This window comes from Tursiops truncatus, chromosome 7 (genome assembly GCF_011762595.2).
Source record: "Tursiops truncatus isolate mTurTru1 chromosome 7, mTurTru1.mat.Y, whole genome shotgun sequence".
NCBI classification, from domain to species: Eukaryota; Metazoa; Chordata; class Mammalia; order Artiodactyla; family Delphinidae; genus Tursiops; species Tursiops truncatus.
This window is the reverse complement of record NC_047040.1, coordinates 58,667,575-58,811,753: the sequence shown is the minus strand read 5'-3', so window position 1 is coordinate 58,811,753 and position 144,179 is coordinate 58,667,575. Positions and strand designations below refer to the sequence as shown.

The 144,179-nt window shown below is 40.5% G+C and overlaps 2 protein-coding genes and 1 non-coding gene across 6 annotated transcripts; 2 read left to right on the top strand and 1 right to left on the bottom strand.

Annotated features, from left to right (window-relative positions):
• Positions 1-41,796: 41,796 nt before the first annotated feature.
• SP3 (Sp3 transcription factor) lies at positions 41,797-106,651 on the bottom strand. 4 transcript variants are annotated; one of them, XM_033860004.2, is made up of 8 exons: positions 106,512-106,645; positions 106,226-106,341; positions 105,769-105,885; positions 105,123-105,245; positions 95,034-96,393; positions 51,710-51,902; positions 45,945-46,141; positions 41,797-43,556 (listed from the first exon to the last, which is right to left on the bottom strand). In XM_033860004.2, the coding sequence occupies exons 1-8, from the start codon at positions 106,516-106,518 to the stop codon at positions 43,240-43,242; spliced, it is 2,430 nt and encodes an 809-aa protein (XP_033715895.1). In that variant the 5' UTR covers positions 106,519-106,645; the 3' UTR covers positions 41,797-43,239. The 4 variants fall into 4 exon arrangements, with proteins under 4 accessions (XP_033715895.1, XP_033715896.1, XP_033715897.1 ...); XM_033860005.2 differs by having other exon boundaries at positions 105,123-105,236; XM_033860006.2 differs by lacking the exon at positions 106,226-106,341 and having other exon boundaries at positions 105,769-105,896; positions 106,512-106,651.
• Positions 52,726-52,832, top strand: LOC117313108 (U6 spliceosomal RNA). The gene has a single exon (XR_004527570.1). It is a non-coding gene; the product is annotated as a U6 spliceosomal RNA (small nuclear RNA).
• Positions 66,939-67,909, top strand: LOC117312970 (SERTA domain-containing protein 1-like). The gene has a single exon (XM_033860011.2). It carries the CDS (start codon positions 66,952-66,954, stop codon positions 67,663-67,665), a length of 714 nt encoding a protein of 237 aa, XP_033715902.1. The 5' UTR covers positions 66,939-66,951; the 3' UTR covers positions 67,666-67,909.
• Positions 106,652-144,179: the final 37,528 nt, after the last annotated feature.

The following is a 144,179-nucleotide window of genomic DNA, read 5'->3' as shown; positions in this document are numbered from 1 at the left end:
GGGAAGGTCAAATAATTTGGAGTTTCCGGGAGAGGAAGGAAGTTGAGGTTGTTGAGACTTGATAGCTTATATTTTCACTGAAAAGCCAAGCTTGGTCTGTGTGAAAGAGTTGGCAGGGTGATGGTGGGGAAACATGAGGCTTAGGATTTCCTGGAAGGGGCCCAGGACCCTGAAATACAGGGAGAGGGCTAGCGATGGGCACTGCCCTAAGCAAGACCGGGCTTTCCTGGACCAGGTGCTGCTTCTAAAGTCAGGAAGCCCCGGGGGGGCCTTTAACAAGACCCAGCCCCGGAGCGCTGGCCTTTTTAAATGCTGATTTGGGGAGTGCAATACAGACAATACACGTGGGGGCCCCTCTAACGTGTGCCCGTGCAGAAAGGGACTAGAACCTGGCTGTTTCTGACGCAGCCCCAATTCAGCAGCAGCACAGGGAATTCGTTGCAGACTCTGGCCCGCAGTCACATTTACTGAAACAGAATCTGCATTTTAACAAGTTGCCCAGGTGATTCGTGTGTGCATTCGAGGGTGAGAAACACTGCTCTAGAAGGCAAAATGCCCAACTCCAAAGCAGCTGTTCAATCCTCAGAGTCACCGGGGGTTGAGAGTCTGATTACCATATTTCTCATCAAGATGAAAACCTCTGGAGAATCAGCAGTGCTAGAGCCTGTGCCAATGATGCTAGAAAAAGTCTCGATTTCAACGTTCAGATGAAAGATGACATGGGATGACTCCGTATGTTCTCTGCAAGGAGAAGGAAGCTGGTCTGAATGTGTGGCCTCGGGCAGGAGAGCATTCCTGTCTCGTATCCGGTGGCCTTGGGCAGTGTTCCCAGCACCATCCAGTCCTAACTGAGCACCTACTGAGTGCCAGGCACTCTCCTAGCAGCTGGGGAAACCACAGCGAACAAATCAGGCAAAAATCCCTGCCTCCAAGAAGCTTACATTCTCCTGGGGAAAGAAAATAAATCAGATAAGTAAAAATACCTAGTTTGCTAGATAGTGTCAGTACGATGGAGGAATGTAAAGTGGCAAGGAGTGCAGACAACATCAGTGGTCTTTGCAGTTTTAGATAGTGGAGACCAGGTAGGCCTCCCTGAGAAGGTGACATTAAGTCAAGGCCCAGAGGAGATGAGGGAGCAAGCTTGACAGTGGTCTGGGGAAACAGCATTGCGGACAGAATAAACAGTCAATGCAAGGGCCCTGGGGCAGGAGTATGGCTCGCTTGCTTAAGGAACAAGGAGACTGGTATGGCTGGAGAGGATGAATAAGAGGAGTAGGAGGGGCTCCCCTGGTGGCACAGTGGTTGAGGGTCCGCCTGCCGATGCAGGGGACACGGGTTCGTGCCCCGGTCTGGGAGGATCCCACGTGCCGCGGAGCGGCTGGACCCGTGAGCCATGGCCGCTGAGCCTGCGCGTCCGGAGCCTGTGCTCCGCAATGGGAGAGGCCACAACAGTGAGAGGCCTGCGTACCGCAAAAAAAAAGAGGAGCAGGAGGGTTGGTCAGAGAGCCAGCACAGGGCCAGATCCTGTTAGGCCCTGTAGAGTGCAGCTGGAATTTTCCCTTTTACCAGGAGTGAGATGGCAGGCAAAAAGGGTCTTGAGCAGAGGTGTGATGTAGGCTGACCTGGGTTGTAACAGGATCACTGTGTCAAGGATAAGCAGAAGCAGGGGAAACAGTTGCGAGGCTCCTGAAAGTGGCCAGCCAAGACGTGCTAGGGACTTGGAGCTGGGTGGCAGCAGTGGCAGCGGTGAGAAGAGGCTGGATTCTAGATATGGAGCGAAGGCAGAGCCAAGAGGATTTCCTGGCCGGTTTAATGTGGGACGACTCCAGAACTCTTGGCCTGAGTAACTGGAAGATGAAGTTGCCGTAATCTGAAATGGGGAAGACTGCAGGCAGAGCAAGCCAAGCAAAAGAATGTGGAGCCACAGAGCCTGGTGCGAGCGCTCGAGGAGAAACACGTCATTTCACATGTCTGGCAGCAAGTGGTTTGTAGTTTTTGTTGGAAAATTAGTTAGGTGTGTCCCGCTCCCCCACCTAAAAGGATAAACTAAACTATGGGATTACCAAGTCCTCGCAAATGTCAACAGTTGGCAGGCACCAAATGCATCCGAGCTCGTACATCACCCTGAGCACAAACAGTGAAGGTCCAGCTCATTGCGATGGAAATGGAGGGCTGGACGGGACCGGGAAATCGGGTTAGCGCCAGAAGTCGCACTGCCTGGGACCGCCCTGGCCCCATCCTCGTTCTCTCAGAACGAACCTGTAGTGAAAGCCACTTGGTGCTTGGCTTCTTCAGGCACAGATGAGAAGAGCCTTCCTCTGCCTACAGGGCCACCAGGGAGGCCAGGAGAAGACCTGTCCAGGGCACAACGTGGCCAGGCTTGACAGCAGCTGGAGACCTCCTTTTTCCCCCCAGCTTTACTGAGATATAATTGACGTGTCACGTTGTGTAAGTTTAAGGTGTACATTGTGATGATTTGATACACGTATATATTGTGAAATTATTGTCATAATAAGGATAATTAACACATCCTTCGCCTCACATAATTACCATTTTGTTGCTGTTGCTATGGTGAGAACCTTAAACCTCTACTCTCACAGCAACTTTCAAGTATACAGTACCGTACTGTTAACTAGAGTCACCAGGCTGCATGTTAGATCCCCAGAACTTATTCATCTTATGACTGAAAGTTTGTACCTTTTGACCAACATCTCCCCATTTCCCCACCCCTCAGCCCCTGGGAGCCCCCATTTTACTCTCTGCTTCTATGAGTTTGCTGTTTTTAGATTCCACATGTAAGTGCAGTCATATGGTATTTGTCTTTTTCTGTCTGACGTATTTCACTTAGCATAGGCTAAGTGAGGCTCCCGAAAGGGACCCTCAAGGTCCATCCATGTTGTTTCAGGATTTCCTTCTTTTCTTTGGCCGAGTAGTGTCCCACGGTGTACATACACACCACATTTTGCTCATCCATTCACCTGTCACGGAAACTTAGGTTGTCTCCATGTCTCGGCTATTGTAAAAAATGCTGCAATGAACACGGAAGTGCAGATATCTCTTCAAAATAGTGATTTCATCTCCTTCGGATATATACCCAGAAGTGAAATTGCTGGATCATGGGGTAGTTCTATTTTTAATTTTTTGAGGAACCTCCATACTGGCTGCACCAATTTACATTCCCGCCAGCAGTGTACGAGGGTTCCCTTTTCTCCACATCCTTGCCAATATTTGTTATTTGTAGACTTTTTGATGATAGCCATTCTGACAGCTCTGAGATGATCTCTTACTGTGTTTTTGATTTGCATTTCCCTGATGAGTACTGATACTGAGCACATTTTCATGTACTTGTTAGTCATTTGGGAAAATGTCTATTCAAGTCCTCTGCCCATGGGATTGTTTGGAGTTTTTGCTATTGAGTTGTGTGAGTTTCTTATAGATTTTGGATATTAACCCATTATCAGACATATGGTTTACAAACATTTTCTCCCATTCCATAGGCTGCCTTTTCAGCTTTTTGATTGTTTCTTTCACTGTGGAGAAGCCTTTTAGTTTGATATAGTCCCATTTGTTGATTTTTGCTTTTGTTGCTTATGTTTTTGCTGTCATATCCAAAAAGTCATTGCCAAGATTGATGTCAAGGAGCTTCTCCCCTATGTTTTCTTTTAGGAGTTTTACAGTTTTCGTTCTTACACTTAAGTCGTTAATCCATTTCGAGTTAACTTCTGTGAGTGGTGTAATTTTGGGTCCAGTTTCATTCTTTTGCACGTGACTATCCAGTTTTCCCAACACCATTAGGAAAATGGAAGAGACTATCCCTTTGCTGTTGAGTATTCTCGGCAGTTGGGGACCTCCTGATGGAACCTTTATGAAAATCAACAAGGAACATGCCAAGGTCACCTGACATATGTTGTCCTTTTAAAAAATTCACTGAACTTGTACACAGCCCTATGAAGAACCTTTGGCTTATATTGTGCAGTTTCAGCACTAGAAGCCTTAAAAATCATCAATTTGATGATTTTACAGATGATGAAAAAGAGTATATAGGTTAGCGAGAGTTACACAGCTAGTCAGGGGCAGAGCTGAAACAGAGATCCCACCATCCTGACACTCCCGGGGCCGTGAGTGTGCTTGGGGAAGCCAAGAGATGGCAATGGCCCACCAGTTCTTGTAGAGAGAAAACTTTGAACCTGTGTCTTATGAATACAGTTGAAATTATATTCGACCAGGATTTGTAGAGCCCTCCCTGGAAGCATCCTAAATTCCCAATTATCATTTTGACCTGTGAGACTTCAGGGTAGCATCTGCCTCCACACTGCTACATCTAATGTGGCCACATTTCACAGCACCACCCCCTGTTGTGTTGCTCTGACACTGCGGGTTTTGTCAGTGCCACGATGTGAGAAGGGTCGAGAACTTTTCCTTTTTATATATATTTTTGATCTTTTGATAATTTTAAAATATATCACTGTTGGTGGAATCTACTTTCCAGGTCATCAACCCCTTGACAATCATATTTCTTAAGAAGCTTGGCTGAGTACTTCCCTGGTGGCACAGTGGTTAAGAATCCGCCTGCCAATGCAGGGGACACGGGTTCAAGCACTGGTCCGGGAAGATCCCACGTGCCGCGGAGCAACGAAGCCCGTGCGCCACAACTACTGAGGCTGCGCTCTAGAGCCCACGAGCCACAACTGCTGAAGCCCACGCGCCTAGAGCTTATGCTCCGCAACAAGGGAAACCATCGCAATGAGAAGCCTGCACACCGCAACGAAGAGTAGCCCCTGCTCACCACAACTAGAGAAAGCCTGCACACAGCAACAAAGACCCAACACAGCCAAAAAAAAAAAAAAAAAAAGCTTGGCTGAGAGTCATCTTAGACCAGCCTTTCCAAGGGCAACGGAAAGATGCTCAGCATGGCCCACAATGGGAGGAAGGAGGCTGTACCTCTCAGGCTTCAGCCACAGTGACAGGACCCCGTCAGGAACACTCAGCCTCCATAAGGAAGGAGGCACCTGAACCTCCTTTAGACTGTGATCGATTTCCTTGTGATATATGTTCTGAAGCTCTGAAATGCTTGCATTGTTTCTCGAAGTCTTTCTTCATTCTAAGTCCATTTTTTAAAGTCTTCTAGATCCCATTTTTTTTAAGTCTTAGGAATAAGGTGTGTGTAAGGCTGGCATAAAGAATCTGTTCAATAAAATGAATAGTTTTTGACGTGTGTGAACGGGAAAGGAGGTATTTTTTGGATTTCTCCTAAGGGCTTGATGCTAACACTAAGTAGAGTCTGATTTTAACTCTTAAATGCAGCATATTGCTGTGCACATTTACAGAGCCTTTGCTGAGTATCTGTGTCCTGATTTTTTTTCATGCTGGTCGTGACCTGAAGGAAATTTATTAGCACGTATTCTGTATGTCAGGTGTTTTTGACTCGATCATGATCAGCTCTGAGGTGCAACTTTGTCTCATATACTGTACATACCTGTGCCTCCCCTGGGGAGGGCCGCAGTCTGTAATCATGCTGTTCAACTCTTGTGCACAAGTTCTCTCGTTCAAATAAAATTTATTACCAAAATCTATACAGAGAGATAGATACACTTTTGACTGTTTTCTAGATATCTGCGAATAAATGCAATTTGTGACCTGTATTAATGATTTTAGTATAAAACGGGAAAACTAGATTAAAATATGTCTTTAACTAAAAAAAATTAAAATAAATAAATAAATAAATGTGTGTTGAAAGCATATTGCAGTTAAAGTTTACAAAGTCATATGATAAAATAAGTGATCGTGCTCATTATTGGCTTTAACTGAATGTTTCATAGGACTTTTCTAAGTTGTAAAAAAAAAATAGTAAATGGGTTCATTCAGTAAAACAAAACAGCAAATATTTGCTAAAAGGTTAACTTTAAAAACAAAAAGATTGAGTGAGACTAACTCCAGCAGGTATCATCAATGCATCATCACCAGAATGGTGTGATGTGATACGTAGATTATTCGCTTAATAATCCACAAAAACAACCCAAAATACCCAAATGGTAGACTGTCTCAATCACCACTTTATTTTTTATCCAAGGAGAATGTAAACTACATTGAAATTACTGTACTATGTGGAATACTGGCAAAGCCTTCTAGCTAGAAGTATGCAACTGTAAATGAGACGAGCTTGTACCCTTTGTCCCACTGTGCTCACCCATGGGATCTCAATTGTACAGAGTACTTGCTTTTTTGGAGAGTTATTGAGTTGAAGGTTTCATCTCTGTTCTTATATTTAAGGTCCTCCTTTGCTTCTTTTTTGGGAGGAGGGGAGAACTAGAGGTCCACAGCATGTCATGTCATATGGATATGCAATCAATATTAACCCCAATCATTAAAGAATATGTCCTTCATAAAATTAGACCTTTGTTACTCTTTATACTCTGAGTAAGCATTCACACACACACACACACACACACACACACACACACTCTATATTGTAAATCAATGTACCTCAATAAAAAAAATATATATATATGTCAAAATAAGAAAAAGCGACACTCTAACCACCTACAAATTAACTATGTGAGTTTCCAGGAGCATTCACAAAAGCAATACCGTAGCATTATTCTAGCCTGAATTCCTGCCCCTTTACCACACAAACACACAGCCAATTCATCCCACCTGCCAAATGACCAGTTTGATGCCTGCCAGTGAACTTCTGGGAATACTGTACTGTATTTGTGAAAACATATTCTAATCCTTACCCACCACCCCATCTCTCTGTATTACCAGGGATCATGCTAAACTACCCCCCCCCCCAGCATGCCCAATGATCAATGGTGCCTCCACGTGAAGCCTCACTGTTCCTTTTTTTTTTATCATAATCCTTTTTTTTAACATCTTTATTGGAGTATAATTGCTTTACAATGGTGTGTTAGTTTCTGCTGTGTAACAAAGTGAATCAGCTATACGTATACATATATCCCCATATCTCCTCCTTCTTGCGTGTCCCTCCCTCCCTCCCTATCCCACCCCTCTAGGTGGTCACAAAGCACCGAGCTGATCTCCCTGTGCTATGCTATCCTCACTGTTCCTTGACTGGAGCATACAGACGACTCCTCAAGGCTTAGCCCCCTTACAGTTGGGCGTGGCCGTGTGACTAGTCCTGACCATTGGGCTGGGAGGAGGAGGGAGTGCCCTTTCTGCGAGAAAGCACAGAAAAACCCCATGGGACCCTCCAGGGCAATGAGCGGCAGCTTACTCCAATGGGCTTCTAAGGGGCTGTGTGGGCAGAGCCTCCTGCCGACTGAGGGGAACACATAACAGGAGCAGGAAATGAAGGTTGCTCTGTTAAACCCCGGAGCTTGGGGCGTGCTTGTTTCTACAGCATCCTGGTGAATCCAGAGACTTCAGCTGGCATTGCTTCTAAGCCACCTGGACCAGGTATTGTCCCTATAAATGTTCCGCACCTTCTCCAAGAAGCTCTATTTTCCGACCCTGTGGAAGGACACATAAATTTAGTTGCACAGATAGAGAACTTCTCCAGGAGGTGCCTTCTACCTCAAGAAACACCACCTTCTTCTGGCCCGCCTCACGCACCCCTGTGCTGCTCTTCCCAAACACGTTCGTGAGCATCCTGGAAAGACAATTGCTGGGAATCCCTGTGCAGCTCTCTTCCAGGACGTTCCTCCTGGGCAGCTCATACCCAGAAACCAGCTCCCTCGGGAAACTAACCTGCCCTTAGCTGGCCTCCTGGCTCTCCTCCAGCCCACGCACTGAATTCAATTCACAGCCCACTTCTCTGCAAAGCAGACTGAGACTCGCCTCGGTACCTAGGAGAGACGCTACGTTCTCCCTCAGTTCATAAGCAAACACCTGTATTTCTGTATTTCTCTCTCCTCTATCAAGGAAGGAATCAGCTGCTTTCCACTGGGAGCAAGAAGCGGAAATCTGAAACGCAGTCCCGAGGTCACAGGGATGATCTCACACATCTTATCATCCATTCCAACGCAGGCAATTCCTGGGTACATGCTTCCAGCTAAAGCCCTTCTGTGCTCCACTTCTGAGTTGCCAGGGTTTCCTTGCCTGCCGGTTTCAGCCTGCTCCCTCCTGTTATTTTTAGATTTGGTTTTACTCCTTATAAAGGGCCAGGGGTGGAGATGGGGAGAACATTTTTCCTTTTTCATTGGAAGTAGATGACAAAAGACAAGTCACTCATGGGGATAACAGGAGTCGCACCGTCTCTGTCCATTCCCTCCACCAGCTGCCACTGAGCAGAAAAGCAGCCACGCTAATCCAGTCTCCTCTGACTTTTCTAGAAGATACGCATTACCTAAGCGGGTGCCTACTGAGATTCCATCAGAAAACGGCATATGGTGTTCCCTTTCCATTCCTGCTCGCAGAATGATTGCATCTTAGAGCTGGTAGGGAGCGTCTGTGATTGTCTTCACGTTACCAGGGAGGAGCCCGGGGCAAAGGGAGGCCAAGGGAGGTGACCGAGAAGGTCTAACCGCTTGAGGTCTCTCCAGTTCCACCTTGCAAACACTGAGCCTGTCTGCTGAATCCACATTTCTCCGCTATCAAAATAAAGCAAGAGCTCCTTCCAGGGAGGAACCCCTGCCTTGTATTTTCTGTTGCTCAGGCCTCAGGAACTAGCCCAGGCAGGTAACGGTTCAGGGCGAAGCACTCGGCCTTCGCTCATTCTCCCACGCACACTTCTTGCTGTTTACCTCCTTTCCAATGACTTTTTTCTGTCTCTCAACCAAATGTAGCCTTGCGCATACTCTGTAAACCTGGATAATTGTTTGGGTCCCTGTTTCTTGACTCAAAGATAGTTTAATTCCAGATTTGCTTACAAGACTTCATTTAGACTCAAAGTCCCATTATTAAATGTGTTTACAGTTGAGATGTCCCAATATTGGATGTAATAATTCAAAAGTCCTAGTCTGTGTGCTCAGGTAAGTCACGCGGAACAAGCACAGTACTTGTGGTCATAGCATGGAATGCAGTTTGCTACTGTCAGACTCTTGCCTTCCTTCCTTGTTGCCCCAAACGTAAGAAGAAGGCCATGGGGCGGGTGTGACCAGATGACATCACTTACAGGTTATCCGCGGGATTGAGCCAGGGAAGGCCTGGTGAGGACAACCTCCGTTTCCTGTCCTACAGCTGATGGAAAAGGCATACGTTCTGGAATCTCGGTGCTGCACACCAGGAAAATTAGGACACTCGACTGCAAAAGACAGAAACCCTAACTAGCTTGAGCGAAAGCGCAAACTTATTGGAAGGCTCACATCCCCATCTGGGGTCTGGGAAGGGCAGGGAGGCCACTGGACGTCAGAGGGGGCGGGGCCCAGGGCCTCACAGCCCCCATGTGCTCTCTTTCTCTCCCTCTCTCTCTGAGTCAGCATTATTTCTCCCGGGAGGGCTTTGTCCATGGAGTGCAACCACGACCTCTTCCTCATTCCCAGTTTAAGCACTGGGGAGAGGTTAGCTCCCTCTCCCCAGTTCCAGCTGCAAAACCCCCAGGGAATGATTCGGTTGGTCTGCCGAGGGTCAGGGCCCTCCCCCCGACACCTGGGTACTGCGGGTCTTTCTCAGATGAGGAGAAATCATAGCCGGCCCCGCAGCTACCTTGATTCACTTCCACCGCCACATGTGGCGATGGGCAAATTCCCTAGCTTCCCTGAGCCTTGCTTTCTTCACTGTAAAATGAAAAATTAGGGTTTTTTGGGGGGGGAGGCAAAGATAATCGCTTCTTCAAAGAGCTGTTGATCATTTTACATAGACAACCAATGTCAGTGGCTGGTGCGGAGACTGGTGGATATGAAGCATCAATAAATATTCATTTTCTTTCAAGGTGAGTCTTAAAGTCAAGGAAGAAGTCAGTGCGTTAAAATGGAGAGGAGATGGTTTCCCTGGTGGCGCAGTGGTTGAGAGTCCGCCTGCCGATGCAGGGGACACGGGTTCGTGTCCCGGTCCGGGAAGATCCCACATGCCGCGGAGCGGCGGCTGGGCCCGTGAGCCATGGCCGCTGAGCCTGCGCGTCCGGAGCCTGTGCTCCGCAACGGGAGAGGCCACAGCAGTGAGAGGCCCGTGTACCACAAAAAAAAAAAAAAAAAAAAAAAAAAAAAAAATGGAGAGGAGAATTATTTGGAGCACAGGGAACCAAATGGGAAATGCTATACAATTCAGAGTACGAGGCACTATAGGCGTTGTTAAAAGGAGGGTAATTGAGTCTTAAATCATTCCTACCCTTAAATCACACACAAGATCTGTATTCTAGAAAAAGGGGGGCCAGCATTAGCTATCGGGAACCTGGAATGTCAAGGACATCAATCAATCTGTAGTTTGTGAGACATTGTCTGCTATCCAGGGGGAGATTATTTCAGTCAAGTAACATTTTAGGGCCAACATAAAAAGAATTGTGAAAGGTTCGGATTTTGATGAGCTCCAAGGAGTGGAAGCTGCCTTTGCGCACATTCCCTTTATAACTTTTTGGAGTCAGGCCAATGAACGGACCCAGCTGTGCAGTAGGATAATTTGAATTTACTACTAGTTCTACAAAAATATACCCTGTGTTGTCTTCCCTCATACACTTCATCCTTAAGTTTTATGAGAGGAAAAATAGATTTCATATTAAACATTTCTTAGGTACGATTGCTACACCAGTGCACCAATGGAGCACTGAAATCAATAGATGGTAAAATTTCCAGTTTTCCCAAAGCTTAGAGAGTTTAGTGCACCTAAGATTTGGTGGTTTATGCATTTGAATCAATTTAACTCACACCAACGTCTGCTCTTGATAAAATACTATGAAATTTAACATCTTCCTGGTGGCACAAGATCAAACTCTATCCCCTCTCCCTACTCTTCATCCCTTTCTTCCATAGTCTCCATGTCATCTGCTCTGCCAGTTTGTAAATGACCATGACGTCTGACAACTCACTAGAAGTCACCCACCCAAGGACACACTTGTGGTGTGTGGCGTCCTGCACAGTTCAATCTCCACACCTGTCAGGTTCATCCCACCCCCCTTGAGCTTTAACTCAGCCCAGAGCCAGCCCCTCAATGAAAGCATCCTTTACTGTCCCAGCACAAGGCACGTTCTCCTCCAAGCTCTTACTTAACAGCATCAGTACTTTGATCTTAATCAAAGGCTGCCTGGTATTGCAATTTCATGTTTACGTGCCTGTGTCTGGGACCTTGCTGTGTACTTGTTCCCTGGTACCCAGCACAATGCCGATACACGGTCGAGGCTCCATAAATACGTGCATGCGTGAATGAGTGAGTGAATGGGACGCTTTTCTACACAGCTTGGCATTTAAGTCTTCGGGAATTGAGGTCTATGTCATATTTAGGTCTAAAGACAGCAGATTTTGGCTCAACCCTGTCAATTTCTCTTATAACAAATTGTCTCATGGATCTGGAGAAGCTAAGATCAGCATATGGAGATAGAATGAAACAGGGGGCTGGAAGGATGAGCTGTGGGCAGGCACAGGTGTGGGGATGGTGACACAGGATGGGGCAAACATCTCAAATCCTTGTCCAAGAACCACATGACCTGCATGCTGCCCCTGGTCAATCACTAAAAAGCAGGTTCTGTGATCTAGGGCAAGTCACTGAATCTTCCTGAGCCCAAGAAAATTCATAGACATCTACCAATGTGTATATAAATTCCTCCTCTTCATTGGCAGAACAAATTCCAGCATCCATTTGAAAATCTAAGTCCTGGACCCACTGTCAACCTGGCAGGAGACTTGCGACCCCAGGAGAAAATCATATGCAGACCTGAGGGCTGCTGGGATAATCATGACATTGTGCGCAGGCCATCAAGATCACTGACAGGTGACCCTCATCTTTAAGGACCATCTATCCCCTCTCCCTTGACACACTGGACCCCTGAGCATCCCCCTACACCAGAAACCAGACTGGCTGGAAGAGGAGGAAGGGGGAGGAACTCCCAGCGTTTGAGCATTTACCAGTAAGACCCTGAATTAACTGTTTTAAAGCAGAAAATAGAGATATCAGTCTTCAGTTTTCAATCAAAAATTTTCCCCCGGGCTTCCCTGGTGGCGCAGTGGTTGAGAGTCCGCCTGCCGTTGCAGGGGACGCGGGTTCATGCCCCGGTCTGGGAGGATCCCACATGCCGCGGAGCGGCTGGGCCTGTGAGCCATGGCCGCTGAGCCTGCGCGTCCGGAGCCTGTGCTCCGCAACGGGAGAGGCCACAGCAGTGAGAGGCCCGCGTACCAAAAAAAAAAAAAAAAAAAATTTCCCCCATCCCCTAAATCATCTGTGAGATGGGGTTCAAAAATAAGTTGAGGTAAGTTATATTCTATACAGAAAAGCCCTACCATGCTGACCAATGTTCCACAGTAGACCCGCTCGCTGCTTTAGCCGAGTCATTCTCTACCATCCATTAGGAGATCCAGTACTAATGCCCGAGGCTGAGTTTGGGATGACAAGAGGGGGAAGTCCTAAAACACTTTTAGCGTTTTTTTATAAATATATTTATTTCAACATTTAAAAAAAAAATTGTCAGCAAAACCACCAGCAACTCCAAAACTCCAAACTCAAATATTTCTTTTTCTCACATAGGCTTGTGGGTCTCCTTCTGCACTTCATGCTGCTTTAAGGCTGCGTTTCCAAACCTTCCCGAAGATAAGAGCCATTAGATGCCTATTAACAAAACTAAGCCCAAACCCCTCCCTGGACAGTCAGGTACAGCAAGTTGGGGCAGGACCCAAGATCCTTTGTTCCTTAACAGGTGCCCAGGAAAGGAGGGGAAACACTGCTTTAAGGCAGTGGTTCTCAAAGTGTGGTCACTGGACCAGCAGCAACAGTGTCACTTTGGATCTTGTTACAAGTGCAAATTCTCCTCCACCCCCAACACACACACATCTACTGAGTCAGAAGGTCTGGGCGTAGGGCCCAGTGATCTGGATTTTACCAAGCTCCCCAGATGATTCTGATGGGGGAAGGGGGAGGGGGAGGGGGAGGGGGAGGGGAGGGGGAGGGGGTAGGGGGGAGGGGGAGGGGAGGGGAGGGGAGGGGAGGAAGAAGAGGAGGGGAAGGGGAGGAAGAAGAGGTGGGGGAGGGGAGGAAGAGGGCGGCAGGAGGAAGAGAACTAATGTTCTTGAGAGATTCCCATGTGCCAAGCTCCAGGCCCCAGTCATTTTCTTATCTCCCTTTTGTAGAGGGCGATGGGAAGCCAGGGCAGGGTACGAACTTGCCCGCGGTCACACCTGTGAGTAGCAGAAGCTCTCACCAGTCAAGATGCGAAGGCTGCTGAGGGATCAAGGATGCCAAGGGACAGGAAAGAGACTCGGAGACGGCAGACGGAGGATGCTCGAGGCTCACTGGGGGCCAGAGCTGTGACACAGTGACACTTTACAAATTAACCTTACCAGCCGGTCTAGTCTAGGCATGACATTCTGCATCATCGCGGAGCGAAGGGAGGCTTCCCGTGGGGTCCAGAGCAGCTGGGGCGAGGGAGAGGGCTTGGCACAGGGGCTTGCGGCAGGGGCATCTACCAATGGGCACAGATAGATCTCCACCTTCAAGCAGCCAATACACACACGAGTGTGTGCCAGCAGAAGGTGAATCCCGGTTTAACCCGGTGCGGACACAGAGCATAAGGTTTTTTGTGGTTTAGGAGATTTAACTTTTTCAAAAGCCCTTTGGCATCCTCCTTAACCCATCTGTAATGAGGTCCCAGATGTCTCAATTGGGCCTCGAGCACAAGCACATCCAACTGCATCCAAGAGAACACAGCTCCCCTCCCCCCACCGTAAGGCCGTCCTGGGGGCTCTGATTGGAACCTGAGGTGAACAGTCATTGCACGTGAAGAACTAGTAGGTAGAGTGGTAGGGAGAGGGGGGGAGAGATTCATGAAACATTACCCAGATTTATCTCAACTTTCACATTTGAGCTCGGAAAACACACCCAAAACATAACAAATAGGAGGAGCTCATTGCTTCAGTGTTGCAAGTTTCCAGTCTGCTAGGCACGGGCATCACAGTTTTGTCATCTTCAGAGGAAATGTCATCCAGCTGGGAGGGAGGGTGAGTGGGAGGAGGGAGGGGCGAGGCCCACAGGAAGGTCAGAGGATTATGACAGAGCTGGGAGTCTCGGGAGATTTCAGTGAAAACAAATCACAAGTTTGCCACTTCAGAGATGTTAACCAAATTATGGCACAGAAATTCCTCAAGAAAAATGTGGACTGAAATGTATTGTTTCTGCAATGCTCTGGCAATCGTTTTGCACAGATTTAAGAAAATCAGAGCATATGGGCTTCCCTGGTGGCGCAGTGGTTGAGAGACCGCCTGCCGATGCAGGGGACGCAGGTTCGTGCCCCGGTCCGGGAAGATCCCACATGCTGCGGAGCGGCTGGGTCCGTGAGCCATGGCCGCTGAGGCTGCGCGTCCGGAGCCTGTGATCCACAAGGGGAGAGGCCACAACAGTGAGAGGCCCGCGTACCGAAAAAAATAAATAAATAAATAAAAGAATAGTAGCAAACAGCACGTGTGGAAAGTTTACCTCGTGCAAGCACGTTCTGACTATGTTCTAGATGCTGGCTCGAGTAACCAACGTGGCAACCTGTCCCCAAGTTACAAGGGAGGAACAAGGGAGGCCACACGAGTGGCACAAGGAAGAGCCAAGGGGTGACCTCAGGCAGCCTGATTCCAGAGCCCATCATTTCTTTATAGTTATGTGCTCTTTGCTTATGCTATAAATCAGTGACGTTTCCTAAGCAGCCCTAAGCACTGTCCTAAGCAGTTTACAGGTATTAATTCATTTAATTCTCATTGTTATGAGATACTATTCACACACTTTTCTTTTCTTTCATTCTTTTTTTTTTTTTTTTGACAAATGAGAAACTGAGGCACGGAAAAGAGATGTAAATTTTCCCAGGTTTCATAGTTAGTATGCAGTGGAGCCAGGGTTCAGAATTAGGTAGCCTGATTCTGGGCCTCGTGTTCCTCACCAGCCAGTAACTGCCTAAGAAACACACACATCAGTATTGAGGAAAAGCTTTCATTGAAAGCGTGAAAGCAGGAAAAAATTCTGCTGCCTGAAATCTAATCATGGTCATGGATGGGGAAAACCTCCACCTGACTGCCCGCATTAAGGCCGAGGGAATCATGGGAGCAGGTGATGAGCTCACCCCTTGGTGTTGCTGCTGGGCGAGCCTGGGTCCCAGTTTAACATGCATAGCTTAGCCTGGGTACCACCCTCTCGGCACAGGTGGGATGGGTCTCCACCCAGGTCAGGGCATCCCTGAACTCCTTTGTTTTTCTCATAAAGATGGTCCCTCTCTTTAGTTTCCCAAGCATGTGAATCTGCCCCAACTAGCACGTTGAGTAACCAACACTCCGGCCGTGTCAGGGAACCTAAGCTCAGCCTGCTCCAACCTGCTCCAACCCAAACCCGCGGGAGGAAGTGACGTTTATGGAAAGGTATACTTACTCTAGGTCCCAGCCTTGCATTTAGATGCACCAGCAGAAAGTTGAATCCCTGCACTATGGCACCCTCGTCCCTCGTAGAATGTCTTTCCTAGAGCTGCATTTGGATATTTTGCTGTCAACCTTTACCAAAAGTCCTGTGTGAAGCGGTCAAATGAAACGCTTTACAGCATCTGCCATGGGAAAGTTTTTGAGGATATTGTCCACTGTGTCACCCAGGCCCCAAAGGAAAAGCCCAAATAAAAAACTTCCTTTTTTTTTTTAAGCTGAGAAAAGCTTTACTTATCTTGAGAAAATAATATGTTTTGTCATTTCTGAGCATGAAAATTATGTCCTAACTGTCCATCACTCTTTCTGTCTCTCTCATTTTTTTAAACTTCTAGGCAGCTCAGAATCAAACTTGAAGTTGTGGGCCTTTATAGCCTATACCAGGGACCCCAGAACCTTTTTTTTTTTAAATCTCACCATCTCCATAAGGGAAAAATTTTAAGATAAATCCCTATTAGGTATAGGGATTTATCTTTAAATAAAAGATAATATAGGGCTTCCCTGGTGGCGCAGTGGTTGAGAGTCCGCCTGCTGATGCAGGGGACACAGTTCGTGCCCCGGTCCAGGAAGCTCCCACATGCCACAGAGCGGCTGGGCCTGTGAGCCATGGCCGCTGAGCCTGCACGTCCGGAGCCTGTGCTCCGCAACGGGAGAGGCCACAACAGTGAGAGGCCCGCATACCGCAAAAAAAAAAAAAAAAAAAAAAAAAGATAATATAAATCATAATATACACAGAGCTTGAAGTTCATTGTTAATGAATGGGGATATAAATGCATATTTCAAAGGGTCTTCCAATAATTTCAAAATTATTTTAGCCTCTTCTTTCAGCCCCAACTAGATTATATTTACTTTTAATTTTATTTATTTATTTATTTATGGCTGTGTTGGGTCTTTGTTTCTGTGCGAGGGCTTTCTCTAGTTGTGGTGAGTGGGGGCCACTCTTCATCGCGGTGCGCGGGCCTCTCACTATCGCGGCCTCTCTTGTTGTGGAGCACAGGCTCCAGACACGCAGGCTGAGTAATTGTGGCTCACGGGCCCAGTTGCTCCACGGCATGTGGGATCTTCCCAGACCAGGGCTCGAACCTGTGTCCCCTACATTGGCAGGCAGATTCTCAACCACTGCGCCACCAGGGAAGCCCTATAATTACTTTCAATGAGTCTAACAAAGAGCTTGCTCAGGCAACACCAGTACCTTCTTTGCTTGAAGATAATACCAGTATGAAGCAAAACCGGCAGTTTCTTTGCAGAAATATTTTTAAGCTACTATCCTCCTTTTATGAGGATATACCTAAACATGGGCACTACAAACTAGAAATCCACTTAACTGGACGCACGTGCGCTGCAAGATGCCTCAGCCTGCACAAGGAGGCTCTGGGGTTCGCTGGTTGTAGGGCGTCTGCCCAGGGTTCCTCAAACGCCTTCCAGAAGTGTCAGGGGCCAGCTGAGGGAAGCACATGACAAACACATGTTAGATGGCACTAAATCTTAACACCTGTCATTCTAGATGAAAAATGTCTCTCAACATTCTAATGTATTTTCTTCCCATACCACAAATGTTCTCATATACGTACACCTCTCTGGAACCCACCTGTACCTCTGTCCGTTTTTATCTTTTCCTGGTCCTGACTCCCTACTTATGCTTTTCCTCGCCCTCACTCTCTTCTTATTTACACTACCCATTATTTTGGCCTGCGTTCTCGTTAAATCCTCTATGGAATGAGAGTGTGTGTACATTCCTACATGTTGTGAACAGAACAGATACGAGAAAGTGAATGAAAACACTTTTCCTCAAAGTCCTTATTGTTATTTTAGCTGATCATATATCTGAGAATCTGTAAGTTTGGGGTTATTCCATACACCTATGTCTCCGAACATTTCAAGGCCATGTTCAAAGGAATAAATGTGAGCTGGCATTGATTATCAGCAGAAATGCAAATATTTCGGCTTTAACGAGATGTTAAGTATCTACCTAATCAGGATTAGGTTTGATTAGGAAACCCTGAGAAAACAGTAAGAAACCCTGAGAAAACAGTGACTTTAACCCACTAGGTTTTAGCCTTTCATGTAAAAGAAGTTCAGAGAAGGTTTCTCTAGGGTTAGTCTGGCAGCTCCATGAAATTATCTGGGACGCAGCCACCTTCAGTCACTCCCAGGATGTGGTCTTCATCCCTGTGCTCTAAGACGGCAGCTGGGGCTCCAGCCACCTCGTCCGCTTTCCAGGCTAACGGCAAGAGGAAGAAGGGAAGGGCGTGTGTCCCTAAGGACACACCGCAGGGGGCTCCACACCACTTCTCTCACATCTTCTCAGCCAGGACACAGTGAGACGGCAGGTGGGCGGGAAACGGAGGCACTAAAATCAGGGAGAATGGATACTGGGAGAACAGCAAGAAGTCTTGGCCACAAGCGCTTTAAAATTTGAGATTTTCATTAGCCAAGTACAGGATCCAATACTAGAATTGCATTCAACAGAATTCTAATTCTAGGCCATCAACTTATAACTGATTCCAACCTTTTCTTTTTTTTTTCTATTCGAAGAACTATTATCCATTGCTACCCAAGGGTATTTAAAACAAGAATCATCCCAGGAATACATTGTACATTGTAGAAGCCCTGAAACATGTCTCTGTGAATGCACAACTAATACAGACATATCGAAAGACAAACTTTTTCTGCCTAATAGAAACCACAGTAAGTATCTTCCTAAGACATTGTTTTGCATCAGGTTTTGCAAACCTGATCCTCCTTCAAATGCATTAGGAAAGTCAGCTACTTCATGGAACCCACAGTGAATGTGAGGCAGGGATTTGGGGGTGGGGGAGACTCCCATCTTATAATGTGAATAATCACACTCTAAAACGTCTGTATCAGAATCTGAAATGTTCACTTCTCAGATTTTCCTAAATTAATACAATCTCACAGATGATTTTAGCAAACTAAAAGAAAGCCTCTGAAATAAACCCCAAATGTGAATCTCATCATGGGTCATCATTTCCCTTTTTAAGTCTCATCTCAGCCATTGCCGTGTGTTCTCCAGTAAAGGCCCCACTGGGAAGACAGTCAGCGGATGTTGCTACTTTCCCATCGACTTGACTTCCACAGTGGGAGATGCAGGCAGATGCTGAGTGGCGATCTTGCTGAGAGGATTCATTGTGCGACCATGCGCACCTCTCATCTTTCAGATGCCAAATGTTCCAAGTAGAAAAATACCTCAACTGGTCACTGAGTGGAATAAGACAGGCGGTGTTGCATTCATGAGCTCACACCTCATGGGTGACATCACACTCTAACCAGGAGGGCCTGTGCAGTTTATAACTAATCAACCCTCAAGCCTAAAATAGACAAAAGTTCTCCCTTGCTGGGCCTCATGCCCCCTCACCAAAGCTGGAGTGCTTGCTCGCTCGAGTTTACAGAAGTCCAGGAATCTGGAGAGCTCCATTAAGCTGGAGAGTAAAACACGCTGGGAGACAGGGGTTGAATTTAACTGTGTCCCTTACCAGTAATGAAACGGCCATCTCAAGAGGTGTGGTTTCCAGAAAGCTGCCACCATGTGAGCGCATTCATCGACCCATCAACATTACTTCCAACCCACAGGAGGGGAGGAAATCTCTTCCTCCGTTTTGTATTTTTCCTCCTCTGAATTTTAAGGGAAAGAGGAAAATTATAAAATCAGGAGACTGCCTATCCCCTGAGACATTTAAATTTAAGCTGGAGCAAGCACTACCCCTGTAACACAGGCAACAATTTCACCCTGGCAGGGAAGTGGACTAAGTGACTTAATGGGTATTTTCCATCTCTAATTTCCATGATTAAAAGAAAGAGGTTGAGAGGGGTACATGTGGAGCCTATTGTGAGTTTGCCAATGAATCCTAATTTAGATCAAAGAGAGCCTATGTGACACTGAACCATAAACACCCTAGTGTGCGTTACTTCAAGGAAGTTGTTAGTGTGTCCCCGATGGCTATTATGGGATATAGTTGCGCTCTATAGGCTTCACCCTTCAATTACTAATATAGAAGAAAATCCCATATAAGAGGGAGGAATGTAAATGAGACCTCTGCTCTTTTGAACATTTTATGCACTTGCCAAATTAAAATTTGCTGTGGACTTTGGTTTTCCCTGAACGCTGTTGGTAGTGATCATTTGGCTCGTGGGATTAAATCTGACTTTCCAAAAACTATTTCCGATCAGCGGGCAGATTTCCAATCTTTGTGCGCGCTTTGCTCAAGACATGGATCATCAGAACCAGACTGGGAACAATTTTTTTGAAGTTTTCAAAGGTAGGGAAGAAATCCTCTTTCATCCTCATCTTTCTTTGTGCCAGGCACTGTTCAGTGCAGGTTGAGAGGGCTGCCACTGAGAGAGGAGCCCAGGGGTCCAGAGGCACAATGTCACACCACACTCGTGCACTGCCCCCAACACGTGCATGTGCTCCTGCGCTTTAGGGACGTGGGTCTGGCTCAGTAAGCACGACCATGCTCAAAGATGTGGGGCTTGTTCATGCTGAGTTTTAATGCACAATTTCAGGATGAGGACAACCACAAAGGTCAACTTGAACAGCATGATTTTTATGCTACTTCCTTCCCTAGGATTCTCCTGTCCTCAGCCTTTTGTAGGGGAAAAGGATTGAGAACAACTTTGCATTTAAATGAGGAGCTGAGTGTAGGTTCACATGGATGAATGGCCCCAGGGTGAGGGACAGCAGCCCCGCCTCTCCAGGGGACTCTTCAAGACCAGCAGCCCTGTGGCTGACAGGGTCTTGGTGCTCTGGCCTGGTGTCAGGCCTGAGCCTCTGAGGTAGGGGAGCCGAGTTCAGGACATTGGACCACCAGAGACCTCCCAGCCCCACGTAATATCAATCGGCAAGAGCTCTCCCAGAGATCTCCATCTCAACGCTAAGACCCAGCTCCACCCAACGGTCAGGAAGCTCCAGTGCTGGATGCCCCATGAAAAACAACTAGCAAGACAGGAACACAACCCCACCCATTAGCAGAGAGACTGCCTAAAATCAGACCAAGTTCACAGACACGCCAAAACACACCACCAGACACGGTACTGCCCACCAGCAAGACAAGATCCAGCCTCATCCACCAGAACACAGGCACCAGTCCCCTCCACTAGGAAGCCTACACAACCCACTGAACCAACCTTACCCACTGGGGGCAGACACCAAAAACAATGGGAACTATGAACCTGCAGCCTGCGAAAAGGAGACCCCAAACACAGTAAGCTAAGCAAAATGAGAAGACAGAGAAACACACAGCAGATGAAAGAGCAAGGTAAAAACCCACCAGACCAAACAAATGAAGAGGAAAAAGGAAGTCTACCTGAAAAAGAATTCAGAGTAATGATAGTAAAGATGATCCAAAATCGTGGAAATAGAATGGAGAAAATACAAGAAATGTTTAACAAGGACCTAGAAGAACTAAAGAGTAAACAAACAATGATGAACAACACAATAAATGAAATTAAAAATTCTCTAGAAGGAATCAATAGCAGAATAATTGAGGCAGAAGAACGGATAAGTGACCTGGAAGATAAAATAGTGGAAATAACTACCACAGAGCAGAATAAAGAAAAAAGAATGAAAAGAATTAAGAACAGTCTAAGAAACCTCTGGACAACATTAAACACACCAACATTTGAATTATCAGGGTCCCAGAAGAAGAAGAGAAAAAGAAGGGTTCTGAGAAAATATTTGAAGAGATTATAGTTGAAAACTTCCCTAACATGGGAAAGGAAATAGTCAAGTCCAGGAAGTACAGAGAGTCCCATACAGGATAAATCCAAGGAGAATCGTGCCAAGACACATATTAATCAAACTATCAAAAATCAAATACAAAGAAAAAATATTAAAAGCAGCAAGGGAAAAGCAACAAATAACACACAAGGGAATCCCCATAAGGTTAACAGCTGATCTTTCAGCAGAAACTCTGCAAGCCAGAAGGGAGTGGCCGGACATATTTAAAGTGATGAAAGGGAAAAACCTACAACCAAGATTACTCTACCCAGCAAGGATCTCGTTCAGATTCGACGGAGAAATTAAAACGTTTACAGACAAGCAAAAGTTAACAGAATTCAGCACCACCAAACCAGCTTTACAACAAATGCTAAAGGAACTTCTCTAGGCAGGAAACATAAGAGAAGGAAAAGACCTATAAAAACAAACCCAAAACAATTAAGAAAATGGTAATAGGGACATACATATCAATAATTACCTTAAACGTAAATGAATTAAATGCTCCAACCAAAAGACATAGACTGGCTGAATGGATACAAAAACAAGACCTGTATATATGCTGTCTATAAGAGACCCACTTCAGAGCTAGGGACACATACAGACTGAAAGTGAAGGGACGGAAAAAGATATTCCATGCAAATGGAAAGCAAAGGAAAGCTGGAGTAGCAATTTTCATATCAGACAAAATAGATTTTAAAATAAAGACTATTACAAGAGACAAAGAAGAACAGCCTCTTCAATAAGTGGTGCTGGGAAAACTGGACAGCCACATGTAAAAGAATGAAATTAGAACACTTCCTAACATCATACACAAAAATAAACTCAAAATGGATTAAAGACCTAAATGTAAGGCCAGACACTATAAAACTCTTAGAGGAAAACATAGGCAGAACACTCTATGACATAAATCACAGCAAGATCCTTTTTGACCCACCTCCCAGAGAAATGGAAATAAAAACAAAAATAAACAAATGGGATCTAATGAAACTTAAAAGCTTTTGCACAGCAAAGGACACCATAAACAAGATGAAAAGACAACCCTCAGAATGGGGAAAATATTTGCAAATGAAGCAACTGACAAAGGATTAATCTCCAAAATATGCAAGCAGCTCATGCAGCTCAAGGTCAAAAAAAACAAACAACCCAATCCAAAAATGGGCAGAAAACCTAAATAGACATTTCTCCAAAGACGATATACAGACTGCCAACAAACACCTGAAAGGATGCTGAACATCACTAATTATTAGAGAAATGCAGGTCAAAGCTGCAGCGAGGTATCACCTCACACCAATCAGAATGGCCATCATCAAAAAATCTACAAACAATAAATGCTGGAGAGGGTGTGGAGAAAAGGCAACCCTCCTGCACTGTTGGTAGGAATGTGGATTAATACAGCCACTATGGAGAACAGTATGGAGGTTCCTTAAAAAGCTAAAAATAGAACTACCAAATGACCCAGAAATCCCACTACTGGGCATATACCCTGAGAAAACCATAATCCAAAAAGAGTCATGTACCACCATGTTCATTGCAGCTCTATTTACAATAGCCAGGACATGGAAGCAACCTAAGTGTCCATCGACAGATGAATGGATATAGAAGATGTGGCACATATATACAATGGAATATTACTCAGCCATAAAAAGAAACGAAATTGAGTTATTTGTCGTGAGGTGGATGGACCTAGAGTCTGTCATACAGAGTGAAGTAAGCCAGAAAGAAGAAAACAAATACTGTATGCTAACATATATATGGAACCTAAAAAAAAAAAAAAAAAAGGTTTTGGAGAACCTAGGGGCAGGACAGGAATAAAGACGCAGATGTAGAGAATGGACTTGAGGACACGGGGAGGGGGAAGGGGAAGCTGGGACAAAGTGAGAGAGTGGCATGGACATATATACACTACCAAACGTAAAACAGATAGCTAGTGGGAAGCAGCTACATAGCACAGGGAGATCAGCTCGGTGCTTTGTGACCGCCTAGAGGGGTGGTATAGAGAGGGTGGGAGGGAGACACAAGAGGGAGGGGATATGGGGATATATGTATACATATAGCTGATTCACTTTGCTATACAGCAGAAACTAACACACCATTGTAAAGCAATTATACTACAATAAAAATGTTTTAAAAAAGAGACACTTAAACTATAATTTTAAAGAAAACTTAAATAAAAAAAAAAAAGATGAGTGTAGAACCAGGCCCTGTGCAAAAGCCAAGATGCTTATTAGAAAGAATGAATACTGCAGATATTAACCATTCAGGGAGATCTGCCATGTCCAACAATGCATCTTGTGCAGTAAAGCAAACTCCTTCTTTGCCATCTGTCTCATACTACAAAGGGATAATAATACTAAAATCATTGCTTAATGAGTAAACTAAGTAGAGGATAATTCCCCGGTAGATCATACTGGTGTTCTTCTCCAAAGGATGCCATATTCTCAATGAGGCAGAGAACACAGGGGAGAGTGTGTGCTCGTGCACAAACGAGGATGCCTAAAATCAAAAACCAGTGCAGCATATGTCAGTATTTAAAGGCCCATCAAAGAAACATCCAACTTTTCAGCTGTAACCCAAATATAAATTTTCCTTACCCCATCAATTAGCAGATTACAAAACTTCTGTAGCAGGAAGGCCATTCTGCCAACAAAGCCGTAGCATTTGGAATGGGTCCAGGTCTGACAGATGGTGTGGAAAAGAGGTGCAATGAGACGTTCCCTATCAGCAGAGGCAACTGTTCTTCCGTGCAGCAAACGTACCCTTCGAAGGGAGGAGCCCCAAGTTGAAGTGCATCTCCACACAGCTGGAGAAGCCTACACACATCCAGAATCACCATAGTAGTCAGTGACAAGCACGACAATGGGCTTGCTTAAGGGGAAGCATTTACAGAAGGAAAATATGCAAAATATTAAATCACCGGAAACCTTGGTTTTGGGCACCTAAAATGTGCGCCCCCAACCCTAAGCCGATGGGCATAAAAAAGCAGAATCACATCTTCTCCAAGTAAGACATGATTGCTAAGTTAGGATAATAGTTCTTGCTCTCTTTGGAATACTGACTATACTATAAACACTTGAATGATGTAACCACAAGGGGAAGACAAAGAACATGTGTTATACTATTATTAAATGCCGCCTGTACATGTCACAGTCTGTTTGCAAAACTGGCTCACTTAGAAACAGCACCTACCCAGCTGCACAGAAAAGCTTGATTCGGGGTTGGTGATCAGTGAAGTTATTATGAATAGTAATAACAGTAATAGCTCATTGGATTTTAAAAGTGAGTTAAAAAATGTAAACACTAATTGACGACTTTTAAATTTCTTTTTAAGAATTTAAATTCGCTTTCATTAAAATCAAAGAAGCAAACCTACTTCATTAACTGAAATATTTTTAGGTCAGTAAAAGTGACTTCATCGCTATTTCTTTAAATTAATAGTGACCAAGCCACTAGTAAGCACCAACAGTACACAACCTTTGACGCTTTACACATGTCAACCTACTTAACCCTCTAAACAGCCCTGCAAAATGGAAAAATTCTCACCATTTTAAAGGTAATAAATTAAAGATCCTAGAAAGGAGCCTGGCCACAGCAGCAATAACTCAAAGCACTGATATTCCAAACCCCGGGGTCTAGCTGGAAGGCTGTTTTCTCTCCATGCCACTGCAACGCCCTCAAGGAGGGAGTGGCTGCTTCCTGCAAGTTCTAAGTCAGACTTTTGCCTTCAGATGAAGAAGTGCTACCTGTTGATGTGCAGATGAATTGACCCAATGCAAAACAACCAGTTTCTTTATGTCCTAATTCCTATTTTAGCCAGCTCCAGGTCTTGGCTAGTAGAACATGATTTTGCACCATGAAGTTATTTGCACCCAAACACAGGCTGGAGTCTTACGTTGAAGCAGCTCTTCCTGAAGGTGTTCCTGCAGGACCAGGAACCTGGTTCCACCTGGATGACTGCCTTCTGCCAAGTGAGAGATATACACAACACATAAGGAGGGCCTGGCACTTTAGATCTTCTTGGTGCCCTTCCTCCTTCTACTGGTGCCCACTCACTCACAGAGGCTGTGGTGGCCAGGTGCTCTTGTTGACACGGCATAGAGAGGAAGACACCAGGGTCATCATCCTGACCACACTGGCTCAATTCTTTCCAGCTGCTTTAGCAAAAGTGGACTCTGCCTTCACACAGAGGATGCGTTTTCTTTGCCATCGTCTTGATCGAACAAAATAGCACATGTCATGCTCTGTCTGCAATAGCTCCCGATGAAAGAGACTATAGACCTGGCAAAGCATTTGATGCTGTAGAGATTTCAGAACCAAAGCAAGGTTCACCCACCAAAGCTGGAGTGAAATTTTATGACTAGCACCACTGTTTTCACTTTACAACGACCTATAAGAAAGGTCGTGATTAAAACACAGTGATTAGGACTTCCCAGGTGGTGCAGTGGTTAAGAATCCTCTTGCCAATGCAGGGGACACGGGTCCGAGCCCTGGTCCAGAAAGATCCCACATGCCGCGGAGCAACTAAGCCCATGCGCCAGAACTACTGAGCCTGCGCTCTAGAGCCCGCGAGCCACAACTACTGAGCCGCGTGCCACAATTACTGAAACCCGCTTGCCTAGAGCCCGTGCTCCGCAACAAAAGAAGCCACCACAATGAGAAGCCTGCGCACCGCAGCCAAGAGTAGCCCCCGCTCGCTGCAAGTGGAGAAAGCCCGCGCGCAGCAACAAAGACCCAACGCAGCCAAAAGTAAATAAATAAAATTAATTAATTAATTTAAAAAACACACACAGTGATTAAAACAATAATTAACTTGGTCATCAGTTTAAACTTTTCAACCCAGGCCCCTGCCCTATATCCACACCCTGAGAAGAGAAGAAAAAGAAAGCACAAAAGCCTCACAGAAGTAACAATTGCCTACTTTAATGCTGGCAACGTATAAGTGACAATTATGTTGTTAATTGATAGTTATTTCAGCGAGTTGTCATCCATGTAGATTGTGCAGATTAGCCATGTTGCTTTTGCATTGTGATTAAAACACCGAGTAGCTGCACAAAAACTGTTGTATTCTATGGTAGATACACTCTAACAACTCAGAAGAGAAAAGGGGCCAAGCTTTGTTTGTTTGTTTTTGCATTTTTATTGGAGTGTGGTTGATTTGCAGTGTTGTGTTGGTTTTGGGTGTGCAGCAGAGCGGATCAGTTATACATATACATTGGTCCACTCTTTTTTGGGTTCTTTTCCCACATGTGTCATTACAGAGTATTGAGTAGAGTTCCCTGTGCTAGGCAGTAGGTCTTATTAATCTGTTTTGTGTATGGTAGTGTGTATGTGTCAATCCCAATCTCCCAATTTATCCCTCCCCCCCTTTTGTGCCTTGGTTGGAGTCCTGGTTTTCAAACTCTCTTCTCAGTGTGTGCACAATAAATTTTTACTAATTACAAAAAAAAAAAAAAAGATACAGATGACTTTTAAAAGAGTCTAGGAAATACAAAGTTTTGCTAAAATGTGATTTTTAGCAGAAGGCTGGATTAGTGAAATGCAATGTCTAATTAAAGAAGTTTTTTCCTATGTAAATGAAGTATTAATTAGACAGAAGGCAGTGAAAGAGGGAGTGATAGCAGCATGGTTACCGAACAGGCCGAGGAAAATATTACTCCTGCCTGCATGAGGCTAACGGAGCCTGTCCCTGCAACTCTCTCTCAAGCTCATGACAGGGGCTGGTTTCTTTTTAGGGCTGAAGACCAGAGCAAGAAAAACCCCAAAGAAGTCTGGCCTGAAGGAAAGATTTAGAATAAATTCACAGCCCAAGACTAAATAGCAATGGATAACTCTACGTCTTTTAAAAGAAACTCCCAAAACTCTACATCTTATTTAAGTTTTCTGTGGCTTTCCAATCTTACAAAAACAGACTGAATCTCAAAGTTTTCCTACTGTGTAGAAGCTTAAAGCTATAGCCATTTGATTAGTAACATAAAACAGTGATCTTGAAATCTGAGGGCAGCAACTCCAGAAGGCCTACTGGTCCCTCCAATCTCATGGGGGCAGTCCTGGCCACAAGGTGGCAGCTGCCCAAATCTTGGGTAAGTGACCTTTTGGAAGTAAACAGAGTCTAGAAGCCATTTCATATAGTTTCTCCTTTTGGGTTGAGGTCTGGCAGGTCTCTACTAAAATGCAAATGCTGTGGCCCAATCTATAAATATTCATCCAAGTTTGTATCTGGAAGAGTAATATATTATTAACCATTAGCAACTTCGCATCGATTTATTAACCAGATTAGAAGTCTAAGAGGAGAGACATGGATTGTGTGCTGACTTTGGGGGGCCAGGTAGCAGGACCCAGGTGGAGAGAAGAGAGAGATGCAGAGAGAAGAGGAATAGAGAAAGAAGAGTGGCACAGTGCCAAGAACAATCCGCCTAAGTTTCCTGTCTGCAGCTGCCGTTTGCAGGAATCATATCAGCCTTGGTTAAGGGGCGTATTGGATCAGAGCCACCACACGCCGTTATGCAGGACAGAACCTGGACAAGAGTGCAAGTAGGGACTGAAATCTAGCCAAGTCCCCTTGCCAAGCCCTGAGTCCTAGAGGGGCTGCATCTGCCCCGAGTGCCTTTCTCTGGTTGGTGCAAATACTTGGCAGTGGGAGCCCTGCATCAAAATCATTTTCAAGCCTTTTTTCACCCATGGAGGGACAAGAGCATGTTGACACTTCCTGGTGGCACAATCTTCTCCCACTTTGGGGAAAGTGACGAGGGACCTCATCGCCTTCCACGTCGATGGTACACCCAGGGCAATGTCCCCCAGTCACTCTCCTGACATTCAGGCTTGTCTGGGAGGTGACAGAAGGCAGAGGACTGTAGCCCAGGAAAGAATATCGTGGCAGTTATCAAATTACTTTCAATGACAGAGCTACTGGAGCCAAGTCTGTACTGGAAACATTGTGGGCACTGATCTATCATCAGGGTGGTCAGAGAAGGACAGCGGAGGAAGCTTCCATTTTATAAGAATCCTATTCAATGGAAATCAAAAATGAAACATTTTTATCTTCTCTCATTTCTGCTACGTTATTTACTGGAAAAAACAACAACAACTGGAATCAATGTTAGGGAGATCCCTGTGCCCTGTAAGTTATCTCTCCCGACACTTTCAGGACGTTAGTTTGCAGGGTTGCTTCTATCATATTTTGACAAGGAAGAAGTGGCCAATTAGCTCATTATTTCTTTTGAGCAGCGCCAAGAGGCTCAGAGAAAATCTTGTCTGGCCTTAGAGTATCTTACCTGATGAAGATAAACAGCAAATGTTCATTCTAGTTTTGCCCAAACTTTTTTCTACAGCTTTTTCTCTGGCCAATAGCAGAAGCTGAGGCTCACTTCGCACCTGTGGTCATCTGGGGTCCCCAGCCCTTTTTTACTCTTTCTCCTCTTTGCATTTTTCTTTTTAATCCATAATAATCTTGGCCTATGTTCTTAGGTTTCCCAGACCCACTAGCCATTCTGTATTACCATGGTGTTTATCATCATCTTGAGCTCTTGACAAAAGCAGAGGCAATTCTCCGTCATGGTGAAACATTTGCTAAGTACTGACAAATACTATTTAAACATCTCCAAGAGGAGTTACTTTTGATGTGATAAAATAAAAGATTACAGAGTAATCTTTAGTCATAATAATCTCATTATTCGTGATGACCCATTTGATTTCACAAAAATAATTCAAAGGGAGGAAGGGAAATGCACCAGTTACTGTCAAAATATATTAAGAGGTATCATGGCAAGAGTAAAGTTATTAGGTTAATCTACAGAAACTTTGATTTCTCTGGAGTCTCCCTGCCCACAATCTTCTGTTCAATATTTACTCTGTTGACAATACCTCTTAATGCCTAAGAACTGCTTTAAGATTTTTGAAACAGGAAAAAAGTCATTAACATATATTTGTTCCAAAGGTGTACAGACGCTGATGCTGTAATTATATATCATAATAAAGGATATATATAATTCAATGTCCTAAAAGCCAGCTTGCCTGAAAACGTGTAGGAGATGATTTGGGCATGTGTTCAGGGACGGAGCAATTTGGTAGTTAGAAAATAATTTAGGCAGCAAGCAATGTGGTCTGCTTTCCCAAACCACAGAGCAAATGTAATTAAAAGGGGGAATGGAAAATATTGTGGGTTTGACTTAAAAAAAACTGGATAGGGACTTTTCCTGACTAAAATTGTCTCTTGTTACAAATGTCAGCATAAGGAAGTATGGATGCAAAGAACATGAAACGATGGTAGATCTGTCCAGGCTCTTCCTCTTAACCACCTGGTACGCAGACAAATAGTGAGAAAGACAGAGATAACTCTAAATGGTAAAGCTGGTAAATTCAGATACTTCATCCCCTCCGATAAAAGCCCTGTACCAGCCCCCTTTCAGTCTTTTGCTGAACTAACATGTAAGGAAAAGAAGTCCAGAGAAGGAAAACGAAGAACCTGGAGGTTAACATAAAAAGAGAAAGATGTATTTCGACAAAACATGGCTATCCCTGCCCACCCCCTTCTGCTGCCCTCAGATTGCTGCAAAAATGCCAGAGGAGATATATGATATAATGCGAGGGCAATCACCACACTCTCTGTTATACATTATTCTATTGATACTTGGAATTTCTTTCTTCATAAAGTTCCAATTTTACCTGAGACTTTCCAAAAAGCACAAGGTCTTGAAAAAAATATTTAGGGCAGCATCACATGGTTATATTTTACTATCTAACACCATCAGTGCCATCCTCAGGACTAGAGAGATTGGTCATTTTTTCTTTTGTTAAGGTCAGGTTCCCCAAGGGGAAGTAGTGAAATAGGGTGAAAGCATGAGAACCAAGAGGACCCTGGTGCCAGGAGCTGGGGACCTGGATAGGCTCCAGCTGAGGGAGCCAGAAAGTGAGCTGATGATACAGATATGCAGAGCAGTTCTCTGCTTTGAGCTCAGACTGACCATTGCCATCAATTCACATTTCTCACTGGAATGGAAGCTGAAAACAAATCCACTCTCTACCCTACTCAGTGAGCCCCATCTGCTCTACAAGGCAGGAGGTCTTCCCAGTGGGCATTTCACAAACTGGAGCTGCCCCTCTCCTGGTGCAGCAAAGATGCAATAGAAGCATCTCAGACAGAAGGAAAAGAATTCAGGCTGCAATTAATGTCAGGCACGGTAGGCACAGTAGTGCCTAGGCTCACAATATGTTTAGGGGTCCACGAAAATGTTTTCAATTTCTTTTAAAATCAGGAGAATAATGAACCCAGCAATTATGCTCCTAGGTATATACCACCCCCCAAAAGTTGAAACAGGCATTCAAATAAATACTTGCACACAAATGTTCACAGCAGCACTATTCACAATAGCAAAAAGGTTAACAACCCAAACGCCCATCAGTGGATGAAAGGATAAACAGAATGTGGTAAATCCATACAATGGAATATTATTCAGCTGTGAAAAAGAATCAAGTACTGATACATGCTACAACACAGATGAACCTCCAAGACATTATGCCAAGTGAAAGAAGCCAGATACAAGTGGCCGTGTATTGTATGATTCCACTTATATGAAATATCCAGGATAAGTAAATCCATGGAGACAGAAAGCAGAATAGTGGTTCTCAGAGACTGGGAGGAGAGTAACTGCTTAATGGGTACAGAGTTTCTCTTTGCAGTAATGTTTTGGAACTAGGCAGAGGGGGTGGTTGCACAACATTGTGACTATATTAAATGCCACTGAATTGGACATTTTTAAATGGTTATGTTATGTGATTTTAATCTCGATAGAAAAAAGAAAAAGAAAAAAAATCCAACCTGGATTATATTCATCTTGGTACCAATGTAGTCATAAAATATATGGTTTTTTATTATTACTTATGAAGGAGCCCTTAAAGGCAAGAGTGCCTAGAGCCCACAGAAGTCATAATGCATCCCTGACAGAATACACGATCCCAGAGGCAAGCCGGAAGGAACATGAGGAAGCGAGAGATGGATTGTGGCCGGAGCACAGCAAGTGAGGTACAGACTCATCTGAGGAGGACCAACCAGGCCACGGCAAAGACTCAGGATGCTATTTGAAGCGCCAATCAAGAGTTTTAATGAGACTGATATATTTTTTAAAAAAATCATTCTGGGCTGCTACTTGGAGAGTAGATTAGTAGGGGTTCAAGAAGAGTGGTTATGGGGAGCCCAAATTAGGGGACATTGTCATAATCCAGGCAAAAATGATGGCTGTTGGCCAGGATACTGGCGGAGGAGATGTAGAGCGATCCACGCCTTTGAGACACCTGGAATATCAACGGGACCCATATGGGGGATGAGAAGGGGGCTGTCCAGGTTAACTTTCACTTTTCTGGCATGAGCATCTAGATGCATATGATGATGCTAGTCATTCAGATAAATCCTGAAAGTCCAAGTTTAGGGGAAGACACGCAGAAACTGAGTTTTGAATACATAAAGTTTGAGGTACCTTCAAAACTGCCAACAGAGGAGCCTAAACAGATAGTTCAATATCTTAGCTGCAACTCAAGTGAGGAGTAGAGACAGAACTCTGGGAGTTGCCCATGTCTGAAGTAAAAGGAAATCCCCAGAATGAATGAGGTCATCCAGTAAGAGTGTAATGTGAGAAGAGAAATCAGCTCAGGAGCAAGCCTGGAGAACACCTACCATTTAAGTGTCAGGTAGAAAAAGAAGAAAAGCTAGCAAAGAAGAGGAGACGTGGAAAGAAGCAGAAGGAAACCCAGGAGGACCGTGGATGTCAAGGAAAGCGACTGTATCAAGAAGGGGAGAATAGCCAACTGACCCGAACACTCTTGTCAAGCAGGATGTGAATGTTTGTGTCACAGGATTTAGTGACATGGAGGTCATTCAAGACTTGTCAAGAGCGTTGTCAGTGGAGTGATGGGGCAGAAGAAACTGAGAGGAAACTGAAAAGAGTGAAAGGAAGGTAGGTAGAGAGTGTGGACCACTCTTTCAAGAAGCTGACTTCACTCACCTTCGCTGCCTGTCCATCTGGCAAGAGAGAAATGAAGGCAGAAGAAACTTGGCCAGAAATAAAGGAGCTAGCAACCTGGCGCTGCTGATTCTTAGAGATCCGTGATAAGCACGAACAAGGCCCTTCTGCAGCCGGAGGCCTGTCTGGCAACTTGATAGTAGCCACCCTGGGATCCTGCTAGTTTTATGTCTGTTTGGAAAGGGACAGTCTTCTCTGCCCTTGCAAAGCAAAGCCAGAGGAATAAAAGTTTGCAGCTTGCCCCCCAGCAGCTTTCAAGTTGAGAGGGGAGCCTCAGGAACAAAGACTCTGGGGCAGAATCCCAAGAGCCATCTTCAAATAATGTTAAAACTCTGTACCAGCGGCAAGAAGTTGGCTCCTGTGAATAAATTCAGACGTTCTTTCCATATAGATGGTTAAGAGCATGCCCAGCACCAGGGCTGAAGGCTGAGCCCTGCCCCATGATTCTCCTGCACATTCCTCCACATCAGCGGCTCTTAGCTGCTCACTTCCTTTCTCCAAGCCTCTCCTCCCTGTGTCCCAATCTTAAATTTTGGGACACAAAAAATATCTCAAAAGCTGTCCCTTTAATCTTTTTACCAGTTGAAGAAGGAAGCAGGCCAGCAGAGAGGAGCCAGATACAAGCCCCTGGGCTTTCTGGGTGGTGTTTACACCTACTGCCCCTTCCACCTTGTCATCAGAGCAATGATTTTACAGGGCGGGATTATTATTTTTTTCCTTCTTCACCCACTGTGATGAGAAAGTTGGTTGTGCGCATATGTTGCTGCCTTGCAGTCTCCAGTTTCCACTTCAGGGCTGACTGTCTCCAGTAGTAGAATAGATTTTGAAAAGACTTTGGCCAGAAAGACAGACCCCATTAGCAACTTTTCTCACTTTGTTTTTTTCCTACCCTGAAACTCGGCCTATCAAGTAAGCCTTGAGCTCAACAGTAGAGCCTGAGCAAGTCAGCCGCTATGTTCTTTCTTTGAATGTCACAGAAGCTTTATTAGGCACCCTCATGTATATAACCCGTGCCAAGCAGACACAGGGCCCACATCAGGCTCTTGCATGCTTGGTGTATGATGTTCCAGATGTCACAGCTGTGGACAGTTAGCAGGTTTATGCTGTAGCTCTTAGAGGATCATGTGTATTAAAAAAAAAGTTAATCTTCCCCTAACTTTGAAATAGAAGGAATATGTTGCTATAATGGAAAGAGTACATGAAACTAGAGAAACCAGGTAGAATTTTTTAATTTAAGTCAGAAAGGTAATTATAGTCAGAATGTCATCAGCCTCTCTAACTATATCCTTCAGGACAGGAACTATGGATTGATAATTCTTTTATCCCAAGTGCCGAGTATGTATCAGAAGACTCAAACAGGGTTACGTGTGGGAAAGAAAGGTAAATGGTAGTCAGAAACAGGACAGAGATGTCTGTTACCACCACTTCTAGTTAATATTAAGCTGCCAATGCAGTAAGATACTTTTTGTTTAAATAAAGGTATCAGAATTGGAAATGGAGACAAACCTTTTCTTATTTGAGGCCCATTTGACTGTCTACATAGAAAATCTTATAGAATCTATAGGCAAAATATTAGAACTAGCAAAAGATATAGAATAGACAAAATCGATTTATAAAAATCAATAGCATTTATAAAGACCAACACTGATCAATTTACAAATTAACTTAAAAAAAGCCTATTCCCCAGAAAAAAAAATTACATAGGAATAAATGTAAAAATAAGATGTGTTAAGACCTTTCAAAGAGAAAACAATAAAGGACATTAAAGTGGACTTGAATAAGTGGAGATAAAGAAGGTCCGTGGGTAGGAACAGTCAGAACTATTTTGAAGGACAGGTAAGGGGTGGGCAGAGGAGACCTGCCCTACCAGACATCAAGATGTGAAAGCCATGCTGTGGACACAGGGGGAAGGGGAGGGTGGGACGAGTTGAGAGTAGTGCTGACGTATATACACTACTATGTGTAAAATAGCTAGCTAGTGGGAAGCTGCTGTATCGCACAGGGAGCTCAGCTCTCTGCTCTGTGATGACCTAGAGGGCTGGCATTGGGTGGGGTGTGGGGTGGGAGGGAAGCTCAAGGTGGGGGGATATATGTATACGTATAGCTGATTCACTTTGTTCTACAGCAGAAACACAACATTGTAAAGCGATTATACTCCAACTGAAAAAAAAAAGTGAAACCCATGGTATTGATTGTATGGTCTCAGCACAGGAAAGGCAGAAAGAAATCAAGGAATAGACCCACACGCAAATGGAAACTTGATAAATGAGAGGTAGCATTACAATGAGTGGGGAAAAGTTGGGCCATTCAATAAGCTGTGCTGAGACAACTGGTAATCCACATGAAAAGTGTTAGGAACTTCACACCATGAACAAAAATCATTTCAAAGTGGATTAATAAGCCAAACTGAAAGACAAAATAAGAAAATTTTTAGAGAAAAATACTTTTATGACACCAGAGAATTTAAGACAGAAAAGCTACAAGACATAGATTCAATAAAACTTTTGTAGAACACTACCACACATACAAAACACCATAAACAAAGTTAAAAGATAAGCCAGACTGGGAAAAGATATTATCTGCCCATATATATCTAAAATAATATGTATCTGGAATATTATTATTAAGAATGCTTAAAAATCAATGTAAAATAAAAATAACCATAAAAGCAAATGGGCAAAGAATTCAAATAGATAATTCCTTTCAGAGGAAACATGGGTTATAAACATAACAAAAATATGCTCGACCTCACCAGAATACAGAGAAATCAGAATCAAAATCATGAATTATTTCATATCATTCATGTAGGAATGGATATATAAAAAATATTTTAGATATATATATAAATATATATTTAAGTGGCAACACTGGGGTCTCTGCAAGAAAGGATTTCCCCAGTTTGAAGTGGGTTTCTGCAGCTGATGGGCTGATCTATGACTACTTGAGCTGGAATATGGATGGAGATGGAGGGGGAAGAATTGAGAGAAAACAGGGCAAGAGGCCACAGCACAGACTATACTCCCAGCCCCTGGGAAAAGTGAACATCATGGACAACAGCTAGCTAGGCCTGAGCCTTCTTTCCAATATTCAATCCAAGAGGGCTGTATACTGTGTGAAGAAACCCCTACAGTGAGAGGCTGTGGGGAGTACCACACCAAGGCATGGGTTGAATGAGAGTTAAATGGTAGAACCAGTAAGAAAAACATGCATTGTTTCTGCTATCGTTAACATTGTTTGGTTATGCCTACTGGTATCAATATCTTTATATATACATGGCTTTGTTTTTCTGATTCCTTTTTAACTTTTTACACCTGCTTGTCTTTCTCCCAGATGGATTTTAAAGCACTTTGTCAGACTCCAAAATAAAATTGCATTGGTTTTTTTCACTGGAAAGAAATACCTGCCAAGTCCAAGGATTTGGGGAGAGTGTGGGAAAATGTGAACTCCTATGTACTGTCACTAGCAGTGGAATTTGGCACATACACCGTGGAGATCAATTTGGCAATATCTGGTAAATCTGAAGATAAGAATATCTTATTGACCAGTGACTGAAGTTCTAGATACATACCTCAGAGAAACACTCACACACATGCACAAGGAAACATGTCAAGTATTTCATTGCAGCATTGTTTATAATAGACAAAAATTGGAAATAACTGAAATGTGCATCAACAAGAAAATGGATAAACTGTGATATACTCAACGAACTACAGCATTTAAAATGAATAGTTTAGAGGAACATGTGTTAACATGGATACATCTCAAAAACATGAGTGCAAAAACAAGTGCCCAAAGATTATGTACAGTATGATACCATTTATATAAAGTTTCAAAAACATGAAAACAACCCTATATATGCACACATATAGTAAGCATTTAAAACCATTCATGGTATCATTCTGATAAACATCAAATTCAGACCAGCAGTTACCCCTGCGTGTGAAAGGAAAGAAATGCAATGAGACAGGACTATGTAGATTTCAACTATAGCTATAATCGTTTCTCTTTAAAAGAAACAAGCAAATATGTGTAAAATGATTAAGACTGTAAAAGCTGGATGGTGGATACACAGGTATTTGTTATATTGTTTTCTATATTTTTTCTATATATTTGAAATGCTTCATCAAAAAGGCACAATACGAATACTAGCAATTTTGTTAATTTCTGCTGACAGAAAACCAGGGGGATCTAAGTGAATGAACACATTAATACAAGATGGGGATAATTATTTCCAAGTGTAGGAAGATTATTGATTTCTCTAAGGCTAACATTTACTAATACTTAACTATGTGCCAGGCACTGTGGGAAGTGGTTTACATGCACTAACCTATTTAATCTCCTCCATCACCCTTATGAAGATGATGCTACTATTACCCCCATTTTACATTTTTAAAAACTGAGGCCCAGGGTGGAAAGGTAGAGTCCATGGTCACACAGCTAGTAAGCAGCAGAGCCAGGACATAAACCCACGTGTGCCCAAGTCCAAAATCTATGCACTATGTTACACTGTGAAAAGTTTTCACCTTTACTAAATGATTCAAGATGAAAAAGCCACGCAAATTTACCAACAGTAAAAATGGGAAAGATGCAATTAACTAAGAATTCTTAAAGGATCTGGATGAGAGGAAGCTAAGTAATTGGGTACACACAATTAAAAGTGAACCAAACTGCACCTGAGTCAGAAGACATCATGAAAATATAAGACCATGTGGTGGAAGATACTAACCATAAAGCTAATGCTGGCAAAAAGTCAGTGCTCCGTTAAGACCAAACACAGACACAAACATAGACACAGCCCTCTGATAAGTATCCTCAGACTGTAGATGGACCTCTAGGGCTTTTAATCAGTTCTCCTGGGCACACCTTATTGGCCCTCCAAAGCTCACCCTTTCTGACTCATTCAGGCTCTATGCTGAGTTTTCCCTCACCTAAACCTAACTGATCTGGCACTAACCATGACTTCTCATTGGTATTTTCTACAGCACCAAGTCATCAACCATTTGAACCAGTGTATTTTATTCAAGAAGGAATTGTATCTCAAAGATGTTTTAGTTGGCACTATTTGGTAGCAAGTAACAGCCTCTCAAACTTAAGAAAAACCTGAAGATAGAAGTGGGGGAGTCTCTGGAAGGTTTTGAGGGTATCTCATGGAACCCAGGAACAGGAAATGCACAGGCACAAAACATTGGAACAAAAACCAAAGTTATCAGGAATCAAGGCAGCCATTCTCTCTTCATCTTTTTCTTCTGGGATTGTATGGTCTCTCATCTTTGATTTATTCTCTTTCTGCTTCACACGCAGGTTCCAAATGCAACTTCCCAAGACATCAGTTTTCCGACTCCTGGGAGAAATCATCTAATTGGCTCAAATTTGACCAGATGTCCACTCCTTGTCCAATCATCTAAACAGCTCGCCCCTGAAGGTGGCAGGAAGTAATATTCAGAAAATGGGACATAAGTTGGGCAGATATCCTAAAAAGTATCTACCCTAACACTTCCTGTTATTTCACTGTTGCCTATTAATTGGAGGCTTAGACATATTTTGGAGAAATAAGCTGCATTTCTTTGATGACCTCTTCCAATTTTAAGGTTGGGACCACTAAATTATAAATGTTACCTTTCAATCAAAATGAACCTCAAGATTCTTTGGCTGGTTCCTAGAAATGTTAAACTAGAATTCTCTATCAGGGTGTAATTTCTGTTTCCTTCTTTTCTTCTTATTCCATCCTTTCTGATGAGGCAGTCACTTCAGACACATTGTCCACTATCAATTTAGATTCTATAGCTCTCTTTTCAGATTTCTGCTTTGAAAACTCCCCCTCATTCTGAAGGTGAAAATCAATGCATGAACCATATTTAAACAATGGACGCCCCAAAACACTGGTCCCTTCACTACGGAAAAGTGAAATCTCCAGTTAATAAACGTGTAGGGGACAGGGGAAGATATCATTTATTGAGTCCCTACTGTAAGCCAGGAACTATACTAAATGCTTACATTTTAATCCTCGCAACAGTCCTATGAGGGATACTATTGTTAGTTATCCCCTTTTTATGGATGATGAAAATGAGGTTTCAAGAAGATAAGAAACCTACCCAATATCACACCATATAGTATGTAGCTTAATATGGATTTAGGAGAGAAGCAAGGCTGTTAAAAAGCTGGGGGGTGCGGAGAGGAAGGCTAAAGGCAATAGACTCCTTTTTCAGCACATCATATATCTTAAAATATGTAATTTAAAAAACCGATATAAATCATGTTACATGACAGCAAATCATGCAGCTTTTTCTAAATTTCAACTCCAACTTCGATATGCATTTTCAAAGGAAATAATAGTTATCTCTGAGTAGCTCAGAGGTTAAATTCCTTCATACTCTTATTTTCTTAATATTTATCAATGTAAGTATCACTTATATAATCAGAAATTTTTCCAACAATTTTCTTAATCCTGACTGAGCCACACATCTGCCCATCTTTCTTCTCTTCACCACTTAATTTAGAATATCCTATGCTTCCTGTCTCCATAGCCTCTTTTCCTGTGTCCTCAGTTTTTGACCCATCGACTGCTAACAAAGATCAGTTGGCAACTCCTTATTGCCAAAATCTTTTCTGTTTTCATCTAACTTGACCTCTCTACTGCATTTGATGTTCATCACCATCTTGACACTCAGTTTCTATGTCAGTCTCCTTGAGGACTCCTCTTTCTCCACCAGTTCCTTTAACGTGGCTATTTTCCAAGGTTCAGGCCTTTGCTCAAATGAATCCCCACGTAGTGTTTGAACAGTTTTATCATTAGACTACAATGAAGACCTATGATCCCAAAAAGATTAGGAACCACTGGTAAAGATTAAAATCTGATCCCCTTCTCAATTTGACAGCCCCTCCTCCAAAACGTCCCCACTCCATCTCTCACAATTTCCCCTATCATCCATAGCAAAATTGCACTGTTCCTTTGCTAGAGCCATCTCCTCTGCCTGAATTTCCCAACTTCTCCATGCAGAATTCTCCCTCTTTTAAGTTTCTAGAGCGCTTTTTATCTGCCACTAGCATGTATTTACCACAATATATTTGATTATACACAAATCTGCCTGAACAAGACAAGGGGCCAAGTCAGTATTATCTTTGTGTCTCCAACACTAAATAAAAAACATGATTTCACTAAAGTATCAAATCTTGTTCCCAAGATATTGACCAATTTTGTTCTGTGCTGATTATCAGACTACAAAAGACTTACTGCTCACTCATGGCAAAAAGTTTTAAAAATACTGTTTAGTAAAACAAATTGTTCTCTTACACTGAAAACAATTCTTTTCTACTTAACATAATTAAAACTGAAAACCAAATCGTCTACTAGGGGAGCATGACCAACAATATTTTAAAACCAAATGTTATTATTAATAACCCCACATTTCAAACAATATTGAATACAATAAAAATTTTAATAGAAAAACTCTGGAATCATGAGTAAGTCAGTAATAGGATCCTTACTACAATTAAGATACTAAAGGGATGCTTGCTCTATTTAGAGTGATTCTAACCCAGGAGTGTTTATCAGAGCCACTTGAGGAGCTGTTAAAAATACATACAGTTGACCCCTGAAAAACAAGGGGGTTAATCCACATATAACTTATGGCCCTCACTATGCCTGATTCATCCACATCTGTTAACTCAACCAACCAGACTGTACAGCACTGCAGTATTTACTCCTGAAAAACAGCCGCGTTTAAGCAGACACCCCACAGTTCAAACCCACCGGCACTCACGGGTCACGTGTGTATATTCTCCATCTCCAGAAATGTAGATTTAGGTCAAGAACTAAGCTAGGCCTGTGGACATTTTTAAATGGTCCCAGCGTTTTCTGATGAACAATACTGGCTAAGAACTATTTTCTATGAAATATGTTTGACATGCTTTCAAATTACATGTACATGTATTTTTACTATTTAAGCATTTTCACTATTCGGAAATAACTTAAGCATCTTCATTATTTTGCCCAAAGTTACTTACAGGGCACCCGGCCTTTTGCAATAGGTGTATGTCTTTAAAACTTTATTAATTTAATAATTACTTTTAATTTAATAAAGTAATTGAATTACTTTTCAAAGGCATTAAGTCTCAACAGAAAATAAAATTTTCTTAAGTGTTTATTTTCTTTAAATTGAGGTATAGAGTATAGACACCTAGTCCACTAGATGAGTATGTTCTGATAAACAGAAATTATTTGTATGTAAATATACTGAATATGCACTAACTCTAGCCTTTACAAAAATAAAGCAATTGCCAAAAACACCTTATTGAAGAATATACTTACACTAAGAAATATTATACCCATACACAATACTAATAGATTTTATAACTAGAAAAAAATTACTTCAGGGTAATTCTTCAAATATTAAGTTTCCAGAGTATATTCAACATTTTTTCAATAAAAATCAAGAAGTATTTAAAATCACCTTGGTTGAGGTTGAACAATAACTTTCATTTCTTTGTTAGGTAAAGATCCAAAATTCACAGGTATATTCCAGGTGGGCACTCAAAAAAATCTAAAAACTTATTTAAATAATATTTAAGACTACTTACTATCTTCATTGCATTCATGTTCTAAGAACTGATAAAATTTGCTTGGAAACTCATGGATCAAAAACTCTCTATAAGCTTACTATAAATTTTCAATATTAAAAACAGCTCTACTATCGCACTCTAAATTAATGTCCTGACTTAATAGGTGTTTTTGCTCAAGTGAGCAACCTCCTCACATAATCCTCTTCACACAACCTAATTTTTTAAATTCTAGAAATTATTTACAGGAGTTTGAAGACTCAAATTATAACCATGTAACTTCAAAATAAATGTACATTCATTAATTTCTATGATTCCAAGTAATACTTCCTATTTCACATCACAAGCTTAAGTCTCACATGAGAAAAAACTTTGTTTTTATGTGTATCTAGCATTGTCCTATGCGTTCAAAGATATTACTGACAGTATCAGATTGGGCCTGGAAAACAGACAATGGAAATCTTTAACCCCACTGTATACACGTAGAAAGTAATTGGATTTTTTATTTTAAAATATCTAAAATAGTCATATTAATATCCTGTTAATTTTTCCTTCCCTCTTACCCTGCCTTTATGATTAGACATATATAAATTCAAAAACATAACCCTTTCAAATAACTCTTGCCATGGTTACCAAAGCTTGTCTTATGCTATCATTTTCAAGAATCTTCATGTAAACTCAAGTTTTTGATAAATCAATATCCTGCATTGCTTTAACAGGGGAAACAAACAATGGAAAAATAAGGTTTGCAAAATGGATTGATAAAATTCTAATGAATCAATGTGGGCTAAAAGATTTTTTTCAAAAGTTCTATTTAATAAGTTCATTTTTAGGCAAAAAAAATAGTAATCTGCTAGAGCCTCTACTCTTCCCTTTTTAATATACCTGTTTACAATAATCTCAGCATCTGAAATCAAGAATCTGCAAATAAAATGCTAAGAAAAATAAATCACACTGATTTTCTTATCCCATACCACTGCAATTATTTTAAATGCATAGGAATACAACAAACTCAAAAGAAAAAAAAAATAGTGTTTTATTAACTACCACACTGTTATAATACACTTTAAACGTACAATAAGGTAGCCTTTAAATTTGAGGTGGTCTTAAGAATAACAAATGAACAGAATCCCAAATTTTTGAAATAAGTGAACTGCTGCAGTTATAGGTATACATTTTGGAAAATTGTATAGCTCTTACAAGACCAGCAATGAAACTTTATTTTGTACATTTTTTAATAATTGAAAATATAAACAATAATTAAAAAATAAAAAGAAAATACAGCATAATAAAAAACATACATTTCTCAATTAAATGTACTGGATACATATAAATTTTAAGGGAAAAAGCAAAATGGTTGATATTTAAGTGCAGACTGACTACCTAGACCAAAAACAAAACAAACAAACAAAAAAAAGACTTAAAAAAATATCATAAAACCTCTAGTTCTCTATGACTAATATCCATATGGTTGGAGTATCGTCACTATGGAAGTGATTTTGTTATGTTTGCATATGTTATACTTTACTGGTAATTTACATGATGGCTTTTAAGGCCCTGGCAGACATGTGGTTTTTGGAAACAAGATTGGATTCAAAAAAAAAAAAATCACTGCTAAGACGCAATAACACCTTATTTTTTTGGTCCTCCAATACTCAAGAAAAGGGATAATTCACTATAACATTTTCTTACCACCCAAATGCCTCAACCTATACATTTTAAACTTTTTTAAACATTGGTTATATTGCCCAACTTCGTTATTGAAAGAATATTAACAAGACATTATTTTGGCAAATTAAATCTTAAACATGGCTTTTCAACAGGATTTAAAAGGTGACTATCCCTAGAGTTCCATGTTAAAATGTAGTTTTCAAAATCTTACAAGAGTAATGCTTAAAATATTGTACATAGTTAACCTAATTAAAATAATTAGCTTCAAAATGACAAATTGATAAGCTAAGTAAAGCCTACACTATGTAACATTTGCTTGGAAACTTGATTTGTCAGTTATGCATAATAAAAATTCCAGTCATCAAGAAAATTACAAAAAATTTTTTTTATCATAACATGATTTCTTTCACCCACCAACTTTTTTTTTTATCTTACAATAGATAAATACCAACATGTTCTCATTTTTACACTAAACCACACAGGATTGATGCATTTGGTTAGACTACCATTCGCATTGTTAAATTCAATTTTCTCTTTATATAACTTGGTAAAATTTCATTTCTTCTAGATTCCAAAAGTACCTACAAAACCCATGCAATTTTACCATTTTTAATATACTATGGAATATCATACAAAGTAAGGCATTTCAGTGTCATGTATAACCAAGTTACTGTCAATCCAAAAATTTTTGCACATCAATAAAAAGATATCTAAGAACTTAGGAACAATGTTCTTCTCACTACTGTATAAAAATAACCACGATGAATAAGTATTTGTGTAATATTTACTCCATTGTCTCATTTCCAGAAACTGTGACAAGCTGTAAAGGTATTTCAGTGTTGGTAAGGATATCTTGATTGCTGGTGGTGGAAGTATTAACAGTTCCTATCCCTGAAACAGAACCTTGTTGAATATTTGCAAGGATAAGTGTTGTTCCTCCTGCAGTAATCAAAGTATCATCTCGTGCAGCTTCCACAGATGCCAGCACTGTACTGCTAGAGTGAATACCTTTTTTATTCTGATGTGTTTTAATATGTTTGGCAAGGTGATCACTTCTCATAAAGCGTTTTGAACATTCTGGACAAACAAATTTCTTCTCACCTGTTGAAGAAATTACGTTACTTAGTCTTTTAAATTTAACATTAATAGACTCATCATTCCCTGAGAAAGAAAATAAGCCAACACTGACAGTTAGGGACAGGGAGCAGAGTTCAATTAGAACTATATTAGCTTCATGAGCTGTCCCTGCAAGATTTCTCTCATAGAATACTTTTCCCCTAAATAAACATGTCACCTTTATTTCTGGATGAAAAGCAATCTTCAAACTTATTATACACTGATATTCAGGTAAGAATTTAATACCTCAACTATGCTAATAGTTTTGAAACATCTGTTACAAAATACCAGCTTAAAAACGACTATCTGTAGCATACTTCTCTAAAGAAAAATACACTGTTTTAAGCTATATTTAAGGTATTATTAACATGTCAGATCCCTGATACTCAACCTTCAACTCTTAAATGCGAATTTAAGTAACTACAGAGTACTTCTAGATTAAAGCCAAGACACAAGCTTGAAGTCTAATAAAGACTGAGTAGTCCCAAGAATAATGGAGATGGCCAGATGACCTGATTTCAGCTGGAATAATCAAGAGCAAGCCTAATAAATCATGATGTTAAAAGTTAATAAGACTCTATGATGCCTAAATTTGTTTCCCAGCTTAAATACTTATTTTAAATACAAAAGACAGACAGAACTTCTATTATGTTGAAGACCTACTATGTAAGACAATTAGTAGAAGATAAGGCAAAAGGCCAACCTACAAGGAATCTAAGGAGAACTCAACCAATAAACAAATCCAGTATTTTCTTAATTTATTTTCTTCAAAATGTCTTTCTTACGTATCTCTTGTTCCAGCACCTCTCCTCTCAGCAGGTCCTCATCAGACCTCATGCCTGAACTATATTACAATGGCACACTAGTCTCTCCCTTTCCAATCCAACAAATCAATGCCAGACAAATCTTCCTTAAATACCAAATTTTATTACAGTACAAAACTTCACCACTGTACTAAGTGGTATGGGAATGCAAGAGTAACCTGCAGATAACTAAACAGTTCAGACTCTCCATGACCTAACTTCCAATGACTTCTATAACGTGGTTCAATCCTACGTAACAGAAATGTGTTAAATAAAATCTCATCTTCACTCGTGACAAATGATCTCACTTCTTCTATTCATATACTATTCTATTCTTCTGGGAAGGTATTTCCCAAAGCTTCTCTTGGAACATTAGTCCTGAGACATACTCCATGGCAAAATGGCAAAATGGCACAATGAGAGGTTGCCACTACCTCCCGCGACTTGGGAGATGTACAGTGCTCATTAACATTCTATTAAAGGTCCTAAGAGGCATTCCTTGAAGGTACTTGTATAGTAACCCTCTTTAACACAGTGTTTCCTACACTTATTTGATCATAGACCTTTTTTCCCTTTTACATTATTTCTTTTTATATCCTGCTGATCAAATTCCACTGAGGAAAATTCTATTATAGGGCCATGCTCAAAAATGCCTTACTATCCCAACAATAATGATCTCTGCCTCCAAGCACACTTTATCTACTTTCTTATATTGTCCGTTGCAGTTTCAAACAGGTTAAGCTCATCTGTCTACCTACCTGATGAGACAGAAATTAAAACGAGGAGAGCATGTAACATACTACTACATACTTCATGGGTTATTTTATATATTTAGATCTAAGAGACTTCAAAATCCATATCGTCCACCGTTTCACCATAGTTCTTTCTTCTAAGCTCTCTAAACTTTGTAAATGCATTATATATTTTTCAATTCTTCAGTATTGAGCATAGACTGATGAACACCTTGATCATTAATGGCAGTAGAAGAAAAATATCTGTATATGTTATATTAAGTTAGAATTCAATTTGGGTCATTCCTAGGTCCATTTCATGTAACAACCACACAACACTATGTGTTAAAACAACTAAATGAAAGAGTCTTCACATCAACAATGCCTTGGTTATTCCTCAGTGAAATATCTTTTGCTTACCTCACACACATTAAAACAAGAAAGGGTGAAATGCCTGAATTTATCAGAGGAAAAGGAATTATTATTTATTACAGTGTTAAGGAGGAAGAAGAAGATAATGATCAAGAGTAAAAACACACAACTAATTTAAAACATTAACATAATTAACAATGATGAGATAAATGTGGCTTAAGACACTGAATAATATGAAAACAAAAGCTAACCAAAGTCTGCATAAAATGAAACATTATTTTATAAAATAAGCCATACTGACTTGTTTGGAATTAGTGTTTTTAAATTGGTGTTACTGAAGATAGAAATATGATGTAATTGGTCATATTTTTAAAGATTCAGTTCAGTAAGGTATGCTTAAAAAAAATTTCAAGGTAGTATGTAGCCTTACAGTTAATTTTTATCTGTTAAAAGTAAATATTAGTAACCTGTATGTGTTCTTCTGTGCCTCTGTAATTCATCACTTCGAGTAAATCTTTTACCACAGAACATCCAGTTACAAATAAAAGGGCGCTCCCCAGAATGCCAACGCAGATGAGCTCTCAGATGTGAGGTCTTCCCATAGACTTTACCACATCCTGGTATATGACAAATGTGTTGCTTCTTTTTCCCAAGATTGGTACCTCTAAAAAACACACACAGAATAATATATACTTATATGAAAATATTCAAATGGACATTATCACTCATATCATACTCCCCATGTTGAATTTCAAATAGAAGACATTATCACTGTGAGGTCAATCAGAAACCAAGACCATTTAAAATCAATTTAAAGAAAAATTAATAAGTTTTACATATTCATTTTACTCCACAACTAATGTGAGTGTTGTCCAAATGTAAATATGCTCAAGAAATATATAATTTAAAAGAACACTTCATACATAAAGAGTATAGTAAAGTTATTTATTATTCGGTCAGAACCATTCCCAAATTCTATGCATAGGCCCAATCCGATTAAATTAGTTGTACCAGAAACTAAATGGCCTATTCAAAGTCATGATGTCAGCTAATTTAAAAAGTAAATAAACCAACAATAAATGCATAACTAATCATAGGTACAATTAAGGCACCTTAAGAAGACTTTAAATTAAGATGATATAAGCATTATTTATTCACATATTTGTATGGCCACACCCTGAATATACACCGACTTGGAGAAAATCAGAGAAAAAAATCTAGACAAAGCTATTGTCTTAGATCCCTAGAACTACATGAAATAAATTAAAATTATCTTTACAGTTAAAATTCCCTATTAACCATGCAAAGATACCCAAAATTATAAATCAGAGAAATAATAAAATGCAGTTTCTCCACATTGCAAAATTTGACATCTGTTACATTTCAGTATTTGATACCAAGAACAGGGTTTAGAAGATATGTGCTTATTAGATGGGTGAACACAGGTATCTTAGCCTAAGCAAGAAGAAAACGATTTTGATTCCAGAACTGATATTCAAATCATATTAAACACTATAGAAAATGTTATTACTCAACCTCAAAAAAAAAAAGGCTAGTTACTGAATAAAAACAAATGAGTTTATAAAAAAATGACATTTTAGACCCATCAACTGTCAAAATCATATTATATAAACTTTGCAGTTTCTCTGAGATTACAAAAAGGTACATTTAAGACCCCCCCCAACTTCCCCTCCTCCCACAATCTCACAGTCTAGGTATAGCCTGTAAACCTTCCATAAGCCTGCAAATCCTCCTGTATATAATATACCTATCGTTTTTCAAATTTTACTGGAAAAATGCATATTTCCCCACATTTATATTTTAATGTACTCACACTCAGTAGCATGTGAAATTGCCATAGGACAAACAGTGCTAAACGGTGCAGTGCTGGCTGTTAGATGCCATAGGTGTTCTGAACAGGGAGACATCAATGTGGGCTCCAGTAGTTAGAGAAGGCTTCGTGGAGGAGGTGGGTAGGATTTAGATAGAAAGGAGGGAAGGCATTCCAGGCAGAGGAATAGCATAAGTAAAGACAAGGAGGAGTCATGCTGTTGTCTCAAGGGCAAGGATGTCATAATCTAACACAATTCTAGTTTCTGCTCCAGTCCACCCCCAATTTCTACTCTCTTCAAAGAGCTGAGTTGAGTGAAACAGGTTTTGCTGGCTCACCTGCAATGCCAAAGTCTTAACCAAAGCCAATAATATTTCCATTTAATTTAGCTTTTTAAATTTGTTTTATTCTTAAATGGCCCTAAGAAAAAGAGCAATGTCTGTGGCTATTGGTGTACAAACCGATTTTACATATTGTGTTCACCATAGCAATTTCACAGAGAACCCAATTCAGTTCACTCTACACTCTTATCTTCTTGCCTCTCTTCTAATCCTACCACTCAGGTGAATCAATGTGCTTTTATAAATTCAAAAGTGCTATTTTACTAACTTAGCAAAATTTAGCTTTGAGAGCACGAACAAAGCACAAGACTATAACAAATTACAGCAACAAATATGAGTTCCCAAAGAACCAAAAATCCAGGGAAAGATGTTTTCATCAACTGAATTATAAGGTAACAAGACATACTCGTTGTCTGAAAATGGGACAGGCAACTAAGAAAAAAAAATGGAGACGGGGCACACAAAAATATACAATATAAGGGAAAAAGTCCAATACCGAGGTCCAAGTTTTTATTTTAAAAAAATTTTTTTACTCAAGATAAGATCTAGATATGCCAGATATGGATTTATGGCATGTGATGTGAAGGAAGAGAACTGAAGTGAATTTATCAACAAACTTCAAGTAGTAAAAGATTACCGTAAGTTTTCCTCTTGATTTATATAGTTACACCACTAATACCTATTACATGATCTTACAAAACTAACAATTTTAAGTTCATTTTCTTGACTGCTTAAACTTGCTCCCAAAATTTTAATAATGCAAAGACAGAGTGACACAATAAATAAAGCTAAATTCTGAGTAGAGGGATTAAGAAAAGTTAAGTAAATCGAGTCTTTTGCTTGGGACAGGAGAAACGGAACACAAACTGAAAGGCTAACAGGGAAGAAAACAGATTTTACAAATTAACTTAAATTTTTTAAAACTGGATTGAGGTTGTCTAAACCACACAAAACCTATATAACAATAACGCCTTTAGAATTTATTTTACTTTATAAAATTGTCTCTTCCACTAGAGTATAAAGTTTCTGAAGTCTGGTTCTGCTTAATAAATATTGGCTAAATGCCCAAATGAATACAGTTTTTAAATATTTAATTATATTTTACACCTTGCTCAAAAAGGTAAAAAAATAAAATTTAGTTCTCTAAAGATGCCACTTTATACGTACTATTATTTTTTTAAAAGAATACTGTTGCGGAAAGGCTAATATTCTAAAATGTATAAAGTGCCACCTACCTCACCTTTGCAGAACAGGATTTACTATATGTTGTGCTTCTATTAATTAGATGCAGCAACTGTCAATGATACAATTGTGCCTATCATGAGTATATTAGTTGAATTTTGTTCAAATGAGCTCTAAGAAACAACAGTTGTTTTTCTTAAGAACTTCAATTTTAATTGTTAGAATAAGTTATTAAAAAGTGAACTCACAAAAGTTCTGGAAAAATATGAGTATTTTTATAATCCTCAGTTTAAGGAAGACTTTTAATAGCATGATAATAATGCATCTCAACTAAAAATTTTGTGCTTAAAAAAAGGTTTGCAAGCTTTAAGTGAGAACTTTCTTTACTTGTGTAAATAAATGCATTTTGCAAACCACTGACAAAGTTGAAAGACAATGTAAAACTGGAAAAAAATATGTGCACATGACAGACAAATTAACAGATTCACAAAAGACAAAGAAATAATTCACAAAAGAAATTTTGAAATGGTAAAATAACACAACAAAAAATGTTCAAATAAAGTAACAAAAATATACTGAATAAAACAATAGTGAGGAATTACTTCTCATCTCTCAGACTTTAAAAGGTTTTTAAAAATTATAAAATCCATTGTTGGCAAGGGTGTGGGAAAACATACTCTCATACACCACTGATGGGAGTATAAATTGATACAACCTTTCTAGCAGACAATTCCCTTTGATAAAACAATTCCACCACTGCCAACTTATAATGATGAAATAATCAGATGTGCAAAGATATATGTGTAAGAATTAGAATTTCAACAATAAACTCCCAAAAGTTGTTAAATTCTTACACATCCATACCATAGAATACCATACAGTCATAAAAAACGGATACAAACTCTATGTACACTTGGAAATATGATCACAAAAATTTTCAAAAGAAAAACAGACACATAAAACAGTGAGAGTAAAGTCTGGAAGGATATATACAAAAATGTTACAATAGTCATCTTGAAGTAGGGTAGAAGTTTGGTATTCTTTTAAAACTTCTCTATATTTTCTGAATTTTTATGAACATGTATTAATTTAATAAAAATAATTTTAAAAGATTTTCAATTTAAAGAAAAGAATAAGCAAAATACAGGCAAGGCCTTGACCCTCAGTTACATTTGACTTTCATGAAAATTTATCTTGAAAGTTCCCGTAAAAATGAGAGTAAATTTCAGAAAAGTTGTCTAACCAGAATTCCACACTAACTTATTTAAATTGACCAAAACATTTCAAAGAATAAGTAAAACTTCAAACAAGTGAATAATTACCAGTAGGAAATACAAATGCCTAAGGATCAGATGGAGAAGAAGCAAATTCACCTGGGAGGCAGTACAGTGCAGTGGTTAAGGCCTTGATAAGAAACTGGGTCCAAATCCCAGCTGTGTATGCTGTAAAGAATCATTCAACTTCTCTATGCCTCACTTATAAGACCATCTAGAACACAGTAAGCTCTCAGTATTAACAGTTACTAGTCATTACTATCATTGTGAATGGGCTGGCCAATGTACAAAACAACTCAAAAGGCAGAGAGGCTCTACTAGGTCAAGTTCATTAACAGGGTTTTTTTTTTTTTTTCTGGTCTATTTAAATAGTTCATTTCTTAGAGAGTTATATTAAGGTCTTTCACTATGACTAGAGGACATGGTTATAATGTCTTTAGAGTTCTATCAGTTTTTGCTCTATGTATTTCAAAGTTGTGGGGAAAAGGTACCATGGCTATTAAATCTTCTTGGTGAAAACTTCATATTATTAAGAAATATATCACTGGGCTTCCCTGGTGGCACAGTGGTTGCGAGTCCACCTGCCGATGCAGGGGACACGGGTTCATGCCCCAGTCCGGGAAGATCCCACATGCCGTGGAGCGGCTGGGCACGTGAGCCATGGCTGCTGAGCCTACGCGTCCGGAGCCTGTGCTCCGCAACGGGAGAGGCCACAACAGTGAGAGGCCTGCATAATGCAAAAAAAAAAAAAAGAAATATATCCCTATCTATCCATTTGATATTTTCACCTTAATCTTACCATGTCCAAGATTCCTTTTTGTTAACATTTGCCTAATAAGTCTTTTCCATTCCTTTACTTTCAACACTCCTGCACCAATTTGAGATGTTCCTTATAATCAATATAAGGCTGGGCTTTATGTCTTTTAAATATGATCTGAGAGTCAATCTCTCAATTATTAAGCTTAATCCATCCACATTTAATGTAATTACTGATCTGTTTTGAGTTTATTCCTGTCATGTTATTATTTCTTAATATTTCTGAAAACACTGAATGGAGATATTACAGTTCCACTTTTTAAAAAATTCCATCATTAAGGCTTATTATTCATTTCTATTGAAAATGGAAAATACTTATGCTTTATTAACAATTTCTGAACTTATATTATATAACTGCTATTCTCAAGCTAAGAATCAACTTTTTATAAAAATTTATTTTTATTGGAGTATAGTTGCTTTACAATGTTGTGTTAGTTTCTACTGTAGAGAAGAAGCAGCTTTTTAATCAGTATTTAGGCAAATCCATTGCTGGTTTGCAAACAGACTAATATCCAATATGGGCCTGTTAAATGGCATCTTACTATACTTTTTTTTTTTAAGTAAACTAAGTAATTTTAGTTTTTTTAAAACAGGCATTTAGAACTGAAAATTTGATTTCATATATTTTGTTCTCTAACTTTTTCTGCCACACTCATACAGACAAACACACAAGATGATCATGTAATGAATAATTTCCCTTAGTTAAGTGACATGGCATGCAGCATTTCAAAAATTAGGGTGATGATATTAACAGTCTAAAAAGAAAAGTATGTTTCGTGTGTGCATACCTCCCACCACCTTCTTTACAGTTGGGACAGGTGCAAGCTACCCTTCGAAGTCTTTTTCCTTCTTGATGTTGTTGGTCCCCTTCTTCATCTACCACCTGTACTCTTAAATGTGTTAGATCATTGGTATTCAATGTAGAATCACCACTGAGCTGCCACTCTTCAGGATCAGGTTCTTCTTCCTTGATCCTAATATCTAAAGAAGAAAACAAATACAGATGAGAAGCAGCCCACTGGCCCAAAATGATAGCATGAGATCTGAGCCTCTCTAAGGTAAAATGAATAAATACTATGTAAAAGTAAAAAATCATCTGTTTGTGGAGCATAATCATTGCTTCTTGTTGTGGATTATTCTTTTAAAACAATCTATTTTATTCTAAATATCAGAGATTAAGCCAAAAAGAGAATAAAGCCACCATTAGAGCTTGCTTTTAAAAATTCATTAAGAAAGCCAATTTCTTTTGAGCAAGCTGAGTCATAAAACAATCTGAAACTTCAGTTGTAACTGTTCAAATAGTCAATATATCAATGGTCAACTCAGAATAGAACAAATTCTAATGCCTGTTAAACCTCTTTTTTACAGCGTGTATCAATTACGCATATTTGTAGATACTATGGGAATGCAAAATGTAGGTCCTATGGGAATGAAATTATGCCTATCAGTAGGTACAATGAAATTATTACTCATAAACTTAAGTTTTAAAGTCAATCCTTACTAAAAATCTATAATGGCCACAACCACAATATCATTGTGGAAGGAGGTGCATAAGTATGAGAGAGTTTCTATTTTCAATGAGTTTTATTATAAAGCAGACTGGGAAACAAAATGAGCATGCAATGGTGAGGAAGAGTGGATATGGCAGGAAGTTACATTGTTCTGTCAGCATAGCCAAACATCTTTCTTTGTATCGATAATGATATAACATCATTTCCTTATGTGAAACTAAGAGGTTTTTTCAACTCAGAAAACTAATTAAAAGAAAAAAAAAGAAAACAATACATGAGTGCTAGCTTTGGCAGTGCTAGCTTTGGCAGCACATATACTAAAATTGGAAGGATAGAGAAAAAATTAGCATGGCCCCTGTGCAAGGATGACACACAAATTCATGAAGCATTCCATACTTTTACAATTTGTATGGCAACACAAAAGACCCCGAGGAGCCAAAACAATCTTGAGAAAGAAGAACGGAGCTGGAGGAATCAGGCTCCCTGACTTCAGACTATACTACAAAGGTACAGTAATCAAGACAGTATGGTACTGGCACAAAAACAGAAATATAGATCAACGGAACAAGATAGAAAGCCCAGAGATAAACCCACACACCTATGGTCAACTCATCTATGACAAAGAAGGCAAGAATATACAATGGAGAAAAGACAGTCTCTTCAATAAGTGGCACTGGGAAAACTGGACAGCTACTTGTAAAAGAATGAAATTAGAACACTCCCTAACACCATACACAAAAATAAACTCAAAATGGATTAAAGACCTAAATATAAGACCAGACACTATAAAACTCTTAAGAGGAAAACATAGGAAAAACAATCTTTAACATAAATCACAGCAAGATCTTCTTTGGCTCACCTCCTAGAGTACTGAAAATAAAAACAGAAATAAACAAATGGGACCTAATGAAACTTAAAAGCTTTTGCACAGCAAAGAAAACCATAAACGAGATGAAAAGACACCCCTCAGAATGGGAGAAAATGTTTTGCAAATGAAGCAACCGACAAGGGATTAGTCTCCATAATATACAAACAGCTCATGCACTCAGCATCAAAAAAACAAACAACCCAATCAAAAAATGGGCAGAGGGCTTCCCTGGTGGCGCAGTGGTTAAGAGTCTGCCTGCCGATGCAGGGGACGCGGGTTCGTGCCCCGGTCTGGGGGGATCCCGCATGCCGCGGGGCGGCTGGGCCCGTGAGCCATGGCCGCTGGGCCTGCGCGTCCGGAGCCTGCGCTCCGCAGCGGGAGAGGCCACAGCAGTGAGAGGCCCGCGTAACGCAAAAAAAAAAAAGGGCAGAAAACCTAAATAGACATTTCTCCAAAGAAGACATACAGGTGGCCAAGAGGCACAAGAAAAGATGCTCAACATTACTAATTATTAGAGAAATGCAGATCAAAACTGGTCAGAATGGCCATCATCAAAAACTCTACAAACAATAAATACTGGACAGGGTGTGGAGAAAAGGGAACTCTCTTGCACTGTTTGGTGGGAATGTAAACTGATACAGCACTATGGAGAACAGTATGGAGGTTCCTTAAAAAACTAAAAATAGAACTACCATATGACCTAGCAATCCCACTACTGGGCATATACCCAGAGAAAACCATAATTCAAAAAGACACATGCACCCCAATGTTCACTGCAGCACTATTTACAATAGTCAGGACATGGAAGCAACCTAAATGCCCATCGACAGACAAATGGATAAAGAAGATGCAGCACATATATACAATGGAATATTACTCAGCCATAAAAAGGAACAAAATTGGATCATTTGTAGAGGTGTGGATGGACCTAGAGTCTGTCATACAGAATGAAGTAAGTCAGAAAGAGAAAAACAAATACTGTATATTAACACATATATGTGGAATCTAGAAAAATGGTACAGATGAACCTATTTGCAGGTCAGGAATAGAGATGCAGACATAGAGAACAAACGTGTGGACATGGTGGGTGAGTGGTAAGGGAGGGTGGGATGAACTGGGAGATCGGGACTGACATATACATACACATTATCATGTGTAAAACAGACAGCTAATGGGAAACGCTGTATAGCGCAGGGAGCTCAGCTCGGTGCTCTGTGGTGACCTAGATGGGCGTGATTGGGGGTGGGGGAGGGAGGTCCAAGAGGGAGGGGATATATATATATACATATAGCTGATTCACTTCATTGTACAGCAGAAACTAACACAACATTGTAAAGCAACTATTCCCCAATAAAAAAAAATTAAAATGAAAACAAAAACCCCCACAATACATGATTTAGAACAAACACTGAATATAATCATCTTTGATAAAACATAAATTCCTACACATTTTAATTTTGATTTATGTAAACTAAAAATCTTAATGGACATTTATTTTAGATTTACACCAGTCACTAATAATTGGAGCCAAAAATAGCCTAAAGAAATCAAATGTGCCCTAATAGCTCCTGAATTTATACTAATGAAAACTAGAATGTGCAACCAAGAAAAATGCCTCTAACAGTTTAAAATTAATTTATTTTATCAGAAAAACTACAACTAAGAATCAAGGGGGGAAATGGGAAGAGAGGGCACTCTGGCCTGGGCAACAGGGTAGATGGTGGTGTCATTCACTGCAATAGGAAACACTGGAGAAGGTTCAGGTGGAGGTAAAGAAGGACAGTTAATTCAAGGTTGCTGGTCACAGAGTCTGAACAGCTTGTGAGACAAAACAGTAAAAAAGCTGGATCTACACAGATGGAGTGCATCCAAAGTAGTAGGTTAGATCATTCAAGGACTATAAGTAGAATGAGAAGAGAAAGCAGCCTATGAGGAATGCAGACATTTAAGGAACAGGCAGAAGAGGATGAACCTGTGCAGGAAAGGCGTACCCAGAAAAATGTGCTACATTAAAGAAAGGAAAAGTGGTCAACATCAAATACTGCAGAAAATTCAAGAAGGAAACTAAGAAAATGGGCAAGAAGTGAAAAAGTATTTAATAACAAGTACAGATATGTCTGGCTTGAGAGGGAGACAGAAACATGACACTACAGGCTAAAGGGGACCAAAAAAGAGAGTCTGGGGGAAGAAGTGTTTTGTTCTATGTTTGAAGACAGGGAAGACTTGAACATGTGTAAATGTTCATGAGAAAGATCCACCATAGAGGGAGAGACTGAAAACACAAGAATAAAGTCCCTAAGAAGTCAGGAGGAGATGATGAGCCATAGCACTTACAGGCTTAACTGCTGGAGCACAGCCACCTCCTCTATTACATGAGGGAAGAAAAGATATAGGCACATTCATTCAATAAGTGATTAGCTACTATGTGCCATGAACTGTGCTAGACCCCAGAGGCAGAGAGAATTTGATGCCTAGAAATTAAGGGGAAATGGTTTCTATTTCCTCAGTGAAAGCATGAAGAATTAGATATGTATAAAATTCATCCAAACACACAACATAAATGAGTACTGACCTCTGTTCCTTTATAATCAGGTGTCCACCTGCATCATTATGACAAGACATTTAAATATATGCACAAATACCGCATAGTATTAGCTTTTTTACAAGTTTAATAAAAGACAGCATATGGATAGCACATATCCAGAGTTGGATAAATTTTAAGTCCATAAAACGAGGAATTTTGTCAGATGTTTTTAAAGCTACTCATCTTACATTATTTGTGACAAGACAACAAGGAAAAAGGACGACAGAATAATATTAAGAGCAGATAAAGGAGCCTAGAGAGAGAGAAGATTTAAAGAAATCGTAGAGAACAAATAAAGCAACTGATGAGAGAGGGCAAGAATGAAATACAACCTGACTGAGGGGAATAACGATATTACAGGTCATTCCTACTCCTATTGTTAATTCTCTTAACTGGAACCTACAAAATATCTTTAAAGAGTGTGTCATGGCCATGGATACTTATAACTTAGTTCTCTTTCCTATTGAATTCCAATAAAACAAAGGCACATAGAACGTAACATGTCCAAACTGAACACATCTTGTCCACTCACCAAACCTTCTCCTGCTTCCCCCTTTATTGATAATTGCAAGCCACCTAATGGCTCAAACCATCAATTTCAGGTGAGTCCTGTCAGTCCATTCCCAGCCTCTCATGTCTCGCTTCTGCCAATCCAACTTCTACAGAGCTTCCAGAATCTTCTTCCTAAATACAAAATCTAATGGCATCACTTTCCTGATTCATTACCTGCACTAATTCTCTATTTTCTACAGTATTAAGTACTAACTTGTTAATTTGGTACTCAAGAACCTTCTCAATCTGGCCGCAACTGCTCTTCCAACTTCAGTATTAAAATACTGAAATTCTCATCACTGTCAGAACCCATGTCCTTTCTCAATGTCACACCCATAAGTATATGCCTCTCTTGCCTGGACTGTTTTCTAGCTCTTTTCCTTTTTCATGTAACCAACATCTACTTATCCTTCAATATTAGTTCAAATGTCATCTCCCTTATACATGCTTATGGTAGAATTAGTTCTACTTACTGGCTCATACATCCCTTTAGATAATAAATGCTTCACTCAAAAGTGCTCAGAAAATACAATCTGACTAAATGAACAAACCCTTCCTTAAGGAGGAACTTCCAGTCTAGGTAATAATCTACCTGGAAAACTCTGCCCTCTACTTCTCTATGCTCCTTCTATCTGCAAATAATACATATAGAGAAGATTTAAAAATTTAATTTTATCTCAAATGGATACTTAATTTTCTAGCATTACTTACTGAAAACAAAAAAGAGTCAGTTCATATGGACAGGACCACAAAGTGCTCATTAAAGACAATAAATTATTTGCCCAAGAAGTGTTATACCCAATTTTTAATCATTTTTCTTGCTCATACACATCTGGGGTATTTTAGAATCTTAATCATAAATTTCACCCATCTAGTAAATCTTAAATAATTCCTCTTTGCCAACCTGCATTATCAACTTAATACAGACACCTTTAAAAACAGGTCTTCAGGGCTTCCCTGGTGGCGCAGTGGTTGAGAGTCCGCTGCCGATGCAGGGGACACAGGTTCGTGCCCGTTCCGGGAAGATCCCACATGCCACAGAGCGGCTGGGCCCATGAGCCATGGCTGCTGAGCCTGCACGTCCAGAGCCTGTGCTCCGCAACGGGAGAGGCCACAGCAGGGAGAGGCCCGCGTACCGCAAAAAAAACCAAAAAAACAAAAAAATAGTTCTTCAGTACTAGGCAGTCAAGTTTGTATCTTCCTCTATATCTTAGTGTAGATGATAGCAAAATATTTTTTACCATGCTGCATTAGTGTCCTGTATGGTACCTAGTTATCCTCAGAAATCTACTGTTTATAAAGCTCAGGAGAAGGGGAAGTGATACCCATCAAAATGGCCCACAGAAGTATGAAAAGGTACTCAATATTATTAGATATCAGGAAAATTAAAATTAAAATCATAGTGAAATATCCTACACATCCACCAAGATGGCTAAAACTTTTTAACAGGTCACCTGTTAGCAAAGTAATAGAGCAACTGAAACTCTCCCACACTGCTGGTGGGTGTGTAAATCAGTATAACAACTTTGGAAATCTTTTGACCGTATATTTTAAAGATGAACCTATGTATACCCTATAACGGAAGCAATTTCACTCCAACGGAAAGGCATATACACATGACACCAAAAGTACAGAAATTCATCCTAAACTGGAAGTAACTCATATATCCACTAGTGTTGGAATAGAAAAATCATAATATATTCATTCATACAGTGTAATATGTTAAAACAATGAAAATTAACAACTTACATGCAACAGGAACACCACAGACATAATTTTAAACAAAAGAAGGCACATACACACTCTCTCTTACATATAATACCTCTATCTATAGAGAGACAGATATACCATTTAAATAAAGCTCAAAGCAACAGGAAACACTACTATACAGTGACTGCCTACCTTTACGAGGCGTAATGACTGGGTACAGGGAGATTGAGGAACTGCTGGCAATATCTTATTTCTTGATCCAGGTGGTAATTTTTCCTATGTGTTTGTTTTATAAAAAATCATCGTTACACACCTATGATTTGTACATTTTTCTGAGTGTATACTATACTTTGAAAGATCATTCTAAATAAAAAAATTTAAAGTAATCTATAGGAGATGACTTAGGGAATTTGTTAAAGACAGTCAATCAATGTTTGTTGTGGTTTCATCTCTAGTTCCTGTATAACCAACTAGCCCCTTCTCCCACCACTGGAATTAAAAACAAAAACATAAATAAACAAACAAAACCTTAAGATGACTGGGCTCCCAGCAAAGTATTGCACTGGATCTGAACCCAGGCATTTGAATTTCGGAGCCTGCACTATTAAGCACTAGTCCATATGAAATTAATAAACCCCTCGTTAAGATAACGCAGTAGCAAGACCAAGAAATTAATCACATTTTATTTCTCATTTGAATTTCCAGTGTCTTAAACGCATGATAATACACTTCCATATTCAGTAAGTAATTATTAAGAATCTACTGGATATCAGACACTGTGCTATGGGACAAAGAATTAAAGGGAAAAAAGAGAAAAAGAAAAAAAATGTCTAAGGGATTTTATTGTAAAAGAATAAAGTCATAATCAAAAGAAAAAAATAGATGACTGTGCTCCAAAAATTAAGTCAATTTGAAGTTTAGGACATAATGTTATTCCCTACAAATATGTGAGTGCTTACAATATGCCAGTCACTGTTCTAGGTTCTAAGGATAAAAGTGAACAACAGTTAAGCTCATGTCTTTATCAAGTTTCCTTTTTAGTGGAAAAAGACAGAACAAATAATCGAGTAAATATGGCTGACCCTTGAACAATGCAGAGTTAGGAGTGCCATTGTGTAACTTATAGTTCTCCTTCCGTATACATCTGCCTATTCAACCAACTGCAGATCGTGTAATACTGTTGTATTTTCTATTGAAAAAACTCTGCATGTAAATGGATTTGAGCAGTTCAAACCCATGTTCAAGGGTCAACTGTACACAGCATTTTGTGTGGTGGTGAACTGTTATGGGAATAAAGTGAGGTAAGGATAGACAGAAAGTGAAAGGAGAGAAGTACTTGCTGTTTTAAATAAGTGGCCAGAAAAGGTTTTGCTAATACGGTGACATTTGACCCTGAAGGAGGCAAAGGAGCAAGAAGGTGGGGGAAAGTATTCCAGGTAGAAGGAAGAGCAAGGTGGATGTATGCTTGGTGTGTTCAGAGAAATGCAAGGAGGCCTGTGTGGCTAGAAAGAAATGAATGTGAAAGAAGAGTAGTAACAAGATAGCAGAGATAAAAATGTAAAGGTGGGATAAGATTATATATGATGTTATACATTGTGTACTACCTTGTAGGCCACTAAAAGTTTCCATTTTAGGGCTTCCCTGGTGGCGCAGTGGTTGAGAGTCCACCTGCCGATGCAGGGGACGTGGGTTTGTGCCCCAGTCTGGGAGGATCCCACATGCTGCGGAGCAGCTGGGCCCGTGAGCCATGGCCACTGGGCCTGCGCGTCCGGAGCCTGTGCTCTGCAGCGGGAGAGGCCACAGCAGTGAGAGGCCCGCGTACCGCAAAAAAAAATAAAAGTTTACATTTTATTCAGTGAGTGAAGCCACTGAGAGTAGAGGGGTGATACAGTGGCGTAAAACTAGTTGTTAATGAGTAAGTGGTAAGGAATGGTCAGAATCAGGAAATACTTTGTAGGTAGAGTCAAAGACATTTGCTAACAGGGTTTTATGTGAGGTGTGAGAACAAGGAGTTAAATATAACTCCAAGGTTTTAGTCCTGAGCAACTAAAAAGATGGAGTTGCCATTAACTGAAACAGAGTAGAGTGGGGGTAGAAAAAATTACGGGAGAGGGGTGCCATTCAGGGGTCCATTTTTGGATATGAAAGTTTTGAAGTACCTATGAAATACCCAAATGATCATGTTGATTAGGCGGCTGACGGATCTGGAGTTCAAACAGAAGTATGGCCCACAGATATAAATTTGGGCATCATCAACATTTACAGTTGGTTACTGAGAGTCACCTGGAATGTAGTATATATATATATTTATAGGAAGAAACCCTAGGCACTTCAAAGCTGACAAGCAGTGATTAAAAAAAAAAAAAAGAAAGAAAGAAAAAAAGCCAGTGAGACAGGAGGAAGCTGGTATCCAAAAGCCAAGTGAAGAAATCATTTCAAGAAGAAAATAATCAGGGGCTTCCCTGGTAGCGCAGTGGTGGAGAGTCCGCCTGCCGATGCAGGGGACACAGGTTCGTGCCCCGGTCCGGGAGGATCCCACATGCCGCGGAGCGGCTAGGCCCGTGAGCCATGGCCGCTGAGCCTGCGCGTCCGGAGCCTGTGCTCCGCAACGGGAGAGGCCACAACAGTGAGCGGCCCATGTACCACAAAAAAAAAAAGAAAAGAAGAAAATAATCAAAGATGTCAAATGCTTGTCAGTCAAGTAAAATGAGGATTGAGAAATGACTTTTGGATGTAACAATGTGCTAATATCTTGACAAGAGCTGTTCCAATAGAGAAGTGGGAATACAACCCTGCCCAGAGTACATTCAAGAAAATGGAAGGAAATGAACTAGAAACAAGTATATACAAGTCTTTCCAAGAGTTCTGCAGGGAAAGTAAGCATTATAAAAAGGGCACTGAAGGTCCTAAACTAGCCCACAAGGGTAGATTTAACACATAACACTACCTGAAATAGTGTAAACTCACCTTTATTTTCAGTAGCACTACCTATATAATATACACTAGTAATATAAAAATGAACATGCTTATTTAAACTTGACTTTTGGTACTTAAGGAATAACAAGTTTTAAACGCAAGAAAAAAATGTAAGCAATGGAAACAAATTCTCAAGGACATTTGAGTATACATTTAAGAACTTTATAAACTAACAGCACTGGTTTTTGATTATATCTATTCTCTACCTCAAAATGCTTAAATGTCCACTTCACCTGGCCTGGTATATGACTGACAGTATCTTTGTGCCATAGTTATAGTTGTTTTCAAGGCCTACCCCAATAAAACAAGTTTGTGAAAGGGATATATAAATGAAAAAAATTTTTTTTCCAATTTCCTGCACACCTCGGTAAGAGCTAAAGGAAAAGAGAGAGAAACAGAGACTTTAAATGATGAAAAAATACACACACACACACAACACAGTATGGTTACAAAGATAAGACTAATTTTCTTGTATAGACAATGGACAAACACAAAATAACAGAAAGGTATTATTTTAACATGTCATTAATACACTTTAAGTAGAGGAATACCAAAAAAGTAGAGACTGGCGTACGGAAGTGTGGTGGTGAGGGTGTAGATGGATCCAACTTCCCACAGACACCACTATATAGCACTGATGACTTCAAAGAGTTTGGCTGTTTTTGTGGATTAGGAAGAGGATGAAGCCAGTGGTCTCCAAATCTTCTTGATTGCTCGACACTATTAGTAAAGTTGTGAACATGCACCCCGTAAATGTGTTTATTAAGTATATACAAGTAATACTATTCTAACTGATTATTAAACAGTATAAAACACAAATAGTTATATAAGATAAACAAATGTATTGTTAACTGCGATAGCTCAATATTAGATAATGTCACAACAATATTTAGGTAAGATTCAGTGTTATCAATAGCAGATGGAAACTCTACCATTTTCAATGATACTTGCATTTCTTTTCTATTTAATCCATGGTTTCTTTACATGAATATTAAAGCCACTTGTCCACTCTGAAGGACATTCAGTTAAAACCAAAAAATACAATTCCATTTAATCCAAGCATATCCAAGTACATATAAACAGCAATATGCAGCAGCATGCTAAAAGCAACAAAAAGTGGGTAAGTGAGCAGGCTTATCATATGTAACACAAACACAAATGACATGGAATTAGTGAAGGCACCAATGGCAATCTGTATAATCAATATTAGTTAAGCATTAATAACAAGAGTATGTTTAGATTTCTATTAAAAATATTACAAGAAAATGTTAAATGCCTCCTCCTGAGACTATTTGCTACTTATTTGTCAATAGAGCTAATTGAATATTTAAGATAAATTATTTACTGGTTTATCAAGTCTGAAACATGCATATTTAAATAATACCAGATAAATATGAATTACAGTACTATTGATAAAATGAGACATTCTCCTTTATCAATAGCGTATCATTAGGATTTTGTTGTTCTTATCAAAGGCTTTCATGTTCTCTGCCTTCAATTTTTAAAGTACTGATGAAATTACTTCATTTGATTCTGAAAGTTTATTTTCCTTACATTTTTCTTTAATCAGTTTCACCTGCTATAAAAATCACCTAAAGAGAATTACAGGATAATCCTACAAGATCTCGTATATTGTTTAATTACATTTTCACGTTCATAACTATTTAGATTCCTATGGACATTTCAGAGCTACCAAGTCTTTTTTTCTAGTTTTTCTTTCAATGGGATAGTTCTAAACTATAGACATGGATTCCTAAAAATATAAGTTCACTAATCTGATCAAAAGAGGTTAACACTTTAGGGGAAGGTTTTAAAACCAAATTTTCTTTAACAAATATAAACTTTATATATATAAAATCTCTGCTTTAACATGAAGCAATCTCTTTCCCATAAACCCTATCTCCTTAGATTTGGATCATTACTCTTCTATGACTGCTCCCTTCCCCCTCCCCCACTTAAATTTAATCTTTTATTTCATCTCTACTAATCTTTTTCAAATCCAACCCCCTTCTATTTTTTTTTTACAGCAGTTTCCCAAATTATTTTCAAACCTTTTCTACCCAACTGGAGATTATACATTAATAGGAGTATTCTTCCTAGTAAATCTAAACAATACAAGCTTTTGTAAGATACACACACATAGATATAAACATAACTGGAAATGACTGATTTTCTAATATGCCTTACAGAAGACCTCATTTTACAGACATACCACAAATATATGAGAGAGACTATGACTTGCAATTAATACACTGTGAACAGTGAAATACTAACTTCACTTTAATCTGAAGTACTAAATAAGTGACTGTTAAAGGAAGTGTTCAATACCATATGCTAACACATATATATGGACTTTTTAAAAGCTGTACTCGTGAACCTAGTGGCAAGGCAGGAATAAAGACGTAGAGGTAGAGAACGGACTTGAGGGCACGGTGGCGGGGGGAGGAAGCTGGGATGAAGTGAGAGAGTAGCACTGACATATATACACTACCAAATGTAAAATGGATGGCTAGTGGGAAGATGCTTCACAGCACAAGGAGATCAACTTGATGCTTTGTGACAACCTAGAGGGATGGGATAGGGAGGCTTAAGAGGGAGGGGATATGGGGATATATGTATACATATAGCTGATTCACTTTGTTGTACAGCAGCAACTAACACAGCATTGTAAAGCATTTATACTCCAATAAAGGTGTGGGAAAAAAAAAGGAACAGTGTTCTACTCTATGATGACGATAACATATAAGATTTACTACTTGTTGGACACTATTACAAGCACTTAACATACACTGACTTACTTCGTACTCCCAACTACCCTAAGGTTTTAGTCATACTTTTCTCCCAACTTTCTAGATGAGAAAACAAAGAGGTTAAGTTATTTGCCTGAAGTCACACAGCTAAAAAGTGGTGGAGCCAGGACATAAGACAAAGAATTATGCAAAACCGTATTATAAACACTGCTAAAAATCAGTTCCCGCGCTTTTAAAAATGTCCGTACCTAGCACCGCCCCTCCATCCAAATACTGGCAACCCTACGGTGGTCACTATAATAATTTGGGGAAAACTGGGATGGGAAACATTACCTGTGTGTAACTTTGCAAAGTCTGAGACCTCTGAGGTAGAGCACAATGTAGAGTAGAGCACAATGGAGGGCAGATGTCAAGGGCCCGACAACATCTTATTCAAAGAATCCATGTCCTTAGACAACAGATTTGTGATTGCCGAGAGGGAGGGGGTACGGGGGAGGGATGGATTGGGAGTCTGGGGTTAGCAGATGCATTATATACAGAATGGATAAACAACAAGGTCCTACTGTATAGCACAGGAATGGTATTCAATATCCTGTAATACACCATAATGGAAAATAATTTTTAAAAGAATGTGTATATATATATATAACTGAATCACTTTGCTGTACAGCAGAAATTAACACAACACTGTGAATCAACTATACTTCAATAAAAAAACCAGGGGGCTTCCCTGGTGGCGCAGTGGTTGAGAGTCCACCTGCCGATGCAGGAGACACGGGTTTGTGCACCTGTCCGGGAAGATCCCACGTGCCGCGGAGCGGCTGGGCCCGTGAGCCATGGCCACTGGGCCTGCGCGTCCAGAGCCTGTGCTCCGCGGTGGGAGAGGCCGCAGCAGTAAGAGGCCCGCGTACCGCCAAAAAAATAAAAATCAGTTCCCTCCCAGGGCTAGTTCCCAGGAATAGCAGTCTAGCCTCCTTACATATGAATATGTAGTTTTAATTGTAGTTTGTTCAAACCAGTGCGACTTAAAAAATCTGGGGACGATAAAGAAAATGTATAGACATACAATGAAATATTGTGCAGCCTTAAAAAGGAAATCTTGTCATGTGCTACAACATGGATGAACCTTGAGAACATTACACTAAGTGAAATAAGCCAATCACAAAAGGACAAATGCTCTATGAGTCTACTAATATGAAGTATCAAAAGTAGACAAAATCATAGAAACAGAATGTAGAATGGTGGTTGCCAAGGGCTAGGAAGAGGAAAGAAGGGGAATGGATACAGATTTTCAGTTTTTCATTATGTAAAGTTCTACAGCCTGTTGCACAGCAGTGTGAATATATTTAACACTACTGAACTATACACTTAAAATGGTAAATTTAATGTTATGTGTTTTTTACTATAATTTTTAAAAATCTGGGAAAATCTCCCGTTACTTCCCACTCTCAGAGATGACTTATGTTAGGAATCTTACAGATGAAATCTTCAGTGTCACAGATAAGAAGTTCAAATTAACTATGAAGGATACCCATCAATATAAGATATTACTGCAAACGGTACTCTTTGCTAAGATTCATCCCTTCCTCCATTAGCTGCAGAGACTAGTTTTCCTCTCTAATTTCAGATTTATAAAGACTACTTTAAAACTATTCCGAAGTTTTTTAAAAAGTAAAAGCTGTTTTCCTCCAACACTCCCCCAGGTTAAAATAATACCAAAAAGATAGTTCTCAAAAAGTCCTGATTGCCCTCTAAGAAACAATAAGAAAGTGATTTGTTACCAGCAGCTCTCACAACTCTCACTATTCAAATCCTAACAGTACCAAACATTCATACTAAGAGTAGATTCAATTTTTAGAGACAAGATGATAACCAGAAGTCACATGTTATGAATACTAGTATTTAAACTGGAAGATATAATTTTGCTCTTCATTCAAAACAAACCGTGACCACAATATAAATTGGATCTCTACAGTAGTTTACCTCCCTAGCACCTAATCATCATTGGAATAAGCAGAACACCTCCTCAGCCTAAGCAATTCAGGACCAATTTTTTTTTAAGTCTTCTTAGGAAGGCCAAGAGGGGAAATATACAAAAACGTAGTAAGTTATACATGATTTTGTTTTTTAACCTCACCTCTCACAATCCTATTCTCAGTTTTTATATCATCCATCCGGTAGATAAACATATCTTCTCCCATGTTCACAAAGCTATGTTTATGTTACTCACCAAGGGTGCAAAATATAGCTCTACATTAATTCTACTACTAATCCATTCTAATTTCATGTTGCAAGAAAATTCTCTTCCAAACTGGTTTGCAGTCAGGAATTCCCTGGAGGGTCAGTAGTTAGGACTCAGCGCTTTCACTGTCAGGGGCCCAAGTTCAATCCCTGGTTGGGGAACTAAGATCCTGCAAGCCTCGCAGCACAGTCAAAAAAAAAATTGGTTTGCAGTCATCTGTTAAAACACTATTTTAAAAAATAGCTATGGAAGAACAGATAGTTGTTTGAATACTATGTATTATCATAATTGGTTGAAATACAATGGCAATAGCATATAGTATACTATATGCTCATCTCAAATTTATATAACCTGGGTTTCTTTTGTAAGTTTTAATTATTAAAAACTCTTTAAAAGGACTTTCCTGGTGGCACAGTGGTTGAGAATCAACCTGCTAATGCAGGGACACGGGTTCGAGCCCTGGTCCGGGAAGATCCCACATGCCCTGGAGCAACTAAGCCCGTGCGCCACAACTACTGAGCCTGCGCTCTAGAGCCTGCGAGCCACAACTATTGAAGCCCGTGTGCCTAGAGCCCGTGCTCCACAACAAGAGAAGACCCCACTCACCGCAACTAGAGAAAGCCCATGCACAGCAAGGAAGACCCAACGCAGCCAAAAACAAACAAACAAAACTCTTTAAAAAATTAAACGTTGGAAAAGAGTATGGAGAACTGCATCTTGTCTCTCAACTCAGGCGCCAGTTGCTGAAGGGGACCGGGCGAGCAGTGCTGCCGCCACCACTTCCTGATTGGCTGCGGGTGGCTCCCTCTTCATTCTAATTGGCAGCTGGTGAGCTGGATGATGCTGAGCAAGGGCCTGAAGCAAAAGCGAGAGGAGGAGGAGGAGGGGAAAGAAGCCCTGGCAGTCGACACCTGGTGGCTGGATCCTGGCCACCCAGCAGTGGCATACGCACCCCCAGCCGTGGCCTCCCGTTCCCTCTTTGACCTTTCGGTGCTCAAGCTCCACCACAGCCTGAGGCAGAGTGAACCGGACCTGCAGCACCTGGTGCTGGTAGTGAACACACTGCAGCGAATTCAGGCGTGCATGGCACCCACAGCTGCCCTGCCACCTATGCCCAGCCTGCCTACAGCCCCAGGCATAGCTGACAACCTGCTGGCCAGCTCTGATGCCTCCCTCTCAGCCTCCATGGCCAGCCTTCTGGAGGACCTCAGCCATATTGAGGGCCTGAGCCAGGCTCCCCAGCCCCTGGTAGATGAGGGGCCACCAGGCCACCCCACTGGGGGAGCCGCACCCATCTTGGGTGCCTTGGACCTGCTCGGCCCAGCCACTGAATGTCTGCTGGTCGATGGGCTTGAGGGCCTGTTTGAGGACACTGACACAATGTATGACAGTGAACTTTGGGCACCAGCCTCTGAGGGCCACAAATCCAGCCCTGAGGATGGGCCAGGCAAGGAAGAAGCTCCAGAGCTGGATGAGGCCGAACTGGACTACCTCATGGACGTGCTGGTGGGCACACAGGCACTGGAGCGGCCACCAGGGCCAGGGTGCTGACTCCCCCAGAGCTGGGATGTTGATCTGGTGTCCAAACTGAGCCTGGTGGCTGGACCAACTCTCCTTTGAAAGACACAGCTGGCTTCCCTAGAGAGGGGCTTTGGAGAGAAAGAATCCAGTCCTGGGCAACTTCACCTCCGTCCTCTGGTCTCTGGCTGATGGGGGTAGACTGGAATTGGCCCGTGTGATGAAATGACAGGGCCTGGTGGCTGGAATGTGACTGGACCAGGCCCAGTGCTGAATCCCTGGAGGCACAGCTTGGTATACTCTCCCTGATGTGGGAAAAGACCCCAACCAGTTTTTTTGAAATTAAAGCCAGTCGTGGGAAGTCTCAAAAAAAAAAAAAGAAAAGAGTATGATCTACTACTTCAATGTTTAATTATTTGTATATCACTTTAAAAATACATAGAAAACGTCTAAAATTTTAAACCTTCAGGGCATGAGTTGTTTAGGATGGTAGTTTACCAGATAACTACAGGTTACCATATTTTGAATGGACATCTCTCCAGAATTCATTATATATTTACCTACCTTCTTTAGTGGGAAGCTCAGTCTAATGACTCAAATTCATTAGTAAAAATAATTTATGGTAGTAAACAAGCCCTAGAACATTGTACTAAAAACATATACAGAATTCTGGCTTTTTATTTCTTGTATCTACTTGTGGGTTTTTTGGGGTTTTTTTTTTTGCCTTCTTCCCAACTCTTCCATCCTCCATCTCTCAGGCTACACATCCATTGTCCATTCTAATGTTTATCTTCCAAGCCAGTTTTAAACTTGGAAATCAGCCAGGATTGTTAAAACTGTGTATAAATATTGGATAAATTAGGTCTACAGAAAGAACCTAAAGCTTTTCCTAAGAAACCCAAACTGAAAACAATGAAGATGGGGACTTACCTGGTGGCACAGTGGTTAAGAATCTGCCTGCCAATGCAGGGGACATGGGTTTGACCCCTGGTCCGGAAAGATCCCACATGCCACAGAGCAACTAAGCCTGTGCGCCATAACTACTGAGCCGGCGCTCTAGAGCCCGCGAGCCACAACTACTGAAGCCCATGCACCTAGAGCCTGTGCTCTGCAACAAGAGAAGCCACCACAATGAGAAACCCGCACACCGCAATGAAGAGTAGCCCCCACTCACTGCAACTAGAGAAAGCCCGTGCAGCAACAAAGACCCAACACAACCCAAACAAACAAATAAATATATTTTTTTTATGTTAAAAAAAAAAAATGAAGATGGCCACAGTGGCTATACCTGCTCCAGCAAAGGGATTTTCAAACTATAGTTTCTTAAAAGACACTACAGGTGTCAGCAGAAAAGATGACTATGTATAAAGTCTCAGATCCTCATATAAATCAGAGCAACCCCATAAGATCAGTGTTATACACTGGAGTTCTACCTAAGGCTTCATTTGAGGTTAGGTTCTGCTCTAGCACTGAACTAAAACTGATGTTGCTGCCACTGACACTAGGGTTAAAAAAAGATAATGGTTTAGGGTTTTTCCCCTACTCACCTCATTTAAAAAAATATTCCCTTTAAACAAAACAGTCCCTTGATTTCCTCAATCCTGTGTTTAAAATGCATATTACTTTTTCTAAGGATTATTCACTACACTTTCTATAGATTCAACAATCTTAATTTGAGCTTTTACCACCAGAAAGAGGAAACAATGCTTTAAATCATCCAGTAAACCATAATGATGCTACGTATAGCTTTGAACAATTATTTCTAGTTAAAATGTTACAGGTTTCATTGTTCTCTAATTTTTCCTGTGTCTTCTACAATCTCTCTGCCATATTACCTCTACATAAAAGAGAGCACTTAGTCCATGTGTGGGCTTGGCTATTATAAGGAATATAAGCCAAAAAGCTGTATTTTGGCAGTTTCAGAATTTGTACATTTTCTTCTGCCCTCAAATTTCAATGTATTCAATTCAAACATTTATTGAGCACCTACTGTGACTAAAATTATAACCTAACACATCAATCGGAACTAGTGAGGTGGTGGTACAGTAACAAACAATCCCCAAATCTCAGTGGCTTGACATAACAAAAGTTTATTTCTCATTAATTTTACATGTCCAACTCTGGTTGGCAGGAGAGATCTGCTTATCACAGTCCCTCCACTTGACACATGCTTCCAAGATTGTCTTGCCAAGGAAGGTAAAAGGTAATGTGGTAAATCACATCCTGCTCTTAAACTTTCATTCACATTTTATTGGCCACAGTAAGTCAGAGAGCCATGCCTGATTTCAATAATGGCATGAAAGGGCAATCCTATCATGTGCTTAGAAGAGAAGTGGTCTATTTATGAAGAAGCATGATTCCCAAGTCCCTGTGCTGATCAAATATTCAATTTACTTTTCCTCCCACATTTGGATACACCTGTCCCCTTTCATGCAGAAGATAACCCAAAAATCCCACCTAGTTATAGCACCAAGCTCAAAGCTCTCAGGTCCAGACGTGGCCCTTGTTCACAAAGACCTGTTTACTAAATCAAGTTACCTACCTCCCTTCACAGACACAATATACAATGATAGAAAAAGCTAAGTATAACCATAAAAAACACTCCTGTTCAAAAGAGGAGGAACAGGAGATAAAATAGTTCATAGCAATTCACATACCCCGCTGAACAGATAGTGTAAGTGCTCTCAGTTCTGGGGGAGAGAATTCTCTGACTGATCACTGGGAGGAATTTCTCAGTCTAGTATTCTCTGAGCCTTTTGGCTCTACCTTCCAGGAGATTTTTTTTCTTGCCTGCTATCCTCCTCCACCACAAGTGAAGTGAACACAGGGAGTGTACATCCTTAGCTAAGAGGAATTTTCAGCCTGCTGGTAGAAGGTTAGGGGGTGGTGACCAACTCATGCAATCACACTTTCTTCACACTTTCCATGCTGGTTTCTTGGGCTGTACAACTCCCTGAAAAACTTAGACACTTCTTATCTGTTCTAGCCATTGCCAAGTGCCAATGTCTAGAACCATAGCTTTTTTTCTAGATATGTCTTTTAGACTTTCTACATTTCTTTGCTTTCTTGCCCCAAGAGACTGTGTGCTATCTATTTCTCTCTATTTAATTGTGGGTGCCCTGGAACTACCTGGCTTTGGTAGGGAATCCATACCTTTAAAAAAAAGTCTCTTTTCCCTAACCCAACAGAAAGGCACCACCCCCTTAAGTAGACCTTTACTCTGAATCACCTTAATCCATTCAGACTTTTTAACAATGAGTGATGGTCATAACGCTGATTGCCATAAAAGTTTTAATTATCTGCTCAAAAGGCTTCTTAGTTTCATCTCTTACTGACTGACAGTGAGAAACAATTGCTTCTTCCAATCCTACAATTCCCCAAATTTCTGGCCTCTCTTTATTGCTCTTCATTCCCACTTGCAAACTAGCCAATCATGTTCTAGCTCACTTTTTTTTCTTCCATCTTGTCAAATGGAGCCAACAACAGCTAAAATACAATTTGTTTTCCAGCCTCGTCCCTAAAGCTATAAATGCATTAGGTACATTACTGGCCTTCCAAGTTATTGCAGGCAAGTTTTACCAAATGCTTCTCTGCATCGCATCTTCCCAGCCTCTAATATCAGTTTCCTTGCTACCTGACCCCTGACCAATGCAACATTTGAGGGGTTCTGTTAGAGTACCCTACTGCTTGTACCAACTTTGATTTTAGTCAGGATAGGTTACATAAATGCTGCCCAATAGAAATATAATTCAAGTCACATATGCAATTGTAAAGTTTCTAGTAGCCACATTTAAAGGGTAAAAAGAAACAGTGAAATTAATATATTTCATTTAACCCAATATACCCAAAATAATTACATTTCAACCTGCAAGCAATGTAGAAATTATTGAGTTATTTTACATTTTGTTCATACCAAATCTTTAAAATCCAGTTTATATTTTTATACTTAATCACATCTCAATTCAGTCTAGCCACATTTCAAGTGCTTATTAACAGCATCATGGAGCGAGTGGCCACCATATTAGACCATGCAGGGCAAAATAAAATTGCAGTAGCTAACAGCCCCTGAAATCTCAGTGGCTTAAAACGAAGGCTTATTTTTTATTCATGTCCACCGTAGCCAAGAATGTTCTGTATGCTTTCCTCACTTACAGATCCAGCCTGGTAGAACAGTCAGTAGAGCATACATAGTTCACTGGCCAAAGCAAGCTACACAGCTGCATCCAACTTGGTTGTGCCCGGAAAGAAATCCGGAAATACAGGTAGATAGCTCTAATGATCATCACACCCAATTTTTAAACTGCAATTAAAAACTTCCAAATTATGTCTTCAAAGAACTATATCTTTTAAATTTTCCTTTTTTCCCAATAGACACCTACTTCAAAAAGCAAATAAAGCAATGACGTAGTAAGCTACTACTAGATAGTTAGAACTCTAGGACAAATGCATTTTCTTTGCTATGAAACGTAACTTTTTCAATAAAGTTTCTGAAGAGTCAGTAAAAGCAATTGAAAAAGTGTGACTAGATCTCAAATACTATTCCTTTTACTTCATTTTGGCAAACAAGTACTTCAAATCCTCTTTAACTTTTCTTATCAAGCCTTTCCAAGGGACTACTGCCACTGAAACAAGGCTGAAGAAAAATTAAATGGCAGAGGAAAAGCCACATTTATTCCTCAAAAGTGGACAAAAGAGAGGAAAATAACATTAATCAAAACTAAAGATACTTCTACTACTTTTTTCTAAAAGATTTCCTTATCTCCTTTAGAAGTTAACATTCCGCCATTTAACACTGTAACATAAAAACCAATTGCCTGGGCTTCGCTGGTGGCGCAGTGGTTGAGAGTCCACCTGCCGATGCAGGGGGACACGGGTTCATGCCCCGGTCCGGGAAGATCCCACATGCTGCGGAGCGGCTGGGCCCGTGAGCCACGGCCGCTGAGCCTGCGCGTACAGAGCGTGTGCTCCGCAACGGGAGAGGCCACAACAGTGAGAGGCCCGCGTACCGCCTAAAAAAAAAAACCAATTGCCTATTTATTCATCCCAAATAAAGGTATTACTTCAAAGCCTAAAGTTCTACTTTCACAGGTCTAAGGCTGAAACCCCTTTCTTCTAAAAAATAAACTCTTACACTCTATTCCACCTTCACTTAAGCATCCAAAGAAAGAATTTTACCCTATTAGAGGACCCAAGATACTGGCTGGATTACATGAAGTTTTAGGTATTAAACGGTATCTCAGTGAGGTATAAGTGGTAGGCAATAAAAGAGCATCATGACTTTCCTGACGGCACAGTGGTTAAGAATCCACCTGCCAATGCAGCGGACACGGGTTCGAGCCCTGGGCCGGGAAGATCCCACATGCCATGGAGCAACTAAGCCCATGTGCCACAACTACTGAGCCTGCACTCTAGAGCCCACGGGCCACAACTACTGAAGCCCGTGCCTAGAGCCCATGCTCCGCAACAAGAGTAGCCCCTGCTCGCCACAACCAGAGAAAGCCTGCTCACAGCAACGAAGACCCAACGCAGCCAAAATTAATCAAAAAAAAGCATCACAAGGAGGGACTAATGTAAATAAAACAGCAAATTTTGCTTAGGGAATACATGTGTGCTGGTATATATGGGGATTGGTTTCATATAACCATTAATACCGCCCTATAAAATCCTTGTTTTGAAGCCGGGTATTCTACCTTAATTATGAATCAGGGTAAAATAAACTCTTAAATAAAGAATAAGTGATAATATCTCGAAATAATAAGCAATCAATGTAGACGACTTTCTGAGAGAAAATAATAAGACAAAGCCAAACCCCAAACAAACAAACAAAACCAAAACTATACTGAATCCAAATTAAACTTTCTGATGCCAGACATCGAAGAGAAATACCTGTTTTTCTGCTACCCAAAGAAATCTACTACCCACTAAAACTTTATAATCCTAAAAGAATATCTTAGAAATGGTACCAAATATACACATTTTCATGCATTTTTATTAATGCTAACAGAGTACCTAATTAATTTATAGTTCCCATCCCCAAAAATCTCCCCCAAATCTTTTTTATAACTTTCTCATTCAGTTTACCTACTTATAACTTTCTCATTCAGTTTACCTACTTATGACTTCATGTTATCACCTCTCTTCTACAGAATTCCAGTCCTCTGTCTTGAGCTCAGTCCTCTATCTCTACCACCAATAGTCATTGCAACCTAGCACCACAAATTCAATCCATTAAAACTGGTATCCCTTTACTTCCCCCAGATCAGTTTCCCTTCCGAACTCTGCCCATGGTATGATCTTTTTAAAATAATGGACTCATCTTTTTTGTTTGTTTGTGGTATGCGGGCCTCTCACTGTTGTGGCCTCTCCCGTTGCGGAGCACAGGCTCCGGACGCGCAGGCTCAGTGGCCATGGCTCACGGGCCCAGCCGCTCCGCGGCATGTGGGATCCTCCCGGACCGGGGCACGAACCCGTGTCCCCTGCATCAGCAGGCGGACTCTCAACCACTGCGCCACCAGGGAAGCCCTAAAGGACTCATCTTTTATTCCAGATAGCTTATCACTAAATCCTGTAGATTTATCTTTTGAAATGTCGAGCATTTTTACTTCCTTACTTTATCCCTGTATAATTGAAATAGCTTCCTATCATCTACAGTGCCAGTTTCTTCCCATTCCAATATATTCTTAAAGTACAAAGAGTTGACTTATTCATGTTATTCATTTGTTCAAAAACCTTCAAGGACCTACGTTAAAAATATTAAAATCCTCACCAATAGTACTTAGCGCTGTCTACTCTTACCCAAACATGTCCTAACAGTCTCTGGTCCCCAGACAACATCAAAGCCTTCTATTTATGCTGTTACTGCATTTCCCAAAGCGTTTCTCACAATTAACCCAATGAAATACTTATCTCCAGAGATGTATAGTCTAAAAAAGAAAAAGGATGCTGCTTCCTTTCCTTAAACAGTCAGGTTTATTTTCCACAGGATTTCTCAGACTTTAATAAGCTAATGAGAATTTTTCATAACCTATTTAATAATACCCATTAATATCTTACAAGCCATTTTTTGGGAAATGCTGGGCTATTAAACTGTCTTCTAGATAGGCTGTCTCTATTCTCACTTATACGGCTTTTTGCCTTGTTAGAACATACCTTCCCCTCATCTTTCTACCTATACAAATCTATATTCCTCTACTGAAGTTCTCTCTTTTCCATAAAATCTTCCCTGACAGCTGGAACCCTCTTTGATCTAAGACTTCTCTGAACTTTAATTCTTCTAAATTTCCTCATATGCAGACAAGACTAAATCTAAATTCCTTTTGCTTCTCTTGTTTTTTCCCCCCACAGATTTATAGATTGCTTTCTGAAACATAATTCTCAATGCCAAGAGTCTTTAAAAAGCTACACATTTAACACAATTACACAACTGGAAGCAGTATAAAATAAACAAGTACCAGGAATCTCACACAACTGAACCAAGTTAATCATTTCAGAAGCAAGCAGGTAAAATTTACATTATATGTTACCACACAAACCTATGTTTATCCTGTACCTATTACTGACATTTCATTCATTCACTCTCAAAAAATGCAGAGATCAAAAGATGAATAAGAAATAATTGCTGATTTCCAAAAGAAGACAAACATGTTAACTGTAATACAGAAACATGCTATTAAAAATAAAGGAGGCAGGAGTCAGGAAAGGCTATGGGATGAGGTAGTATCTGAGCTAAGCCTTGGAAGATGTCCACTCAAAGGTTACTCCTCTACTCCTCCCTGTTCCCAACTGTGGTTCAATGTTAGTGTACCATTTACCACATTACATCAGAATCTTCTACCTGACTGCCTAACCCAATGGTTCTCAAAGAAAAGGGGGGAAATTTGGCCCTCCAGTGGACATTTGGCAATGTCTAAAGCCCTTTTTTTATTGTCATGAATGAAGGATTAAGGGGTGCGACTGGCATCTAGTGAGGGATGCTGCTAAACATCCTACAATGGAAAGGACAGTCCCCATAACAAAGAATTATCAGGTCGAAAATATCAGTAACGTGGAGACTGAGAATACCCAGTCTAATCTTTAGATTATCAACAATTCTGGTGCAAGAAGTATCTTATTCACCTTTGTATGCCCAGCACTGGACACAGCAGGAACTCTATACACAGTGGTAAGTAAACCTCAATTTAAAGGCAATGGAATACAATTTTACATGTCAATTATACCTCAATACAAATGAAATAAAAAATAAAGCAATGGAAGAGCCAGTGAAGATTTTAAAGAAGGCAACAACATGACCTGTGTTCACTGATGTAAAGGATATACTGGAACAACTTCCAGTATCTTCCAAAATTAAAGATGTATATAATCTCTAGATATATATCTATTCTTCAGATACACATATTTTCCATAAGTGAAAAAAAATATGTGTATAAGGATATTCACTGCAGTATAATCTGAAGATAGAAAATAAATACCCACCAATAAGGATCTTACTAAATGACAAGATAACTTGTTCAATAGAACACTGTTACTGTCACTGCTAAGAATGAGATAGCTCTCTACTTGTAATATTAAGAGATCCAACATAAAAATTTTTTATGCAGAAGAATGGTACAATTTCAGGGAATGGTAGAGAATACATAGGTATGGTAGTGTTTGTAAATGTATCCTTCCACCAGAGATATTCCATACAGTTAAAAAAAAAAAACCAAAAAACTGGTAACAATGGCTATCTCTAGGGAGAGAAACTGGGGGGTTAAGATAAGGAGGGAAAGAGACTAACTCTTTAATGACTACCCTTTAATATATTTTCTGAATGCATGCCTTGTGCAGGTATTACTTATTATTCAAGAAAAAATTTTTCGAAAAAGAATTTTAAATGCACTATAAAGAGGAAAGATTAGAGGCATGGAAAACAAATTATTGTAACAACAGCCTAGGAGAACAGTAAAAGCCAGACTAATAAAATGAGAATGGAAAGGAAGAACAGATCACAAAAACATGGCAGAGATAAAACCAAAAGGACTTGGAACTTTCTACCGGGAAACAGAAAAGAGTTAACCCTGCACCTGCATGCAAGCAACTAAAGGTAACTGGAGAAAAAACACAATTGTACTAATTATTCAACTGAGCACCCAGTAACACCTGCAACTGTCTCACCAATAATTTCACTTTGCAATTGTCTCAGATGACCATTTCATGCCTTTTTCCTTCTTAAATTTCTAAAACCTGTCCTCCTCACCCATCTCAGCTTCTTATAACAAAAGGAAATCAGAAGCAACCTGACAAGAATGACCTTATCTTCCTACCAACACATCTGTACCCGCAAAGCCCTATCCCATGCCCTTCCCATTAAAACATGATTATTCCCACTCTTCTCTGTGGCCAACCTCTATACCTGTGTCCTGTATTTCATCTTGCTTGCCTTCGTAATAACTTTCCTCCATTATACCTTCTTCCTGCATCATCAATTTCTTCCTTTTTTTTGAGACGTTCCCAGGAAAGCCCACCCTGACCTCAAGCTTACCTCCAACTACCATGTCTTATTTCAACATTCTTCTTCTTAACAGAAAAAAACCCTTAAATTATTTGTCTGTAATTACTGTTGCTACTCCCTCTTCCCTTCATCTCCTTTTAAATCACTCTATTCAGACTTTTCTCCCCAACACTCCACTGAAACCACAACAACTGGATTCCCATTCTTTACCATCTTGTGTACCCTCCACAATATCTGAAAAGTTGAGAACTCTTCCTTTAAGTGGTTCATTCACTTGGCTTCCAGGATATTCCTCTCTGCTGGAAGCGCCTTCCATTTCCTTTACTGGTTGCTCCTCTACTTCTTGCCCTCTAAATGTTGAAAATGTCCTCAGATTCAGCCAAGATTTCCCTCAATTTTGGTCATTTTAAGTTTCAGTTCCTGAATTTGTATTTGGTCCTTTTACAATCTGCCATGTCATTTTCATAACAATCCCCAACTCTCTTGTTAAAAATTTTCAGGGCTTCCCTGGTGGCGCAGTGGTTGAGAATCTGCCTGCTAATCCAGGGGACACGGGTTCGAGCCCTGGTCTGGGAGGATCCCACATGCCACAGAGCAACTAGGCCCGTGAGCCACAGCTACTGAGCCTGCGCGTCTGGAGCCTGTGCTCCGCAACAAGAGAGGCCGCGATAGTGAGAGGCCCGCGCACCGTGATGAAGAGTGGCCCCCACTTGCCACAACTAGAGAAAGCCCTCGCACAGAAACGAAGACCCAGCACAGCCAAAATAAATAAAAAAATAATAATAATAATTAAAAAAAAAAAAAAAAATTTTCAACCTTGGCTTTTTCCTTCCAGACCATAGTAAAACAATTGTTTAAATCCATATGTGGTATATAAAGTCCCAGTAAGTCTTACTTCTATTGTCTGATGTTTCTGCTGGTTCTCACTCATGGCATGTCATCTCCTCATAGGCCCAACTACCTCTGATTCTGTGCTAGACACTGCATTTGAAAAATCAAGGAAAATAATCTGAGGCTCAAGATACTATTTTCCAATCTTTTCTTTATCTATATTCTTTCTGTATTAAGCTACTAATTTTCAAACCAGTTGTACTTCAAAATCTCTTGGGGGCTTTTAAAATACATCTTTCCTAGGCCTAATGCAGCAATTAAATTAGAATTGGGAGGATGCTCAACACAAATTGTTGGCATTTTTAAAAAGTTCCCTGTGAGAGAGAGCAGACAGCAGAAGCAAGAACTACAATTCTGCAGCCTGTGGAAGGAAAACCACATTCACAGAAACACAGACAAAATGAAAAGCCAGAGGACTATGTACCAGATGAAGGAACAACACATAAAACCCCAGAAAAGCTAAATGGAGATAAACAACCTTCCAGAAAAAGAATTTAGAATGATAGTGAAGATGATCCAGGACCTCAGAAAAACAATGGAGGCAAAGACGAAGAAGACATAAGAAATGTTTAACAAAGACCTAGAAGAATTAAAGAAAAAACACCTAGAAGAATTAAAGAACAAACAAACAGCAATGAACAATACGACAACTGAAATGAAAAATACACTAGAAGGAATCAATAGCAGAATAACTGAGGCAGAAGACCAGATAAGTGACCTGGAAGACAGAATGGTGGAATTCACCGCTGCAGAACAGAATAAAGGAAAAAGGATGAAAAGAAATAAAGACAGCATAAGAGACCTCTGGGACAACATTAAATCCAACAACATTTGCATTACGGGGGTCCCAGAAGGAGAAGAGAGAGATAAAGGACCAGAGAAAATATATGAAGAGATTATAGTCAAAAACTTCCCTAACATGGGAAAGGAAAAACCCACCCAAGTCCAGGAAGCACAGAGAGTCCCATGCAGGATAAACCCAAGAAGAAACAAGCCAAGACACATAGTAATCAAATCAATAAAAATTAAAGACAAAGAATAATATCGAAAGCAGCAAGGGAAAAATGACAAATAACATACAAGGGAACTCCCATAAGGTTAACAGCTGATTTCTCAACAAAAACTCTACAAGCCAGAAGGGAATGGCATGACATATTTGAAGTGATGAAAGGGAAGAACCTACAACCAAAATTACTCTACCCAGCAAGAATCTCATTCAGATTCAATGGAGAAATCAAAACTTTTACAGATAAGCAAAAGCTAAGAGAATTCAGCATCACCAAACCAGCTCTACAACAAATGCTAAAGGAACTTCTCTAAGTGGGAAACACAAGAGAAGAAAAGGACCTACAAAAACAAACCCAAAACAATTAAGAAAATGATCACAGGAACATACATATCGATAATTACCTTAAACGTGAATGGATTAAATGCTCCAACCAAAAGACACAGGCTCACTGAATGAATACAAAAACAAGACCCATATATATGCTGTCTACAAGACACCCACTTCAGACCTAGGGACACATACAGACTGAAAGTGAGGGGATGGAAAAAGATATTCCATGCAAATGGAAATCAAAAGAAAGCTGGAGTAGCAATACTCATATATTAGATAAAACAGACTTTAAAATAAAGAATGTTACAAGAGACAAGGATGGACACTACATAATGATCAAGGGATCAATCCAAGAAAAAGATATAACAATTATATATGCACCCAACATAGGAGCACCTCAATACATAAGGCAACTGCTAACAGCTATAAAAGAGGAAATCGACAGTAACACAATAATAGTGGGGGACTTTAACACCTCACTTACACCAATAGACAGATCATCCAAGATGAAAATAAATAAGGAAACACAAGCTTTAAATGACACAATAGACCAGATAGATCTAATTGATATTTATAGGACATTCCATCCAAAAACAGCAGATTACACTTCTCAAGTGCGCACAGAACGTTCTCCAGGATAGATCACATCTTGGGTCACAAATCAAGCCTCAGTAAATTTAAGAAAACTGAAGTCATATCAAGCACCTTTTCTGACCACAACTCTGTGAGATTAGAAATGAATTACAGGGGGAAAAAAAAACGTAAAAACCACAAACACATGGAGGCTAAACAATATGTTACTAAATAACCAAGAGATCACTGAAGAAATCAAAGAGGAGATCAAAAAATACCCAGAGACAAATGACAATGAAAACACGACCATCCAAAACCTATAGGATGCAGCAAAAGCAGTTCTAAGAGGGAAGTTTATAGCTATACAAGCCTACCTCAAGAACAAGAAAAATCTCAAATATACAATCTAACCTTACACCTAAAGGAACTAGAGAAAGAAGAACAAAAAAACGCCAAAGTTAGCAAAAGGAAAGAAATCATAAAGATCAGAGCACAAATAAATGAATTCAAAACAAAGAAAATAACAAAGATCACTAAAACTGAAATCTGGTTCTTTGAGAAGGTAAACAAAATTGATAAACCATTAGCCAGATTCATCAAGAAAATGAGGGAGAGGACTCAAATCAATAAAATTAGAAGTGAAAAAGGAGGAGTTACAACAGACACAGCAGAAAGACAAAGCATCCTAAGAGACTACTACAAGCAACTCTATGCCAATAAAATGGACAACCTGGCAGAAATGGGCAGATTTGTAGAAAGGTATAACTTTCCAACAATGAACCAGGAAGAAATAGAAAATATAAACAGACCAATCACAAGTAATGAAATTGAAACAGTGATTAAAAATCTTCCAACAAACAAAAGTCCAGGCAGGACCAGATGGCTTCACAGGTGAATTCTATCAAACATTTAGAGAAGAGCTAACACCCATCCTTCTCAAACTCTTCCAAAAAATTGCAGAGGAAGGAACACTCCCAAACTCATTCTATGAGGCCACCATCAAATCACCCTGATACCAAAACCAGAGGAAGATACTACAAAGAAAGAAAATTTACAGACCAATATCACTGATGAATATAGATGTAAAAATCCTCAACAAAATACTAGCAAACAGAATCCAACAACACAGTAAAAGGATCATACACCATGATCAAGTGGGATTTATCTCAGGGATGCAAGGATTCTTCAATATACGCAAATCAATGTGATACACCATATTAACAAATTGAAGAATAAAAACCATATGATCATCTCAATAGATGCAGAAAAAGCTTTTGACAAAATTCAACACCCATTTATGATAAAAACTCTACAGAAAGTGGGCACAGAGGGAACCTACCTCGGGCTTCCCTGGTGGCGCAGTGGTTGAGAGTCCACCTGCCAATGCAGGGGACAGGGGTTTGTGCCCCGGTCTGGGAAGATCCCACATGCCGCGGAGTGGCTGGGCCCGTGAGCCATGGCCGCTGAGCCTGCACGTCCGGAGCCTGTGCTCCGCAACGGGAGAGGCCACAACAGTGAGAGGCCCACATACCGCCAAAAAAAAAAAAAAAGAAAAAGAAAAAGAAAGAGGGAACCTACCTCAACATAATAAAGGCCATATATGACAAACCCACAGCAAACATCATTCTCAATGGTGAAAAACTGAAAGCATTTCCTCTAAGATCAGGAACAAGACAAGGATGTCCACTCTCACCACTATTATTCAACACAGTTTTGGAAGTCCTAGCCACGGCAATCGAAGAAGAAAAAGAAAAGGAATACAAATTGGAAAAGAAGAAGGAAAACTGTCACCGTTTGCAGACGACATGATACCATACATAGAGAATCCTAAAGATACCACCAGAAAACTACTACAGCTAGTCAATGAATTTGGTAAAGTTGCAGGATACAAAATTAATTCACAGAAATCTCTTGCATTTATACACGAATGATGAAAAATCTGAAAGAGAAATTAAGGAAACACTCCCATCTACCATTGCAACAAAAAGAATAAAATACCTAGGAATAAACCTACCTAGGGAGACAAAAGACCTGTATGCAGAAAACTATAAGACACTGATGAAAGAAATTAAAGATTATACCAACAGAAGGAGAGATATACCATGTTCTTGGATTGGAAGAATCAATATTGTGAAAATGACTATACTACCCAAAGCAATCTACAGATTCAATGCAATCCCTATCAAATTACCAATGGCATTTTTTACGGAACTAGAACAGAAAATCTTAAAATCTGTATGGAGACACAAAAGACCCCGAATAGCCAAAGCAGTCCTGAGGGAAAAAAACGGAGCTGGAGGAATCAGACTCCCTGACTTCAGACTGTACTACAAAGCTATAGTAATCAAGACAATACGGTACTTGCACAAAAACAGAAACACAGATCAATGGAACAAGATAGAAAGCCCAGAGATAAACCCACGCACCTATGGTCAACTCATCTATGACAAAGGAGGCAAGGATATACAATGGAGAAAAGACAATCTCTTCAATAAGCGGTGCTGGGAAAACTGGACAGCTACATGTAAAAGAATGAAATTAGAACACTCCCTAACACCATACACAAAAATAAACTCAAAATGGATTCGAGACCTAAATGTAAGACTGGACACTATAAAACTCTTAGAGGAAAACATAGGAAGAACACTCTTTGACATAAATCACAGCAAGATCTTTTTTGATCCACCTCCTAGAGTAATGGAAATAAAAACAAAAATAAACAACGGGGACCTAATGAAACTTCAAAGCCTTTGCACAGCAAAGGAAACCATAAACAAGACGAAAAGACAGCCCTCAAAATGGGAGAAAATACGCATCAATGGACAAAGGATTAATCTCCAAAATATATAAACAGCTCATGCAGCTCAATATTAAAAAAAAAACAACCCAATCCAAAAATGGGCAGAACACCTAAATAGACATTTCTCCAAAGAAGACATACGGATAGCCAAGAAGCACATGAAAAGCTACTCAACGTCACTAATTATTAGAGAAATGCAAATCAAAACTACAATGAGGTATCACCTCACACCAGTTAGAATGGGCATCATCAGAAAATCTACAAACAACAAATGCTGGAGACAGTGTGGAAAAAAGGGAACCCTCTTGCACTGTTGGTGGGAATGTAAATTGATACAGCCACTATGGAGAACAGTACGGAGGTTCCTTAAAAAATTAAAAATAGAATTACCATATGATCCAGCAATCCCACTACTGGGCATATACCCAGAGAAAACCATAATTCAAAAAGAGACATGCACCCCCAATGTTCATTGCAGCACTATTTACAACAGCCAGGTCATGGAAGCAACCTAAATGCCCATCGACAGACGAATGGATAAAGAAGATGTGGGGGCTTCCCTGGTGGCACAGTGGTTGAGAGTCCACCTGCCGATGCAGGGGACACGGGTTCGTGCCCTGGTCCGGGAAGATCCCACATGCCGCAGAGCGGCTGGGCCCGTGAGCCATGGCCGCTGAGCCTGCGGGTCCTAAGCCTGTGCTCCGCAACGGGAGAGGCCACAACAGTGAGAGGCCCGCGTACCGCAGAAAAAGAAAAGAAAAAAAAAAGAAGATCTGTACATATATACAATGGAGTATTACTCAGCCATAAAAAGGAACGAAATTGGGTCATTTGTAGAGACGTGGATGGATCTAAAGACTGTCATACAGAGTGAAATAAATCAGAAAAACGAATATCATATTAATACATATATGTGGAACCTAGAAAAATGGTTCAGATGAACCGGTTTGCAAGGCAAAATAGAGATACTGATGTAGAGAACAAACGTATGGACACCAAGGGGGGAAAGTGGCGGGGGGTGGTATGAATTGGGAGACTGGGATTGACATATATATACTAGTATGTATAAAACAGATAACTAATAAGAACCTGCTATATAAAAAAATGAATAAAATTCAAAAATTAAATTGAAACAAACAAACAAACAAGTTCCCTGTGAGATCCTACTATACAGCCAAAAAAGCTATGACCCCAATTTTTTCATCTGGTCACTTCTATCTACATTAAAGCCTCCCAAAATTTTATCTCTTGCTCGACCTGAGCTCCAGATTCTGATATACAACTCTTTACTTGAACCATCCACTTGGCTATCTAATAGACATTTCAAATTTAACAAAGCCACAAGTCTTACTTCTCCCTTTACCCCTCCCTTCTCCAGGCTTTCCTTACTACTAGGCTTAGCCAGACTCACTATCTCCTTTTGCCTGTATTACTGCACTAGCCTTATCCTTACTCTTGTTATTCGAACCCCCAACCCCCATCACCACCTGCCACAGGGATCTGCCAGACTGATCTTCTTAAAACATAAAAACCTCCAATGTTTTCATATTAAAAAAAAAAAAAACCCAAGTTCCTTATCATGGCTTTTATTATCCCTGCCTACTTCCAATCTCATATTCTGACTCCACACATTCACTAAATCCCAGCCACCTTTGCTCATTACTTTTCCTCCAGATGTCAATAAGACAGGCTCCTCAATGTTCAGATCTGAAATTCTTTTTCACCTCGTTATAAGGTTATTTCCTAACCACCCTACCTAAAATAACAACCAAGCTCCATGGTTTTCCCTATTCCCTACTATTCCATAACCCTAACTTTATTTTCTTCAAACACTAGTCATGTAAAATTACCGTGTTTGCTTATTTGTCTTCATCCACTAAAACACAAAATTTATGAGAGTGGGGACTTTTTCTCTTTTACTGTTGCAAAGAACCTAAAAAACATTACCTGGAGAACTGTAGTATAGACTCAAATATTTGTGGACTGAATGAATGATGACTGACTTCCCTAATCTTAGTTGCCAGTAAGATGGTACCGTTCATCAGAGAATTTATGAGATTTATGAAGTGTCACATGTCAAGTACCCTCACATAAAATAAAGCTGGATACAAAATCTGTCCCCAAGAACCACTAAAATGGACAAAGTAGTTTAAAGACTAGCTTTAATAAAGTTATTCTCCTAATTAAAAATAATATGGAACTACAGAACAATGTATCGAAGAAGGCATATAATGAAAACCACACATTAATTATGTGCTTTCCATTCTGTTGTGTCCATCAAGAATTCTAATCTGCATTATTACTATTACATTATGAGGTAAATTCGTTTAATCATAAATTATACTATTTCAGAAAACAAAGAGAAATGTATTTAAAAACAGACACCAAGCAGCCATTTGTTGAAGATGCATCGATGAGTTAAACTAGTTGACCTCTCTAAGATTCCATGGTTTAAATAACAGAGATACATAATACTGTTAATATATATTCCAATGTTACTATATATACCATATAATAATACTACTATTCAATATTATACCTAAGATATTTGAGACCTCTAGAAGTATCATTGTCAATGGATTACTCATGGATCTGTGAACACTAATTTTCCACAGGATACTAAGAAAATAACAAGTGTGACCAAAAACATACATTAAAATGATTTATTTTAAAAGACAGTGTACTCTAGATATTTTTCTAGGCATAGGTATTATAATTTGAAATTCCCAACTTCTTGCACAAATTCTTGAATTGCATCAGATGACTTGTAAATCAATACAAACTGAGTTCAAAAACTATGGTTCAAAGTTTCTAAATTATTTTACTCAAAAAAAAAAGTCTAGGGCTTCCCTGGTGGTGCAGTGGTTGAGAGTCCGCCTGCCGATGCAGGGGACACGGGTTCGTGCCCCGGTCCAAGAAGATCCCACGTGCCGCGGAGTGGCTGGGCCCGTGAGCCATGGCCGCTGAGCCTGCGCGTCCGGAGCCTGTGCTCCGCAACGGGAGAGGCCACGACAGTGAGAGGCCCGCGTACCGCAAAAAAAAAAAAAAAAAAAAAAAAAGTCTAGTAAGAACTTACATGTACTAAAACTCACCACTAAACAAACTTAATGGCAAACAAATGGAGAAAATATCTGTGGTGTGTGACAAAAGACTGATGTCCTTAACATAAAGATGTCTTTTAAAAATGTCTTACAAATCAGTAGTGAGGGAAAAACAAGCAAAAAACATGAAAGGATAATGACCAAACACAAATAGACAATAAACATGCAAAAATGTTCAAGTTCCCCAATAATAAATGAATGTATTAGAGTCTATTTTTACCACCCCAAAACTGCCATTTGATAAAATGACATCCCAGTACAAAAAACCCCATCCTCGCAAACAATGGGGGTGAAAGAGCGTTTCTGCAGTATATATAAAAGCCTTAAATTCTTCTGCATAAGGAAATGATCAGAAGTGTGAGCAAAGATTTCTATGTAATGGGAAAAAAATTAAAAATAACCTAAACACCTAACAAGAGAGGATTAGTTAAATCATGAAATATCCTCACCAAAATACTTAGTAATGAAACTAAATAATCATGTTGTGGAAAACTAATGATCTGGGAAATGCACACAATATATTATTTGGAAAAAAAAAGATAAAGTTGTGTATATGACCTCAATTTTAAAGTGACCCCAAAGTGTAAAGACACAGTATGCAATATGCACCAAAAAAAGACCAGAAGATTATACAGGCAATTTACCAACTTTATTGGTTGTAGGATTACTAATTTTTTTTCTTCTCAGGACTGTCCTGAATTTCTACATCTGATATTAGTCTTTTTCTTTGCTATACTTCTTTTCCTTTCCTATTTTCTGTTGGATTGATAATTTTCTACCTCCTGCCCCAGTTTAGAAGTTAAAAATTGCACTTTTGCAATAGACAGAACACAGAGGGTCTCCAGGGTAGTAAAAATACTCTTACTATACCATAATGATGGATATGTTATTATACACTTGTCCAAACTCAAATAATGTACAACACCAAGAGTGAACCATTATGTAAACTATGGACTTTGTGTAATTATGATGTATTAACGTAGGTTCATCAGTTTTAACAAATGTATCACTATGGTGAGAGACGTCATGATGGGGGATGCTATGCATGTGTAGGGGCAGAAGGTAGATGGAAAATCTCTGTACCTCCTCTTCAATGTTGCTGTGAACCTAAAACTGCTCTAAAAAAAGTCTTAATTTAAAAATATATATATATATAAAATCACACTTTTGTTCTCTTAATTACTTATATCCAAATTATAAATTGATGTAAAATGGCTAAAACTATTTTCTATAAAGCTGATCCTCCTAAAAATGACAAGAACCTCTACCCAGGAACCAATCCCCACAAGTCCCACACCGCTATTTCTTTTTTAGGCTTAGTATTCCATTTCTTAACAATATAAATATTAATTTCCAAGAATAATGAATACCATGTATTAAAATACAACTGATAAAAAATGAGTTCACCATGATACACCAAAGGAAAAAAAAAAGAGAGAGAGAGAACCTCTGATGGCAGCTAAGACACCAACTCATTCTGAAAACAGATAAATAAAAGGAATGGATTTAATAGCTTATCCTGCCTTTCTTGTACAAACTGTGCTTCGGGGGTAACCAAATAGCTAACAAGGGAAGGATCTTTTCAGAAAAAAATCACAGCTTAACACAAAAGGACTGAGAAAATTAGAAAAATCACCATTTTGCAAATCTTAATGAAATAATGAATCCAAGTTACAACAATGAAAAGCTGCTAAAACTATTATTTGAAAAGCTGAGACTTGGAGGCACATGAACCAATAAAAGACAGTGCTTGTTTGAATCCTAATTTGATCAATTCTAAAAAGGTATTTTTAATCATTTGGTGAAAACTAAACATTACAAGGCTATTAAATAATACTAAAGGATAACTATAAATTTAGGGTATTGTAAATAATGGTACTTTGGTTATGTTTCTTAAAATCCTTAACATTAGCGCAGCAGTTTTCAAACTTCTCGATATCAGAATCACTTTAAGTTTTAAAAATTACTGAGGACTTCAAAGAGTTTTTGTTTATGTAACACCTATTTGCCAGAGAACAAGGGTAAAGGAGAATGGCTGACTATGAAGTTGCATATGGGAATGGAGAGAGGTGGTAAAATGATACTATATCTTAATTATGGTGGTGATTATACAACTGTGTTCAGTTACTGAAAGTGCAGAATGGTGCACTAAAATTTTAGAAGGAATTTTACTGTATGTAAATTATGTTGTTAAAAAAATAGAAAAAAATCCATTTTTAAAAAATTTGAATGAAGATTTCAGTTGTCCTCTGCTTATATATCAATATTTTCCATATTAAGAATCAAAACTGGGAACATTTTAAAGGTTGATTTATTAATTTCAAAGTAACAAACTCATAAATGTTAACATAAGTAACATCCTCTTATGAAAAATATATATTTTTAAAAATTAGAATAGTTTGACATTTTTGCAAATATCTTTAATATCTGGCTTCTTAGAAAATAGCTAGATCATACTAAGTTAAATAAATCAGACACAGACAAATATATGCTATCACTGATACAAATTAACATTTACAAAACAGAAATGTAATCACAGACATAGAAAACAAACTTATGCTTACAAAATAGGAAAGGAGAGGGAAGGAATAAATTAGGAGTTTGGAATTAACAGATACACACTACTCTATATAAAACAGATAACAAGGACCTACTGTATAGCACAGGGAACTATATTCAATATCTTATAATAACCTATAATGGAAAAAATCTGCAAAAGAATAGATATATACATATATATAACTTTACTGCTTTGCTGTACACCTGAAACTAACACAACATTGTAAATCAACAATACTTCAATTTAAAAAAAAAAAAACAAAAAACAGCTAGATCTTTATATCTGCTTCTGTGTTCAATCTGCTGTGTTATCATATATCATATAGCCTCTGAAAAACTCCACTGTACACCACTTGTGAGGCAAAAATGAAATAAGCAAATAGCATCTTGGTATTATTATGAAAATAACTTGGACCTCACAGACACCTATGAAAAGGGTCTGGGACTCCTAGACCACACCATGCAAATCACTCCATTACTATTACTGGGTAAAGTTATACACTCTCTGGAATTTACTTTAAAATACTCCAGCAAGAGTAAAATTTCAAACAGTGGGAAAAGAAGAAAGGCAGAATGTTGATAACTGTTGAAGCTGCGAGGTGGTTACCTTAAGGTTCATCATACATTTATCTGCTTTGGTGTATCTCTGAAATTTTCTGTAACTTAAAGTTACTAGTGTTTTACGGTCAGTTAAATTATTAATTTTTTACCCACTGTAATCACTACTATGTCCTCATTTCCTCTGGATCCATTTTTCTACTTAACACTTCAGTAGTTAGTTTCATAAGGGTCTTTGAATAATAAACTTTCAGTCCTTGATTATTTTAAATATCTTCATTATATTCTAACTCTTAAGTAGGATTTTTAATTGCATACAGAATTCTTGCCTGCTGGTTACTTTCTCTCAGTGCTATAAAGATACTACTACATGATCTTCTGGTATGTGTGTGGCTGATGAGAAGTTTGTAGGTCTGTAATTTGTTAGCAATATGACTTTTCTGTTAAAATTTAAGATTATCTTTCTCCAAAATTTTAGTTTAAGACAGGGGTGGACTTATTTTTATCTTTCTTAATACTTGAAGCAAAATTTTCATCTGTAAACTATGTATCTCCAACACCAGAAAATTCTCAGCCATTATCTCATCCAACACTGCTTCTCTTGCCATTCACTCTATTCTCTTTTTCTGAAAATCTTATGTTGGTGACTCTCAATCTTTCAAGTCTCTACCTGTTCATTATCTCTAAACTATATTCTGGGTAAATTTCTAAGTATATTACTATTCACTCATTTTTTTCTATGTCCAGCCTAAAGATTCTCCTGTTTGTCCCGCCAAATTTTTCTATTTCATCTAAACAATGCTATCAAGACATACCACTACTAGTAAAAAAGAAAAAGCACTGTAAATTAAACACTGACATGCCATGGTCGGTAAGATATACTCATATCTCAGAAGAAATGTTAAAACGTTAAACAATTCGTGTCTTTGAATCAATGAAATATGCTTCTCCTTTCTAGGATTTCTGGTTGTTTCTTTTACACATCTACCTTTTTTGTTTCACAACTTCTTTTCTAAAGATGCTACAGCTTCCTTTATCTCATTGACAGGTATAAACATACTGATTTTAAAGTCTTTCACAGATTTTTAAATTATCTTTCTTTAATTGGACATGAATTCATCTCTTGATTGTTGATTTTACTGGCTATCTTTCATAGATTTTCCCTTCATCATGTATTTTGCAATTTTGGTTTTCAGGCTTATACTGAGTATAATTTTTCTCTCTGCATTATACCTCCATGCCTGGCATTTTTCCAAGTGTTTCCACCAAGTCTGTCTGGCCCTAATGTAGACCTAGGTCTTTTATTGGCTTCAGAGCTAATACTGGAGATGTCATAAATCTAGACACCAAGTTAATCGCTCAATGGTTCAGACTGGTTCAGAATCTGATCACAAGATTGTTGATGTCCTCCTATTTCCCCATGTCCTCTTCTCATTTCTGTAAGTGTACAGCCTCATTTAAGCTGTGCCTTAGAGTAACAGACAGCAACAAACTTTTTTTTTTTTTTTAAGCTCACCTCTACAAAAAGGAATCCTACGCCAGGCCCTGGTTTTAGGCAGTGAATTTGACTCTTTCTCATGTGGGGTCTTTTTAACTATATTAATAGATAATTAAATAGAATATAATTCCTGACCTAAATACTTAACAGGTATGGTCACCCTACCAAAAAAAGTAACTAAAAATTAAGCAGGATAAAAAAAAACTGTACAAGCAGTATAGTTATGACAATATTTTAAAATGTGCATGACACCAAGCTTTACATATACCCAATCTTAGAGGATAAGCCAAAATCGGGTAGAGAACTAAAATTTGAGAAACTGGCTAAGTCTTGGCTTGAATTTGGGAGAAATTTTCTCACTCGAAAAGATGTCAGAAAGATCGCCTAGCTTCAAATACACAGCAAATGGTAGAGTAAAAATTAAATTTCAAAAACAGCATGCATTTCTCAGTGGGCAAGGAAAAGAAATAAAGGGAGTGAGTGGGGTTGCAGCTTGGGGCCCAATGAGCTCTATGTTCCAAGGAAGATGGGGGTTTGGTTTCTAAGGGATAAGAGGCACTAAACATACCCCTCATGAGGAGAGACCCTGAATCAGATTCACTTCTTAAAACAGGTTGGAATAGAGGTCATTTTTGTGAAAGAGGAGCTTAGAAAAAAGGTCAAAGAAATTGCAGAGTCCTAGTAAAAAAAACGGTGTGGTCTCATTTATTTGGGAAATGTGTTACATTGTTTCCATACTCACCAAAATGCAAACCAATGGTGTCAAAATTTTAAGCAGTTCATCTGTGCATACTATGCTCTAACACCGATAAAGGTTTTTTTTACTGATTTTTTATGTAAGAAAACACATCCTAAAATAATTTCTTCCTTCTTGCCAATTAAAAAGACAGTACACCAAGGGGTAGTTTTCCTATTACCAAATTATCCCCAAATTACAACTTCCTGGTTTTTATTTCTAAATATGCTGTTATGTACTATGCAGCATTTTTATTCTGATTCTCTTTAACTTTTATTTTCTCAAGTTCTTTCCCCATTCCTTTAAAATCTGGAAAAAAAATTCAAATTTAATGGCCTTCTGGAGTGCTTATTTTACCCTCCCTTGCCAACATACAATAAACTAAATTATCATCCTAAAAATTCGATTTTGTATTTAATTCAAACACTGTTGCTATTTTGATAGTATTTTGGAAATAAATTATTGTACTGAGCACTTAGTGCTTTATATCAATCTAATTTCATGACCAACATACATCCACAAAATTACAAATAAATTCTCTAGAGGTGTTTTTCTAACATGTATAGATCTCCATAACTTTAACTTTGTGGAAGCTTTAAAAACTGGTTTCTAAAAACTATCTCCTATGTCCTCAGAAGTCTGTCATCTACCAGTATTCTCAAACTTTTTGGTCTCAGGACTCCTTCTAAACTCTTAAATATTACTGAGGTCCCCAAAAAGCTTTTGTTAATGTAGGGTATTTATTTTGATATTTACTGTATTAGGAATCAGAAGAGAAATTTTTAATGTTTTGATTCATTTGAAAACAATAAATCCATTAAATGTTAACACAAATTAAGATTTTATGAAAAACAACTATTTTCCAAAAACATACATAAAAGTTTAATGAGGAGAGAGGTCATGTTTCACATTTTTGCAAATCTCTTTAATATCTAGGTTAAAAGAAGACAACTGGAGTTTCATATTTGCTTTTGCAGTGTGTTGCAATACGTGGTTTGGGTTGAAGCATATGAAGAATATCTAGTTTCACAAAGATATGTGGCTGGAAAAAGAAGTAATCTGATAGTCTTTCAGCCAATTGTGGTTATTCTTCTTGGATACTATACCAAATCTGACAAGTGCTAAATTTCTTAAAGGTCAGTTGTAATGTAGAATCTGAAACTATATTGGTAAACTTTCCACATGCTTGTTGTTGGCCTATCTTGAACTCTGAACAGATGGATCTTTTACCCATGCAGGATTTTGTAACATGAGCTGATCATCTGAAAACTACTGGTTCACTCAGTTATCATAAAGATCTTCCAAATGATGGCATATTTCATTATAATACAGTATCCCCCAAAATGCTATTTATTAATATTAATATCACTGTCCATTTCATCATAAAAGTATGTAATTATTAACAAGTTACCAAGTTCATAGTAGTAGATTCAAGTTTTCCAAAATTCTAATTTTCACTGGAAAGCCCAAATTTTATCATTGGTAGCAAACAGTCACGTTTTTTTCCTTTTAAGGACAGGCTCACTTAATTCATTATACTTTTTAGAAAATATCTGTCACTTAAGTACATGAGTCTCTCCATAACCATAGTTTGTCAGTCTTTCAAGTAAAATGTGTTTCCAAAAAATAGCACCTAGTTCAGCTTGCAACTCATACAATTGCTCAATTGAAAACAATATATATATTTTCAAAGATAATCATCTTATTTTGGTATGCAGAAGTGCTTTATTAAAGTATACTTCCCATTTTGTCATAAAGAATATTACAAAGACATGCAGCAGGAACTACAAATCAGAAACACAATGAGATACCACTTCACACCCATTCTTAGTATATCTAAAATCAAAAAGGAGGACAATGATAAATGTTGGTGGGGATATAGAAAAACCGGAACCCTTTTGCTGGTGAGAATGTAAAATGGTACAGTCACTTTGGAAAAACAGTTTGGCAGTTCCTCAAAATGTTAAACATACAACCCAGCAATTCCACTGCTAAGTATATACCCAAAAGAAACAAAAACATGTCCACACCAAAAAACTGTACACGAACGTTCATAGCAGCATTATTCTTAATAGCTAAAAAATGGAAATGTTGTTCATCAATGGATAAAGGAATAAAATGTGGTATATCCATACAATGGAATATTATTCAACCACAAAAAAGAACAAAGTACGTTTAAAGGCTACAAGACAGATGAATCCTAAAAATATTATGGTAAATTAAAAGTCAGACACAGTGAGCCACATACTGTATGATTCCACTGATAAGATATAATAGGCAAATCTAAAGAGACAGAAAGTAGATTAGTGGTTGCTGGGGGGCTCAGGGGACGGGGCAGGGAATGTGGAGTGACTGCTAATGGGTACGGGGTTTGGGGGAGGTGCTGAAAATGTTCTAAAAATAGAGAGTGGTGATGGGTGCATCAGTCTGTGCCTATATTAAAAACCACTAAACTATATACTTTAAAGGGCGAGTTTTATAGTATGTGAATTATATTTCAATAAAGCTATTATTTTAAAAAGGACATGCAGCATTCAAGGGTCAAGGTTTAGTAAAAATAACTCTTTTGACTTGTTCATCAAGGTCATTGCTCAGTGAAGCTAGCTAGCATTTTTCTTTAACTGCAAGTGGATGGTCATAAAGAATACAACTACTAGTACAGTTTAGCATCACAGCTTTGATTTGCACTAAAACACAGCAGTTTTAGCCACCATCAGTGAAAATGTCTATACAAGAAAAAAGGCAAATAAACTGTACTATTTTTATGAAAAGTAGTTTGATATCAAGGACCTCTGACAGGGTCTCAGGGATCCTCAGAGATCCACAGACCACACTTTGAGAATGCTGCTCTAAACCATAGCTTCAGAGGCTCAAATGCAATTAAAGGCTTTCTAAGCACAGACAATTCCTATTTTCTAAGTATATATCACAAATTCCTCAAAAGAAAAAATACTATTACTTCAAAAAATTAAATCCAAGTGTCCCAATTTAAGAGTTTAGAATCACTGACTCAGTGGAAGGTTATAACAGCACAATCTCCACAAAAACCCAAATAATGACGTAAAAGTAAAAGTAAGAATTTAGTGTACAACAAAGGATTCAATAAAACACTATCTAAATAAATAACAGCACTAAGGTAATGAGGATACTATCTTTTAAAAGAGATTTATATTTTTATTATTAAATAATTATGTACTACTTAATTCTTAACACAACAAAGAGTAGACTTCCAAAATTTCTACCCATGCTATCAATAATAACATATCTAACACAGCTAGGTTTAAGTACTTCACACTTGTAAGAATAAACTATCACAGAACTGAAGAATTTTAGGTCTAGAAGGTACCCTAGATATAGTTACCTAGGCCAACAGCTGCATTTTACATGCTGAGAAAACTGAGTTTGCAAGAGAAAAAGTAACTTAGCCAAAACCACACAGGCTAGCTAATGGGTGAGACAGCATAAACAGTACCTACTCCCAGTACCATGTTTTCACTATACCAACCTGATTGCCCAACCAAATAAAATGCATAGAACATTTAATTTACATCACACCAAGAACAGCCAAGACACCTTACATGCCAAATAAAAATTCTGTGATGCTTGAGAGTACCAATCAGATGTGAAAAAATGTACAAAACTAAGTGACGAAAAACAAATGTAATTGGCATAACAGAGAAATGAATCTTTGACTTCAAAAACTACAATCTTTCAATGAAGAACAATTTGAAACACGTTTTGGTGTTGACTTTTCACAAAGACACAGGGAAATGTATCATCACCTTTAAAGACAGCCAGATACTGATGAACACCTCACTGAACTTATCTATAGCATGACATGACTTGGAAAACTCACCTGCAGGACTGTCAGCATTCTCTCCGGGGTGTAGTTGTATACCAGTAGAATCTATAGAGTTTACTGTAACTGTCTGTAGATTTGGCAACTGACCAGTGCTTAGACTAACTGGAGTTGAAGTCAAGGCTCCACCTGCTGCAACTTGACCAAGCGTGAGTGTCTGAACAGGCGTCAAAGTTATTTGTTGGGCAGCAGTATTCTGTATTTGCAAATTCTGCAAGTTCTGAACCCCTTGTACTTGAAATGTTTGCCAAGTTATCTGTCCAGAAGGGGTCACTGTCTGTGCCTGAATTAAAAAGGTTCCAGGATTCAGCTGCAACTGAAGATTTTGCAAAGCCTGTTGTGATATATTCTGACCACTGGCTTGCACACCATGGATTGTCTGTGGTGTAATACCTTGCACAATTTGGGCTTGACTGGTTGGCTGCTGAGACTCTTGAAGTTGCAGATGTTGTACAACAGGCTGTGCTGTAGAAACCTGAATATTCTGAGCCTGTGTCTCTTCAGAAACAGGCGACTGGATATAATTTCCCTGAAGATCTGAAGAATGGACTTGCCCACTAGTAGTAGTCAAGCTATTTGTATTTTGTTGTAATATACCTGTACTATCTATAGTAACAGGCAACTGTGATGAAGAGGATGTTGGCACAAATAAATCTGTCTCAGTATTAGTTTCATTAATATCAGGAGAAACCCGCTCACCAGTCCTTTCTGAATTGTCTGAACTATCCATAGCTTGTCCTGTGTTTATCAAATGTCCATCAGCATTAATGCCTGCGGTCATTGTCTGAGAACTGCCCGAGAGTCCCAAAGAATCTAGATCGACACTATTGATTGGTACAAAGGTAATATTTCCTGGAAGACCAAGAGGCACATTAGCAACTACTTGGGTTTGGCCAGGAAAGGATGAACCACCAATTGCAACTCCCTGAACCTGGACTTGACCAGTCTGTGGTATGAGATTCTGGATATTAGCAGGAGGTGTTCCAGAGGCAAGCAAGGTTTGATTAGAGCCAGGAATGATCTGAATTTGACCACTTTCTTGATTTATACCCCCATTATCTGAAGAGCCTGTGAAACCAATCTGAACCTGCTGACCATCTGATGACTGAATCTGTGGTATTACTTGATACTGAACATTGGACACTGTACCATTTGATGAATCTGATCCTGGTGCAACTGAAAATATTTGCTGATTCTGCAAATTCTGAAGGGGAAGGACATACTGCCCACTGGAAGTAGCAGCACTTGGAATCTGTACTAGATTACCAGCTTCATCTTTTATAGTTGTAGGTGTGGCTGACAAAACCTCCCATCGGTTTGGTGCTCCTCCTAACTGTGCAGAAGCCAAATCACCTGTCTGGATAAAGAAAACAAAAAATGTTATGTGATATGTATTTGTGGTACATTTAATCCAATCCTCAAAAAACTGATATAAATCCTACCACCTGAAAATAAAAGTTCTCTTAGTAACACAACACAGCTCAAATACAGAAGTACTATATAAACTACAATAATCATCATTTCCAATTTTGTTAGTTATTGCAAAGATAAGCCATGCTATCTGAGCAGGAAAAAAGTTCAATTAGAATATTATTTGTTTTATGACTACCAACTGATTTTCTAATCCCTCACCTATGATCTACAGTTAAAAATAAATAAGTAAAAGTAGAAGTAGCTAGAGAAAAGATTACGGACAGCTCAAACCAAACATACCTCACTGAAAAGAGTTCAAAAGGTATAAAACTCACTAAAAACATACCACTAAATCAGGTACATTACATACGCATACGAAAAAGAAATATCAGAGCAGTGTCATCAGTTCCCTGAGTTAGAAAAAGTTAAGATTTGTATATTACTGCTATCAATGTAATTGATAGCAACCTTAAATCAAACAATTAAAGCTACTCTTTCATGGCATGTATTAAGGTACTCCAGAGTAAACTCAGGGTGAGGGCGATTCCTTTAGTGAGCCATCAAATTCTTTTTCCCATGAACTACTAAAAAAATATGAGACCTTAAAAAATTTTAATGAGGAAAGGTTATTGCCCTGTGACCACCACTGCAAAGTCAGCCCATCTGAAAGGTTTTTCTAGAATCTAAAAGCTGGAGGATATAGACTTGCTTTACCTACTATTTCTACCTAAGTCTGCAGAAGAATGCTAGACATATACATTTTGTATTCTGTGACCTGCTAGAATCTCAGATATCATCTCCATATTTTATGGATTAGACAAGACTAGAAAAATACCAATGGAGGAAAGTAGAAAGCAATAAAACCCAACAAATCAATGTCCAATTTTTTTTTGACATTGACATTCAAAGGGTAAATTTTTTAAGGAATAATAACAGTAACATCTAACATTTGAACCGTTCTTTTATATGCCAAAAACCACTTTTATATGCCAAGAACCATGATAGGGATTTATAAGATTATATCACCTGTTGCTTACAACTATCCTATGAGGTATTATGACTATCCCCATATCACAGATGACAAAATTGACAGACAAAATCACACAGCTATCAAATGGCCAAAACAGGATTTAAAACTAAGCCAGTCTAACTCCAGAAGCCAGGCTCTTAAATACTATACCATACTTGTCTCCCACTAAGACCAGGGGTAAATATGTGGGGAATGAGACCCTATATGAATTAATCACCATCAAAATAATGCCATCCCTAACCCATTTCCTTCTAGATCTGTATATGATTTCCCATAACTCCACACACCACTAGACAATGAGAACATGAGCATATCTAGCCCAGAATTCTCAACCTAGGATCCATGCCTGGGATTCAAGGGATCTCTAAATCCTCTAAAATAGCATACCAACTTTTTGATAGAGGGCCTGGGGTGGGGGTGGGGGCAATGGTATCTAGAGTTTCTTCATATTCTCACAGGGGGGTCTTGTGACCATAAAAAAAAAAAGGTTAAGACAAATACTGTTCTCTCAACATAAACCATTCCACAAAATTTAATACAAATATTGTACAACCAGATGAACCTAAAAATTTAAGAAGACTCACTACCTAATTTTCATGTACACACACAGTTGAAGAGTATATATTTCAATAGATGAACCACAGTGTAATGACTCCATTCAAGACATTTGAGCCTATCTGCCAAGATGAAATAAGGATGAGTAAGCCCATGAGATATATAAGGTCATCTTCAAGTGGTTCACAATCTATCCAAGCAGACATACACATACAAGCTACTACTATGTGAATAGTGGTGTACACTAGGCATATAATCAGAACGCTTTGGGGGAACACAGAAAAATGAAAAAAAAAAAAAGATTTCACATAAGAGATTTTTAAGTAATTGTGGATAAAATTTAAGATTTCACTGTGTGTGGTTAGGAAGCAGAAATACAGGCATTAACAAGGTATAGAAATAAAGTCACAGACTTTTAAGAGACTCTAAAAAAATAATGTATAGTTTGGAGTTCGAGAGGATCCAGAAAACATTCATATTCATAGAAAAGAGTAATGGGGAACAGGACTAGACATTTTTATCAGGGCCTGTAGTAAATGGTTTCACAGGTCCTACTAACAAGTTTGGACTTTATCCTACAGATAGTGAATGAAAGCTATAAAAGGTTTTGAGGCAAGTGAGTGGCGCAATCAGATCTGTGCTTTATAAAGATAAACTAAGACCTAGTGAAGGAGACTGAAAGGCTGAAGACAATAAAGGCAGAGAAACCGTAGGACCCAGTACAAATGTCCAGGCCTGAACTAAAATAGTGATCTATCTTTTAAACACAAACATTTAAACTTATCAAACTTAAATTGTTAAAATGAAGCACCAGACTTTAAAAGTAGCCTACATTCTTCAAATTCTACCTGGTATAAAAATTACAAGCTTAAGTAATCTTTCCCTATATTAGAGTAACAATTCATGTTTCACTTCAGTCTCTTGGCTTTTTTTTTTTTTTTTTTGCGGTATGTGGGCCTCTCACTGTTGTGGCCTCTCCTGTTGCAGAGCACAGGCTCCAGATGCGCAGGCCCAGGGGCCATGGCTCACGGGCCCAGCCGCTCCACAGCATGTGGGATCTTCCCGGACCAGGGCATGAACCTGTGTCCCCTGCATCGGCAGGCGGACTCTTAACCACTGCGCCACCAGGGAAGCCCAGTCGCTTGGCATTTTAAATAAACTAAAGATATTTAAATCTATCCTTTATACTGAAATCTACACTAAAGTATAGTGCTTCAAATCCAATTTTTATCTTCTTAAGGTTATTGTTCACCTATGGAGAACCAACCTTGAATTTTTTCTGACCGGCATTAAATATACAATTTTTCAACTTATACCAAATATAGTATCTTACATACAAATTAATTTTACAATGCAGTCATTCGTAGGTATCCCCAGGATATTGGTTCCAGGACCCTGCAGATACCAAAATCCCCCATGCTCAATTCCCTTACATAAAATGTATACTACAGGCAGACCTCCAAGGATGCAGAACCCACAGATATAGAGAGACAACCGTACTGGCATTTTGTCTCTTTTTCATCCTTAAAATAAAAAGTCAAAATTATGGCATCTGAGTATTTTTTTTAACAAAATCTTAATAAGAGCAGATATTCAACCATAAGTGAACAGCTTTCTAGTTCAAGAAATTCCTTGAAAATACTTACAACTACTCAAATGACAAGTCTGAATAAATACTAGAACCCCCTTCTCCAGAAGCTAAATAAAAATAAACTACAGTACCACTTTTCCCAACAATGCAGGCCATTAATTGAAGGGAAATCTCCAAACCTAGGACAAAATGATATACTTGAACTTTTTTCAGTAAACCTAAGATTAAGAGCATATATAAAAACTATTTATGAACACTGAAACAAGAATACTAGACTTTCATAATATAAGCTAAGACTATAAATGCTTAGAAGAAGGGAGTACATTGCACTAGAAAGGAAAAAATTCATAACTGGGTTCTAGCCTAGCTAGAACTGTGGAATCATGTGTGATTTAGAGCAGGACCTTATGGGAAAAATATTACCTTGCAGGGTCATAAGATCCTAAAGAAAGTGTTAAGCGTCATAAACTGTAAAGCACTATATAATCCTATATTATCCTTATGATAACTAAGATTATGAAGACAGATTTGAAAAACATCCAATCGCGCTTAGCATAATGAGCAATAAATACTTACTGAATGAATAAAAGTATTTTAAAATTATTGCAAAGGAAATGATAGGAAAAATGAATAAAACCGACCTTGAGATATTACAGTCTTCAACGAAAAACTCTACACCAATTTTAAACCAATTCCACAATAACCCCCCAATATTTCAAAACTACAAAGCCTACTAAAACCATTCATTTGTAAGAGAAATTTCGTCAGCAGCATACCAAAAAAATAGGTAAATTAGAATCTGAGACCAAAAAACAGTTGTAAGAATGTGTGATGGGGCTTCCCCGGTGGCACAATGGTTAAGAATCTGCCTGCCAATGCAGGAGACACAGGTTCAAGCCCTGGTCCAGGAAGATCCCACATGACATGGAGCAACTAAGCTCGTGCGCCACAACTACTGAGCCTGTGCTCTAGAGCCCATGAGCCACAACTACTGAAGCCCGCGTGCCTAGAGCCCTTGCTCCAAAACAAGAGAAGCCACCGCAATGAGAAGCCCATGCACCACAACGAACAGTAGCCCCTGCTCACCGCAACTGGAGAAAACCCACACACAGCAACGAACACCCAACACAGCCATAAATTAATTAATTATTTTTAAATGTGTGATGTTAGGCTACTGGAAACACTACAAAGGGAGGGAGACATAAAAATACATATCCCAAGCAAGAATTAGTATTTGGTTTGGATTCAAGATAACCCTCTTCATTAAGCCTAGACATTAAAAGAAAAATCCACCAGTGTTTCTCTCAGTAATTCTAATATTCTTATTGACAAACAAAACACCTATTAACATGGACACTGGCATTACTGTAAAAGGTTGTAACTGAAGGTAATCCGAGTTTCCCTCTGTATACAAACACATAATCACATGGTAAATAAGACCACATCCAAGAGTAGCCCTGGGACACTGCTATAGCAAATTCATTACAAGGGCATTCTCCACTACAACCAGGCATAAAATGGACACACACACACACACACCCCCCCCACCCACCCACCCACCCACCCAAGGATATCTTCTCCATAACTGCTGTGTAAAGGAAAAAAATAAACTTCATACCAAATTGTTACATCACATTTAGAAAGGATTATTAACCTCTCAGTTAATGGCTTTATGAAAGCCAGAAATGGGCAAGGAAAGAATATAACTGGAAACAAGTGTGAAGCTAAGGTGAAAACAAACTTAAGAACCACTCTTAGGCAAGTACTAAAGTTTCTTAAAATCTTCAAAGGAACGGTAAAGAACACAGACTGCAGATACAAAAACAATTACCTAATGAATTCCTTACAATGACAGTGTAAGTCTTATTTGAAATAACAGCCAAAATAACCTTTTTTTGAAATAAGCTATTATTCACTTTGTAGTTCACCAACATTTATGTAGTAAATGAACACTAAATTTACAAGTTAAACTGAAATTCAGGCAATGCCTTTCATAATATTTACTTGTTCAATTTATTACACTGAATTACAAACAAAATAAACAAATTAGTAATTCACAGGTTCACACAAATGTAGATTGGACAAGTTAATATCTCATAAAGGTCTACTTTTTCTTTTCTTTTTTCTATAAATTTATTTATTTTATTTTTGGCTGCGTTGGGTCTTCGTTGCTGCGCGCAGGCTTTCTCTAGTTGCGGCGAGCAGGGGCCACTCTTTGTTGCGGTGCGCAGGCCTCTCATGGCAGTGGCCTCTCTGGTTGTGGCTCACGGGCTCTAGGCATGCGGGCTTCAGTAGTTGTGGCACGCGGGCTCAGCAGCTGTGGCTTGCGGGCTCCAGAGCGCAGGCTCAGTACTTGTGGCTCACGGGCTTAGTTGCTCCGCAGCATGTGGGATCTTCCCGGACCAGGGCTCGAACCCGTGTCCCCTGCATTGGCAGGTGGATTCTTAACCACTGCGCCACCAGGGAGGCCCAAGGTCTACTTTTTCTATACCTTGATCTATTACTAAAACTACACAACTCTTAATAATAAGTATAAAAGCCTTGCCATCAAACCAATTTTGAGAGTCCACACTGTGGGACATTACAGGTGAGACTGCTTTGTGATTAGACCTATTCAGCTCTGTACTGAGGGTAACCAAACACTCTTGGCCAGGATCCAGGATGAACACATAACATACTCTAACAAATCCTAAATTGAAAATATGTAAAGCAAATCTGCAGTACAGCTATTGGCTTTTCAATGCCCTTTTAATCTTAAAATACCAAACTAGGGCTTCCCTGGTGGTGCAGTGGTTGGGAATCCGCCTGCCAATGCAGGGGACACAGGTTCGAGCCCTGGTCTGGGAAGATCCCACATACCGCGGAGCTCCTAAGCCTGTGCGCCACAACTACTGAGCCTGCGCTCTGGAGCCCGCGAGCCACAACTACTGAGCCCACGCACCACAACTACTGAAGCCCACGCGCCTAGAGCCCATGCTCCACAACAAGAGAAGCCACCGCAATGAGAAGGCCTCGCACCACAACGAAGAGTGGTCCCTGCTCGCCGCAACTAGAGAAAGCCTGCGCGCAGCAACAAAGACCCAACGCAGCCAAAAATAATAAATAAATAAAAAATTTTTTAAAATGCCAAACTAAACTACTATAAAGTTGCATTTTATGTGTATATTTCCCCTTGGTTTTAAACACAACAATACTATATGCAATGTGGTATCCTGAACTGGATTCTGAAACAGAAAATGGGCATTAGTGAAAAAATGGTGATATCAGAACAAAATCTATAGTTTAGCTAATAACACTGTATCATTGTTAATCTCCTAGTTTTGACAAATGTACCATGGTTATATTAACATTAGAGGAAGCTGGGTGAAAGGTAAAAGGTACCTCTCAGTTCTATCTTTGAAACTTTTGTGTAAATATGAAATAAACCCAAAATAAAATTTTTAAAAAGCACAGCTCCAAAAAATCTCTCCCTAAACCTCTCATAATTCCCAGCAATTTGAATAAAGTAACATTATCCAAGCACATTTTTAAGTGGGGAAAACTACTATGAAATCACTTAAATTCTTTCATTTTCTGAGATGTCCATGTCTAAAATTCATCTTTGAACTGGAAAAATAATTTTCCCATTCGCCAAGGCAAACATACTCAAGCAGTCTTACTAATTTTTACTCAGTGAAAAATGTTATGCACAGGTACCAAACATACAAAGAAAAAATGCTCAGACTGATTCTGGTTCATGTTCATCTGGCGGGAAATGTGATGTCAGTAGAGATTTGGCAGTTCAGAGGAGCTGAAGAGGCATGGAAACAACTTCCCTACAAATATATGGCCACAGCAGGGTAAGGTTGGAGACAGTATTCTATTCTTTGGGTGAGACTCATGTACATACACATATTTTTTACCTGTAACTTCCTCCTTCACTTCTCTCCTCCCCCAATCACTGAACTGATATCTAAAAACTTGGTAAGTTGCAGTTACAAAAAGTTTTTTGTTCTATTTGAAAGATTAAAAAAGATAAGTAGAAGCAATCTGCTTTGCAATTTTACTCATGCAATGGTTTTTAAGATAAACTTTTTTTGTGTGTGTGTGGCATTGTGGGCCTAACGGGATATAGCTCATAAAAGAGGTTTACCAGTCCATAAATTTGTTTAAAAAGTAACAATGCCTCTCACATACATGATTTTAAGCCTTTACATTTTAATCTGCTTACAAGAGGACAAAACCTAAAGTCATACTTTTAAGTCATTAAATCTACTCACATCCCTCTACAGTATAATTTCAAACACTAAAATTAAAAATACAATATTTAATATAGCTTAACATTAGCTTCACTTTTAATGCCTTGGAATACTAAGAATTTCCTGCAGACTATACCAAATATCAAACTTTTTTGTCCACAGTGACAATTCAAAATATCACGAAACAAACCGATTCCCATAATCCACATTAAAAAAAAGAAACACGCAAAAATGATGGGAGAAGTTCCAATTATTTTAATAAGTGAACACATCTACATGTTAAACTAACGCAACAACAAAGATACAAACGAATATAAAATTCACAAAAATCTTAGAAACAGTTTATAGCTAATTGGTATGAAGCCCTCCTGTAACACTGGCCAGCTCCTCCCCCTGCCCCCGACAAACTAAAAATCCTATAAAGAGAATCCCACCACATCTTATCAGACTGGCAATCACAATAAAATGAAAATATAGCTTTGCCAACCAAATTCAACTAAGTATGGTATGCATTAGCATTAATGTAAATATTGATATAATTCCATACACGTACTTTTGTTTCTAACACTGGCATACCTATTCAATTTCAAGAGCCAAAGTACTACGTAACTTCGCCGATTTCAACGGTCACTTAAACTCCATTTATGAAAAATTACTGTAAATTTAAGTAGTCTGCAAAAACTAAAATTCGACAATTTAGAATGGCCATCAAAAAAGCACTCAAAAAGTATTCAAGTGTTCATTCTTGTATACAAGAGTAATTCAAAGAGTAAACCTTTGTTCCTCTTTGTAAAAAAACGATTTAACACTTAAATCGGTAAGATCTAGTAACTTCCAGCAGGAAAAGCCCCGAGTTCAAAAAATACTAGAAACTGAAGACACTGCCTCCGTAGCTGATACTATCTATGGCCGATAGGCTGTGCCTGAAATTTCCGTAGCGCTCGGCGAAGGAGTTTTCAGCACTGATACGAATTGCTCTAACATCCATTTTGGAGTCCTCTACCCCCACCCTCTCAGACTTCATTTTGTAGTGAATTTGGATGGAGGTGCCGCAGTGACAATGTAGAGAAAGCCTGGTCTGGCTTCTAATCCGAACAAGCATGCGAAAGAGCAGGAAAGGGCGCCCCGGCCGCGCGACCGTCCCTCTCCGGGAAGGCGCGGGCGCCAGGGAGGCCTTTCGGGCGGGATGGCGGGCGCGCCGCGGGCTCGGGATGGCGGGCGCAGGGCCTCGGCGGGGGCGGGCCGCGCGCGAGACTTACCGCTCCGGCGGCGGCGGGGGCCCCGGCTGCGGCGGCCGCCTCCTCCTCGTCGTCGCCCGGCGATGGTGGCCCTATCTTGCTGCAGGTAGCGGCCAGCAGAGCGAGCGGTGACGGCTGAGTGTCCTACCCCCGATGGGCGGGTTCAGAGAGGGAGACAGGGGGAGGGGGTGGCGGTTAGGGCCGGGCCGCGCTCGCACAGGAAGTGCGACTCGGGCCTCGCAGGCTGCACCCGGGCGAGCGCCAGCCCGCGCTCTCCTCCTCCTCCTCCTCGCCTCCGGCTCGCACGCACACGGGCTCCACCGTCCGCGGGAAGGCGGGCGGCGGGCCGCGCGCCGGGCCTCCACCTTCCGCCCGGAACCCAGCCCCGGGAGGGCGCAAGCTCACACACACTCACACTCCCTCTCTCTCACTCACTCACTCACACACACACACACACACACACACACACACACACACACACCCACCCACACACACACAAAAAGACGGCGGGCGGGGGAGCGCGGGCGGGGTCGGAGCGTTGGCGCCTCGGGCGGGCAGCTCCCGGGGCGGGGGGAGGGGAGGAGAGAAGCGCGGAGGGAGGGGAGAGGCGAGGGGAGGAGAAAGCGGCGCGAGGGGGGAGCCGGGCCGGGGCTAAGCCGCTCCTCACCTGGGCCGCCGCCGCCGCCACCGCGCCGTTTCCGTGCTGCTGCTGCTGCAGATACTCGCCGTGGCCGCCGCCGCCGCTGTCCACGTCCAAGGCAGCCATTTCCTCTTGTTTCACGGGCTTTTCGGGAGCTGCAGGCACAGCGCGGGGGGGGGGTGGGGGTGGGGAGGAAGGCGGGTGGAGGAGAGGGAGGGGGCCCGCGGGCCGAGGCGAAATTACTCCGAAAGCCCGGACCGAGTCCCCTTCCCCTCCCCCACCCGCCCCCCGGCGGCGGCGGCGGCTGCTCCCTCCTCCCCTCCTGCTGCTGCCCCCGCCCGCCGCTGCCTGTAACCCTCCTCCTCCTCTTTCCCTCCTCCTCCTCCTCCCCGCGCTGCCCCTGCCCCCTCTCCTCTCCTCCCCTTTCCCTTCGCGCCGCTCGCTCTCACTCGCGCTCGCTCCTCTCGCACCGTCAGTCACTCACACGCTCGCCCGCCGCCCGCGCCCGCACACGGGGGGATACGCTCCCGGCGGCCCGGGCCGCCAGCCCCGGGCCCGGCGGGCACACTGCGTTGCTGGGGCTTGAGGGGTGGACGGTAGCTGGCGGGGAGGGGAGGGAGGCGGAGGGGATTGCGGCTTTCTGCCTCTCACAGACACTCGGTCGCACACAGGGGGCCGGGAGCCGGCGGCGGTGGCCCCCGGCTGGCTGTGGTCGGCGGTAGCGGCGGCGGCGGCAGCAGCAAGGGTTGCTCTCTCTCGGCTTTACGTACCGGTCATAGTGTGTTTAGGGCACCTCAGGCGGGGCTCCCCGCCGCCTTACACATGGTGAGGAGCGAAGGCGGCGGCGGCGGGAGAGGATGCGGGAAGCGGCGGCGGACACGGCCGGAGCGGTCCGGGGATTTTTTTTTCCTATTTTGATTGACTGTGCGGGAAACACAAAAGGTGGAGCCTCCAGCCCAAAAGGGGGGAAGAGGGTGACAGCCCGCCCGGAAGTTCCGCCCCTCTTCTCCGCGCTCATTCGCCACCACGCTCTTCGTAGGCAGTGCTCATTGGCCCGGATGCCCGTCCGTCACTCGGCCAGGCGGCGCGCTTCCTGTTTGCCCCCCGGGTGGAAGGGGAGAGACAATGAGCGGTCGTGGCGGCGAAGGTTCCCGAGAGCGGCCACGGCTCGCCTGTTACCCCGCTGTGGCCGCCTAGTTCGCCGGCTGCCGCTGCCAGGCCTCTTCCACCTTGCAGGCGCTCGGAGCAGGCCCCAGCAAGCTGTAGGGGGGCTGAGCTGGGGAGGAAATCCGTCCCCGGAGGATCCGGCTCCACTCGACGCTTCCTCCATCCCGGCGGCAGCCGGATCTCCCCAGGGCGCTCTCGGAGCCTCTGCTTCCCTGCGCTGCCAGGAGGCCGCCGCCGCTCAGCCCCGGGGCTGCTGCTGCGACCGCTGCTGCTACTGAGCAAACCGGGCCCGCCCCGCGAGCCCGGGAGGAGGGAGCTGGTATTGGGGGAGACACCCCCTCCGAGGCTGGAGGAGGATTTTCTCTCGTACACGTTCAGCTCTTAGATTCAGTTTGAGCCATCTCGTTCCCATCCCCCTTAGCCCTTGGTTTCCCAACCAGTCTCCCACTTTTACGTACCCTGGAAGCAGGCATTTTAAGCAGAAAAGAAATCTCAATTCACCTCACAGATAGGAGAGCTTTCATTCTGGCCAGTGGCACCAAAGCAGACAAATATATTTCATTTAATACGTAGTGCGTATATTCAAAGGGACACAATCCTTTAAAAAAAATGTTTTTTTCGGCCACATAATCATTTTGTTGCACAAACATAAATTATTCCCTGCTTCTTAATCGTCTTGGTAACGAGTGAAATATCTGAAAAAGCCCATCAATAATTGCCAGCATTTTTAAAATAGTGAATCTCAGCGAAGTTTTTTTTTCTTGGAACATTTTAGTTACACTTTAATTAAAAATCCCGTTTCGCTTACTGGATTAGGTTAACACTCCTTTGCTCTTTGGCATGCTTGACATCTTGATGTCATCCTGGGTGGGAGAAATACTCAAGTTGTGTGTGTGTGTCTGTATGTTGCCAACTAAGAGACATCTCTGCCTATTACCTTTAGATCTAATTGCCAAGAGAGAGGTTAAGCTCAAGAGGTAGAAATGCTGTCCACCATACGCTTTTTGTTAGAAATCTGACTCCAAGAATTAGTGTTCCAACTGTGATTATTATATTTGTTTCGTAAATAAAGTTGTGCTGGGGGCTGGAGTTGTAAAGCCCAAGCACTTGAACTAGATTTTGTGTGCGCTAACTGAAAAGAATTTACGAATTCTTTTATGAGAGACAGAGCTTGCATCTCAGTTTTTATATTTTCATCTTCTCATAGGATCAGAAACATTGCATGGTTAATGGGCACTTAATTGTACAAAAGACGGAATTTCCAGGGAAATGACCTAAAAACCACAAACATGCAAAAACAAGACTTGAAATTCTACATCTAAGAATGAAGTTGATGTCTTCTAACAGTGAGAACTTTTGTCTCATAAGTAGAAGAATCACTTTTTAAAGTAAATTGTATAAACTCTCCCTGTACCATTTTACACTTAAATTCTAAAGGAAAATTAAAGTGTTATAGAGTAAGCTGATTTTTGAAGAAGAAAAAGAGGGATGGGAGGCTTCAGGGGAGGACAAGTGAAAACAAGTGGAGTGGGAGAGAGGGAGGGAAGTCACAGTATTGTCACTCTTTCTACTGACATGGATGTAGTGGATAGAGAATAGCTCTTTCCCTAGAAGAGATACTTCAGACATTTTCAGGTGTTTTTCTAGGAGTGGGGATGTGTTTTATGAGTCTAAGCATACTACCTCCATGCACCTTTCACAAAGTCTTAGTCTAGCCACCCATAGAAAGCAAAGTACTTGGCCACAGAAATTCAGTTCATTTCCTCACTGATACCAATTGACAAATGGAAATAAAAAATCATTTTCAAACATTTTTGGTCCATATACCATTCTGACAAGATGCAAAAACAGTTCATCTAATCTAACTGGAGAAATAATAACCTACCAGAGCTAACTATTCTGCTTTTAATGAAATGCTTTTAAGAGACACGTATACCAAAAGTATCACTACTACATAATCAGATTCAGAGGACCTGCTCAGACCACACTGAAAAGAGTTATTGTCATGGAATATCTTAAGAAGACTGGAAATGAAGGTAGTCTCTGGAAAGAACATCTTTTCTTAGCTATTCCAGTACTGTAGTCAAATCTTGAAATACAATTTGTGTTAATTAAAAGATATTTGTTTATCGGTAAAAGACGGCCTCTCAATGGCACTTACTGCTACATTACATAGGAACTCAGAAATTGCAGTTGCTTATCAAGAAGGGAAGCGCTGTGCTGGATATTATTTATACTTTCTCCTTTCCAAAGATGATTTGAGGAAGCTCTATGCTGGCCACTGTTTACATCACAGCAGGAGATCTGAATGTCACTTTATTTTCCCTTTTTCTCAATTTCCTCACTTACTTTTTTAAATCTTATTTGTGTTTTTGTAAGTTAAATCCTTTGGAAACCGTGATGAATGTCAAAGGGCCTCAAAGACCTACAGACCCACTGGCATGACATCTTCATGCATCTTCAATCCCCTTTTTCTCTACAAAGAGAAGAGGGCACTAAATAATACTTGGTTCACATCTGCAGGAGCCTAGCCATTCTGTATTAAAAACAGCGACAGCCCTGGTTAACTGCACCACAGCTAAAGGGCTCTGCCCTTTCCTTCACAGCCCCTACTGCCTTTCTTCCCTTCTGAACATCTATTAAGTGAACAGTATTAAATTGCCAATATTCACCCATTTTTTGTCTAAAAAGGTGGCAATTTTGTATAGTTCCACCTAAGTCAATGTCTATTTAACATAAAATTTGTTGAATTTGTTGCTATGATTGTGACCCTCCTTTTACCCACCTCTGAATCTCTTCAGCTTGTGTACACTGGATTTCAAGAATCTTCAAGTTTGTTCTACTTAATCACTATCATATTTCAGAAGTATTCTAGTTGACATTGACTAGGTGTACTTAACCTCCTTCATATTTCATATCTTCCCTACTTTCTCAAAAATATACCTCAAAAGGGCTTCCCTGGTGGCGCAGTGGTTGAGAGTCCGCCTGCCGATGCAGGGGACACGGGTTCGTGCCCCGGACCGGGAAGATCCCACATGCCGCGGAGCAGCTGGCCCGTGAGCCATGGCCGCTGAGCCTGCGCGTCCGGAGCCTGTGCTCCGCAACGGGAGAGGCCGCAACAGTGAGAGGCCCGCGTACCGCAAAAAAAAAAAAAAAATATATATATATATATATATATACCTCAAAAGCCGTGTCTCCTGTCTTATTTTTACTTAGTCTACCAAAAAGAGAGCTTTTTGAGGTTTTGCTATGTGCCAACTCCTTTGCATCTTTAATCCTCACAGCCCTAATAGGTAAGTATCATAGGTTCATCATTGTATAGATAAGGAAACTGAGGCTAGCAAGGTTTTCAGACTTGCTCAGTGTCATTTTCAAATAAATGGCAGAGTCAGGCTTCAAACCCACGCGTCAGTCTCACCAATCAACATATCAAGTCTTCTTAAATGATCAACTGAAAAGACTCACCTACCCGTTATGTAAAAAATAAAGAAAAGAGAAAAGATAAACACAATAAAGTAGATCAAACATACGTATTTATAAGGAAGATCATTTTTTTTTTTTTTCAGTACTAGGGCCTCTCACTGCCGCGGCCTTCTCCCGTTGCGGAGCACAGGCTCTGGACGCGCAGGCCCAGCCGCTCCGCGGCACGCGGGATCCTCCCGGACCGGGGCACGAACCCACGCCTCCTGCATCGGCAGGCGGACCCCCAACCACTGCGCCACCAGGGAAGCCCAGGAAGATCATTTTTAAAGCAAGTCTTCTTAGAATGTGAACTCCTTGTGTTAGGGGTCATATATTTTGAATGCTCTAACCAATACTGAACACGTTGTGGATGTTTAATTAATAAGCAGAAAGACTGTCAAGACAATTATCTTGTGGGAAAATGAATGATGAATTAAAAAATTACAATTAAGCAATACATACTGTATGATAAAATTTCTTTGACCTTATAATAGTTCACCTCTTTCAAGATCAACTTTCCCAAGTGAGTTAGACCCTTATTTTCATTCAAGTTCCACACCAATGATATCACCATGGTACAAAAGGACTGATATTTTTACAATTCAAGAAATCCCATTCTTTTCATTCAGGCTATTGATGTCCCTGGGTATTCTAAATTTTCTAAGTATCCGTAACACTTCTGAAGTCATCTTCATGTCAGTCCAGGAAGCTTAGTCTACTGCCATATTTCTGAGTTGTTGCAATTTTCTAAGAAAAGGTGGATTATGCATTTCTACCTTGTTAATAATCTGTCTTAGAAGAATATACAGTGCTAGAAAGTATCTTGTGAATTATCTTTCTTTGAATAATATAAAAATGCTAGAAATTCTCTTGGTTATAAGTTAGCAAACTTATGAGGTAGCTTTACTTAAAAATATTAACACTTAAAAATATACTTAAGGGACTTCCCTGGTGGTGCAGTGGTTAAGAATCCGCCTGCCAATGCAAGAGACACGGGTTCGATCCCTGGTCTGGGAAGATTCCACATGCCGCGGAGCAACTAAGCCCGTGCGCCACAACTACTGAGCCTGTGCTCTAGAACCCGCGAATCACAACTACTGAGCCCACGTGCGGCAACTACTGAAGCCCACGTGCCTAAGAGCCCGTGCTCTACAAGAGAAGCCACCGCAATGAGAAGCCCGCGCACCGCAACGAAGAGTAGCCCCTGCTCGCCGCAACTAGAGAAGGCCCGTGCACAGCAACGAAGACCCAATGCAGCCAAAAATAAATAAATTTATTTTTTAAAAAAAGATTATTATAAAAAAGTATATATATATACTTTAATAATACTTAAAAATAAATAAACCTGATGCCATTAAGTTGTGGTGTCTCTCAATGATGAACAATAACCTTCAACGTGAAGTGTATTCAAATTTATTTCATGATTAAATCTCTATCTTATAATGGAATTTTTTGTTTTTGTTTGTTTGTTTTTGGCCACACGGTGTGGCTTGTGGGATCTTAGTTCCCTGACCAGGGATCAAACCCCGGGCCACGGCCGAGGTGCCGAGTCCTAACCGCTGGACTGCCAGGGAATTCCATTTTTCTATCCTTTAATTCTATAAGCCAGACAGATCTACCAACTATTCTCAAAAAGAGCCAACAATGCCCAAGGCCTAGTTAGATGAGGTAAGAGAAAGAGGAAAAAATAAAGAATGAGGTGGCAGAGAGCAAGCTGGATAGAACTGTAGAAAATATTGAAAAGAGTTTTTACCTGCCTTGAGGAATAGAATTTTTCCAATTACCCAAAAAATGGCTGAAATGCTGCACCATGTCATCACTCCATTTCAACTCTAGAGTCGAGTAAAAAAATAAAAGCAATTATACACACACATATATTTATTATATATAGAAATATGGGAGTACATATATATATATATACACATTATATACAGTAAAATGCACAATGGTTAATAAATTATGGTATATTCATTAAATAACATTTAAAATAAATGAAAGATGATTCATCATGGATAAATCTCAAAAACAATAGTGAGTGAAAAAAAGTTATAGTAGAATAAACAATATACCACCATTTATATAAAGTTTAAAAACATACCGACTTATATTCTATACTATATATGGATACATGTGGAGTAAAACTATAAATCTTGAATGGGAATGATAAATACTAAATTTTAAATGTTGATTACCCTTGGTATGGAGAGAAGGATGGGATCTGAACAGATTTCATATTTCAAGTTTTTCTTAAGCGAGGCTGAGTATACTATCCTTATGATATTTTTCTCTATTACTGCCCTGTTTGCCTGAAATATTTCATAATCATTATTTTAAACAAACAAACAAAAAGTATAAATTAATACATGAGTCTATGGCAGAGGTATTAAAAATAAGCATGCCCAGGCAGCTGACTGACTGAAGGAGTGGAGGGGAGGGAGAGAATGATTCACATATGACTAAGTTTTCCAGCTTTAGTAACTGGAAAGATGAGCTGGGAATAAAGAATATAAAAAATGGAATGGGTATGGGACAGACAATCATGAGTTTGATTTTAGATGTGTTGAGTTGGAGGTGCTAGCAGGATATTCATGAGCTATCCAAGTTTACAGACTATTGTAAACTTGAACTCATAGCTAAAAAGAGAAGCAAATGCAGGGCAGGGATTTGGGTGCCTGTGAAATAACAGAAAATACATGTATTGCTCTCTGCCCCCTCCCCACACCCCCAGCCCTGTTCCTGGCACACAGCTCCTGTCACTCTTGTGATTTCCTAAGTGATAGTAGCACTAGGAGGATCTTTTGTTCAAATATTTGGCTTTGACCCTGGATCTTGACACAGAGCTCCTAAATCCCTTGGAATTTCCTGGATGATAGGAGTATCTTTTGTTCTAATGAGCTGACTTCAAGTGGGCTCCTGGATGGGGGCCAATTACTATAAAGACCAAGCCACGATTAGAAACTTGGAACTTTCAGCCCCACCCCCTATCCTCTGGAGAGGGGCTGGAAAATGAGTCAATAATCGGTCGTGCCTATGTGATGACGCCTCCATAAAAATCCCTGAAGTATGGAGTTCAGAGAGCTTCCAGATTGCTAGATGCTAGGAAGGTGGCATGCCAGGAGAGGGCATGGAAGCTCCTAACCCCTTCCCCAAACCTCACCATACGTATTTTTCATCTGTCTGCTCATCTATATCCCTTACGGTAAATGTGTCTTCCTGAGTTCTGTGGGACATTCAAGCAAATCATCAAACCCAAATATGATGTTGTAGGGACCCCAACTTATCGCTGGTCAGTCAGAAGTACTGGAAACAATCTAAGACTTGCAACTGGTGTCTGAAGTGGGGACAGGCTTGTGGGGCTGAGCCTTTAACCTGTGAGATCTGACCCTAATTCCAGACAGTGTCAGAACTGAATTGTAGGACATCCAGCTGATGTTGGATAACTGGTTAGTGCGGGATTAAAAACACACATCTGGGGACTTCCCTGGTAGTCCAGTGGTAAAGAATCCGCCTTCCAATGCAGGGGATGCAGGTTCGATCCCTGGTCAGGGAATCAAGATCCCACGTGCCAAGAGGCAACTAAGCCAGTGCACCACAACTACTGAGCTCGCGCACCTCAGCTAGAGACGCTGTGTGCCGCAAACTACAGAGCCCACGTGCTCTGGAACCCACGCACCACAACTACAGAGCCCACGCACCCTGTAGCCCGTGCACCACAACTAGAGAAGAGAAAAACCCAAAGGCCACAACTAGAGAGAAGCCCAAGTGCTGCAACAAGGAGCCCACACACTGCGACGAAAGATCCCGCATGCCTCAACGAAGATCCTGCGTGCTGCAACTAAGACCCGACACAGCCAATAAATAAATAAATATTTAAGTTTTTTTAAGAAAACACACATTTGGTGACTAGAAGTGAAGCGTTCTGAGGATTATGACTGTGACAGTAAAAAGAGAAACCAGGAGTTTTCCCCAGACAAAGCCCTTAACATCTTCATACGCCTCTGTCCATTCTCCAAACATGAACAAGTCCCCCATCTTTAAAACCCCTCCATGTGACTCTGCAGTTTTCTTTAATTTTTGTCTTCTTTCTTTCCTTTGCTTGCCCAAGGTCTCAATAACTTGCTCTCTACCTACTGCCTTACTAATGCAATGCTACATCAGTTTCTGTCCCTACCATGCTACCTGAAATTGCTCTTAAAGGTCTCCAATGACTTCCTTATTGCCAAATCCATGGATTGTCCCTACGCAGATTTTCATTCTTTTTCGGCATTTGACACTGTAAACATTTCGTCCTTAAACTTTCTCCTCCCTTGAAAGGTCATCGGCTTTCTGGTTTTCTCTCAAATGAGTATTTCTCTATATCTTTGCAATGCTGTCCAATAAAACTATGATGAGGGGAACATTTTGTTTGCACTGTCCATTACAGTAGCCACTAATCACACGTGGCTAGTGAGCATTTGAAATGTGGCTATTGTGACCCAGGAACTGAGTTTTTAATTGTATTTAATTTTAATTAATTTAAATTTAGATGGCCACATGTGGCTAGTGACCACCATACTGGACAGTGCAGGTTTAGTGTTTCTTTCCCTCCTTCCAGCTCCTAAATGATGAACATTACTCCAGACTCAGGTTTTGATTCCCTGAGCTTTTCTTTACAAGCTCATCCCCTGGAAGCTCGACCATTCCTGCAACTTTAGCCATCTCTATATTCAATCCCAAATCTCTGTAATTGTCTCCTGTCACCTGAGTTCCAGTTCCATAACCTCAAGCACTGTAAATTCCTCTGGAATGTCTCACTTTCACCTCAAACTCAGAATGTTCAAAGCTAAACTGATAACTTTCTACAGAACCAGCTCCCCTCTCCCTTGTGACTCTCCTATCTCTGACAGCAAGGTTCTCGTTTTCTCAGATGCCCATACATGAAATTGCCTTTGACACATTTCTCTCTTTCTTCTCTCACTGGCAGCCAGTTACGAGGTGCTAACAAGTTTTCCTGCAGAATCTCTCTCAGCTACCCTCTGAAACCACAAAATTTATTGAACCCTATTCCATAAGATACTGCTTGGTCTCTACTGCCAAGAAGCAGATAATCCATTTAAGAGACAAAAGATAAACATACACAAATCCAGATAAAACAGAAGAGAAATAACAAAGTCTAAAGTCCACTACATACATTGCTAAATGAGTATCTTCCAAATTCAGAAATCACTGAGGGTTAGACAGCTCCTTCTGAAAGAGATCAAAGGGTGCTTTGCCCTGTCTGGACTTCTGTAGCTCTAGATGGTACTCCAGACTTTCCTGCGCCCTTCTTTTCTGCATCTGCCACCAAATTAACCTTCCATTGCCTCAAAAATGTTAGTGAGGGCTTCCCTGGTGGCGCAGTGGTTGAGAGTCCGCCTGCCAATGCAGGGGACACGGGTTCGTGCCCCGGTGCGGGAAGATCCCACATGCCGCGGAGCGGCTAGGCCCGTGAGCCATGGCCACTGAGCCTTCGCGTCCGGAGCCTGTGCTCCGCAACGGGAGAGGCCGCAACAGTGAGAGGCCCACGTACCGCAAAAAAAAAAAAAAAAATGTTAGTGATTCTCATGATCTAATGCATACAAACCCCTCACTGCCCTATGTGTGTAATCACTCCTACCCCTGAACCTTTACTCACTCTACCACCACGTTTGTCCTGCCCTCTCCCCTGTGCTCTTGCAAATTCAAACAAGCTTTTTTAAGCCTCAGTTCAAGTCTTAACCTCCTCCATAAAGCCATTACTTCCAGCAATTAGTAATTCCCTTGCTTTTAATTTTCCAAGACACATAGAGTATGTACCCTTAATATTACGCTTAATTCATGACCACGTTGTCACCACTGTTTCAATCCTACATGTTTTGTGCCCCAGCATGATGTCTCACCCTTTTTCTGTGACTTGTAAGTGGTGATTCTCAAGGAAGGAGAGGAGTATGATTTGAAAAGAAAACAACTCTTCATTTGTCCCACTGGGACTTTTTTTTTTAAAGCTATGACATTAACTTATTTGAATTTCAAATATTAAAAGAAAATGTTAGATTTTTATGCTTTATCAAAAGAGACATGTTTGATATAAGTTCAGGAAACAATTCTATTTGTTGAGCAAAGAGAAAATAATGAACAAACATCTATTAAATGGTTCATTGATTTCAATACACCACGAATTTGTATTCTGTTAAGATGAAAGTCTCAGACATCTTATTTTCATGGAGAAACTGCTAGTGATATGACCTGCTGATTGTAAAGGGGCCACAAAACTAGCATTCACCAGCTGAACAAATCATCACAAACTTGTAAGGAAATCTTTAAATGTCTTTATTATATACCGTTTGATATATATAAAATATGTGCAATATATATGTAAATTATAAAGCATAATAAATAATAAATTAGGTGACTCTACCACCTAATAAGATATTTCTGGTATTGATAGACTACCCAGAATACAAGTGTTCTCTCATCCCTGACAGCAAATGTCACCATTTTCTTTTTTTGGGCCGCACCACGTGTCTTGTGGGATCTTAGTTCCCTGACCAGGGATTGAACCTGGGTCCTTGGCAGTGAAAGCTCGCAGTCCTAACCACTGGACCGCCAGGGAATTCCCAAAGCATAATTATTTGCTCTAATTATATATATTCCAGTGAGTTATTATTTTAGTCTACTACATTAAAAATACACTTAATGTTTTTACTTAGAATATTAATATTTAAACTCTATAGTTAATATTCCTTTCTTACTCATAGCATTTGAATTATTTTATTTCTAGCATGCTTATTTACTCACCTAATGAGTTTTCATTCTTTTACTCTATTTTGAACATTGTGATTTCATATTACTATGAGATGATCTTTCTTCTTCATATTTCCTCCACCTTGAATTGAATAAGCCACTTATCTGCTTCTATTCCTAGTTTACTCAAGTCTTTTCATTCCTTCTTTGTATTGACTGTCCCTCCCTCTCGTTTTGTATAACATACAAAACTGCATGTTCCTTCTTCTAAGTCATTGACATATAAAATGAATAAAATTGGTCCTAATATTGATCCCTAGAGCTTTGTAATCCATCCATTCCAAACTATTCCACACTTCAATATCAAAGTCAATGTTTAATCTACTTAAGTAGTTCATCCTTACACCTTACTTCTCTAACTTCCAGATTAGTTGTTTGTATAGTATTCTTTTCATGGTGCTTTATCCCAAGTAATTGGTTCATGGCTTCCCTCAGCTGATATTTGTTGTTAGACCCAGAGGTTATTTCACATAACTGAGGCAGATAAGATGTGAATTCATGCTGACTTTTTAAATTAAATCATAACTTTCTGATACTTTCAATCATTGATTTCCTACAGAATTTACCAATGTCTTGTCCTCCATGAAATTTAAACTTAATAATTCTGAATCTTCAGGAGAAAAGGAATATTTAGGAAATGAACAATAATTTAATGAAGTTTGTATTTATCATAACTGGTATAGACATAGTCCGTAAGTATTTCAAGTCATCTTTATCTTGATTGATGAATTCAAACATCTATTAAGAATCAAGAAGAGAATATTTGAATTACAATTGTAAAAAATCTAGTATAGTCCAAAATCCATAGACTTGTGCCTGAAAAGGATGTCTTATTGTATGTAAATTTTACCTTGATTTTTTAAATGGGAAGAAAAAAAGTAACTAGAATCTTCACTTTTAAAAATCTAGTAGAATACTGGAGTGAAAGACTCTATAAGAACAGTATAGGGACCTGTGCATAAAGGGGTTCAACCAATCATGGAAACTTTTTTGAGAGGAGATGAAAGCATATGAACAAAGGCTGAGAAATGAATATTTCAAAAGTAAGTAAAATCCATGGATAAAGCAATAGAATGAAAGAAGTAAAAACTTTTAAAAGTCTATTTAATGTATACTAAAAGTGAATACATTTAAAAGGCCACCTGCAAACAAGTATCTCTGAAAACACAAACGGCAAGATCATAAAAAGATGAGTAGTGTATATTTCATATGTAGAAAGTCCCTCTCCCAGGCAAACCAGGATGGTTAGTCACCGTACAATGTTAACATCTTATATTACCCTGGTACATTCGTCAAAACTAAGAAACCAGCATTGGTGAGTTACTACCAACTAAACTCCAGACTTTATTTGGATTTCACCTGTTTTTCCACTAATGTTCTTCTGTTCCTGGATCTAACTCAGGATACCACGTTGTGTTTAGTTGTCCTGTCTTCGTGTCCTCTGACCTGTGACAGTTTCTCAGTCTTTCCTTGCTTCTCACAACCTGGACTCTTTTGAGGAACAATTGTATTTTGTAGAATGCCACTCTCAATTTGGGTTTGTCTGATGTTTTTCTCATGTTTAGACTGGTGTAATGGGCTTTGGGGCCCTAATTTATATTTAAACTCTGCAAATGTCAGTGCTTATTTTCATGGTTACGTTAGTCCTTGTGGACTTTAATTTCCTCAGAACATCATTTTAATTTTAAAAGGGGATTAAATCACTTGTCTAGGAGTCAGAGTGAATTTTTAATTCTAGAGAGAGTCCTCACATTACTATTCCACAAAGAGCAAAATCAAATTGCTTCAAATTCAAAAAATTCTTATTTAAAATTTGAAAATGATAGAGCTCATTGCCCAAGTTACCTTTGAAGCCATAAGGCTTCTTCCACTGGCACCATCCTCAGGGGATAAAAATATACCACCATTTGGCTAAATATATAATGCTATGAAGGTTTATTTTTCTATTTATGAAAAGAAAATATATTCTCTGTAGAAAATTTATAAAACAGAGATGATGAAAATGAAGAAAAATTAAATGCAATTCCACTACCCTAGAAAAGCCACTGGTTATAACTGTTAACTTTCTTTTCCATCCTTTTAGTCTTTTTCTCTATCCATCAGATTTTCTTTTGTAAAAATTGGATTATACTGTTATATGCTAATTTTTAAAATTATTTATTTATTTATTTTTCGCTGTGTTGGGTCTTTGTTGCTTCGTGCGGGCTCTCTGTAGTTGCAGTGAGCGGGGGCTACTCTTCATTGCGGTGCACGGACTTGTCATTGCAGTGACTTCTCTTGTTGTGTAGCACAGGCTCTAGGTGCGTGTGCTTCAGTAGTTGTGGCATGTGGGCTCAGTAGTTGTGGCCCACAGACTCTAGAGTGCAGGCTCAGTAGTTGTGGCGCACGGGCTTAGTTGCTCTGCGGCATGTGGATCTTCCCGGACCGGGGCTCGAACCCGTGTCCCCTGCATTGGCAGGCGGATTCTTAACAACTGCACCATCAGGGAAGTCCCGTTATATGCTAATTTTAATTAACTTTTAAAATTTGACATATTATGAATATCCTTTTATATAATTAAATACCTATGACATCATTTTAATACCTGCGTATTTCATAGTATAGGTATATTATTTAACATCCTTGTAGCTAAATAGTTACACAGATCCATGATAACTCCTTAAAGTTAAATTCCTTTTCTTTTTTGGCTGCACCATGCAGCTTGTGGGATCTTAGTTCCCTGACCAGGGATCTAACTCGTGGAAGCACAGAATCCTAATCACTGGACTGACAGGGAGTTCCCTAAAGTTAAATTCCTTTAATTGGATTTGCTGTATCAAAGGGTACACACAATTTTAAGGTTTCTGATATGCACTGCCAAATTGCCCTCCAATTTATACACTCACTAGCTACTTATAAAAGTAAGTACCCATTTCTCACATACTCACCACCTCAGTTTCTATTTTTATTTTTAATCTTTGCCAATTTGATAATCAAAAACATGGCTTTTTGTTTAAGTTGAAATTCTTTGATTACTAGCGAGGGTGAGCATTTTTATATAGTTAGTACCATTTGTATTTCTTATACTGTGCATTATTATATTATTATACCCTGTGTTGAGGTATTCGCCATTTTCTTCTTGATTTGAAAGTGCACTTTTTGGGCGGTGGGGGCCACACCACGCAGCATGCAGGATCTTAGCTCCCCGACCAGGGATCGAACCCATGCCCCCTTCAGTGGAAGCGCAGAGTCCTAACCACTGGACCATCAGGGAAGTCCTGAAGGTGCACTTTCAAATGACATTAAACTTCTCTTATATATGTTTCAAACACACTTTTCCCAGTCTTTAACTTGTCTTTTAATTTTGAAATTCAGAGGTGTGAAATGTTCTCATTTGTTTTCTGCCTTTGATAGCTGTTTTTGGGTTTGGGTTTGGTTTTGTTTTGGTTTTAATATTGAGCTCAGTCCTGAATCCTGCCTGTCCCTATTCAGGGCACATCATGCGAGTCTAAGGCATCCTGTAGCACAGCAGTTTCAGCAAAGGTTGACATGTTCCCTTTCCTAATGAAGCAATGCCCTGAGTCCTCACAACCCCAAGCTTTAGGAGAGGAAAAAAAGAAACAAAAAAGAAATGAAAGCAAATTCAAAAGCACACTGCCCTGAACACTGCCAAATTCAGGCTGCCACCAACCTCCAAGGAAATAAATTCCAAAGATAGTAGTAACTCTCAGTTAAAATAAAATTTAAAAAAAAAGCCCACCTCTTAAGACAAATCAGCTCCCAAACCTCAAAATCATCTGTTTTAGCAGCTTTAGTGTTGTGCAGAGTAAGGCTTCCCAGCCCACTGTTTGTGAGCACCCCCGCCTTCAAGTCCTTCCCGGGGGCTCCTGGCTCCTTCTGCACAGGGAGGAGAGCCTGGGCTTCGAAGTCAGGCTCAGGGAGGCCAGGAGTTCTCTTCCTGCTTCCCCTTCCTCTTGCCTAAAGTCACGGCAATTTCAAGGCAAATGTCAGAACTGAAAGTTATTAGAAAGAACCGGAAAGATTTAAAAGCCTTCTTCTCCCCCTCCCTTTTTTTTTTTAATGAAAACATTTAAGACAGCAAAAGTTTTACATTAAATTTCAGCCAAGAAAAAACAAATAGAAAAGAAAAACATAAGGCAAGAAGAAGACCTGGTTCACAGGACAGTAGACATAGTCGCTTTTGTGTTGTGAATCAAGGGGTCTCAGGAAGGCCTCCTCCTCACACATTCCCCAGAATATCTCCCTACCACAAACTCACCATAAATGGTTCCTTTCTTTCTTTTTTTTTTTTTTTTGGTGGTACGCGGGCCTCTCACTGTTGTGGCCTCTCCCGTTGCGGAGCACAGGCTCCAGACATGCAGGCTCAGCGGCCATGGCTCACGGGCCCAGCCGCTCCACGGCATGTGGGATCTTCCCGGACCGGGGCACGAACCCGTGTCCCCTGCATCGGCAGGCGGACTCTCAACCACTGCGCCACCAGGGAAGCCAATGGTTCCTTTCTGAAGTGCCTGACCCAATACCCAGATAGAGTGGGTGTTTGTGAGTAACTGTTAGAAACGTAGAAATTCCTGGGAAGTACTGGAGTATATGAACTAGGTGTTTATCCTCAAGTCTTCAGAGATACAGATTGCTCTCCAGAATAAAGAGGTACCATTATACTCCCAGAGTAAAATTCTGCTTGATTTGCCCTTTCCAGTTGAGAAGGGGATCCTGATGGGGACAACAGCCCATGTAGCTTTGAATAAAGTGGGAGTAGGAACTGGGACAGGGCACTGCTGGCGCCTGACGCACATGCTTACTCTGCCCATCAGGTAATCCAGCCTTGGTCCTGAGGGAGATACCACACTGATGTTCAGTGGTATTAAAAATAGGAAAGGGGATGTGGTTTTCACCCCAACCTACTCACTACTCCCAGAAGCCAGTCTAATTCTGAAGCTGCAGATCAGAACAGCTCAACATTCAGCCAACAACCCCAGGTCACATCCCTGATTCTAAAAGGTTCCAGCCCAGCTCCTGTTCAAGGAAGTTGTGATAAATATTTTAACACTTGTAAACTGCCTGCTTTCTAGAGTTTCCTTGTTGATGACCTTATTTTGCCATCCAGCTGCAATATTAATTCAGCATGGAAGGGGAGTGGAGGGATGTCCCAGCTTGAGCCTAAGCTGGGCTCAGAGCCAGGATTCAGATCTGTCTAGGCATGTCTGGTGCACTTGCCAGGCAGGAGTTTCTCAGCACAAGGGATGCAGGAGGCTCACAGATAATAGCATCCTAAGGCAGTGAGCGTGGAGGGACACATCACAGGTATCAGAATCACCAGGGAAACTTTTAAAAATGTGTACACCCTGCACAAATGCATTCCCCATTCTGATAGTGTGTGTGTGAGCGTGTGCGTGTGTACACATGGGTGCACACTAGCAAGGAGCACTGCTTTGGAACCAAAATTGGCCCTCAGAGTTACACAGGTCAGCCTGCACCAGGAGCACTGAGGACCCCAGAGAATACAGCGTGGCTTCCGTATGTGACAGCTCCCAATGCATTGACAGCAGGACCCGGCTGCGTAGCTCCGAACACTGATGGCTTCCACACTTAAGGGACTGTCTGCATCAGGAATTCTTTTTTTTTTTTTGCGGTACGCGGGCCTCTCACTGTTGTGGCCTCTCCCGTTGCGGAGCACAGGCTCCAGACGCACAGGCTCAGCGGCCATGGCTCATGGGCCCAGCCGCTCCGCGGCATGTGGGATCCTCCCGGACCGGGGCATGAACCCGTGTCCCCTGCATCGGCAGGCGGACTCTCAACCACTGCGCCACCAGGGAAGCCCTGCATCAGGAATTCTTAAACTGGAGACCATGGACTCCTGGGAGTCCAAGAATAGGCTGCAAGTGTCCATGAACTCTTGAAAACTGCATGCAACTAACTGGGTATGTATGTTTATTTCTCTGGAAATAGGTTCTATAAGTTGCACAGATGCTGAAAAGAGGATATGATTCTCAAATGGTTAAGAACTGGCAAGTGCCAAAGAATACTGGGGCAGGCAGACTGGGTAAGGTTTAGAACACCACTATAGTAGATTTGGACCAAAGCCAGAAAAATACTGTTTTTTCAGTTACCGTGACTTATTTTTACCTTGAGGCATCAGTGACCTGGTGAAACATTGAAAATATGAAATCCCACCTATGCTTCAAGCCCACCTCAAATACCCGCACCTCCTCCCCAGCCAAAAAGTGTTGCTCCCTTGCCTGAGCCTTGTTGGTGTACCTCTCGAAACACTGAACACGTTCCCCCTTGTATTTCAGATAGGCACGTGCACACGTCATGTCTCTTCTACAAACTATAACCTTTGAGAGTAGGTATGTCTTATCCATCTTCTTTCTGTTACCGTGTCCAACACAGCATATTTACTTAGTTATTGCTGGATGAGGGAGTGAACAGATCACAAATCCATCCTATCTGCCAGACTTTTTTACTCTCTCTACTAAAAGCAACTAACCTATTTTCTTGTAAATTATGCATCTTGAACGTATTCCTTGTAATTTATATTGTCGTAGTTAATTGATTTACTTCTTTACACCTTATCCAATATTTACCTGCTTTATCTGTTTACTTGGTTGCAAATTGCTTAGAGGGCAAGGATCATGTATAACTCAAACTAGGTAAACCCACATGCCTCTTGGGAGGAACACACAGGGCTAACCAATGAGTTCAGTGCTTTGGCCAACACACCCAAGAGGAAATCTTTCATAAGAAGACACAGACTCAGATGGAACAGAGGTTGGTAAAAAAGAAAAAAGCAACTCTTAACAGGAACTAAGCAGAAGAGCAAACTCATCAGGTTGTGGAACTGAATTATAAAGAGGAGATAAACCAAAGAGAACAGTCTGAACCTGCCTGAGGAAGAAGAGTGTGAACCAGAAACAGCCCTGCCTCAGAGGAGGTGTGGCTGGACAGCAGTTCAGAGCTTTGGCCCTGGCTCCATGCAGGTTTTGCAAGAGCTGCCAGGTTTTTCCTAGCCCTGTTACCCTATTTGGATTGTTCCCTATTTGTGTCGGGCTTTTCTTGTGTTCAAAAAACCCTGACTGCCATTATTATACGTGCAATGATGTTAATGAAATTGTTTTACGAAGTTAAATCTGTTTTCAGAGTGGAACACAAGCCAAGCGGAGAATTTTTCAACTGCTCTGAGCACATCCCTGAGTATCAGAGAGAGGCACGCGCAAAGACAGGGCAGCTCTCTCCTCTTTTTCTCCTCTTGGTCTCAGTTTAATATTTACTTACTTACATATCCACCCACACGTTACCATACCCTTAGTTCTCCACAATCAAAGTCTGGAGGATTGTGTGATCTTGCTAACCATTTCAGCTTAATGACTGAATTGATACAGTATGATTATTCTGGGGAAGTTTATTAACTGATGATGGGCAGAGCCATAAATGTCAGACCAACCATTCCACAGGCAAGGGTCACACCAGAGAAAGTGCAAGTAGAAGGAGGAAAGGCCAAGCCAATTAGTGGCTACATGAATAGTAGCTTAGCTAGTGATTCAGAATTATCCAGAGATCGGCCCTAGGGCACAGGGGGTATTTTGGGGTGAATGCATTTCGATAAATTAGATACTCTCACATTGCTTATTTAGCTTATCACAAGTTTAAAGTATTCATTTGTCATTCAATAGCATATATTGAGTGCCTAGGTATGAGATCCATCATTAAACAGAACGAAAATCCCTGCCCTTGTGAAGTTTACATCCCAGCAGCAAAGAGTCCTATCTGGGCATCATCTGTCAATCCTTGCAGTAGTTTTGCATCTTCTCTAGGTCTAGGGGTCATTATCTTGCTTGTCTCTGTCATTTGCATCTCTGGACCCCAAATGAGTTTGTATTCAGCTCCCTAAGTCTTTAGAGAAGCAGGGTCTCTACATTTCTGGGTCCCAGGTGCAACTTGACCCTCTCCCATATGCACATTTAAACATGCCGTTTTCCTCACCACCTCAGGCTGACCAGTGGAAATCTGTGATGACTGAGAGAGACTTCCAGGACAAAGGTTGGGGAAAATACGACAGATATCCAATCTAACCCACATACTTCTCAGATGTGGAAACTGAGACCCAGAAAGGCAAAGTGACTTGCCAGTGTCACACACGGGGACCTGGTCTTATCCCTTGGCCCCTTCCTCCCAGTCTAGTGCTTTTCTATCATATGATAAATAACATAATTCTTGGGATCAAACAGGCCAAAAGAGCCAAAAGTGACTATAGAACAGAGGTGGAGCAGAACAGACTCAGAGACAGCTCACACTTGAAGAATAATACTAGGGAGGACTGACTATTTTGTTAGACCTGAAATCCACCCTAGCTTATGTGTTTGAGTACCTTGGCATCACATCCTCTCCAGCACCCCAGACAGGATGAAAGCAAGGCCTAGGACCTGGAGTTGGGGGTCTGTCCTGAAAGCTAATGCAGCTATTGGCCAGACTGTAGGTAAGTTAGAATTTAAAAACCTGTGTTCCATAAACTAATCCATGTATGTGTTTTTACAATTGTTTTCTCAGTTTACTAGGGTGAGCCAATTTTGAAAGGGTCCAATGTTGTCACAGCTGGGCTGGACTCCGCTAAGAGGAAAGAGAATATTTCTAGATCTCATTCAATATTGGGATGAGGAAAAACAGTTGCTGGAGCCAACAAACCTGACCATGGGACAGAGGGAGCTGAAGCCATAGGAAGCTTGGGCTTGCCCACCCGCTGAGATTTTCTTTTAAAGAACCCTCACAAAATTTAAAACTTTAATAAGAAACCATATGATTCAAGGCACATATACATAATTCATTAGTTTTTAACAGTCCTTACCAGACTAATCAGTTAGCAGTTAAAGAAGAGCATGGGGTTGGGATCAGAAGACTTACATTCCTCATGTGCCAGCTTTATGACTTGGGACAAGATCCTTAACTTTCCTGAGACTTGACCTCTCCAGCCATAAAGTAGAGAGAGTAAAACCTGCCTCATCTTACTCTCTATGTTGCAAAAATTAAATGAGCAAGCATATGAATGCTTTTTATAAACTGTAAAGAACTATAAGATTTTAATTATCATTGTCAATTAACGTTCAACTTGAAAATTTTCCTAATTAAACTCAATCTTAAATTTAGCAACAATATGAACTTGACACTCTGTTTGGGGGTGGGGGCAGGGGCGATGGTTGCATGTTACCAACATCAAAATTTTAAAATTCAAAGAAACAAAACAAATTCCTACAGGTATAATCATACGAATAAAAATTACTTTTCTTTCTCTTTTAAATGAAAAATACAATTTCTTTCCCTTGTCAGGAAAAGTTTTTTAAAAAAAGAGCCACTGGGGTGAATTTTCTAATATACACTTCAGGGAGCAGATAAGATATTATTTACTCAATTGCTGAGTGCTGGAGCAGAGTAAGAATCAGTATTAGCTGCCCATCCTTCAAAAGGGCTCACACGGGACTTCCCTGGTGGCGCAGCGGATAAGACTCTGCGTTCCCAACACAGGGGGCCCAGGTTCGATCCCTGGTCGGGGAACTAGATCCCACATGCATGCCACAACTAAGAGTTTGCATGCCGCAACTAAGGAGCCTGCCTGCCACAACTAAGGGGCCCATGTGCTTGCAACTAAGGAGCCAGCGAGCCGCAACTAAGGAGCCCTGGAGCTGCAACTAAGTAGCCCGCCTGCCGCAACTAAGGAGCCCACATGCCGCAACTAAGGAGCCAGCAAGGCGCAACAAAGGAGCCCGCCTGCTGCAACTAACACCCCATGCAACCAAATAAATAAATATTTTAAAAAACAAAAACAAAAGGGCTCACACTTTTGACTGCAGGAAAATCTTGTCTCATCAGATCCTCTACTTTCATTTTACACCATAGAAACGTTTGTTACTTGCTCCCAAATTGCATGAAGACTTTCTTTACTGAGATAAACAAAGCTTTGCCATTTTTAGTACTTTTGATCGCAAACTGATTCTACAGATCTGGCTGCCCAGACAAGCCGACTGATGGGCAGATATTTATGAGCCTGCACATAACTGAGGGATGCCCTTACAATGCAATAATTCTTAAGCCCAAATCTGCCAACCTCCAGGGCATAATTATTTTATTTTTAAAATTGCACCCTGTGCAACACAGCCCTTGGATACTTGTAGAGAAAATGAGCACATTGTAAGAAATAAAATACTACAGAACAACTAATAGCTTAAACCCATTAAAAATAAGAACCCACAAAATAGCCTTACTGCTGCGCCACTGGGAAGGAACAAAATCCTTTAACCACTAACACCGGGATGCACTGGAAAGAAGTGACTTTGCTTAGGCAATGCAGGAGAAGCAGGAGTAGGTAGAGGGAAGAGGGCTGGAGGAGGAAAACATCGAGTTTTATTTGGAGCACATTACTTCCCAGCAGGCCCACCAAAGGTCCCCACATATGGCCCAGGCAGCACTGGCCCACATCTGCCCTGAGGACCATAGGTAGGTAGGTCATATTTGGTTTCTTGAGATGTGTAGTCCAACTTTACATCACTAACTGAAGCCTTCCCTATTTCATTTTCCTGCCAGACTTAGAACTTGATGTCACCTCCCTCACTTTTCCAAATAGGAAAAGTTATTTTATATGTTATTTTAAAACTTAAATAGAACTTATCTATTTCATATACACAAATCATAACAGAAAAATGTATAAATAAGTGTACACAGGCATATGGCATACACACGTTTACACACACACTCCCACATGTGTATCTGTGAACTTGCCCTTCCCCAGATGACAACATAGGATAACATAATTAATCTACTAGCCAAAATACAAAGCCAGTAGGGATTCTTGAAATGAGTGTACTCTAACTTTTCTTTAAGCCTCCACAAAGTTTTGCATTGCTATCAAAATATTTTTGGAAATTCTGTAATGTTTCTCCTTTTCCCTTGGCTTCTTATTTCTGGCAAGGACTAAACCCCAAAATATCTTTCCTCTGGGACACTGAAATAACTGTCCCAAGGCAGCTGCCAGAGCTAAAGCTATTCAGAATTTTAGGACAGATTTCAAGGAAGGCCATTTGCAATTTTAATTATTAGAGTCAAAAGCCCCACCTTCTCAGATTCTCTAAGAACAGGTATGGGGGCGGGTGAGGGGTAGGGGTGGTAATCTTCCTGGATTCTCTCATTTTCGTTCATGACTCTATCTTCTGTTTCACTTCTGCTTCTTCCCTCCTTCTGTCTTTGCCCACCCCTCCTCTGGGTTTTATTTTAGATGTAAAGAAAAAATCAGCAAACCACCCCCTCTCCCCTCAGTGCTCTGAAGTTGTATTCCTCCTCTGCTAACTTTCCGAAAGCTCCCTTACTATAATGGTGCCACAGAACTGGGTTCTTTTTACCCAGGACCACCTCCCTCAAGCTTAGAACAAGTTAGAGGAGGTATCTGGTAGATAAAGAGAGAAAGAAAGAGGTCTTCACCAGCAAGTACAGCTGCCTGACTGGCCCAGACTGAGGGACTTCCTGCAGACAAATAAGGTTTGTACCCATTATGTAGCACACAGGAACCTTGACTGTGTTCATGCCCAGGCTATTCACCTTTACATCAGTGGTTCTCAACCCTGGTTGCATCTCAGAATCACCTGGGAATGGTTACAAAAAGTACCTTTGTCAAACAAAAAACAAAACAGAAAACAGACAAACAAAAACTTTGTGCAAGTCTGATGCACTGAATCTGGGCCTGGGCCTGAGAGTCTCAATTTTTTAACAGCTCCCAGATGATTCCATTGTGCAGCAGCGTTAAGATTTAGCTCGTGGAAGCTATCCAACCCTGAGCTTACTCCCTTCCTTCCAAATACACCCCAGGAGATTCCTCTGCCTGTTCTCACACCAAAGATTTCTGGGAGCCAGGAAATAGAGTACCACAGCCTAGGGAATGCAGTTTAGTTTTCAAAGAGAAAGGGGTTGAAAAGAGAGGAGGTGCCAGGGCAGGGGGGAGGCTGGCCTTGGTGGTCCTCCAGGCCCCCCTGGATGTGACGGCACACAGCTGGTGTACGTGAGGTCACCTCCTCTCCCCAGGGTCTGATTCTCTTAGGACTTGGAGGATGAGATACTTTAGGAGTCATAATTCTCAGTTTCTTTCTTGCCTGGGTAGGAGAGGGGGAAAACTAAGTTATGGAGGATGCTGGAGACTCAGGAACTGTGATGCAGAGACTCGGGAAAAGAATACAATCCCCAGCCAGCAAAAGGGCAATTTAAAAATTAAGTCACATCTATGCTGAAAAGGTTAGGATACAATAACGAGTATGATTTTACATGCAGATCATAGCTGGAGAGACACACAGCTGCTGCCGTGACTCAGCCACTCCTGGTCACAGGACTCAGCTGGCCTGGGGAAAGTGGCTCCGGAAGCCCCCAAACACGACGGCCACTTCAGACCCTCCAGCTGCTCACCACACAGTTTGGAAAGAATAAGGAGGCCCCTCCTTGGAGCCCAGAGTTCTAACAAACCCCCGGGGCTTCCAACCACCCCCCCGGTTGCTGAGGCAACTGGTGGGCACCGTCTGATTCTCCTGGTTGGAACGGTGCTGGGAGAGGGGCCTGCCCTGATGCTCAGCCCTCGCTCAGAGATTCTTGGCTCTCTGCCAGCCTCCCTCTGGCACGTTGACGGCTGCTGTTGTGCTCTTGGCTTCTTCTATACAGACAAGGTCTCCCTGCCTCTCCCTGTCTTTCTTCCAATCTCTCTCTCCCCAGCTGTCTCAGGGTTTATGTGGGAAAGCATGAGCTTACCCGCTATGAAAGAGACTTTCAAAGCCATGCCTTCCCCTGCAGCCTCTGGAGTCAACCGTGTCCAGGCTGTGTGAAGGTGACTGAACCGGAGCGGGTGACTATTTGCATTCTCTGGGTAGAGTTGCTAAATGTTTCTGGGTTTCCCCTGGCACGGTTCTGATTAGTGAGCGTCCAAAACTCAGGTCCTTGCCCTCAGAAACAATCGTGAAAAGCACGGGCAGCAGGACTAATGCAGATGTGCAACACGGATGGGTTCCAGCTAGGAAGGAGCAGGGGTTTACATTTTCTTGTTCAATTAAAACCCTCCCCATTTACACGACCTTGGTGCTTCCAACTTAATGAAGTTCCATTACTTCAAATTCTGGGTGTGTTTCTTTCTTTTTTTTTTTCCTCCAAAGAAGTTCAAGCAATGACCAAATGAGAGTGAATGATCTCTCTTTCAGATAATGAACCTCCAGAGGCCAGGCTGAGCTGTGCCTCATCAAACCAGCATGTGTCAGCCTGTGCTGGTCACCACCACTCCTTCCAGACTCAAGCTGTCCAGCTGACTCCTCTGGGGCTGGGGGATGGTCCCTTCTTAGAGCTTCAGCATAATATTAGTAAACATGTGTACCTCCCAACTTCAAGAATAGTGTTTTTTTAATGAAATGAAACCATGTAACCTACTGTATTTGCATTCGAATCTAACAGTCAGACCTGGACACTGAATGTGATGTATCTTTAAAACTTATCAGAGTGATCACATACCAAGGAAAGGGAATAGGAATGCCCAAAGGCAGGTCCTCCTACAGGAGGAGACTGGCAGGAACACCCTGCCTGGAACAAGCACTCCTGCTAGAGGGGTTTCTTACCCTGTTTTGTTTTTAGAAACCAGAAAAACATGAAATGTAAAAAGGGCTCCAGTTCTAACCATCCCACTCAGGCCTGGCCCCAGGCAAAATGAGAAATCCAGCCAGCCGGGCCAGGCCAGGCTTCCAGCCCCATCTGCCCCTGTAAAAGCCAAGAACCCAGTCAGGGACACCCTACTCCCCAGCCCAGAGGAGACAGAGCAGCTCAGGGGCACGTGCATTCCAGAAATCTCTGTGTATAGGAAAGAGAGCAGAAAAGACAGAGAAGTATATCAGGGAGTCAATATAATAACCAGCATGATAATAATAACAAAAATAATAATGGCCATGAGGAGTCTTATCCTAGTTCTGCTACTCAGAGGCTTTGTAACCTTGGACAATCATTTAACCTCTCTCTTTCTTCACCTGTAAAATGGTTATAATTATCTGTGCTGCCCTTGTCCCAAAGGTGTCATAAGAACCAGTTGAGATCATACGAAAGTTATTTTGAAAACTGCAAAGTTGATTTGTAACCGTTTAGAATATTTATTCTTTTTAAGACTACTTAACCACACCTACATATTATACCTACTAGATAGTATCTTAGTTATCAGTTATGGCTAAATATGCAGAATTTGGTGGGCACACCTGCTATACTGTATTTTTCTTACACTAGTCCAAACTGTTACTGAGGATATGTAAATAGCCTCATTGCGTAAAACCAGTTAGCATAGCATTTGCTAAAGTGGGCTTCCACCAGTGATGTGGTCTGGTTTCAAGGGTCCTTGAGGGGTGCTCTGCACAGCTCTGAATGGGTGGTGCACATCTTTAACTAGACCACATAAAAATTCTCTCTATTCTAGGGCTTCCCTGGTGGCGCAGTGGTTGGGAGTCCGCCTGCCGATGCAGGGGACACGGGTTCGTGTCCCGGTCCGGGAGGGTCCCGCATGCCGCGGAGCGGCTGGGCCCGTGGGCCATGGCTGCTGAGCCTGCGTGTCGGGAAAGGCCACAACAGTGAGAGGCCCACGTACTGAAAAAAAAAAAAAAAAAAATTCTCTCTATTCTTGTTGAGCGCAGCTATCTCTGTGATTTGTGAGTAGGCTGCTCGATGAGTTCAAAAAAACATTTCCCTCTAGCTCCAGCTGGCAAGATGTCAAGATTGAAAAACACATTTCCTGGTTCTCTTTCTTGCCCCAGTTGGGATGAATGACCCTAATTCTCACCACCCCATTTCCTTAAGGCATTAGCAGTGACTGAATCTCTGCCCATCCCAATGAGCCTCACACAGACAATTTTAATGCACAGCGGCACCCATAATAGAGAGAACTATGTTGTGAAACTTCAAATTTACCTTTAATTCCATCTTTGACAGAGCAAATTGCAGCCATGGGTTATACTTTGCTATGGTCACTTAACACTAGTTGGAAATTCAGGCACCCTTCAGTTTGTAAAAGTTTCCCTCTCCCATTAGCCCCAGATCAAATAGAGGCATCTCCATTTCTATCTTGATGGCTTTCAGTCCACGGAAAGGGTTCATCTTGACAAGGAGGTGGTATAGGAAGGACAGCCAGAAGCCAGTGTCCCTGAGGAACTGGGGACGTAATAGGAGAGAGGCAATGAGACAGCCAAGTGTCCTCTTACTGTACATACGTTCACTGTGCACTTGTTAAGTGCTGCTGAATGAGGAAGGAGTTTCATGAAACACAAAAACACTACAAGTAATATTCACTCATTCTTAAGTGACCAAGCATAATTCATCTGCTATAAAGTTTCAGAGAAGAGAAAGATAACAGCAACATCACCATTGACTACTATCTCTCTTTACTCTCACAACAAACCCATGAGGGACTATGATTCCCATTTTATAGATGAGGTAATAGGAGGCTTAGAAAGGTTGAGTAACTTGCCTAATAGTCAATAGATATTGGGTGGTAGACAAAAATTTCCAATCCAGATTTATCTGATTCCCAAGCCCTTTCTCTTTACCATTATACTCAGCTGCCTACCATTGTCCGGAGGGGTGAATCAGGAAACCTTTAGGAAGGTGAAGCTTGAATTGGCGCTTGAGGGCAGTGTATGGTTTGGATCGCCTTGGATTAAGGAAGAAGGGAAGACAGCATAATCCAAATCGCTGAGTTTGTATCCCCAGAACACAAAACACTGCTTCATATATGGTATATGCTCAATATCTATTTAAAGAATGAATGAATGAGAAACAGTACAAATAAAGACAAAGAGACGGGTCCAAGTATGGAGAGCAAGGGCTGGGAAAGGGAAACTGAGAAAGTGGAAGGGGAAAGAAGAACAAAGAGACCAGACTGGAGCACAGTATTCACTGTGGCAGGGAGCTGAGGTCATCTAAGCCAGGTGGAACTATCTGATGGGAGAAAACTGTAGTGTGAGGAGTTTGGATTTAGTCCTATGCATGTTGTACAATTAATTCCTAAAGGGGGACCCGATAAGGTGAAAGCCATGATTTAGAAGGATTCTAGTGAGCAGGAGGGACTGGAGGTGGAGGGACCAGAGACAGTGAGACCAGCAGACGATGAACACTGGGGGACTCACTCAGGAGGACCTGGGGGCTCTGATTGGTGAGCTAGGGTAAGAGGCAAGCACAAACTTGTGTCTTAGTTAGACAAGAGACGGAGGTGTTTACAGCAAGCAGAGGACTGCAGGGAAACATACAATCTCTCTTCATCTCCAGGGCACTCTGATATGGAGGTACTTTGAAAATATTCAGCTAAGCCTCACTGTACAAACAATTACCTTTAAAAATCTTTGGATACCAGGTCAAAGGAATTGGCTACTGGTCTAAGCAAATGGTTACATGTACTTTTTTTTTTTTTTTTTTTTTCCGGTACGCGGGCCTCTCACTGTTGTGGCCTCTCCCGTTGCGGAGCACAGGCTCCGGACGCACAGGCTCAGCGGCCATGGCTCACGGGCCCAGCTGCTCCGTGGCATGTCGGATCTTCCCGTACTGGGGCACAAACCCGCATCCCCTGCATCGGCAGGTGGACTCTCAATCACTGCGCCACCAGGGAAGCCCTACATGTACTTTTAATGATCTTCATTGACTTGAGTTTTTAAGTCCTCAAATCCAAGCAGTTCTTTGGTTTAAATTAGGTGGATCCTCTTGCTAATAAGAGTTAGGAACCATAGGTGGTCATTTCTACAGAAAATTCCCCAGCCAGATGGCCAGCTTGTTGAGAACAAGGATGGGGCCTTCTCCCTTCTGGAGAACCTCACAGTGGATTCAGCACTGGGTACATAGAAATGAACACTTCACAAATACATACTGTCTTGACTTTCTAGTCACTGAGAGAGATTTGTCCTTATGGCCTATGCAGACTTGGCACTCAGCTGCTTCTGGTAAATGCTCAAAGAGCAACTGGAGCATCAAACACTTGTGTCCAACATCAGTTCTCTGACTATACATCAGTTCTCTGACTATACATCAGTTCTCTGACTACACTTTGATCACATGCACCCACAGGGGCTGTGCCTTTAAGAAATGCACCTTAGGGTTCTTAGATATTAGTAGTATTCTCTGAACAGAAGACGTTTTGAAAGTACAGATATATAGATGTCCATCAATCATTCAACAAACATTTGCTGTGTGCCTGCTATATATTTATATATATATATATATGTGCACACACACACATACACACACACACACACACACACACACACACACACACATATGCCAGGCACTGTTTATGGCGCTAAAAATATATCAGTAAACAACATGGGTAATCCTGCCTTCATGAAGGTTACCTTCTAGTAGAAGGAGAAAAATGATAAGCAATAAATATAATAAAAAAGTAAATTAGTAGATTGGAAAGTGATAAGTACCATGGAGAAAAGAAAGAGTATGATGGTTGCGGGTGGTATCACAATTTTAAATAAGGTGGTCAAAGTTGGCTTCATTGAGAAGGTGATATTGATAAGCGACCTGAAAGTGATAACTGTCCGTGTTGTCCATTAGTTATAATACTTAAATTTAAAGTCTTTCTTCAAACTTAAGGTAAAAATAAAACATTAGCTTATATCTGGTATAAGGAGAATTGGGGACTGGCCTTCTTATTATGAAACTAATCTGACACATATTTTATACACTTGCATTTTAACAACAAAAGCAATTAGAAAACTTAATCTTCCAAGGGAAACTGTGTTAAAATACCATCTCCAAAATCTTTCTGTGTAACACAACTCCCCTCATTAACACACTGGCCCCGGGCTTCCCTGGTGGCGCAGGGGTTGGGAGTCCGCCTGACGATGCAGGGGACACGAGTTCGTAGTCCTGGTCCGGGAAGATCCCACATGCCGCCGCGGAGCGGCTGGGCCCGTGAGCCACGGCCGGTGAGTCTGCGCGTCCGGAGCCTGTTGCTCCGCAACAGGAGAGGCCGCGATAGTGAGAGGCCCGCACACCGCGATGAAGAGTGGCCCCCGCTTGCCGCAACTAGAGAAAGCCCTTGCACAGAAACGAAGACCCAACACAGCCCAAAATAAATAAATAAAAAATAAAAATAAAGGAATTCCCTTAAAAAAAAAAAAAAAACACTGGCCCCACCTGTCAGTGGGGCTCTCTCTCAGGTACCAGTCTTCCTCTGAAGACTACAATAACAACTGCTCTCTTACCAAGATTAAAAACAGAAACCAAATTTTTGTAGGGAATAATTAGTAGCCGACAGCAAGTTTTAGCATTAATGCAGCAGCATATGAACAAATTACAAAAATTTCCTTTGCTAGAGAAACAGCAATCAGCTGTCTTACCGATCACCCAGCAGCCTTTATTTCCCACTTGGTACTATATTTATGGCTTTTATGGGGAAAAAAAGAGGTTGAGAATTATGGGTTGAATAAATTTGATATCTGTCTAACCAATGATAACAATTCACATTTAAGTGCATATTATTAAATTTGTAATCTCTCTTCCAGATTCTAATCTATTGTAATATGCTTCTTTTCAAGACTTTCATATTTCAAATGGCTCCCAAATCTAGAAAATTATCTTACTGGTCAGCTAGCCAAGGCGTTGACCTTGAATGAAACCAGTTTAGAGAGAGCTCCCCTGGGGTACTTTCAAGAATTCTGAAACATAATGTGTCTGAGAAATTAGCAAATTCACAACATGTGTTTCTGTTACATGATTATAACTGGGTTTGTGAGTGGTGTTCACGGCTACTGAGTGGTCTGCTCAAAGATTCACCCCCAATACCTCCACATGCCTGCCTCCTGCCCGCATTCCTCTGCTGGTGTATAAATCTTCACTCTGACCTTGCTCAACACAGCTCAGGTCTTCCCCGATTCTGGGCTGCCAAGACCAGAGTACGTGGCTGAAACATTTTTGAATGCTCATGTGAAAGGAACTCAACTTCTGCTTTTGGGTCATTTAGTAACAGTTGCTCTATTTCCTTTTCTTCTGTTAAGCAATTCTATTTGCACAGGAAAATATAACCAACAAGTGACTTTTCTTTTTACCAAGTAATAAAAACAATGATAATAAACTAAACTATGCCAGACATTTACATAACCTACTCCATGCTCACTGGTGACATCTGGCAATGTGTTGTGAGCCCTTTCAGAGGAGAAATAACAACGAACTTAAAAGAACTTTACAGAGAAAAGAAAGCATGGTTTAATTGTGATTTGACCTGATGAGAAACACTTCCTGCTTCAAGCAAAAAAACTTCAGACTATTAGGCACATTATCAGACTGATGTTTGAATACTCCTGTTTATTTTCTCCATCTTTTGCCAGATGTTCAATTCCAAGACTTGGTCTAGAACCAATAAATACTTCCTGTTAAAGCACAGGCAGGAAATAGATTCTTCCACAGGAAGGCTCAACAGGAAAGCTCAAGCACTATCCCCTTGACCTATCCATTCTTGAGGCTCCATTCATGACTTTCTACACGCATCGAGCAACACTGTATCTCACTATAACCTCAACCATCCCCCTATTGTGTAGATGAATTGACTATGACAAGGTCAAGTGATCTGCCCAAGATCCAAGCACAGGTGTCAGCACCAGAACTCAGGTCTCCAGACTGCAGAGGTGCTCTATTGCCCAAGGTTACACAAGTAATTAACGAAAAGTACAATTATTCCCTGCTTGCCAGCTTCTAGCAACACCCAACTCCCCTACCCTCTAGTGCCTCCCTCAACACACCTAGCCTGTGCCTCACACACAATGGGAATGTCTTACTGCTATAACATGCACTTGAATACACTCTTCTATGTCATTTGGTTGAGTGCTGCCTGTCTTAGATGCAGCGGTGATATTCAAAATATTTTACAACTGGTATGGCCTAGGCACTGACCAGTCAGAAGGGATGCTGGCTTACTGCTGGAGGACTGGAGGCTACCCTCCCCTTGCAATAGGCCCCTGTAGCTGCAGGTGTGGGGGGAGATGAGAGGAGACTCCAGGAAAGCCCTGCTTAGGGCCAGCTTCTGAAGGGAAACTTGTAAAGGATCCCGTCTTCTGTAATTTGTGCACCATGTGCACAATGCTTCCGATTTATTATTCATTCAACAAATATTAAGTAACTACAATGTGAGGAACCTTATGAGAAAAGCAAAGGCAGTCACACATGCCCCCATGTCCTACCTTATTCCCTGGTAGAATAGACAAGAAATGTATCTCAGTAGCTACAATTCAAACCAGAACTTTGTCTATGTTTTAGGATAGGTCCAGGAAAATGGGTATGGCTGTTGACAAAAAAAGAAGAGATCCTTTCTGGTTGTAGATCATAGAAGGCCTTCTAGAGGGCTCATTACAGCTGTGGCTTTTAAAGGGTGGGGAGGAGTGATGATCATTTTTGTAATATATAGAAATATTAAATCACTATGTTGTGCACCAGGTACTAACACTGTAGGTCAATATACTTCAAAAACAAACAAACAAACTCATAGAAAAAGAGATCAGATCTGTGGTTACCAGAGGCAGGGGGTAGAGTGAGGGAGAACTGGATGAAGGTGGTCAAAAGGTACAAACTTCCAGTTATAAGTAGTAGGGATATAACGTACAACATGATAAATATAATTAACATATATGAAAGCTGGCAAGAGAGTAAATCCTGAGTTCTCATCACAAGGAAAAACATTTTTGCTTTATTTTGTATCTATATGACATGATGGATGTTCACTAAACTTATTGTGGCGATCATTTCATGATGTATATAAGTCAAATCATTATGCTGTACACCTTAACCTTACCCTGTATGGCAAGTACATCTCAATAAAACTGGAAGGGAAAAGAAATGAATGAATGAATGAATGAATGAATGGTGCGGAGGATTTAGCGAGGAGGAGCTAAAAGGGATGAACATTCCAGACTGCGGGAAGAAGATGAACGGCACACATTCCTGAGAAATGGTAGGGTAGAGAAAGTCAGCAGTGGCTGGACTGAAAGGCGCTGGAGGGCACTGGTGGTGCCTGTGTAGGCATCTGCTCCGAGTGGTGTGGCAGACCAGGTAAGGGGGCTCAGCAAGGACCACATGCTCGGATCAAGGCTCCCTGGGGTTCAGCGCGTGCTCCCTAAGGGCCCTCTCATTTCCAAACTGGCCAGGCGCTCCCTCCACACCCCCTCCCCGTTCTGACAATACTAGAGAACAAATAGGCATTTGCCAAGTGGCCTAAGGGATTACATGCCCTTGCCTGGCTCCGAGGATTCAATGTTGCCCCTGGAATCGCTGCCCAGGAACAGGATGCATTCTCTCAGCCTGCTTGGAGGCAGCCCAGCGCTGAACCTGGCTCCAGTCCAGTCCAGTGTGGGAGCCAGGAGAGAGTACGTGGCAATGGGCGGTGGGTGCTCCCTACTTCCTAGCACTGACTCAGCTGAGGCTGGAGGTGGGAAAGGGGAGGGTTGGTCAAAGGCAGATTTAAAATAGGAGTAGGCAGACAACACGGGGAGAAGTCATTTGAGAAGAATGATGGATTTCTCAGAGTCTGCTGTAGACAAAATTGGAAGAGAGTTAAAAGTTGTTTTTACCGTCTCCTATAGAATATAAGCGACCCTCATAATTTTAGTTGAATGACAAAAACTAGCTACGTGCTAATTGGAAAGAGTGTGGTCTCTGGAGTTTCCTAATCTGGTCCAAGTCCCTTCCTTGTCAGGAGAAGAGCACAATTCCTATTTACCTAGAAATGATGCATTGGCAGGGAGGGTTCGTGGATTCATGATGAAGTCTAGGAAAAGGAAAGTTAGTGAACAATAATTTGTTCTTGCCTTCTCTATCATAAGGCAAGAAAGATGGAGCTCTGTTCTCCATGACTGGTAGAGTCTTAAACAAAAATATTTGTAGAGCAAATGCAGGTTAGGATAACCAGCTACCCTTGTCTGAGGACTGTGTTCCCTGAGAACAGCCAACTCCCTCTGTTCTTATTCTACACCCACCAATCTGCCTTCTGATCTGCAATCTGGTTTCCTGAGTGGACTTGCTTTAGAGCATCCTGTATACATAACTAACTCCCGTTTTCAAACAAAGCCTTTCTTCTATTGCATTATTTTTCACATTGGAGTCTTCAATCATATTCTTAGAGGTCCAGGAATTCTTTAGAATAATTTTTAAATTTTGTGTTTTCATTTTAAAGATAATATAAAAATTTTAACACAAGCATCACCTGGATTGCCACCTTTTCGTAGAATAATGCCAATGTTCAGGCTAGATTTGCATTTCTGACTGTTTTGATCAAGTGATCACATAAAGTCTCATGATGTAAGTACGAATACAATGTTTCTCAAAGTGGGATATATTCAAGAGTCTACAAGTTCTCAAGTTTGAGAAATATTTCCTATTTTAAATAATCTGACAAGCTGGTCTACACGTCTGTTTCTTATAAGTTGGGCTATATGAATTCATCCTTTCCAGCCTAATCACCCTGAGGGAAGGGGCCCGGTAGTTATTTGATGTGTAAGGCTGAGGATCACATCTGTGGTATCTGCACCAGTATACTGCCAGTCAGTGAAGCAACCAGCCAGATGATCTCCTCCTGAAAAGCTCTACTCCCTTCTATGTGATAGATGGATTGTAATTGGTTAATCAGACAAACCCATCTTAGATTTGAAATAGAAGACTTTCTGATCCACGGTAAATCCCTTAATCTCTGCTCTCAATTTTGTAAAATACAGGTGATACTAGCACCACCACTACTACCAACAACAGGGATCTTGTGCTAATAATTTCACACTTTCTGCCGTGCCGGGTCTGTCTGGCCCTGCTCCTGACACAGTACACTAAGGGGCTTACAATTTGCCAAGAGACCAATGAGATAGGGAGGCATGAGAAGGAATATTTTGGGAGTCATCCCTGAGGTCTGAAGACTAGCTCTGGTGGAACTGTGATAAGTGTCTTTAGGTAAATAGCACATCTCAGAGACACCTTAGAGTCTGGGTGGGAGTAGCAATAAGCCTATTTCGGAGGCAAGTAACAAAGGACTCATTGGCTCTTGTAACTGGAAGTGCAGAGATGGACCAGGCCTCAGGACCATTTCTTTCTGCCGCTCTGCCCTGCCACCCACAGTTTGACTCTCCTCATGGGCATAGGATGCCTGCCATGTGCTTCCTCATTTGGACATGCTTCTGTTCAGCATTCCAAGCAAGAATTGTAAGGTTCACCCTGATTAGAGTCCTCCTTGACATCTGTCTTCTCCAACGTTCACATCCAATCTGTCAGAAAATGGTTCTACCTTCAAATTTTATCCAACATCTAACACCTCTCACCACCTCTGCTGCTACTACCCTATTGCCAATCATCAACATTTCATCTGCATTACTGGAGTCATCTCCTAACTGGTCCTCCCTGCTTCTGCTCCTGTCCCTCCTACCGCAGCCTGAACGATACTTTAAAAATATAAGTCAGATCCTGTCACTGCTCAGAATCTTCCAATTGATTCCCGTCTCGCTGGAGTAAAAGCCGATGGCCTTGCAATGCCCTGTAAGGACATGATCTGACTCCCCTGTAACCTCTGACCTCAGCCTCTGCCACCTCCCTCCCTTTCGTACTCCACTCCAGGCACAATGGCCTCCTGTTTCTGTTAACAGGCCAGGTGTGCTCAGCTTCTGACCAGGGACTTGGTACTGGCTGTCCCCTCTGCTTGGGACAGTCTTCTTCTGGAGAACCACATGGCCCACCTAAGTCATGTTGTCAGTGAGGCCTACCCAGGACACGCCTTTGAAAACTGTAATGCCCGCAGACCCTCTGCATTCACAGTCCTTCTACACTGCTTGTATTTGTCTATAGCACTGCTCACCTAGTGTATTTATTGATTTGTTGACTGTTGACTCCCAGCTAGAATGTAAGGGATTTGTATCTATTTGTATTATTGATGTATCTCCAGACCCTAGAACAGTATTTAGTTCCTAGCAGATGCTCAAAAATTTGTTGAATGAATGAATGAACAAATTGGACTGGCTTGGATACCCACTCTTCTTCTGAACTCTTAGCTGGGGAATGCCTAAGTCCTTAAAGCTAAGAGTACAACCTACCAAGGTTGGACCAAGCTGGGTGTCTCCAGAACCTGGAATTTAGATTATGCTCTAAGAAAGAATCTAGCACAAATCAACAGATAATCAGTGAGGTTAACAGCACCTATGATGCTTATTTAACATGATTATCCTTGGGTCCCACCATAAACTTACAAATCAAAATTTTGAGAGGCAGGGGTCACAAATCTGCTTTTTTTTTTGGTGTGTTCATTTATCTCTTTTAATCAGCAGCCTGCAGCTGATTCTTTCATTAACTAAAACAGAATAGGCTGGGTAGTACGTGTAAATGCTTGGCAGGAGCAACCCAGGTGTACTGTAAGACATACCTGGAGTACGGCAAAGAAAATTGAGATATGATACATGGCATTGACCTATCAGAAAAAAGAACGTATAAACAGAAGAAGGAAGATGTAATATCATGTCATCTGCAAATAGTGACATTTTTATTTCTTCCTTTCCAATTTGGGTTTCGTTTTGTTTTGTTTGCCTAATTGCTCTGGCTAGGACTTCCAGTACTATGTTGACTAAAAAGTGGCAAGAGTGGACACACTTGTCTTGTTCCTGATCTTAGAGGAGAAGCTTTCAGCTTTTCACCATGAAGTATGATGTTAGCTGTGGGCCTGTCATATATGGCCTTTACTATGTTGAGGTACATTCCCTCTATACCCACTATGTTGCGAGTTTTTATCATAAACGGATGTTGAAATTTGTCAAATGCTTTCCTTCAGCGGGATGATCATATGGTTTCTATCCTTCATTGTGTTAATGTGGTGTATCACATTGACTGATTTGTGGATCCCTGGAATAAATCCCCCTTTATCATAGCGTATGATCCTTTTAATGTATTATTGAATTCAGTTTGCTAATATTTTATTGAGGATTTTTGCATCTATGTTCATCAAGTATATTGGCCGGTAATTTTCCTTTCTTGTGGCATCCTTAACACTGGTTTTGGTATCAGGGTAATGCTGGCCTCGGAAGATGAGCTTGGAAGAGTTCCTCCTCTTCTATTTTTGAAAGAATTTGAGAAGGATTGGTATTAATTCTTTGAATGCTTGGTAGAATTCACCAATGAAGCTGTCCAGTCTTGGACTTTTGTTGGTTGGGATAATTCTGATTACTCCTTACCAGTAATTGGTCTGTTCAGACTTTTTATTTCATCAAGGTTCAGTCTTAGTAGGTTGTATGTTTCTGGGAATTTACCCATTTCTTCTAGGCTGTCCAATTTGTTAGTGTATAATTGTTCATAGTAGTCTCTTATGATCCTTTGCATTTCTGTGGCACCAGTTTAACATCTCCTCTTTCATTTATGATTTTATTTATTTGAGTCCTCTCTCTTTTTTTCTTGGTGAGTCTAGCTAAAGGTTTGGCAACATTGTTTATCTTTTCAAAGAACCAGGTCTTAGTTTCATTGATCTTTTCTACTTTATTTTTTCCTTTTCTTTTTAGTCTCTTATTTATTTTCACTCTAATCTTACTTTCTTCCTACTACTAGCTTTGGGCTTCATTTGTTCTTCTTATTCTATTTCCTTGAGGTGTAAAATTAGGTTGTTTATTTGAGACTTTTATTGTTTCTTGAGGTAGGTATTTATTGCTATGAACTTCCCTCTTAGAACTATTTTTGCTGCATCCTATAAATTTTGATATGTTACATTCCTAATTTTCATCTGTCTCAGGGATTTTAAAATTATTCTTTAGATTTCTTCTTTGATCCATTTGTTGTTCAGTAGCATGTTGCTTAATCTCCACATATTTGTGAATTATCCAGTTTTCTTCATACAATCAATTTCTAGTTTTATACCATTTTGGTCAGAAAAGATGCTTGATATGATTTCAATCCTCTTAAATTTATTGACTTATTCTGTGACCTAACATATTTTCTATCTTGAAAAACAGATAGAGAAGAATGTATATGCACATGAGAAGAATATATTCTGTTGCTTTTGGATGGAATGTTCTGTAAATATCTGTTAAGTCCATTTGGTCTAACATGTCATTTAAGACCAATGTTGCCTTATTGATTTTTTGTCTGGATGATCTATCCATTGATTTAAGTGGGTTATTAAAGTCCCCTACTATTATTGTATTGCTATCTATTTCTCCTTTTAGATTTGTTAATATTTGCTATATATATTTAGGTTCTCCTATGCTGGTGCATAAATATTTACAAGTGTTATAAATTCTTGTTGGATTTACTCTTTTATCATTAGGTAATGCCCTTCTTTTTCTTTTAGTCTTTGTTTTAAAGTCTATTTTGTCTGATATAAGTATAGCGACTCCAGCTTTCTTTTGGTTTCCATTTGCACAGACTATTCCATCCCTTCACTTTCAGTCTGTGTGTCCTTACATCTAAAGTGAGTCTTTTGTAGACAGCATATAGGTCAGTATTTTTTTTTTTTTTTTTTTTTTGCGGTACGCGGGCCTCTCACTGTTGTGGCCTCTCCTGTTGCGGAGCACAGGCTCCGGAAGCGCAGGCTCAGCAGCCATGGCTCACGGGCCCAGCCACTCCGCGGCATGTGGGATCCTTCCGGACCGGGGCACAAACCCGTGTTCCCTGCATCGGCAGGCAGACTCTCAACCACTGCGCCACCAGGGAAGCCCTCAGTCTTTTTTTTTTTAATCCATTCAGCCACTCTATGTCTTTTGATTGGAGAATATAGTCCAGTTATATAGATATTTAAAGTAATTACTGATAGGTGTGTGCTTATTGCCATTTTGTTAATTGTTTTCTGGCTGTTTTTGTAGTCCCTATCTGTTCCCTTCTTCTCTTGCTCTCTTCCTTTGTCGTTTGATGACTTGCTTTAGTGGTATGCCTATATTCCGTTCTCTTTCTCTTTTGCGTATTTACTATAGGTTTTTGCTTTGTGGTTACCATGTGGCTTACATATAACAACTTACATCTATAACAGTATATTTTACGTT

What these genes read in the sequence shown, in the direction of transcription:
- LOC117312970 (XM_033860011.2), top strand. Translation starts at nt 66,952, where the DNA reads ATGATGCTGAGCAAGGGCCTGAAGCAAAAGCGAGAGGAGGAGGAGGAG.
- SP3 (XM_033860004.2), bottom strand. An exon ending in CGCGGGCGGCGGGCGAGCGT is followed by an intron (nt 105,886 to 106,225) that starts GTGAGTGACTGA and finishes GCTCCCGAAAAG; the next exon opens with CCCGTGAAACAAGAGGAAAT. An exon ending in CCCCCGCCGCCGCCGGAGCG is followed by an intron (nt 96,394 to 105,122) that starts GTAAGTCTCGCG and finishes TTCTTTATCCAG; the next exon opens with ACAGGTGATTTGGCTTCTGC.